The sequence below is a fragment of the Phodopus roborovskii genome, unplaced genomic scaffold (assembly GCF_943737965.1).
Source record: "Phodopus roborovskii unplaced genomic scaffold, PHOROB, whole genome shotgun sequence".
NCBI classification, from domain to species: Eukaryota; Metazoa; Chordata; class Mammalia; order Rodentia; family Cricetidae; genus Phodopus; species Phodopus roborovskii.
In genome coordinates, this window is record NW_026126409.1 from 20,658,830 (window position 1) to 20,803,008 (window position 144,179).

General features: G+C 45.2%; 1 protein-coding gene across 1 annotated transcript; it reads right to left on the bottom strand.

Moving 5' to 3' along the window:
* Positions 1–38,762: 38,762 nt before the first annotated feature.
* Positions 38,763–90,141, bottom strand: Tacc1 (transforming acidic coiled-coil containing protein 1). Its single transcript, XM_051182174.1, is given in 15 exon segments — positions 38,763–44,006; positions 45,475–45,595; positions 49,190–49,296; positions 49,989–50,149; positions 51,930–51,973; positions 54,083–54,159; positions 55,324–55,449; positions 57,913–57,965; positions 62,162–62,282; positions 63,343–63,403; positions 64,696–64,731; positions 67,299–67,885; positions 67,887–68,389; positions 88,789–88,904; positions 89,813–90,141. Coding segments are annotated over 15 exon segments (2,349 nt in total). The 5' UTR covers positions 89,980–90,141; the 3' UTR covers positions 38,763–43,937.
* Between the last annotated feature and the right edge of the window lie 54,038 nt (positions 90,142–144,179).

Sequence of the window (144,179 nt, forward strand, 5' to 3'; positions counted from 1 at the left end):
TGGCCCCTTCAACAACAAGCACCACCGAGCAGGTCTGAAACTCAACTTGCTATATTCTGTTTCTGTCTGCATCTATCTGTCTCATAAAATACATATACCAGAAATTACACCATTGTAACCAATGTAAAGTACACAGGTAGCAACATTCAGTGGCATATTGTACACTTGTCACCACTGTGCAGTTCCAGACAATTTTCATAATCACTAAAGGTGACCTCGAAGTGTTCTCTCCTCCCTTCTTCCAGCCTTGAGTAATCACTATGTTGCTTTCCATCAAGCCTACACACATGGCACATTTCAATGAGAGAAGTCACATGACAGTGGCTTTTGTATCTAGCTTCTCACATGCTTTCTTGATAAACTCATTTTGAAATATTTTCAGCGTCTGGCTTGATGCATTAACTTTGTCTCCCTGCAATATACCAACAATGTGAGTTTTATCTATAGCAAAAGGAAGGACATCGAAGACAAACTTTTACATAAACTATTTTAGTCACCTCAATGAATCAGAGCAACAACATAAAGTTCCAAGGTATGTTTAAGGCTTTGTATCTAGGTAGTGGTTTCAGTCGACTCCAGAACACAGAGCTAAACTACTGCTAGAATCTCCCAGCAGAGAAACTTCCCCTGAAAATGGGGATATCTAGTGAGGAACTAAGAATCTAAGCAGCCTGGTGTCTAACACAGCTATTTCTTCATGGACTTTCTATTTCCAAAGTTGGTGAGCCAGAGGAGCTAATGACATTGAATGGTGAGCCAGTGTTCCCTCTTGGGAACTGTGTTGTTCTTTGCCTTCAGAGGTCCCTACCATTAAGGCTCTGAGCTGCAGCTGAGGCCACTTGATGACACCAAAGTCAACTCACTTGGCCCACTTCAAAGCAGTTTGTTTTGCACAGAGATAAACTGCTTCTGGGCCACGTAATGTACCTCCCAGATTCAGAGACCATTTTTCTAGGTAGTTTTTTTGTTTTTAAATAGTAAAGTGCCATAAAGTAATTGTACCATCCAATTCTAAGAATACCTAAGCTTCTGCTACTCTGCTCAGTTTTGGGTTTTGTTTTTTTGTTTGTTTGTTTTTGAACCAGTTATTATTCTTCCCATATACATTCCATTTTCTTCTTTTCTAGGGATGTACTGTTAACTGCTTTACATATACTCCCAGATTCAAGTCTTGCAATGATGTTGAGTGCCAGGAACCATTATTTCCCTATTTTGTGTTGAAGAAATGAGTTCTACAGTGCAAAGATGAAGCCTGGGTTCAGAGCTCAGCAGCCTCATGCCAAGGTTTGCCCTCCTTCTCCTAAGCTATACTGGCATGTGATGGGCCCTATAAGGGCCTCGGGACAGAATGCAAAGCAGAACATGTCCTAAAGGAAGTTATGGCTACATAAATACAGAAATTTTTATATACAAATGTGTCTATGTGCATATTCACTGAAGTTGTGTTCCCTGCGTTAAGAACTGGAAATCATTTAAGGGGTAGGACAGGTCAACACTGGTTCATGAATACATTCTTATACTGTGCCCAAACCAAGGAAGAATGTAGTTGGGTTGGAAGCATTAATCAATGATACAGCATACGCTAAGTAAGGATCAGGTGGACCCAGGTTTCAGTTCAGAAGAGCAAAGGAAGAGCAAAAGGGAGAGGGGAAGAGAGGGAGAGAGGGAGGGAAAAAGAAGAAATCATATTTTAAAACACTACAGAGTTGTACATATAATACAAAATATAAACATGAATAATTATTCTTAATTTTAAAATTTATTTTTATTTTATGATCATTGGTGTTTTGCCTGCATGTATGTATGTGAGAGTGTTGGAACTTGGAGTTTCAGACAGTTGTTTGTTGGCATGTGGGTGCTGAGACTTGAACCTGGGTTCTATGAAAGATCAGTCAGCACTTAACTGCTGAGCCATCTCTCCAGCCCTTTTTCTGAACTCTTAATCACAGTTCTCTTTGAGCAAGCAGAGGGCTATAATGGTGGATTTCACTTCTAAGATATATATTCTACAGTGTTTTTAGGGTAATGTGTGTTCACCTGCGTGTGTGTGTGTGTGTGTGTGTGTGTGTGTGTGTGTGAGAGAGAGAGAGAGGGGGGGGTGGAAGGTGGGAGAGAGGGAGAGAGAGCAGAGATTACTCAAGTATCTTGATCATTCTTTACCTCTCATTTACTGGGGCACCATCTCTCACTGAATCCCAAGTTTGCTGACTCAGCTAATCTAAATAAACCAGCTTGCCCCAGGAATTTGTCTCTACTTCCCGTGTGCACTGGTTCATTGATAGGTCACAGTGCCTACCCAGCTCTTATGGGGGTCCTGGAGAGCCAAACACCAGTCCTCATACTTGGGCAGCAAACACTGTATTCACTGAGCTACCTCTAGCCCATGCTTACCTTTTTTAGTTTTTGCAAAAGGGCATGTGTGTATTTAGTTATCAAAAGGACAATTATGATTTAAGCTTTAATAAAAATTGGGGCTGGAGATATGGCTTATTGGCTAGGAGCACTGACTGCTCATTTCCTAGAGTACTTGGATTCAATTCCTAACATTCACATTATAACTTCTGCTAACTCCAGTACCAGAGATCTGACACCCTCGCACAGACATACAAACAGGTAAAATAAACACACATAATTTTTAAAAAATAAATGTGTTAATACAATTTAAAAATTCTATAAGGTGGAAAATCACACTGTAGTCCTCGGAGTCACCTCTGTGAGTAGGGAGGGAATATGATGGGTAAAGAGTTAGTATAACAGACCAAGACACACAGAGCAGGGGAGATAAAGAGCCAGCTGTGGATGGGGATACTAAGGAACAGGACCTTGAGAAAACCCTGATGGATGGCATGTGTAAAGGTAAAGAGAAAAAGAAAGGGATTTGGGACCAAGAGGAGGATTTGGGATAAAAAAAAATGATCAAGTTCAGACTGAGGAGATGGCTTGGTTGGTAAAGTCCTTGCAAGCTTGAGAACCTGAGTTAGTAAAGCCGGACAGAACACCGTGTGCCTCTAATCCCAGCCCTGGGGATTCAGAAACAGGAGGATCCCTGAGGCTTATTGGCCCACAGTCTAACTGAATCAGTAAACCCCATGTTCCCTAAGAGACTCTTTAAGGGAGAAAAGGGGTATGTGTGTGAAAATTGATTAAGAAAGATGTGTGACATCAGCCTGTGGCCTCCACACACAAATGCTCATATGTTCATGCACACACATGTATATACTAGTGCAACACCTATACACACACAAAGGATGATCAAAAATAAAGTATTGGTGCATGGACTCCAGTGTTGGTATAGCAGAACCATTCAGAGGAAACAGGATAGTTACTCTTTCAGTGGCTATGAGAAAAAGCCTAACAAAAGTAACTGAAGGAAGCAAAGGAAAGAGGCTGGTGGGAATGTCATGGAAGCAGGAACTACAGGAGGACTGTCACACTGCACCCATGGTCAAAGCAGACAGGGGTGAATGTTTGCACTCAGCTCACTCAGCCTGGGACCACAGCCCATGGAATGGTGCCACCCACCTTTAGCCCTAGTCTTTTCACCTCAGCTAATCCGTCTAGAAAGTCCTTCACTGACGTGCCCAGACCTTTGTTTCCATGGTGACTCAAAAGCCCATCTTGTTGACAATTGTTTACCTGCACACAGGTGCAAGGAGGAGTTTGGTGGGAATGGCAGGGAAGATAGGGAGCTACAGAGGTCTGTGGTGCTGGCAGTGTTGAGCCAAGTTCTCTAAACTTAATACCTAGCATCAACCTACAAGGGTTTGACTCCCTGTCTGTCATTAACTGAACAGCCAAGGAAGCCATTACTTTCCTTCCCGGTGTCGCTACAGAGGAGTTGGGCAGAGCAGTCTCCTGCTGCAAATAGGCTCATAGTATGTGGGTAGGTGCTAAGTGCCTCAACATCAGGGGCTGCATGTGCTCAGTAAAGCACTTACTTACCCAGCATGCTCCAGCCCCCGAATTCCATCCTCCTGGCCCCACGAAACTAAATAAAAATCCACGTTGTGCCTTTCCGTTTAAATCTTTATATATCACCCTGAAATTGGTCCACAAAGAGCCAGCTGTTTGCAAACTCTTAGGAGATAATAGATTATTAGTTTCATTTGGCAGACAGAAGAATATGGATTTTTTTTTTACAATTCTTTGAAATTTTATTCTCTTGGATATATGTGTAATATCTCATTTTATAGTTGTCCACACATTATGTGCCCAGTTTCATAAAGATGAACTTGTGTGTAGGCACAATTATTTTGTATATATTTGTTTTTTAAATTGTTTTTCATAAATATGCTTTGATCATATTCTTTCCCATCCCCCAGATCTTCCAATTTCCCACATCCCTACCACCCAGCTTCATGTTCTTTCTCCCTCTCCTTCTCTTAAATAAAAATCAAAAACTGAAAAATCAAGCCAAATGAAAAACAGTAACAAAAAAGCATACCCAAAACTCACGGAGTGTATTTTGTGTTGCCCAAGTCCTCCTGCCCTGGAATGTGGTGGATGTACCCAATGCCACTTTATTGGAGAAAACTGATTTTCCTCATCCCAGCAGGTATCAACTGCGAATATCTTCTGGAGAAGGGGTGGAATTCTGTGTTCACTTCCCCTTCCATGCAAGGATTTTATCCAGTAAGAATGGGGTTTGAATCTCAGTGTCATTCAAGCAGTCATGATCTGAGTCCTGGGCTCTGAATCATGGGTCAGCAATCCCAGCCCAAAGTCCAGGACTGTTTCTTAGCTCAAATTCTCAGAGACTTGAGAGTATATGGGGGGGGGGGGGAGAAAAGAAATGGGAAGTGGAAGAAACATCGGAAATTTCTGTTTATAACACAAGGGAAACCACAGTAAGGAACAGTAATAAAGTCAGACAGAGGAAGATAAAACTTTTGTGAACTCCTGGAAGTTTATGCATAATATCAAATGTAAAATATAAACAGGAGATGTGTCTATATACACACCCACATGTATGCATACACACACACACAGAGGTCAGAATTATTTCCTAGTAACGAAGTCTGGAAAACATAGCTATACAGTTAAATCTAACTTGAAGCAAAACTTAAAACCCAGTGTTCATTCTGTTCCCAGAAATAAATCAGTCATCCCTATTGATTTCTGCCTGTGGCACGGCCTTTTAGTCAGCTTGGTGCCTGCAGTGTGCTGCAAGGATGCCCCATCCCCAGTGACCCTGAGGGAGCTTCTGGGCAGAGGCAGGCCTTCTCTTTCAGAAAGAGGGCCCAAGTAGCTGCCTCCCCTCCAGACACAACCATGTTCTAGCACTGTCTTTGACTTTACTCTTCAGACTCGTTCATATTTCACATCCTCCGCACTGAGGTCACAAGGGGAAAGGGGGTTTAAAGTAAATCCATGTGGATGACAGAGTCCATACCATCAGAGAGATTCAACTTGGGCCCACTTATTCCAAGAGATACCTGGTCATTAACCAGGCTGATGACTGACATCAGTGATTCTCAGCACAACATAGTAAGAAAATCAAAAGAGGTGTTTGTATACGATGATATTTGTCCTTACACCATTTTAAGAGGAAAACAGCTCTTCTACATCCCAAAGAAACTCATGTGACATTTATTTCTCATTATGAGGCATTAAGATGTGGGACCAAATGAACCTTTAGGAATTGATTAGAGGGGCAGCAAGGTAGCTCAGCTGGTAAAGACACTAACCACTGAGCCTGACAATCCAGGGTTGAGCCCCAGAACCCATGGTGGAAAGAGAGAACCAATTCCCACAGGATGTCCTCAGACTTCCACATACACACTATGTATGGTATGCATCCCATGACAGGGCTGAGGGATCTGGCCTCAGGCCTGGAGTTACTCCATCCTAGGAGCAGAGGACATGGGTTATTATTGCGGTAAATAAGGGTCAGGATAAACAAATAGGCCAAATAGATGTTTATTCAGGGAGAAATAACTTACAACCTAGACAGATGAACACCAGGAAATTCAACCCGATCCTCTCCTGTCCGAGTCACGCCAGAAGAGAGCCTTCCTGGCCCCCTCCCAACCTCCTCCTCAGGTCACCTCCGCCCATCGCTCCACCCCCCAATGGGCGTGGTCAGTGCTACAGAAGGACTACCTCACTACAATTCCCCTTTTAGTCTAAAGAAAAGATTTAGGCTTAACAGTGAATAACAAGTGTGTTCTAAGAAAAGGAAAATCGAGAACAAAATGACCTACATATCTAGTCCTAGGGTGAGGGCATAATGGAGTTTACAATAGAGTTGTCCTAAGCTGGAAAACGTAAGTCTAGTACCTAATATATCTAACTAGGAAGAGAGAATAATAGTTGTGATAGTTTAATCTTCAACCTCATCAAGACCTGAGAAGGAAAATAACAATACTAGAGTAGACAGGAAATGTGGATGGACAACTTCCAAAACGGTGCAGCAAGGACAGAAACAGCAAGCCACCTGAACAGTCACCCTAGGTCTCACAGCGACGTTGGTACACCCAGATTTGGCTAAGGCCAAGAGAACTTGACAGACCATAACAACAGCAGGGAAATAGAATGGCTGTCTTATCCTGACTCGGCAAGGTCAAGCAGTCTTTATATTTGTCTCCTGTAAGCACATAGGACTGTATGTCCAAATCAGTGGTCAAGGTGGGGGCAACTATGCCCAACAGGCCATTAGCTGAGGCGAGATTGAACTCCAGCAGGAGCAACAACAGTGTCCAACATATTTTGGGGAAAAGCCCGGGGGGGTCGGGGGAAAAAAGTGTCTCATGTCAAAGGAGTACTAATATTAAAACATTTAAATGAATGCACGGTGCTGTCAGGAGCAACAGTGTCTCATGTCAAAGGAGTACTAATATTAAAACATTTAAATGCCATGTTCTGCATGTCTATGAAGGATTGAAGATTAAGCATCTATATCTGACTAATCTCATAGGTACAGGAAATGTGAGTGAAGATAATCTATAATACTCGGGAACTTAGCTAAAAAGACTGATTAAAACTTTCCTGAGTAAAGCAGGAACAAATACTTAAACAATATAACTATTTACATATACCTACATGTAAATCCCCAAAATAGAGGTAGAGTATAAGTGTCAAGACAAGAGGTAGAACTATAAAGGGCAGCAAGATAAATATCCCAAATTGTATCAATATACAAAATGTCTTGAACACAAGAAAAGTATACATACATAGAATATGGTAAAAAATAATGTGCATAAATATTATAAGTGGAAACATTTAACACAATATAACAAAATATAAACTTAATTTTACATAGCACCACATAGGAATACATAACAATGTAAGCTGTAAAATACTATCTCATTCATACTCAAATTCTCAAGGAAATAGGCTAATCTACTTATATCCCATCTAAACCATACCTTTACCCACCATTCCCTATTCCTGTCTAAAAGATAAACCCGAGTGTAAGCATCACCCAATCCCAAATAACTAAAACCAACCCAAAGACGATGACTATTATCCCAAATTCCAAGGGTAGGGAAAGGGGGCGTAGTCATATTAAGATTACTTCCTGCTGAAATGGGACGATGATTGCTCCAATGGATCCTGTAGGAAGAAAATTTTTAGCAACCAAATTTCTCAACAGAACTGGCTGTGACAGGTTATTTTGTGAGTCTGGAAGCCTGCATCTTATATCGAGTGCTCTTGGCCCCAGGTGCCCTGCACCGAGTTGAACACAAAGGGCTTCACCAGATACAAGAACCAGGAACAGAATACATCTTTACTCATGGATTACTCAGCCCTGAGTGTCCATTTATAGCAACAGGAAACAGAGGAAGCAGCACAGAGCACAGAAATCCAAAGGCCAAAGGACACCAGGCACATGCCTTGAATCCCAGAGGTAGGGGACTCTGGGAGTTCCAGGCCAGCCTGGCCCACATGGTAAGGTCCAGTTCAAAAGAAATAAATAATAAAAACAAAATGCAAGCACTGTGAAGCAGTGAATCCTCCCACTTGACCAGGTGTCTGGTCTCACCTAAGTCTTTGGGTACAGCAGAAAAGGGGTGTTTAATAACATTCAGTTTGTAAGAAATTACCTAAAATCGTGAACATCAATTAACTGGCCCATGGCTTCAACAGCCAGGGTTTTGTTTTTTGGTTTTGTTTATTTGTTTGTTTGTTTGTTTGTTTGAGATAGAGTTTCTCTGTATTGCTTTGGAGCCTGTCCTGGAATTCGCTCTGTAGACCAGGCTGGCCTCGAATTCACAGAGATCCACCTGCCTCTGCCTCCCAAGTGCTGGGTTTAAAGGTGTGCACCACCACCACCCTACTCAATGGCCAGGTTTTTTTTTAAATCTTTATTTGGGGGGTTTTCTAAGTTTTCCTTAATAAGCATAAATTATTTTTATGTAAGATTTTAATTTACTTAGATTTTTATGTATATGAGTGTTTTGCCTACATGTAAGTATACCATGTGAATGACATGCCCTAATAGATCAAATGATGGCATCACATCCCCTGAACTGAAGTTAGAGAATGTGTGTGTGTGTATATATACTTTTGTTAAAAGTCCAAAACCTAAATCTCAGCCTGAATGAATTGATTTTAAGGAAACACAGGGGAATTGCCAGGGACTCATACATAGGAATTTTGCTTCAAATCTCAACATAATTTTGGAATGGCTCCACATGACACTGTATTAAAGTTCAGTGTGGCATGAGACTGGAGAATTAAGTCCAGTTCCACTTAACTCTTTCCTTTAGGAATCCAGCACTAAGAAACTAGATTTATGCTGATGCCTCAGGCTCAACACGGACTGGGATTGGATACCCAGCCAGGTACACCTTCATTCGACCTTCATCCACTGAGTTTGTCATCATTCTTGTTTCCAGAGATGACACGGGACCATCGTCATCCTTCTGACAACACAGGCAAGAAAGGACTGAGCAGTCAGACTACAGAGTTCCTGAGTCTGATAGAATTGATAGCAAGATAGAGAAGCCATTAAAGACAGGGAGGGTGACATGGGGGAGGGGCTGAGACTGGCCAGCTCATCCCCGGGTCCATAAATGGGATTGCTGACCGTGACAGAGGAGAGAGAAAGGCTACCTTGAGTTCTCCAGAGTGCCTGCGTCAGACAACGGTCTGTACTTCTGAGAGGACCTTGGACAGGAGACTGGCTAGACTGTGTGACCAGTGCCTCTCATTCAGCTCAAAGTTTTATGAACTTTTCCTGGTGGGAGGGGAGCCCCTGGGTGGTGGACTCACTCCTAAGGTGATGAAATCAAACCTCACAATTCACTCATGTCTTTATTTTGTATCTTTTAAACATTATGTTGTGTATAATTGTTGTGTACAATATGTCTTAATTTGCAGTTATTATTATGTATCTATAATTTATTACCTTAATTAAATATTTTCATGTTTATAAACAAAAACTCTGTGTAAAGGAAAATGGTAAAATTTAAAATAATGTACCACATTGAGATATCACATATATTGGAATGACTAAAGTGAAGAATGGCAGCCCGGTGGTGGTGATGTACTGTACGCCTTTAATCCCAGCACTCAGGAGGCAGAGGCAGGGGAATCTCTGGAGAAACCAAAAGTAAAGTCATCCCTGGGACATTCCCCATCCCCTGTGGAAGTATTTTGAGACTTGTGCCATTAAATGTCTGCATCCAACCAGCTCAGATGATGAGGACTTAGAACTTCCCCAAACCAATGATGATGCCTACAGCTGCAGATGCTTAAGGTTGTCAAGGCCAGAGTTTATGAGAGAGGTCGTGTCATAAGCAGGAGTGCCAGGAAGAGGCCAGATTAAAATGCCACAGCTCCCCCCACTCAAATGCCAACACACTGTGTGGCCCTTAACACCTTTGATTGGCATCTCTGTTTGCAATGGAGTACTTAAATGTCTGCAAAGACTGCATCCTAAGATTGTGAACAAAGTGTATGCATTAGCCTCTAAGTATTGTGGCAATTTGACACCATCATTCATTTTTCAAACATGAGCAAGCAGTTCTTTGACAGTCACGAATGTTAAATCATATTCTCTCCCTAGCAACGCTAGACTGTCATCCACTTGCCAGAAATAGCCTATCCAAATGTCAGGTATTTTTATGTTTAAACTCTATTATTGATTGTCTTATCATATTTTCTGAAAAAATGCATATGTAAATTGACTTTACTAAAATTTAAAAAAATATCCTGTGTCCATAAGACTCTCAGTGATAGAACATTTTGAGATTAACTTATCACTATGATAGCTGATTGACTAACTGATTAGTCACCATTCAGGAAATCAAACCCCAGATTTTATTCCTGCTAGGAGCACTTTTCACTGATACATTATAGCCCAATATGTATTTGCTGACTATTACATGTGAAACGGTAAAACAGTATAAGAAATTTATTAGTCCCCTAATGTTTTATATACAAGCATTTATACTTACATACACACATATGCAAAAAAAACCCTTCAGTATCCATCAATCAGTATTATTCATTGCAAGAACAACCAGAGTTGAGCAGGACTTATTGGTACATACCTGTCATCACAGTACTTGAGAGGCAGAGGGAGAGTTCCAGGTCAGCCTGAGCTGCATAGTGAGATCCTACCTCCTCATCCACCCCCAAATACATATATAAAAGGCAAGTTTGAGCATCAATTACATATTCTTATTTCTCATAAGAGGATAGATTCTAATAAACCTGAGGAATTCTGATGATATGCAGGACTGTCCAGAGAAGGAAAACTGAAACATAGCCTAGCCAGGCTAATGCTTCACCTAGGGGCCCAGAAAACCAAAATAATCTGTGGCTATGAAAGATGGCTATCCCTCCTACAGAGGATGACTACACCATCAGCTGGGTATGATTACCATCTACAAAGGATGACAACACCAGCTGAAGATGGCTAGAGCATCTACAGAAGATGACCACAGCATCTACAGAGGATGACCACAGCATCTACAGAGGATGACTGTAACATCTACAGAGGATGACTATGTCATCTACAGAGGATGACTACAGCATCTACAGAGGATGACTATAGTAGCATCTACAGAGGATGACTACAGCATCTACAGAGGATGACTATAGTAGCATCTACAGAGGATTACTACAACATCTACAGAGGATGACTACAGCATCTACAGAGGATGACTATGTCATCTACAGAGGATGACTGTATCATCTACAGAGGATGACTACAGCATCTACAGAGGATGGCTGCAGCATTTGAGGAAGACTAACAGCATCTGAGGATGGCTAAAGCATCTACAAAGGATGGCCTCAGCATGAAGACAAGACAACTAGAGTATCTTCAGAGGATGGCCTTGGAATCTACAGAGAATGGCTACATCTACTGAGGATAGATACAGTGTCTGTGCTTGACTACAACATCAGAAGATGGCCAAAGCATTTGGCCAGAAAATGGCTACAACATCTTCAGAGAATGGCTACAGAATCAACAGAGGGTGGCTACAATATCTTAGGATGACAGGATGGCCACAGCACCTACAGATTTGTCCCTTCAGCTGTGTGAACACACAGCTAGGTGCCATCTATGAAGCAGAGCAAATTCTCACCAGATACCAAACGTGGTGGTGTTCCACCTTGGCCTTTCCCAGCTTTCAGAACTGTGAGAAGTAAATGTCCATTGTTTATGAGTTACCCAGCCTATGGTATTTTGTTGCAGCAACTGAAATGATCAGAGGGCTGGAGAGCAAGCAAAGGGAAGCCCTTGCTGCTGGCAGCCCTGCAATGTATGGGCACAGGAGCACATTTCATTTTATAAGGAATAAAAGGGGCTGGGGTTTTGATCGACAGGCCAAAAGAATTGTTCAATGACTCTCTGTACCTTTATTATTCTTAATTCTCCTGTTTTCTGTCTGAAGCTGAGCTATGGCATGCTAAACGTGTGCCTGCCACTCCACTTACAGTTTTTACTCGGGGTTTTGTTGAGGTCCTGGAAATGTCACAGAATTAGGGATCATGAAATATGCCCTGATATATGTGGTGACCTAGTTGTCTTCCTGACAAATAAATGAACAGTGCCAGCTGACTGGCACACACACACACACACACACACACACACACACCACCCCTGCCCCTGCCCCGAGGCTAACACCCATTGTTGAGAGACAGGTGTCTGTTTCCAATAGGTAGACACCCTGACAGCTGACAGGGCTATAGAGACCCAGGCCATCCTGGATGCTAAACAGCCAGGGAGGAATAATACCACCTGGTAGCAGAGGGTGGGGCCAGTAAACAGATGTGAAGAGGGAACTAAAATATGGATGAACTGCAGCTGGAATCATTCACAAAGAGCAGCCCTGCCCACCCACCTCCAAAGATCTGAAGAAACTCCTGGGCTCATTGTTACTGCTCACTAGAAAGCTCAGAGATCTCAGAAAACTGTAGCCACATTGTTTCCTTCACCAGAATGGTTGACTTTGAGAACTTTCAGGAACTAGAGGGAAAGCCAAAGAGCTCTTGGCCTGAGACTTGGGTTGGGGTGAAGCAGTGGAAGGGAAGGCTGGAAAGAAGTTTGTACCATCACTTGCCAGGCTGGGCCTGGAGGTGAAGACCTGTAATCCCAGCTGCTCAGGAGACTGAGACAAGAGAGGACAAGTTCTGGGCCAGCCTGGGCTACGTGTCAATACTCTGTGAAAGAGGGAGAGGAGAAACACACACACACACACTCACTCACTCACTCACCAGCCCCAGTGCCCTGACCCCAAGCTAGCCTGCTCCTTCACCCTCCAGGTGTCTAGCTCTGTACTTCTCTTTAGCTCAAGACAGACTGCCTTCCAAGTCACAGGTGAATCTACTGTGGACCAACCACACTGTCCAACCCATCCGCTTCTGCTTGTGGCCAGGAAGTCAAGGTTTTTATTTTTTATTTTTTTAGTTCTTTAAGATTTATTATTTATTTTATGTGTATAGGTGTTTTTGCCTGTATATCTGTGCACCACATGTGTGCAGTGCCCACAGAGGCAGGAAGAGATCGTAGGAACCCCTGGAACTGGAGTTACAGACAGTTGTGAGCTGGGAATGGAACCCAGGTCCTCTGGAAGGGCAGCCAGTACTCTTAACCACGGAGCCATCCCTCCAGCCCTTCCTGGAAACTGTTGATGGGAGCTGGCAACAATGTAAAAACTCAAACAAAGCAAGCCAAGACCTTGTTTGTGTTCAAGCCAAGCCTGAGACTCCCTGACTAGCCGGAACCAATGATAGACCCTACATGCTTCTCAGTACCCGGCTCCCAGAGCCTTGAGCAGCTGACAAGAGAGAAATTAAAATTCCCTTCCCCCTCCCAGAACTGGGACTCAAGCAGCATGTAAAGGACCCCATGTTCCATCCATACCACCACAAAGAAAACAAATCAGCCTTTACAATTTGAAAAAATAAACAGATGTTTGATGTTGTGTGGATATTTATCCAACCACTAAATAACGACCCTTTTGGCTATGAGTTCATACGGGCAGGCAGATGAATGAAGAGTGAGGAGAAAGGGCACGCTTGCTGTTTAACAGGGTCTGGTTTTTCATGGTCACTGTTGGGAATAAACATTTGGCTTTACTGCTAATGGCTGGCTGCTTCTACTGCAGCCACCCAGCAGAGAGCCCAGGGTAGCAATTCTGAGGTATGTGCAGTCCACCTTGCCCACTAACCCTAGGGTTCTTATCCTGGGAAACCCCCCCCCCATTCCACAACACCATCTTGGAGCTGCTCTTATGCTGAGGCCGCTTGCCTTTCCTGAGCCAGGTGGGTTCAGTCCAGCCTCTCAGTGTTTCTTCATTAACTCAGAAAATATGTGCTGAGTGCCTTCCTTGGCAAACCTCGATATAGGTGTTTAGGAGGGGTTGGAGAACAGTCCCTGCTCTGTTCCTGCAGCTTCTGTAGACAAGAAAACTAGTAAGCAGCACTGGTGTAGCAACATGAATTAAAATGGAACAAGAGGGGCTGGAGAGATGGCTCAGTGGTTAAGAGCACCAGCTGTTCTTCCAGGAGACCTGGGTTCAATTCCAGGGACCCACATGGCAGCTTATAAAAGTCTGGAACTCTAGTTGCAGGGGACCTGACACCTATGGCAAAACACCAAAGCACATAAAATAAAGTTAAGTAAAAAAAAAATTTTAATGGAGCAAGAAGAGAAAGGGACAGAGAGTAGTGCATTTTTTTAAAAAAGTTGTCATATTATCTCTCATTTATAGTTTGTAGCTTTAATATAGTCTCATAAAATCAAGTGTGTATATATTAAAGAAAAGTAGAAGCAAAAGTATCCAGGGGAAAGATGGATTAATAGGAGGAAGGATGGGGGCTGACACTATGGCTGAGTGGTTAAGAGCGCTTGCTGCTCTCACAGAGAACCTTAGTTCAGTTCCCAGAACATATATGTCAGTTCACAGCCATCTGCCACTGTAGTGTCAGGGAATCTGATGCACTCTTCTGGCCTCCATGGAACCAGGCATACACATGGTGAGCACACATGCTGGCAAACACTCTTACACATATAAAAAACAAAACCATCTTTAAAGAAAAATAGGATGGGGCTAGAAATGGGGGGGGTGGAGGATGTGCTCAACATACAATGTACATCTGTAAGAATTTAATAAAATAAAACATGCTGTGCAACCAGGCATTGCAGTATGTGCCTGTAAGCCCAGTTGCTAAGAGAACTGAACAACGAACCCCTACAAGGGCTACAGCAAGCACAAGCCAGCCTGGGCAATTTAATGGGACCTTGTGTCAAAATGAAATGTAAAGAGAGAGCTAAAGATATATGTTGCTGTGGAGTAGATCACTCACCTGGTATGCATACAAGGTCCTAGGTTCCATCCCAGTGCTACAAATCAGCCAATCAATGAACAAAAGCTAAGCTGTCCTGAGGAAAGAACTCTGCACAGGAGGCAACAGTCAAGCTAAGGCCTGTCGTATGTGGGCATGGATTGAGCCACAGAAGACACACTGGGGCCTGTGTGCCGGCATGGAACCACACAGGGTCTTGGGGAGGAGGGTCCTAAGTAAGGGAGAGCATGTGGAGGCCTACTCAGTGCCAAGTTCCCCTGCCTGGCTGCAGCACAGCCCTCAGTGCAGATGAGAGAGAGGACCCATCCCCTTGTGGAGGGCACTGCAAGACACGGCCCATGGCATTTCACATGGGAAACAAAGAGACCTTCACAACAATACAGCAACATCAAGAGTCTGGTTCTTGTCAGGAGTGGTCATGCACACCTGTAACCCCAGCACTCAGGAAGCTGAGGCAGGAGGATCATGAGTTTGAAGCTATCTTGAGTTAGTTTCTTGGGTCCTTGTATAATCACGTTCAAAAGTATAGCTAGGTTTCATGGCAACTGTTCAACTTGCATGGGGCTGCAGCCCTCCATTTCCCCCTCGTTCTTACCCACAAGCTTCTCATGAGTCCTGAGAGAAATCATGAGAATGTTCTAGCATATGCAGGCATCCCATTTTACCTGTGTCAGCATATTATATTCTGAAACAGTGGGTGACTACCTTTCACAATCACCTATTACATATTTTATGAGTAACTGGAATAAAAATCCTTCAGGGCTTCCAAAATAAACTAAAGACAGAGAAATAGAATGTTAAGTACCTTGGCCTTATCCGGGCATGCTGTATATGTGGAGTAAGACATCACCTGTCCACTTACTACAGATTCATAATGGTGAAATGTGAGCTACCCTGTTTGATCATTACAAACTCTGCAAATATGTAAAGTCATCACACTGTTACCTACAATTTCATACAACTGAAATAACCTTAAAACATTCTGTGTACACAAACCATTGCCTTTTAAGGCAATCTTAGGAAGCTCGGCTCAGGATTAGTGAGGAATTGGAAAAATGATGGAAGGACAAACACAGACTTGAGTCTTTCTCCCTCCCTGGAAATTTCAGAAGGGGATTTGGAAATGCTGTACTTGGTTGTGTGACCTTCTGAGCACCCTCCTTCAAAGCTTCATTAACCCACATTCAACCAGCAGGCTGTGTTTATGAGCTGCTGGGCTGATCCTTAAGGGCAGCAGCACTCTTGCTTAGGGATGGTGGTAGGACAGGCCAATGGTGCAGGGAACAGGCTTCAATCCTACAGCAGTCAAAACCAGTTTTCCAAAGGATGTTGGGTAAGCCATGTGACTATTTGAAAGAGGGAAGGAAGGAGAAAAGAATAGGGACGGGAAGTTGGTTTGGACTTAGTCTTCTTTAAAAGTGGGGGAGAGAGAGAGAGAGACAGAGAAAAGACAAACACACAAGCATGATGAGAGATGTCATTCTGTAAATATGTTTCTCATATTGGTTAATGAATAAAGCACTGTTGGCCAATAGGAAAGCAAGATAGGCAGGACTAGGAGACGAAGAGAAGAGAGGAAGGAGTAGGGAGGAGATCCAAGATGGTGGACTGAGAGAGAAAAATGCCAGCCCCTCTCTCCGGTAAGATAAGACCACGTGGAAGTACTTAGATTAATAGAAATGGGTTAATAATTAAGACAGAGCTAGCCGATAAGAAACTAGTAACTGGACAACAGAATTATATCAAATACAGAGTCTCTGTGTGTTATTTGGGGCTGGCATGGCTGTGGGACCAGACTGGCTGCCGGGTAAAAACCTACTCATAACACAGGCACACAGAGACAGACACACAGACACAGAGAGAGACACACAGAAACAGATAGACAGACAGTGAGAGAGACAGAGGAAGAGAGAGAAAGAGAAACAGAGAGAAAAACATGTACTCACCACACACAGAAAAAATAAACTACACGAGTAATTGAATAGGGCTGGGTGGTGGTGCACACCTTTAGTTAGAAGCCAAGAAGGGGAGGTTTTAAGCCATCTGAACCATGCCTGTATGCTGTGACCCTGGACTCTTCTTCCTCTCCTATGAGTGTCTGTGTCCTACCATACCCTCTGCCATAATGTACCTGAAAGCAATAGGGAAAGAAACAGACCATGCTTAGAAATCTCTCAGATAGTGTGGACAAAGGAAACTTTGCTCTTTTTATCAGCTGATTGTCTCTGGTACTTGTTATAGTGAGGGAAGATGACTAAATGTCTATGGAATATTAGAAAACACCTGGGGCCAAGATGGAAAATTCTAGCAGAAAGAGGGAAGAAAAGGAAAAGCCTTAGAAAGGATAGCCAGTTCCTACAATGGGGAAGTTAAAACAGGAGGGTCATAGGAAAAAAGACTAACATTTTATAAAGCCAATGGAAGAAGAAAAAGGAACCCTGAAGGAAAAAACAAAGCCAATTTCTGTATTTTTTAAAGCTTATTACTATTATTCAATAGAAATAATTTCTCCTTTTTTTCATGTCTGAATTTGATCTACTGATATTGAAGATACAGCATCTTCATCACCATCTCTGCCTAGCTATGGAGGGGCCTATTTCTGGTAGGGAGCTGTCTTCTGAGTGGACCCCCGTGTGTTGGGAGAGGCTTGGCTCCTGGCTCTCCAGAACACACTGTACTGATAAGATCCTGCTGCAGACCCAGGGTGAGCAGCTCTCAGGCACATACTCCCTTGACTGGGAAGGCTGGGCCTTTTGTTTTCCTGCCAGAGGCCAGGCAAGAGGAAGTGTCTTTAAGCCTCTGTGTACACTCTGCCCTGAGTTACTTCTCTTGGGGCTCCTGCACAGGCCATGACTGGGAAAGCTATCGAAACAAAACACCCAAAACAAAAATCAGACAGATCCCTCCAAAGGTCCAGTTCCAGTCACCAGTGTGGAGGGACACCACTTCCCTCCTTCCTGTATCCTCTTGCTGACCACTCCCTGGTGGCTGCTGAGCCTGAATGAGCATTTCTCTGTACTCGAGACACCACGTCTCACTGCCTGCCTTCGTTAGCCTTTCTATTGCTGTGATGGAACACCATGGCCAAAGCAACTTGAGGAGAGGGTTTAGTTGGCTTATTCGGCCACTTTGTAGTCCATCACTGTGAAGGAACTCAGGACAGGAACTCAAGCAGAGCAGGAGCCTGAAGGCAGGAGCTGATGCAGAGACCATGGAGGAGTGCTTCTTGCTTTCCTTTAGAACCCAAGACCATCAGCCCAGGGATGGCACCACCCACAATGGGCTAGGCTCTCCCTTATCACTAATTAAGAAAATGCCCGACAGGTTTATCTACAGCCTGATCTTACAGAGACATTTTCTTAATTAAGGTTCCTTTCTCTCAGATGATGCTCCTGTGTCAAGGTGACATAAAACTAAGCACAACTGACTCCTTGTCAACCTGTCATGCAAACATCACTGTTAAACCATAACCTCTCCTTTCTTGTTCATCCCCAAAGTTACACATTAACATCAACACCACAATATAAAGCATTTTATAAACTTGAAACCCACAGTCTTTACAAACTCAAACACTTTAAAAGGCAACCTCTTTAAAAAAAAAAAAATCTAAAGTCTCGTTTAAATTTTAAAACCTCCTATCAAATTCAGTCTCTCAACCGTGGCTCTTGTAAAACCAAACACAAGTTGGATACTTCTTTACTTCAAAAGAGAAGAACCAGGGCATGGTCTCAATTGGAGCAAAGCAAAACCAAATTCCAACAGTGTAAATAATTCAATGCCCAATGTCTGGGATTCACTCATTGTCTTCTGGGCTCCTCCAAAGGGCCTGGGTCATTTCTCTAGCTTTGCAGCACACATAGCTTGGCTTCCAAACTCTGGCAGGCTCCCCACCACCTCTGCTGTTGTTCTTGGTGGCAGTCCTATGGATCTCCAAATGCTGGGGTGTCTTGTGCAACTGGGCTGTACTGTCACCAATAGCTTCTCCCTCCTGAGCTCTCTTCAGGGACTCCAGCTCTGCCACACAGTGCCGAGCCTCAGCTGCTCTCCACAACCCCTTCATGCCTTCAAACAGTACCACCTGGGTGACTCTTACACTACTAAGTCCAGATGCAAGTGCAACGAACAACCTTGGCTGCCTCTGGAACACAGCTTCAGTGTGCAGTCTCTCAGGAAACACTTTGCAGAAGATTTCACCTCAATGATGCTGGTATCTTCTTAATCACCACTAATTTCTTAGCTCCAGCTGACCAGCATCAATTGTCCCAACAAAGCTAAGATTTTACATCACTGGTTCTGGTCTCTTGTTAATCACAGCTGATTTTTTGGCCCTAGCTAACCATACACCATAGAGTCTCAAATCAAAATAGCAAACAGCCCTGATAAATCTTTAGTGATGCTCCAACTTCCCTCTGGAATTCACAAGCCTCCATGGTCTGCAAACATTCTTATCTCTCAAACTCCCACAGAACAGCTCACCCAGTTTTGAACACTCAATGGCTTTTCTAGCCCACGGTTGCAAAGTCCTTCCACAATCCTCCCTAAAACAACATGGTCAGGTCTGTCACAGCAACACCCCACTGTTCTGGTACAAATTTGTCTTAGGTGGGGTTACTATTGCTGTGATGAAACACCATGATCAAAGCAACTTGGGGAGGGAAGGTTTTATTCAGTTTATACTTCCACAAGTCCATTACTAAAGGAAGTCAGGACAAGAACTCAAACAGGGCAGGAACCTGGAGCCAGGAGCTGATGCAGAGGCCATGGAGGGGTGCTGCTTACTGGCTTGCTCATCATAGCTTGCTCAATCTGCTTTCTTATAGAACCCAAGACCACCAGGCCAGGGATGGCACCACCCACAATGGGGCTGAACCCTCCCCCATGAATCACTAATTTAAAAAATGACCAGCAGCTGAATCTTATGGAGACAGTCCCTTAATTTCAGTTCCTTCCTCTCAGGTGACTTTAGCTTGTGTCAGGTTGGCATAAAACTATCCAGCATACTGCCTCATGTCTACCATTTTGTAAGGTTCCCAGCTTAAGACACCCGATACTGATATCCTTGGCTAGACCCCATACCCCCAGATCTCCCATGTTCCTTCTTCTGTATAGACACAGCTAGCTGCTCAAGCAGGAGACCAAATGTCTCTCTGGTTCCTCCTCTCTTACCACCCACACCCTGCAAGGTGCCGTGCACCACAGACTCTTTCTGCTGCTGTCCCCTCCTCCCACCTACCCCTCTTATTTCAGGCTTGTGTTATCCCTTCATTCCCACCTCTAGGGCTTCGGGACGCACCGGGGAGCGTGATACAGATGACCTCCCACCTATGAGTCACACTTGGGGGAGGGGATAATGGACACATGGAAGAATCTCAAAGCTACAGTGCCAGAAGGCAACAAGAAGGGCCGATGTGCTTGGAAGGTGAGGTGAGGACTAAGGCTGAGATGACTGCTTGGGAAGAAAAGTCATAGCAAAACACCCAAGGGTAAGCTGCAACCAAGAGCAGCAGCTGACACAAAGGTCCTGGGGCTAGCTGCCTTTGAGAGACTGACAAAGGTCCCAGGGCTGGAGCTCTGGCCCCAGGGAAGGTGACGCATGAGGGTGTGGAGAAAGCATTGCTTAGAACAAGGAGAAATCTGGGTTTTCCTTTTGCTTCCTGATTCTGTGGTGCGGGCCACAAACCCCAGCCTCTGATTTTTCCTTTAAACTCTTGGAAGGTTTTAAGGAGAATGGTACATCTCCCTGGGCTTTTTCCTGCCCCTGCAATCTTTCTGTGTGGCCACCAACCTGATTTTCCCATGGCAACAACCTAATGCTGTGTCTCTGGGGTTTAAAAACTTCCAGCTGCAAGCCATTCACCTACAGGCCCTGTGGGAGCGCTTTACGGATGCAAAGACCCTTCCCCCATGTTGCCATTGTTATCTCCAGGTAGCCCAGCACTGTCCACCAAGCCTGCTCTGGCGATACATTTCTCTAAGGCATAGGCATTCCTCCTGGTCCTCAAACCCAAGCCTTTCCTCTTCCAAGACAGGTCAAATGCCACCTCAAGCATGGAATCTTTTCTGACACCCAAGAGGACCACCTGCTCCTGGCATCTTCACTGTATACTGTGCACTGGACAGACCTCCAATATTGCCCTTTACCCCTGGGCAGCAGCTTGGCTATGGGCACATGACTTTCCCCCTTATATATACTCCCTTCCACTTGACACTGAGATTGGGACACTTTGCAGCAGAGAGATGTCTCCCTTGTTGGCATGTTTAGACCACACTAAATAGGGTGGTTCTTGCAAAGGAGGTTTTAATAAGTGTCAGATGATACACAAAGTGGCTCTACTTGCCCTTGGGCTGCTGGCACTGCCATCACTGGTCTCCCCCACAGTCACAGATGGAACTGGGAAAGGATTTAAGTGGGTGGCACTATATCTGGGGCAGGAGCTGTCACTTTTCAGCCATCTCTTATGGTCCCAAAGTTTCCCCACCACCACATGTCCCCATGGAGCAGGGAGCTCGCCCTGTAACTGGTGGTGCAGGAGCATCGGCCAGCTGCCTCATGCAGGACTGCTGGAGCCTGCCTACGACCCATCACAACCTCCTGCTCAGTGCTGTGGAACAGAGGTGGGAGAAACAGGGATGTGATTATTCCTGGCAGGGAAGCTGCCATGAATAAGCATTTGGAGTCCAGAGACACTGCACACACAGATCCGGAGAGTGTTTAAAGAGGTGTAAGTGCTGCTGGATGGCAGCAGTGGGCACACACCTTAACCCCAGCGCTGGGGAGGCAGGGGCAGGAGCATCTCTGTGAGTTAGAGGCCAGCCTGGTCTACAGAGCGAGTTCCAGGCCAGCCTCCAAAGCCACAGAGAAACCCTGTCTTTAAAATAAAACAAAACAAGAGATAGAGAGAGAGAGAATTAAGTAGCATAAATTCTGGTTACCCTGACTTGATCATTATACATGTGTACAAGCATCACTTTTTCACACTGATCCTCATAACTACGTGTATTATTGTACCAATAAAAAAAAAAACACTTGGAAGAGAATAATACATTCCTAATATCTGAGAAAAGAGCTCATAGACGAAATGAACTGATCAGCTAGCACATCGATGTAAGACTTGAGAGGACAAGGCAAGCGGCTGTGATCTGGTCCTGGCTGGTACATAGGGGGGCAGCGAGCACAAAGTGGACTTCTTCTGAAGTCTTTCAAACTGGATATTGAAGGTCAGTGTTATCTGCTGATCGCAGGTGGGGGCTACAAATGAAGACGAACTTAGTCTGAAAGTGATTTCCAGGGGCTCAGAGTTCTTTTCTGAGATGAGTATGGGGTGCTTGCACACTCTGCCTGGTCAGCAGCTGCTCAGAAATGAGTGGGAGGAACCTGACCTGGAGAAGCAGAGAGGCATCCGGCTGGGCAGGATGGGGAAATTCCTAATTATCCATCTATCACAAAGCTAAGGGACTCTGTCCACTACTGAGCTGTACCTCTGGCCCTTTGTAGCATCCTTGTTAGACTTGAGTTTGTAATCCTCCTGCCTCAGCCTCCCCAGTAGCTAAGACTATAGGTAGGCAATGTCTTCAGAACAGGGCAGTTTGTTGACAGCAAACTGTACAAAACATCTGTGGCTTGAGATGCCCACCCCCCCAGACAAAGTTTTTCTGTGTAGCAGCCTAGCTGTCCTGGAACTCACAGTCACCCACCTGCCTCTGCCTCCTGAATGCTGGGATTAACGGCACTACCTCTGCCCAGCTTCATCTGTGCCTTGATTAACTGATGGAATTTGGTTTTTTAGATCTGAGCAAGATGTTTAATGTGTATTAGACACCACATTGTATGGGATGCAGACTCCTGTAGCTCCAGCCCCACGTGATCAGCCCTTACAGCCGTGTGCAGATAGCCACAGAAGGTGGGATGGGGGAGTGCTTTCTTCCCTTACTACTTGCTTGCTCTTTCTTGAAGGGCTGGAATATGCGTCTCCAAAGGCTGAGAATGGGTTCTGCAGCCTTGGCCTGTGGCTCAGCTGTGTGATGTCTGTGTGATGGATGTCACCTCAGTTCATTTGTGTGATGGACACACTCGTCTGTGCGATGAATGTCCTTTGTTGTCTGCTTTGGTGCTGGGAATCAAACACCTCAGGGCCTCCTGAGTGCTCCACGCAGTTTTCTATGTCTGTATGTAAGAATTGGCACTGACTGCCAAATCAACTGTTCTACTGCTGCCATACCCTGCCTCTAAAATGGGTGCCAAATGAGGAGCAGGCTGGGCTCCAAATCTTTGACTCTGAATATCAGCTCTAAACACAAATTCATTCTGCAACCCCAAGCCAAACAGCTTGGCTTTTAAAAAGTAAAACAGCCATCGATAAGATGTTGTTCCTTGCATTGCTGTTACTCTTGCAAGGTACCTGAGCTAATCAACTTAAGAAGAAGGTCTGTCTGCTCACAGTTTCAGGGCTTCCAGTCTCTGGTCACTTGGCCCCATTGTTCTGGGGTCTGCAGCAGCACTGCACATCCTGCTGGGGTGTGTGACAGAGCAGTCTGTCCATCCCATGGCAGTCAGGAATCAGAGAGAGACACAGGAAAGGGCTGGGGTCCCAGTGTTCCCTTCAAGGTACACCCCAATGACCTAACTTCCCTCTACTAGGCCCCACCCCCTAAAGGTGCTACTGCCTCCAAATAGTGCTGCAGCTGGACCAAGCATGCAACACGTGGGCTTTGGACCACATTCAAATTCCATACTATGGCAGATCTGATGTTAATTATATTCATGGCCATAGCCAATTAGGTGATGTTTTTTTCATTACCGTATCCCTAAAATAATATGGGGGGTTTGTTTATATTTGTTGTTTTGTTGCTCTCTTTCATAATTAGTAACAGCTCATCTTTAGGGAAGTCAGTCGCTGGAAGTTTCACCTAGAAGGGACAAAAGACCCTGTATTATGGAGCTGAGTAGATGGCTTATCAGGGAAAATGCTTGTCCCACAAGCCTGAAAGCCCGCACTCTGATGCCTGGAACCCAGGCAAAAGTGGAAGTGGTGTCATGCATCTGCCCCAGCACTCCTGAGGCAAGATGGGAGGTGATGATAGGAGCATCCTCAGGAAGCTCACAAGCCAGCTAGCCTGGAGGACACAGCACAATGGAGAACGGGAGAGACTCTGTCTCAAATCAAGCTGAAGACAAGGACAGATACCCAACATTGTTCTGATCTTCGTATGTGCGTGTACTACACACACACACCATACATACACACATGCACACCGTACACATAAGCAAAAGTAAATATTTTTAACATCTACAGTAAAGGACAGAATTAGATACATGGGGTCCATCACCTCTGTACCCACCATTCCAGCTTTTCTGTGCTGACATCTGACCACTCCCAGCACCCATATTTAAATTGTTTCCAACGTACATGTGTACCCGATGATTCATCCAAGTGCTTCTGGAAGTTGTCCCTGGTGTGACAGTAGAGTCTATCCTTCCCTGTCCTCCCTCTGTCTGGTGAAAATACAGACTACCAGCCTGGTGGCACAGTCATCGGCACACAGTGGCCTTCTTTATTTAGGTACAGTGCCGTTAGGCAACTTGCTCCCACGCGGAGCTTCTCATGTCTCCATTGCAGCTCCCTTTGTCTTTGGCTGCCTGCAGCACCCAAAGTGTAGAAACCCGACAGAGGACTCCCCAAAGCTCCTCACCCCACAGACTGGGCCTCTCCAACAAATCACCCCATGGCTTTATTGGTCCACACTTGCAAGGACATCAGCCACTGGGACATTTCCTGGCAGTGTGGATGTAGGAGCCCAGCTGCCATTTCCCTACACCTGAGATGTGGCAGGTTTCTAAGGCAACAGGTTCAAAAGAGCTGGCGGTGCCAGCTCTTGCCTGTTTTAACTAAGAATCAGAGAGCGATCTATGTTCTAACCACCACCACCTCCTTTAACAAGGGGTGGCTTGGTTTTGGGTTTTGTGTGTGAAAGAGAGAAAGAATTAGCCTTAGGACCTCCCTTCTTCATTCTTTCCATGGGTTTTTCACTTCTAGAGGAAATTAGGTTAAAATAAAAAAAAAAAAGCAAAATATTCCACGGTGGATGCCTGAACCCTAGCAGGCTTCCAGCTTTCTCAGTACCCCAACCCCCCTTTCTTTTCTGCCTCCTCCTGCTTCCTTGCCTATGACTAAAGCTCTCCATGAGTATTTATGACCAGGACAGTGTCTATGGTTGACCTTGTGATTGTGCTAACCCTTGACCAGAGGCTGCTGGCACTGATGGTCTGGGCGGCTGAGGAGGGAATAGGGCTGTGGCTGTATTTATAGCACCGGCCTTCTCTTTGTCTCAGCATCATCTGCTCATGCAGCAGCTACCATCATCTCAAGATCTCCTTGAGAGACAGATGAGGGGCTTGGCTCTCCAGACTCCCAGCCACATGGGACAAACCCAGAGACCCACATTCTGAGTGAGTGACCACTCTATGGTGTGAAGTCATATATGCAGTCATATATGCTCCTGCTTTCCTGGTGACATGCAATCCACCAGAAGCGAGGCCTGTCGTCATGGTGGCTTTATTTGGATCTAATAGACTTGATCGTCCTTTTGGGGATCTCTGAAAAACAGGCTGGGGAATTGTTAGGTTAGGAGAGAAGGAAAATGGGAGTATGGTGACCATAAGGTCCACTAGCCATGAGTGCCATTAATAGAAGAAGGAAAACTCGGGGCCTTGAATGGGGGAGGGCAAAGCTCTGGGGAGACCCAGGGTCAGTAGGTCGGTCTGTCTGTGTCTCATCTGTCTTACACACACACACACACACACACACACACACACACACACACCCTTGTGTCTGTCTCTCTCTCCTACTATACCTGTCCTGAAGGAAAATTTTGACTCTATAAGGCCTACTTACCCTGATCCAGCTGTCACCTCTGATTCTGTCACACTGGGTGACTGTGATTGTCCTCTGTTCAAGTCTTGACTAAACTGGACAAGTCGTTACTTGTGGCCAGAAGCTTTACAAAAGGAGTCCTCCAGTGGGCCCTGCAGACTCTGTATGAGCACCATTGCTGTCTGCTCATTTGTTATGAGACAGGTGGCTCAGTCTAGCCTCTAGCACTTCATCCTCCTGCCTCAGGCCCCTCAGTTACTAGGATTATGGCTGTGCACCAGTACCCCTTTTGTTTTCAATGGAAACACAGTAACTGTAGTTATGAGGTCATAGATCCTTACATGCAACTATTGATAATATTACAAATGGCCTTTCATGGTAATGGTTGTGATGACTCTGGCAGCAGCTCCCACCGGCTGCTGTTTGCCTCACTCCCTCTGCTCAGGGTATGCACAGAGCACATGCTCCATCACGGAAAACATCTACCAGGTTTTTATTCTTAAAAATGATAGTTTCAAGTTTAAGTTGCTTGGCAGCAACACTGACTAGGCCTCTCTCTCATCTCTCTGCTTAGCAAAAACAAGGCAGGCTGTGGTGGTCCCTCCTTGTAAATCCAGCACTTGGGGGCTGAAACAGAAGAAACAGGACACCAGGGGCAGCTGGGTTTCACAGCTCTTGCCCAGAGCAATCCTCTGTAGCTTCTTGCAACCTGTGACCCCACAGTGAAATGGCTCTTGAACCATTTGCACCAGAACTGCACTCGGTTCAGACACCAGGTCCTTAGAACCCAGTGCATAAGAGTGGGTTGCAAGAGATGTGTTTCTAGGGTCAGGAGGAAAAGAGGACATAGGCGCCATGGATACCATGTGTTCACATCATGTGATGTCTGGGAACGCCACAGTAAACCCCATTATCTTCTGCAGAAATGCTAGGGAAATAACTGCCTGAAGACACCATAAAATAAGTAGAAATCCAATAGGCATTGTTGAAATTTCCGGGCTGCTCCCTCTGCCTGTCTGGGTGCAGATTGAGAACCACAGCTGCAGGATGGGTTGGAAGGGTCCAGTGTTCTTTTGTCATCTCAGCAAAGACAGTGTTCGTGTGAAGAATTACAGTACTGAGGGACTCCAATTTACGCTTTTTAAATTCTATTTTTTCCCTGGATACTCAGAACTGTAGGAAATACTGAAAGTTAGACAGTATTGATGACAGAGGGAAGGAGGGAAAGATAGGAGGAGGAAGGGAGTAGGGAAGGAGAATGATAATAAATGTCATGTCCCCTTTATTGACACTTTTTGTGGACAGGAATGCAAAAATGTTCAGAAGTAAACCCATAGCCAGCCATGGTAGCACATACCTTCCGTGCCAGCAGAGACAGGCAGATCTCTGAGTTCAAGGCTAGCCTAGGCTACATTGTCAGTTCCAGGCCAGGTCTATGCTTCCACCTATCTAGGCATGGCCTTCCCCCTGTTCCTCCACATCTTCCCCCAGGCTTTAGGGCACCCTGCCTCGAAGTCCTCTCATGCGCATCCTAGTGCAAACCTATTCTAAAAGACCTCTAAAGAAAGGGCAACCTTCATTCAGGGTTCTTCCCAGGTGCTCTGCTCCAATTCCCAGACTCTGGTCCTGAGTGGCTTGACTCTGTCCCCAGCAGCTTAAAAGGGAGCAAGGCTTGCCACCCCAGAGATGGGAGGGCAGAAGGACCTGGAAGGTTTGATAACAGGAAGCCACTGAAGATTCAACCTGAGGCTGTATGCCTAAGCTGAACTTGCAGTAAATACCCTTGACTTCTGTGGGGGAGTGTCTGTGAAATCTCAAGTAGACCAAGCTGTTCCTAAGTTTATGTAGCCGAGGGTGCCCTTGAGTTCCTGATTTTCCTATCTCTGATGGGGGATATCCTTCTGTGTAAATGTTCCTCTTATTGGTTGATGAATAAAACACTGTTTGGCCAATAGAGGCAGGAAGACAGGCAGGACTGGGAGGCGAGGAAAATTCTGGGAAAGGCAGGCAGAGAGACTGCAAGAGATGCCATGTAGAGACCGGGAGGACAGGATGCACCAGGCATTCTCCAGTAAGGTAAGGCCATGTAGAAATACATAGATTAGTAGTTATGGGTTAAGGCACAGCTAGCCAGTAAGAAGCCCTAGCCATCAGCCAACAGTTTTATAATTAATATAGTGTCTGTGGGCTCATATCTGGGGCTGAGAAGGGCGGTGGAAACTAGTAGGACAAGAAAATTCGAGCAACACATCTCTACCTCCAAAGGTACATCACCATGCCCTATTGCTCAGTGACAAAGGTGGTCCAGAGCAAATAGAAGCTTCAGAAACAGACTCAAAAGGGAGAGGAATCTGTGGGTTCCCTGAAATTATAACACCTATAGGAGATGGTCCCTACCAGTCCCTTGACTCCGGTGTCCAGGCTCCACAAGGCCCCTGCTGTCCTGGCAGGGGGAGAAGAGGTAATATCTTTCTAGGTCTCTTTGAATTTAGTAATCTTGACAGATTGAGGATTAGAGCTTCTGTGGTACCTGGGGAAGTTGGTCTTCCTGTGCTCAGTATCTCTGTCTGTCTGTCTCTGCCTATCTCTGTCTCTTGCTGTGTCTCTCTCTGACTCTGTCTCTGTCTCTCTCTCTCTCACACACACACACACCCGTGCTAGGATGAACCCCAAAACTAGAATCTCACACATGCTAATCAAATGTTCTATCACGAAGAGGTACATCCCTGGTTGTCACTGTCCTCTTTTTCTTTTGAGACAGAATCTTTCCATATAGTCCAGGCTAGCCTCAAACTCACTGTCCTCCCTTTTCCACCTCTAAGGTACTAGGGCTGTAGGCATGGGCCACCACATCTGGCCCAACTCTATTTTTGAGGCTATTTTTATACTTGCCAGTTGACTTACGATTTGAGTCTGTGAAGCTGGTCCCCTTCTCCTGAAGTGCCCCACCTGCTGCTTGCAGCGGGCAATGTTTTCAACTACTTAGGCAAGCATGTGTATTATGATTCACACCCACACACCATGCTGGTTTTGGTCCCCAAGCTTGCCAGTCAAAAAACCTTGGGCATGCTTTGTGAGCCCCTCTGGTGACATCAGTTGTGTGGAGTTCGGTGTCTGGGAAAACAGGATAGAAGAGGCCTACAGGGACTTCCTCAAATTCCAAACATTTGATCTCAAAATGTGGCAGAGCTTGTCACTGAGAAACCCGAACGACACCTCTCTGGTAGGTCCCTGCCCCTTGCCCTCTACACCTGCTTGCTACCCCACTGGACACGAGAGAGAGAGAGAGAGAGAGAGAGAGAGAGAGAGAGAGAGAGAGAGAGAGAGAGAGAGAGAGAGAGAGCGCTCAGCTGGGCTCTTAGTTCATATTTACAATGACACTTCCCCTGGGAGAGGGGCCTGGCTTCTTCCTGGAGCCAATTTAAACCCGAGGGGGCCTTTAAAAATACATTTAAGAGTTGGAGAGTGCCCTGCCCCCTTTAGCTTGTGAGCTCCTTCCTGCTGGGAACCCAGTGACATTTCCACTCTTGTGTCTGTTAGTTTTTCTTTAGGTTCATTTTTATATAAACATCCCCCTGCAAAATTCTCCTCACATCTTAAGGAGACTTCTTACAAGATTCCAGTCACGCTGACTCCTAGCCTGTTTGCTTTGCTAAAATCCCCTGACTGATCCCTGCTCACCCGCTTCCCAATTTCTCAGCAACTCAAGGCAAAGAGACTCTTCTGTTTATTATTACCCCATACAGAGCCATGGACTGAACCCCAGGCCTTCCTTGCTCATACATGGCAAGTACTGTCCCTGTGAGCTGCCCAGCGCTCTATTGGTCATTTAAAAATTACCCCTAATTTCTGGAATCCCCTCTTCTCAAGGTTACCTTCACTGTGCAACATCCAAAGCCAGGTATCCTAAGATGGAGAAGGCCCCAGCAGAGGCCAGGAAATGAGCAAGCATTTTGCAAATGGGGGCTTACAGTAGTGCAAGGGCCTGGTTAAAAGGGCCATTCTCACATGTGCCTGAAAGGAGCCAAGAAGTCAGCAAAGAGATGGTAGGAAAATGAATACAATGACCCCCAAGGGTAACCTCATCTCAAGTCTTTTCATCCCCATAAATGTTTCTATTGAAAGTGATCTTCCCACTTTACCCTCTAAAGTGAAGTCTCCAGAGCCATGCATCAGTGTGTCCAGGGGACACTGATGCCTAGACTCTGCCCAGTTTCCTTTTGCAGTTTTAAAACACATCTATGTGTCTGGGCTTCCTCAAACAGCCATGTTGGTGGGCACAGCAAGACTCCAAGGACACCACTCACAGGAATTCAGTACAGCTATCAAAATAACGATGGACCCCTCCTAGCTTTTCCTCCTTGGTGCCGGGCCTGGGTCCAGGCAGAGGCTCTACAGCTCAGTTAAGGCTGCTGCTCACTTAACTTTTCAAGTTCAAAGACACACTTAGCTTCCTTCTGTGCACTCAGGCAGTGAAAGTGGATCCATGGAAAGGGGGCCAGAGTAATGATCCTATTCCTGCCACAATTACTACATGAGCTCAGACAGTGCCTGAGCTATTCATGTAAACATATAAAATAAAAGGGTCAGGCTTGAAGATCTCTCAGGGTCTGTTCTCCCAGGATCTGGTCTCTCTGGGTCTGTCCTTTGGTAATAGTATTTTGTGGCCAGAATAAAGATGCATTTCTTTGATGGATAAATTTCACAATAGGGGGAGTTGATTCGTCATTTCCTCTATTGATAGCGTTGGGCTTTTTTAAACATGAAGAATAAATATCTGAGGAACAGCGGATACATTTAGCCTGATTTAAATGTTACACAGTGTCTATATGGCTCAGAACATCAAATTACTCTGTTAATATGTGTCATTTATTTACTTAGCAAGAGAGAGAGGGAGAGAGGGAGAGACTGAGTCATCTTGTTGCCAGCCTCCCTTCTCTTTTAAGCAATTTTATTAGACAGTATCCTGCTGTATAGCCTTGAACTGGTCTTGAGCTGGTCTTGAACTCAAGGCAGTTCCCTTGCTTAAGCCTCCCAAATACTAGAATTCTAGGCATACACTACCACATTGGGGGGTTTGTTTTATATACCGTTTTAAAATAATTTTATGGCCACGTGGCACATTACTAGTGAGGTGATATATTGTTTATGATTTATTAAAGCCACTGGAGATCAAAATAGCAAAGCAGCCACAACACTACTTAGCTATAGAAGCTAGGAGGTGGGTGGTACACACCTTTAATCCCAGGATTTGGGATTAAGAGGTAGACAGATCTGTTAGTTCAAGGCCACACTGACTACACGGAACTGATCTAGTTACAGAAGAAACAGCTCACACAAAGGTGATCCCAGCACTAGGGAGGCGGGGACAGGAGTGTATAAGGAGGGGGAAACAGCATCTGAGAGCTTTTGCCTGTGAGGATTTATGGAGACAGGATTCCATTTCAGCTGGTAAGATCTACTGGCTGGGCTGCTTTGCTTCTCTGATCTCCAGCTTGAAGCTTGAATCCCAGCATCAGTCTCTGGGTCTTTATTTTTCATGCCACAGCCTAGAATCCCTGAACTCGGCAGTGTTGATCATTATTGTGTGTGGATGCCTGTGCTGTGGCCTAAGCATGGTGCTCAGAGGAACACTTTATGGATTGGGTCTCTCCTTCCATTTATGTGGCTTCCCAGAATTCCACAAGGATTGCACGGCACATTCGTGACCCACTGACCATCTCTCTGACCCTTGGGAGTTGCTTTTAGTATTAAAAGATAGGACTGAAAACAGAGGCAGGAGAATCGCAGGGGACTACATAGAAAAACCTTGGCTCAAAATAAACTAATAATACACGTCTTGGTATTCATTCTGTTGCTATAATAAAAATACTGACCAAAACCAACTCGCCAGCTCAGGGGAGAAAGGGGTTGAGTTGGCTTTCCTTCTGTGTTCATTGCTGGAGGAAGTTAAGGCAGTAGAGGCAACAGGGAAGCAGCTGACTGGCTTGCTCTTCAGACTCTCATTCAGCTAACTTTCTTATTATCTCCCAGGACCACCAGCCCCAAGGGCTGGCACCATCCACAGTGGGCTGGGACCTCCTGCATCAACCAGTAATCAAGAACCTCCCCCCCCCACACACAGACTTGCTTATAAGTCAGTCTGATGATGGCATTTTTGAAGCTGAAGTTCCTTATTCCCAGATGACCCTAGCTTGTTGACAAAAATCTAACCAGCACAGCACAGCATACATACATTCTTTAATACAGCTTTTCAGAATAAAAATTTAAAGAAATACTGCAGAGGAGGTAAACTGTTTTTCCTTTCTCCTATGGCACCCATGTGCCATAAGGCATGTTAACAAAGGGAAACCAATAGTTTATTTTCATGTGTGTAAGAGCCTTCACAAGTAAAATGGAGTCCCTAGAACAGCGGTTCCCTCAACCTGTGGGTTGTGACCCCTGTGGGGGTGGAACAGGCCTTTCACAGGGTTCTCATGTCAGACAGTTGCATTACAATTCATAACAGTAGCAAAATTTCAGTCACAAAGTGGCAACTGAAAAAATGTTATGGCTGGGGTCAGCACAACATGAGGGACAGCATTAAAGGATCACAGCATTAGGAAGATTGAGAACCACTGCTCTAGAAGACACTGAGAGGTGAGCACTTAGACACTAAGCAGGAGCAAGAGTAGTAAGATGAGGAATGGAAACTCACTTTCTTTTGGGTTTCTTGACCTTCTCTGGGACATACTCAACTGCATGTTCCCTGTGCTGTGTCCTGACACAGTCTCATGGGAAGCTAGACAATAAAACTTCGATTTAAAGTGACCCTTAGGCGAGCTACCTTTGTCAGTAGAGCCAGATCACAAGCACAAATTGCCACTGCCCACTCGGACCTGAATCCCCAAGTCTCTCCCTCTGGTTTCCAAGCCAAGCTTGGATATTTCTGCACCATTAGTGACTGAGTTGCTGATTGGAGTTGACTACAGCGGTCATTCATGCGGCTGGGGCAATTTTAGGGGTCACTTTAAAAAAAAACAAAACAAAGAATTTTACATCTTTAAATTACTTGTGTGTCTGTATATATGCCATATTCTACACCTGGAAGCCAGAATAACTTTTGACAGCTGGTTTCAAAGGGCAGGGGTGTGACATGGGAGGAGCTACAGGGGAGGGAGAGAAGGAAATGATGTGATTATATTTTAATTAAACTTTTAAAGTGTGAGGCAAAACTTGGGCTGAAAATGGAGGAACCTGACTGCTCTGCACAGGAAAGAGCTGGAGCCACAGCTTAGACAGAAACTGGCCTAGTATGTACAAGACCCCAGGCTGATCTCTACCACTGAAAACAAAAAGGCAGGACCTGACCAATGGAACGCAACAGTATGTTGGGAAGGAAGGAGGGATAACACCCTCTTCAAGGACTCAACTCTAACAACTTGGAAAAGTGCTCAGATTTTAAAGGTGATTGTAACATATGCAGTTCTAACAGATTCTAACATATATGGTTCCACACACATTAACTCTCAACATATGTAGTTCCACACACAGATTCTAACATGCAGTTCAATACTTTTTTCTCTTTGGGGGCCACCACCCAGCACCCAAATAAACACACAGAGGCTTATTATTACTTATACATGTCCAGCCTTAGCTTGGCTTATTTATAGCCAGCTTTTCCTAAATTAACCCATCTACCTTATGCCTCTGGGCTTTTTTTTTTTTTTTTTAACCTTTTCTTACTTCTGTAACCTCACCTTCACTCTTACCCTGTGGCTGGCTGAGTGGCTGGCTGAGTGGCTGGCTGAGTGGCTGGCTGAGTGGCTGGCTGAGTGGCTGGCTGAGTGGCTGGCTGAGTGGCTGGCCTCTGATGTCCTCCCTTGTTTTTTTTTTTTTTTTCCCTCCTCCTCCTTCTCAGATCTCTCCCCTATTTATCCTCTTTGCCTGCCAGCCCCACCTATCCTTGCTCCTGCCTCCTCGTTGGCTGTTCAGTTCTTTATTACATCATCGGGTGTTTTAGACACGCAAAGAATCACAGCTTCACAGATTTAAACAAATGCGACATAAGCAAAAGTCACACACCTTTACATCATTAAACAAATGTTCCACAGCATAAACAAAAGTCACACACCTTAAAACAATATTCTACATCTAACATATGTAGCTTCACACACATATCTAACATACATAGTTGCACACACACAGATCCTAACATATGATGTTCCACACAGTCTAACACACATAGTTTCACACAGAACAAGATTCTGGTGCTAGACTCATTTCTGGTGTCACAGTGAGGAGAGGGACTGGCAGAATTGACAGGACACCAGGTAAGCCTCCCCCAGTCCTGCTCTGAGCCAGGTTCAGGGCCACACAGAAGCAGCATGCAGAGACGTGACACAGAGACCTTTCTGTCATTTGATGCAAACTACTGCATATTGAATTGTCCCTTTCTAATTTCCAGTCATTAGACATAAATGTTGCGAAAGAGATGCTCACCCCACTTTGCTCTAACTGTAGTCATTCCTGTTGCTAAAACAGAGCAGAAGGATTCATGGTCTTTGTAGTCAGGACGATTGTCTGAGAAAAGCAGCAGGGGTTTGGGGTGGCAGGGGAGTGAGAGAGACTCCTAGGTAGAGCCAGCCCTACTGTGGCAAAAGAAAAAGGGGAAAATGAGCAGTGGGAAAGGGGAGGGGGATGGGAAGAGGAGGGAGAGGGGAGGGGGGGAGGGGGAAGGGACAGGGAAGAGGAAAGAGAAGAGGGGAGAGGGGGAAGGGAGGAGAGGGAAGAGGGGGTTAGGGAGGAGGCGAATGCAAGAAACTGGAAGGGAAAAGAGAGAGAGAGAGAACCAGCACCTTCATAAGACTGCTGGCTCTGAAGGCTGTTCAGTGGTGACAAGACTGCAGGGCCACACCAGCAGGGGACAGTATGGGGTGGAAGTTCAGAGCTGATGACAGAAGTCTGGAGAACCCTTACAGCTCCTCTCTAAGGTGTTCGGAGAAGCTAATGGCTATTTCCACAAATATTTCTCTTTCTTTCTTTTCTTTTTTTTTTTTTTTTTTTTTTTTGTTTTGTTTTTCATGACAGGATTTCTCTGTGGCTTTGGAGACTGTCCTGAAACTAGCTGTTGTAGACCAGGCTGGTCTTGAACTCACAGAGAGCCTCCTGCCTCTGCTTCCCAAGTGCTGGGATTAAAGGCATGCACCACCACTGCCGGGCTCGACAAATATTTCAATGGACTCACATCTCACCGACCTCTATTTTCCACCTGTGTGGGACAGGGTTTCATGAGCCTGCCACATCCTGAGTTTGCGTCCTCCTAGGGCTCAACTTTCAGTTTTCTCCCATTTGTAATTCTGGGGCAAACTCATTTAGTCATTTAACTAACATATGCCTGTGAAGGGTGGAGTTGACAGGTAGAAAGATGTACATAGAAGATGGCCTTTGCTTATATAGGTACTTGTACTTTAGAGTTGTATGACAACCTGGAATGCAGGTGAATTCTTACTTCTAAAAAGGGTTTCATTTTTAATTCCTCCTGGTGCTGTGCACGAAACCCAGGCCCCGCCCTTGCCGGTCATGTACTCTATCCCCAGCTGCACTCCCAACAACCAGACATCCGCCTGGAGTCTGAATTCTTCCAGCCATGAGTCAGGGTTCTTTCAGCCATGGCCCCTGAACAGAAACAGGGCCCTGAGCCTAAGCGTGCTGCCCTCTGCTGCCACAGGAGGGAAGAAGTTGGTATGCAGGCATAAGGGAGGAAAGACTTTGCTTTTCTTTTTTGTGGGCTTTTAACATTTTAAAACTGGGTTTAAACTTCCCAGGCCTCCCACTTGGGGGCTTAAAGATGGAAATCCTGAGGCTGGAGAGTGGGCTCAGTGCTTAAGGGCAATTGTTACTCTTACAGAGGATCTGTGTTTGGTTGCCAGTTCCCACACGGTGACTCACAACCTTCCATAACACCAGATACAAGGATCCACTGGCCTCTTCTGACCTCCACAGGCATGTACACAGTATGCAAGCACGCACGCGCGCGCACACACACACACACACACACACACACACACACACACACACACACACACACACACACGGGTGGGGGGCAAACAAAACACATGCATAAAGTAAAAAGATCTAAAAATCCTTTTCAATTACAACCTAGTACACATATCCACATGCAACGCAATACAAATTGTGGACAGCAAGTACCCTGTTTGCTTGAACGCCAAGTGGTCACAGCTGCTCTTGTTTGCTTTTCATTTGTGGTCTCAAACACTGGGGGGGGGGGTTTGAGCTGCAGTCTGAAAGCTTTGGGAGTGAAGCCACCCAGTGGCCATCATCATATCTGCACTGAAGCCGATGCTGTATGTGAAACATTCTACACAGCTTTGGATGAAAGTAGGTTATTTTAAGGCTGGGCGTGGTGGTGCACGTCTTTAATCCCAGCACTAGGAAAGCAGAGGCAGAGGAAGGAAGCACTGTGAGAGTTCGAGGCCAGCCTTGTGTACACAGCAAGTTTCAGAACATCCAGGGCTGCTAAACAGAGAAACCCTGTCATGAAAATATAATAGTAATAATAAAGAGAGAAGAGGATGAAGGAAAAAAGATTGGTTACTTGAGAAAAATTAATGGGAAGGCTGGCTCTGCAGGTGAAGGTACTTGCTCCCAAGCCTAAGGATTTCAGCTTCATCCCCAAGACTTAACTTCTGAACATGCACAATGTCATGTCCTGCCTCATTCACACAAAGTTAAAAACAAACAAAATAGCAACAACAAAAACAGTCCCTGGGGAAACTCTAAATTTCATGCAAGACAAATGGAAATGCCAGCCATTTTCAATGAAAGGCACATTCCATATTGAGCATCACAGTAGGAGGCTGTCTGGGTGTTAAACCTTCATCAAAGTATTATGCCTCTGCCTGCATGCGTTGAAAGACTTAACTAGAAAAGAAATGAAGTGAAGCCCAAATAACTGGAATGCTGGGCAGAATTTGCTAACCACTGGCCCTGAGATAGCAGGATACCAAGAATTCACACTGCCCCTCCTTTCAGTGAGTCAGCAGGTGGTGAATAGGGTCCTTAGGAAACAAAGAGATAGCTGTATACTCATCTTAAGAACTCAATACATCTGGGGTGGGAAATGTAGCTTGGCCCTCCCTTCAGGGGCATCTCTCATGGAAACAGTGTCTGCTGGAATCATAGTAATGTTGGTACAGTTGGTTGGAATGACACTGGCTTCTTGACAGAGAACTGAGGTGAATATAACCCTACTTCTAGTACAAAACCAAGAAAGATCCAAGGTAAGTCAGCCTGGGGCTAGAGATTATGGTCAGTGTCTAAGACACCTGACTGCTTTCCCAGATGACCCGGGTTCAATTCCCAGCACCTAAGCAGTGACCTACAACCACCTGTAACCAGTCTGAGGCGATTCAACACTCTCTTCTGATTTCCAGGGGCACCAGGCACACATATGCTATACAGGCATGCATGGAGACAACACAGTCTTTCATAGTCACTGTGACACTATGATCAAGGTAACTATTATAAGAAGACATCTAATCAGAGGCTTGCCTAGAACTTCGGAGGTTTAGTCCATTACTATCAAGTATGGAGGCAGGCAGACAGGCACTGGAGCAGTAGCTGAGAGATACATCATGATCCAGAGGCAGAGAGAGAGAGAGAGAGAGAGAGAGAGAGAGAGACTCTGGTCTTGGCAGGGGCTTTTGAAGCATCAAAGCCCACCCCCAGTGACACACTTCCTCCAACAAGGCCACACATCCTTCCTAATCATTCTAATCCTTTCAAATAGTGCCCCTCTAATGACTAAGCATTCAAATAAATGAGCCTATGGTGGCTATTGTTACTGAAACCACTACACACCCATACACATAAGTAAAAATAAAAAAAGAAAAAGAAAGAAAGAAAAAGAACAGGGCCTCTAGTTTAGACTTGGATGTGGGTTTGGGATCTAAGGCCAGATTCTTCCCTTGCGACATAGGCTAGCAACCTCACCATTCTAAATCATGTGAGCCAAAGGCAACATGGACCCACTGGCTTTCAGCACATCTGCTGGATTCCAACACATCTCAATCAGGTTTTGTGACAACTTTAAAAGAGGCTATAATTCAACACTTAGGAGGTAGAGGCCAAGGTCACAGGTTCCAGGCCAGCCTCAAGAAAAAAAGAGGACTGTCTTGCCTCATAGGCAACACTTCTGTAAGGTAAACTTGTAAAGTCATACCTCCCTTCTAGTATTCTTCATCTAAATGAAGGCATTAGGGACCTAACCTGTTTCCCCAAGCAAAGCTAGAAGCTTCGCCTCAACCTTCCATGCCAAAGCTTTATACTAGGCAAAACTTGTCTTTGTTTGAGACAGTTTTTCTATGTAGCTCTGGATGCCCTGGAACTTTGTAGACCAGGCTGGCCTTTGAACTCACAGAGATCTACTTACCTCTGACTCCCGAGTGAGTGCTGGGGTTAAAGGCCTGTGCCACTATTGCCTGTCTACTTTGATTGTAATCAAGAGAGTCTTATCTTGGATAGTCTTTCATTTATCTCCCCAATAATGCTAAGAAATGAAGCTCTGCTGCAGGATGTCTTCTGCAGTCAGAACACACTGGTGGGAAGTACCCTGTCCTCCAAACCGGGACCATCACAGGCTGTAGAACCTTACAGTAAGCAAATAAGGAAGTGTCCTGTTTTTGTTTTTGTTTTGTTTTGATTTTTCGAGACATGGTTTCTCTGTATAACATCCCTGGCTGGCTTGGTACTAACCTAGAAAACACATTGAGCACCAGCTATTTTCTCCACAGCTCCAGCTCACCCGGGGTCCTTCAGCAAGGCGGAAAGCTTGGAGTAACTTGGCTCCTGAGGACTGGAAATGCCAGGCTGGACTAGTCTCTAAGTGACACTGAGGAGTACTCAGCAAAAATTCTGTTTGCACAGATGCTGTTATGGTGGTTTCCAAACTCCAGAGTCTGTCTTGTTTTCAATTACATGCCCAACGAAATGCATGAAGCCCCAGAAAGGGAGCGTAGGAAAATGTCATCTTTTCTAATTTTAGACAGAAATATGGATCCCACGAGAGGCTTCCATAAATACTCAAGGATGAAACGACTGACAACCAGGAAAACACACCCCAGATTTAACAGTGGTAAACAGTTTTTATTCAGGCAATGAAACATGGAAAAAATATATTAGTAATTATCATAATAATTCTTTTGTGTGAGTATAACTTTTACAAATATTTACCTGACATATAAAAAGGGAAATTACTATGTGTATAAAATCTATGAGGATGATTATTCCATACAACAGGAGTCAATGCAGTGTGTACCCCCCACCCACCCAGTGAGGGGGGTTCTCACACACTCAGGGCACCGGGGGACACAGTGGGAGCAGATGTGCAATGAACACTTGGCACATTAGTACAGTGGGTATCTACTGGCAAACAGACTCGCTAACAGCGATACTGGAAAGCTCACTGCCGCCTTGGGGACATCACAGAATGCCCGAATCCTGTCCCAAGGATTGCAAAGGCCGAAGTTGAGGCTGCAGGTATGACCTAGACACTGCCCTGTATCTGGATCGGACATGGTTCCAGAGTTCAGAAAATTTATATGAGTCAATTTGAAAATTATTCACAAATATAGTCCGTTACTTACGGGAAGAGGAAGCACTTTTGTTGAGCATATTCAGATACCACGAAAAGACCAAGCGATAGAGTGGCATCTTGACAGTTGGTACTGAAGACTTCATACAGGGAAGGGTCAGGCCATACCGCAGGCTCATGCTTGGCCTCTTCTGAGCAGTTAGAGCATCATACAAACTACCTAAGACCAGCATTGCAGCAGTGACTCCATATTGGAACTATAACCAGAATATATGTGTTTACATAAAGCTGAAACCATAGTACAGTTAGGAAGTCATCCCTCAGGAATCTTATTAGTCCAGACCTCACTGCATGCTGACAGGCAGAGAGGGGGCTGCATCTGCATGAAAACTGCCAGGAGTGCAGTATTTAGTGCCGGCAATGCCAAGTGCTCGCCTGTGCTGGGCACTGTGTTTTAGAGCACAACAGAGGAAGAAGTGCTCCTTCTGTAATTTGCTTCCCTCGACTATCCAATGGAACCCTGAAGAATTTAGTAGTAAAATGCTTTTTTGTTCCCCTGGCACTGGGGATGAAATCTAGGGACTTGAGCATGCTGAGCAAGTGTGTCACCAACTGAGCTACATCTCCAGCTTTGGCAAATTGTTTTTTTTTTTTTTTTTAAATAGAATCTGGAGGCCAGTCAAGCATTTTTGAACGTTAGTTTCCTTTAAATAACTTCCTTATTAAAACTTTTTTGAAAGATGATTTCTTAGACCTTTGGCTTGGTGTCATGGGATTCCCAGACTTTATCTGTTCTTTAGTAAGTAAATAATCTCCTACTCTGCAAAGTCTTCATAATATATACATCTTTAAATTCCTTGCCTGAATCATTTACTCTTTCAATACCTACATTCTCTCTTCCCAAGAGGAAGAAAAACCTGAGAGAGAGCTCCGAGGGTCACAGATTTACAAAGGACAACAGGAGGGCTGATTCCTAAAATCACCAACTGAAATGGAGATTAAGGAACTCCTGTAGGACGTGAGCTGCAGGAGGTTCTAACCGATTTCCCTTCAGCCAGCCCTGAACTTTGTCACAGTTCCCCATGCCTAGGAGCTGCAGAGCGGCCCTTTCTAGCCTGAGCTATCTTTGCTGGAAGGGAGGGCGTCTGTCTACTGTGGTTGATCTGGGACTGCCCAGAGGAGGAGCATCTGGACACAAGCAGAGTGCCCAGTCTGCCTGGGGAGAAAGGGGGCGCTGGCTGGAAAGTTTGGCTTGAACTATAATCCTATCAACAGGGATCTCCCGCCAGAGCAGAGCCCCTCACGGTGTACTTCCTAATTTGGTCTGGTTCTGAGGATGCCTGAATCCACACTAGAGCACCAAGCACAGAGCATGCAGAATTTAGGGAAGTTACCAGTCTCCAAAGAAAGGAATCACACTGTGAACTGGTCTGGGATACTGCCAGGGGTGGGGAGTGGGGGATGTTGGGGGGCTGGTGTCTACACTTTGACAAAATAGAACTAAAGAAATGGGTCTGTGCCAAGAGTCTCAACAAGACCACCTAATGTTCCCAAACCACTTTCCATTTCCCTTGGGTTTTAGGTTGTTTTGTTCTTTATTTTCACAATGCTTGGGATTGACACCAATGCCTTGTACATGGTGAGTAAGCACTCACTAGGAGCATTACTACTGAGTCGCACCTCCAGCTCTTAGGACTTTGAAGACAGGGTCTCACTGTATAGCCCAGTCAGGCCTGACTTTTGGTCCCTGCCTCTGCCTCCAGGATGACTGGTGTGTGCCACCATGGCTGGTCCCCCTTTTAACTGTATAACAAACAAGTATTTGGCCCCTAGCATGTGTTAAAGGAAACTTTATATTTTGACTCTCTAGAGTGCTAGGAGCTTTTTAGGGCTCATTTTAATTAAAAGACAAATAAATACTTAACTCTGCCTATTGCATTTTCTTAATTTGCCAGCTGTGCAAGCTACATTTTTATCCTTGTTGGAGAGCATCCATAAGCTAGAAGTTGTGGACACTTCCTGGCAATGGTGATGACTAAGAGGCCACTGGCAAACATCGCTTAAAGGACTTATTTCATGTCCTTGGTACATGTGTACAGCAACTTCCTTTTGCAGGGCTTCTTTTTCAAGGGGTCTCTTCCCCCAGTGAGGCAGGGAAGGACGGTCACCACGCATGCCTCTTCTATGCTTTGTAACATAGAGCATAGGATGCTTTAAAAATATACAAGCTTAAAAGATGACTGGGGCCAGAGATGTAGCTCCACAGTGAAGGACCTGCCTAGCATGTCCAAGACCCTGGGTATAAGTCCCAGTACTACCCCCCCCAAAAAAAAAGGACTGTAGTTTTATGATGGGGCCCACTCTAAGCCTTTCATACTGAAGTCAATACAAAACACACACATGGATACCACCATGATACTGTAGCAGAAACATCTGCAGTGTTTCTTAAAATGCAAAATTAACTTCCCTTGTGGAAGAGCGCTAAGCTGATGCTGGTTATGTCCCCTGAAGACACTTGAACCTGACAGTATGTCTACAGCTACAACTTTCACGTTAAGCCACTGTGACTAAATTCAGAGTCCAAATGATTGTCAAGCCATTTCTCCAACCACAGATAACTGTTTGTGTTTTTGTACAAAGTCTTAAGACAGTAGGCCTCAAAATACAGCCTAACCTAAGCACCAATTATAATAAATGCATATTGACAAAATGTGATTTCTAGCTTGAAAAGACATTACTCACTGCCTGGAGCTAAAGCTTGTGCCACTTGGCGACACGCAGCTAAAGGAACGCTGTTGCTAAGATCTACAGAGTTTCTCTATGAGGCACAATCCATTTCTGAAGATGGGGCATGCAATATTTTTACAAGGAGGAAAACACGTGTGTACTCAATACTGCATAATTACCATGATGACTCAGGGTAGAAAAGTAAGGCCAAAATGCATTAAAACTTGAATGAAGCTGGGCGGTGGTGGCACACGCCTTTAGTCCCAGCACTCGGGAGGCAGAGGCAGGAGGATCTCTGTGAGTTCAAGGCCAGCCTGGTCTACAGAGTGAGTTCCATGACAGGCTCCAAAGCTACAGAGAAACCCTGTCTCTTAAAACCAAAAAACAAACAAACAAAAACTTGAATTAATTTGGTGTTGCCGATCAAATGGGAAGGAATTTACTGGCATCAACATGGGGGATTTCTACTTGGGGGTTAATGTCGCCCAGTATGAGTTCACAGAATTTCATTTTGTCTGTGTGGACCTTCTTTGTCCCTGCACCGCCCTCCCCAGCAATCATGCTGACATATGGGGGATGAGTCACATGACTGCTTACTGCCTGTTTTGTTCAAAACATGTGTTGTTGTTTTTAAGTCTCTGAAGTGTGCCGTGCTTGTAAACACAGAAAACCACAGTCCTTCACCCTCTAACTGGTCCTTAGGCACCCTGTATGTTTTAACAAGATCAGCTGACCCTTTCCCAAGTCCCTTTTGGGTGTATTTGAAATAGACAACAGCTAATTTCCTTTGAGACTAACTGCCCCCAGGCGACACATCCATCAAATACCAGCTCCGAGGGAGGCCCACACTGCTGTCAGAGGAGATGGCAAAGGCTACTTTCAGTACAAGCACAAAGGGCCACAAGGGCCCAAATACTGGGGCACCAGACAGCACTGCCAAGGCTTTCTTGAACATCAAACCTACATCCCTGACCTCCCTATCCCCAATCTCCCCACCCTGACTCAAGTTCTAGTTTGGTTGTGTGATTTCTGAGAAAATGTCTATTTTGTCTAGTGCTGTGCTGTCTGTCCTTAAGCTCTGTTTGAGTGGTTTTCCGCCCAGGCCTCCAGATAGCTAAGACAGCTAAGATGTTACCATGTGTCCTTCCACTCACCCCTTTTCTGAAACATGAGCTCATGTAGTCCAGGCTGAGGATGACCCTGAGCTTCTGATCCTCCTGCCTCCACTTCTGGAGTTTTGGGATTACAGGCGTGCCCTACAATATCCAGTTTTTGTAATTCTGGGGATCAAGCCCAGGGCTTTGTGTATAGGAAACACGCTAGCAAAGAGCTATAATGTCAACCCCTACAAAGTCTGACACTAGCTTTTAGACCTAGGGTTCTGTTTCCAAAGAAGATCTACATTGATTTACCTAACTATGCTCCTTCCTGGGAATTCTTATCTGAATTCCCCCGGGGGCAGGGGGGAGCAGCATGTATAGATAGATGTGCATGCATGAGTAAAAGTCTGTAAATAAAAGGGAACTCGGAGTCTCACTGATAAGCTGTTAGGAGCAATAGGCCAAACTGTCTCCTTTGATAAACTGTTGATATTGAAATTTAAAAGATTAACCGGGTCATAAAAATATCAAATATGTGCTGGGAAGATGATCCCATACAGTTGCCACAAAACTAGAAATTTCACAGAGTTGGGAGAAGTAAAGTTAACAGCAAGATGAACTGAAGATGGAGAAGCACATACCGGACCTGGCGGCCCAGCCTGGACCGATGCAGCCCAGCAGGGCTGGGCTGTCGCATCACTCCTTTCCCGCCGGCCAGGCTCCAGCTGCGGCAGGAAGGGGGACAGGCAGCAGCAGGCATGTGCTTTTGTAAAAGTTCTTTTTCTCTGCAAAGGGGGGATTATTTCTGGATAAGGCAAGATATCTGTGGTCAGGACACAAGCAGCCAGACTCAGACCTGCACAGCTCACAGGAGGAACCTCAGTCAGTCTTTCCCAGCTTTGCGATCAGCTCGTCACAGATTTTTGTCAGTTCTTCAATTTCCTGATTCTGAAAGATAGAGGATATGCAGGCTGCTTTGTGCTCTGAGAGAAAGGCCAGTGGCTAGACTATTCCTAGACATCCTAGCGCAACTCCGCACTTCCCTGCACCGCAGTCTTGGGAGGCAGAAGGACAAATGCCTCCTCCTTTCTACCCATCAAAATGTGCTCGCACACAGTATGGCACTGAACTGAGCTGTTGATGCCGGGCCCCTGAGCCTTAGCTCACTTGCTAAAACACAAGGCCACGGATCTCACTTCACCTACCATCAGCTTCAGGGACGGGGATTCCAGGGTCTGAATGAGTCAGGGCCACCAGACACAAGCTGTAAGTCAAAGGGTGTCACTGCATGACTGCACACGTGGTGACACAGGAGGTTAAACAGTGAAGAAGGGAAGGGCTGAACCCGCTGAGCAGCGAGGACTGCTGAGCAGTGAGGACAGTAGGCGGCATGGAGACCGAGCATTAAGGCGTTCTCTCTCCTGACAGCCGGAAGGATCAGCAAGAGGGGCTGGAGCAGCTGCCCTTCCAACTCACCCAGAGGTATATGCAACCCCAAGGGGGCAAGTGTTGACAAATACCCCAAGGAAGTGATCTGTAGAATGGAAAAGCATCCTGAGATGCAGGGTTAGGATCAAGCGTGCACCACCAAGCCCAGTCAGGCAGGTGTGAGAGGCAGGTGTGAGAGACAGGCGTGAGAGAGGGGTAGGAGTGGTAGAGGGGCAGGTGCGAGAACGAGGCTGGCCTGAGAGGCAGGCATCAGACTGAACCCTCAGCACCTGACTCAATAAAACACTCCAACTCAGCTCCGGCAAGAGCTCTCTGCCCTCTTGTGCTGACTTCCAAATGAGATTGCCTTAGTTACCTCAGCACCTTGTCTTTATGCTTCACTGGCTTGTCCAATGGCAAGCACCCAGTCTCGAACCTGGTGGTGACACTGTCTGTATGGCAGCATCTCAGCATCCATTATGTTGGGGCTGATTTGGGCTATCCTGTCCATTATAGGATGCTTGGCAGCATCTCTGGCCTTTACCCACTTCAGGGCTACTAGCATCTCCCAATCACAACAGTCAAGTCAGTCTCCAGACATGGCCTAGTGTCCCTGGAGGGCACATCTGCTCTGAAATAAATCTTTAGGTCTATAGCAATGAAGGGAAGATGTACTGCACAAGAAGAGGGGGTAAATGGCAGCCTTGTGACCCTAAGTGTCCAAGCCTCTGAACTCCAATTAAAACACAACTCCCCCCCCCCCTTGGACCCTGCCTGTGGCTGATGGCTACCCTTAGCCTTGGTTAATATGATGTATGTCCTCTGAACCCGTTCATAAAGAAGCTGGCCTGGAGTGTCTGTGTAAAAAGGGCAAGGTCACTTTCCTCCAGGTCCATGACAAGCTAAGTACACCAGGGACTGACATGAGCCACAGAGGAGGAGAGCAGCCCAATGTCTCTGTATCTAGCAGAAGCCCTCCGTGACGTACCTTCTGCTGAAGGGCCCTTTCTAGAGACTCCACCTTCATCTGCTCTTTCCGGAGTCCAGCGTGGAGAGCAGCACTCTCAGCCTTCGCCTTTGAGCGAACCTGAGCAATCTCTTCGTTGGCTCTGTGATGGAGTGTTGGGTTTGTTTGCAGAAAAAATAAGTACATGGTTAGCCACAAGGAACAGACAGACTCAGGGCACTGACTACTGATTTCCACAAAACCCAGAGTTGAAATAACTGAGAAAAAAACAAAAACAAAACAAAAAAAAAAAAACCAAACAAACAAGAAACGATAACTCAGAAAGTGTAAGCACACTTCCATGGTACATCCTGAGCAGAATCAAACTGCAATATCCTTCAAATGTGGTGATATATTATTTATGATTTATTAAAGCTTGCCTGAGGGGTCAGAAAGCAAAGCTAGCCACAAGCACAGAGGTCAGATAACAGTGATACACACCTTTAATCTTAGCAGCCATACTAGCAAACCATAGAGGGGTGGTGGCACATGCCCTTAATCCCAGGACTCGGAAGACACAGGCATACAGATCTGTTAGTTCAAGGCCACACAAAACTGATCCAGTCCTAAAGAGAAACAGCTCACACAAAGGTGATCTCAGCACTTGGGATCATGAGCCTTTAATCCCAGGATTTGAGAGGTATAAAAGAAGAACTAAAGGGCCCCATGTGAGATTTATTCTCTAGCTACTTTGAGGACAAGACAACCCTTTCAGCCTGAGGTAGAGGTAAGAGCTAGTGGCCAGCTACATTGCTTTTCTGATCTTCAGCTTGAAATTTGAACCCCAGTATCTATCTTTGGGTTTTTATTTTTAGTAATATTCAAAAGTTGTATGACTTATTATTATTATTATTATTATTATTATTTTAAACAATGCTAACTTTTAAAGGATCTCGTACAAGGGTGGGCTGGATTACTCTGCACATGATCACTCAGCAAATGTCCTCTTCCACTTAAATGGTGTATAAAGGCAGCTCTATATTCAAGCATTTGCGTCATTCTAACTTTTTTATTAGACTGTCCTTGCTGACCAGCTCTCATATGTAGTATTTCCTGGTTTTCTTTTCCACTGTCAACACTGCTGACCTAAACACAGAGTACAGGTACTGATGTCTATGAGTTACAGCCCTCCGGGGTGTCTTCATCAATGAGATGCAAGGAAAGACATCATGCCACTTAATAAACATCCATTTAATTGATAAAAGATTAAAACTAAAACCTCACCAGCAACAAAAGACATGCAAATTAAAACAATAAGCTTTTTGTGTGGGGGACTGAAGCCAGGCTCTTGTGCATGCTAAGTGGGTATTCATGGTCAAACAGTACAGTTTATGGTTTTGGCCTAAGAAGGCAAAGAAAGACAGGATCACATGCCATGGGAAAGATGGGGTCATGGCGTGGGAATGAGGAAAGCAAATATACACGCCTCATGACACAGCAATTCCATCTTTAGCTAACCTCACAGAAATACTCTGTTAATGTAGGCATTTTCAATAGGGAGAGTGTGAACCAACTCAAACGTTCATCAGTAAAGAGTGTTATGGCACTGGAGAGCTGGCTCAATGCTTAAGAGCCCTGGCTGTTCTGGCAGAGGACCCAGCTTCCATTCCCGGTACCCACATGGTGGCTCTCAACCAGCAGACACCTAATAAAGGAATTAGACTGAGCTATGAGTTCTGACTTGGTAAATGGCTCTAATATGCTACTAAGTTAAAAAGGGAAATCTGTAGGCTATTTTGAGATAATATATATCAAAAGGGCACAAAAACAACATAAGGACATGCAACAAATCCTTAGTGAGAGGCCATAAAAGAGTAGGAAGGAGAGAAACTCCCATGGTTACAGATGGGAATACAGATCACAAAACACATACTACACTATATTGCTTTGTAGTTAAAAACCGAGGATGGGAGATGACCATGGTGGCACATGCCCCTTAGTCCTAGCAGAGGCAGAGACAGGTGGATCTCTGTGAGTTTGAGATCACTTGGTCTATAGATCGAGTTCCAGGACAGTCAAGGATACACAATGAGATTTCATCCCACCTCCTCCCGCAACAGGGTTTCTTGTATTGTTTTGGTGACTGTCCTGGAAATTGCTCTATAGACCAGGTTGGTCTCGAGCTCAGAGATCTGCCTGCCTCTCCCTCCAAAGTGCTGGGATTAAAGGCATGCACCACCAATGCCCGGTTCATCTTTTAAAAAGAGGGAGGGAGGGAAATACCTGTCCCTGGGGGGTAATTCTAAAATGTGTTATTGGACTTCAGGACTGCGGGGAAAGAAAAGAAGGAAGCCATGCAAGCACGAGAAGGGAAAACTGGAAATATTCTACCTACAATGGAGAAGACTTTTAACACTGTGACAGGGGATTCAGGAACCTCAAATGGAGTGACTGACACTCTTACCACAGTCAAAGATTTTTTTGTTTTCTTTTCTTTTCTTTTCTTTCTTTCTTTCTTTCTTTTTTTTTTTTTTTTTTTTTTTTTTTTTTTTTTCCTGAGTAGGGCATGGTGGCATAAGCCATGAAGTCTAGAACTTGGCTGAGGCAACTTCAAGGTCAGACTGAACTATACAGGAAGACCCTGACATATTTCTGTACATCAGAACACACTACAAAGCTTCATGATAGGATCTCTGTCCAGCATGTGCCAAGTCTGGGTTCAATCCCAGCACCTAACAAACAAACACAGAAAGGAAACCCTGCCCGCCCCATAAACAGGGCCAGCACACACACACACACACACACACACACACACACACACACACACACACACACACAATAGTAAGCTCAGAAAATGAATCACAACTACAGTGAGAGCTAGTGCCCCTAGTATATGACACATGTTAAGTTACAAAGGAAAAGGCGAAGAACAGTCAGTCATAATAAGGTGTTTAAGTGGATAATTGTTGAAATACACTTAATTTTACCAAGGTAAATATAAGATAAATAAAACTACTCTGAATGTGTATAATGCTATGAATATAGTAAATGCTGTGTTTCTTGCCAAACCCCACAAAAAGCTAACACTTTGGCCTATTACATTTGAAGATAAACTAAAAGTGGAGCTATTGGCAGGGAAAACACACTACCGTAGGTCGTCGAGGGGATAAGTTGATGTATGCCTAATGAGGACAATTGGACAGTGCGTATGATTATTATATGTCTGCTGGTCTCCAACTCCTCGCCTTTTATCATGAAGGCACTAAAGGGCAGTCACTACAGAACTTCTGCACCACAAGACTTTAATAACCACAATGTCCAGCAAGAGGGGCTGCCTAAATGGAGACCTTCTCAACTGTGAAATGCCAGGGAGAAGGTCCTTGTGGGCATGGAAAGATAAACCATGGGGGTCAGCATGTATGTCTGAGGAAAAACACAGAATACCAACACTAATGAGCTAAAAGTTAAGAGGTGACAGAGGGATATTGTGTGTACACTAAACACCTTTTTTTTTTTTTTAATATTCACAAATGTTTTAACCATGCAGAGAAATAAAATCACACACACCCAGGCATGTACTCTGAAGCTGCAAGCAAGAATGCAGATACGAAAAGGTGCGATGTGTTACTTTGTAGATAAAAAAGCAAACAAGAAAGCAGATAGCAAAAGGTATTAAGTATGTTACTTCATAGACAAAATAGTGTCTGCCTCCACCTGCAACAGTAACCAAGCGCACAGCACATTTACAAGCTCTTACTTGTCCAGCTTTTCCTCAGCATGAATCTTCAGGGCCTGGTATCGCTGCTCTTCTTGCTTGACTCTAGCTAAGTAATCCTGAGCACATTTTTTCAAGGCTTCTTCATTCTATTCCAAAGTGAAAATCCAAAACAAATGTGTATGTCTCTTTGTATCTCTTGCACAAAGGTTGGTTTTTATTGCTGCTGTTGTTTTTTGTTTTGTTTTATATAGGTAAACCTGCTCAAATGAGATGAGTTTAATTCATAGTCCATGGCAACATCAACTGGCTTGTGCAAACCCCACTAAAGAAAGCCTGTAGAGTTTCTCCGTGTCCTAATTTGCAGCACTAGACAGGGCTTCAACTTCCTAATGCAGCTTCTTTCTCAAGCCCTGTATTAGATAATTGGCCAGTGCCATCTTATTAATTTATTTTTAGTATTTAGTTTTCTAAGACAGGTCTCACTTTACAGCCTAGACTGGGTTAGGTTTCGAAATTCTTCTGCCTCACATTCCTTCAGATTAAGATTATAAAACACTTCATGTACAAAAGGCCCTGTGTTAGACCTACCAAGAAAAAGAATTCCATGATACCTCTGATGGTACACAACTGAATGATTGATCCCACTCATTTCTTCTAGACTACTAGCTTGGACTTTGTTCAGTGAACTACGATCTCTTGTACTCTGACATTAGCAGAAGGCCAATGACCAAGAGGCCAGCAAGGCTTAGTCTCCCACACAAGGCTGCCCACCACTGATAGGAGTGATTACAGGAAACCACACCACCACCCAGGAGACAGAGGCAGAAGGACACCCTACCTTCTTGAACCCTTCTAGCACGCCTTTCAGGTTTTCATATCTCCTGAAGAGATCAGAAAGGGACCTTTCCACAGAGTTGAGGTCAGCCAGGGCCTGCTCTTTCTCCATCGTCAGCTGCTGGAAACTCTTCTGAGAGGTCATGCTGGTCCTCTGCTCGTCTTCTGAGAACCACAAGTCAAAGGGGACAAAGTGAAGGCCAACTCCGGATGAGCCAAACAATGTTAGAACTCATATTCTAGTGGGTGGACACACAGTGACAAGTGTTCCCTGAGGTGGGGACAGAGCCGGTGGTCACAGACTGGCCTGCCTCTCAGGAGAGACTGGAGCAGGTGCCCAGCAGGGACTGGGGATGGGAGCCACATAGAGCAGACAGCCAGGGCCAAGGCTAGGCTGGAAAGGCAGTTGGTGGTGTGGACAGTAGAGAAACCTTTTCAGAATAGATTCATGTCAGAGTCAAGCCTTAGAATGGTAACTAAAGGGGGCTGTAAGTTCAACACAGACGATTGTCACTGTTACTCTGTAAGCGGTCTCTGTGCTGGGTCTGATGGAAGGAATCAGAACTTGCAGTGAGAACACATTCCATCAGATGAAGGACTCATCAAGTGCACAGGCACATACCTGCCATGCCAGGACTGGGACACTGAGCTAAAAAACACTGAGTTCCAAGCCAGCCTGGGCTATACAGTGAGTTCAAGGCTGCCCTAGGGTGTGTCTCTGAAGGGCATTATCTTGCCTTTCCTCCATTCTTGCTTGGTCACATACTGTCACCAACACAATGTTCTGTCCAAGCGTGCGGGACCCAGGGACTATAGACTGAACTCTCTAAAATCACAAATAAGCCCTTCCTCTGCCATTTACAGTCACGTTTTGGTCACAGGGGTGAGAAAATATATAGAAACAAGGTATGAGAACAAACAGAATCAGTACCTATAGAGAGCCCAGGCCAGTGAATACTGTATTAAATGACGTAAGCCAGACACGGAAGACAAATACTACATGAGCTGGAGATGAACAGAGGAAGGCTGGGTAATGAGTACCAGAATGCAAGTTCTAGTGTTCTATAATATAGTAGGATGACTTTCACCTACAAGAATTTGGTATATACTTTATAAAGAATTAGAAACTACATAGGAATTTGAATGTTCCCCAAGAAATGATAAATGTGTGTGTGTGTGTGTTTTCTTTTTTAAGACAGGTCTCTCTATGTACTCCTGGCTGGCCTGGAACTTGCTATGTAGACCAGACTGGCCTTGAACTCACAGAGATCTGCCTGCCTCTGCCTCCTGGGAGTGGAGAATACTATGCACCTAGCCTGAAGTGACAAATGTTTATGGAAATAGAAATGCTAGCTATAATAGCTTAATCATTGGCCACTGTATTCATGTATAATATGCATAATTACGATATGTCACTTTTAAAAAACCAGAGAAGGTCTGGAAAGTGTGTATTGCTTTTGTGGAGTACCCAGGTTCAGTTCTTACTACCTACATTAGGCAACCCATAACCACCTCTAACTCCAGTTCCAGATGATCTGAAATCCTCTTGTGGTATCCATGGGCACCTGCAGCACATAAACTCATGAAGGTGTAGGTGCTCTGCACGCGTGCACGCGTGCACGCGTGCGCGCGCACACACACACGTAAACACACACGCACATGCACACACAAAAATCAATTTAGCTTTAAAAATAAATGAATAAGGCTTCAGAAAGCTAGCTATCTCCTTCAGGAATGATGTAATGACCAAGTGGGAAGGCACCATGGGGAATGTGCCCTTTCAGACACAGAATCTGCCAGAGCCTTGGCTTTGACTCCACAGATTTCAAAACTGGAAAAACAAGTGTTTGTCTGTTGTTATGACAATCTGAATAGGCTCAGATAGGTCCTATGGCCCACGCTCAAAAAAACAAAACAAAACAAACAAGAAAACCTTTCTCCTTACCAATCATTTGGGCAATGGTCTTTTCATATTCAGCCACAATTTTCCTAAAAAGAAAAAAAAAGTAATTTATAAAACTTGTTTTGCTATCAGAAGCAATGGAAGTCATAGAAATACTACCTGAAACGAATTCATGAACATATAGTAACACATATATAAACCACGTCTTTACTCTGCCTCCCTTCTTTGTTTTTTCTTATAGATATAAGGCTTACTAGAGGTCTGAAGGGTTAAATGTTCTTAGCAGAAGATAAAAAGGAAGAAAGGCAATGGGAAGAAACAGGCTTACGTCCTGGGTGCCAGGACAGAGCCCTAGTCTCGCACAAGCTAAGTATGTGCTCTACCACTGGGCTGTACCCTGAACACCAGAAGCTTTTGACAACTTGTATTGAAGAAGCTGTCCTGGTCATTTCTTACTGTCAGCTTGATACAACCAGAGTTACCTGGCATGAGAGAGACTCAACTGAAGAAGTGTCCTGATCACACTGGCCCCGTGCCCTCTTCAGTGACTCTCCTGACTGACGGCACCCGTCATCCCTCAGCAGGAAGTCTGGTTCTATAAAAAAGCTAGTTGAGCAAGTCAGTAAGGGGCATCCCTCCATGGTTCCTGCCTCAGTTCCTGCCCTCACTCTACCTTGACGATGACCATGGCCTGCAAGTATAAACTGAAACCCTTCCCTCTCCCAAGCTGCTTTCAGCCATGGTGTTTTTCACAGCAACAGAAAGCCAGCTAGGACATATGCCTTTTAGTGTTTCATTTTCCCATTTAAACATTGTGAGACAATCTGTTTAAATTAAAGGCGCTGTTCGGAGCTTCTCTGAGATCCACTCTGACTTCAGTCTTTCCAGGCTTATCTACCTTCCTAAGCATCGTTCTCCTCTGATTCGGCTACAAGTTTTATCTTGTGTCCTTCTCCACAAGTATTTCACTTATTTGGAGATCCTGAAGACCATGCCCTTGAGCTGGCCTTTCACTCAGTGAAGTGTGGTTAGTCTGAACTGCCCAGTGCCTGGAGATCTTCCCTTACTGGTGTGTCCACCAAGCTGGTGTCTGCATCCGAGGTCCTTATGGTGGCTACTGTAAGCTCACTAATGGTGGGGCTGTTCCAAGCCCAGCACTGGGCCTTGAACCAGGAAATCCTCCCATACCAAATAATATGGGAGGACAAATTACAGTCGTCATGTTTAAAATATCTGGTCAGCACTCCAATGCTCGCTGGTGAGGTTCATGCTTTCTTTCTTTGAGGTTATCTTCAGTAACGTAATGACTCAAATTTCTAGACTGGACAAGAAAAAGAAAAGGAGATTTCTTTGGGAGTGGGGGAGGGGCACAAATCTCTGGGATAAAAGTGTAGCTGACTGCCATGAACTTGTTATGGGCCCCAGGCTGGCCTCAAACCTGTGGCTGTTCTCGTGCTCCAGTCTCTATACAGGTGCTGGGATTACAGGAAGTTGAAAGCCCTCACCATCACTACCACCATGGCTAAAGACTTTTATTCAAAGCCCACTAAATTTGCTTTTACTAATTTCAATACCTCCATCATTGAATATATCAATAAATTTTATTACTTTTTATTGTTTGTTTGTTTGTTTTTTGTTTTTGGAGACAGAGTTTCTCTGTATTGTTTTGGAGCCTGTCCTAGAACTTGCTCTGTAGACCAGGCTGACCTCGAACTCAGAGTGCCTCTGCCTCCTGAGTGCTGAGATTAAAGGTGCAAATGGGTATTTTTAAATAGATTTCTGTCATTCTTTTTAAAAGGCAAGAATTATATGAGTTCTGGTTGCACGTGGTATTGTAAATAGCCCACAGAAGCTAAGGCATTTGAAAAAATAACTAGTCACTACTAGCTCTGACTTCTTTCCTTCCTTTTTTAAGACAGTACCTTCCTATGTCACCCTGGCTATCCTAGAACTTGGTAAGTAGGCCAGGCTGGCCTCAAACTCAGACATCACCTAGCTCTGCCTTGATCTCTAGAGTGCTAGGACTAAAGGTGAGCACCGCCATGCCCAGACGGTCAGACGGTACTGACTTCTTAATCTCAGATTGCTCAAAGTCCTCACATTGTCAGCCATTGCTTTTGTGACAAGAACACACTGCTGACTAAACCAGCAAAGTACAAAGGCAGCAGCCAAGCCCACCCCAGTGCCGGTCTAACCTCATCTCCAAGACTTCCTCTCGGGTCTCTTCGTATTTCTTCTTCCATTCATTTGCTTCAATCTCTTTAGTGATTATCTAGATTATAACAGAGCTTTGTTTTACTTCATCTATCTATTGGAAACTGAAAAATAATGCATGACCAAGTCTGACACAAGATATTCGACTAACATTTAGGAATATAGTACATCTCACTGCTGTTATATAACGTTCATAAACATCTGGGAAAGTACATTGTCAACTGCACAGGGTGCTGTGACACAGCCACCACCAAGTGAGGGGACAGGACAGCACCCTCACATTTAAGCCATACTTGCAACTCCTCTACATTTTTGTGTCTTTATTTTGAGAGACAATGTATCCACGTTCAGTTTTGAACTTGTGATCCTCCTGCCTTAGCCAACCACGTGCTGGGATTAGTGCATCACCACACTGGGAAAGATGCACATCCCTTCCCGTAGTGATGTCTCAGCACCATAAGAACTGAGTCAGGATGAAGGGGCTCAGGGTGCAGCTCATAACAGGGGTCCAATGGTCATCCAGCACCCTCCTTTCCCTACACTCCTTAGGGTCCCTCTTCCTGCTAACTGTTCCTGTACATCTTCTGTTTTGTGCTTATATAAAGAATCTTAAGAATATAGAAATGAGGGGTTGGAGATATGGTTCAGTGGGGGAAGAGCACTGGATGCTCTTCCAGAGGACCCAGTTTCAATTCCCAGCACCCATATGGCAGCTCACACCTGTCTGTAACTCCAGTTCCAGGGGATCTGACACTCTCACACAGACATACGTACAAGCAAAACACCAATGAGCATATACCAAAAAAAAAAAAAAAAAAAAAAAAGAATATAGAAATGGGACTGGAGGGATGGCTCAGAGGTTAAGATCCCTGGCTGCTGTTTCAAAGGACCCGAGTTCAGTTCCCAGTAAATCCAGCTTGAGGGATTAGGTGCTCCTCTGTCATACATCTAAAATAAAAAAAAAGCCCAGGGGCTACCCTGTATGCTTCAACTGACCAGACGCAGCTTTCCCCTGATCTACTACTACGTGGTAGTAGCACACCTCAGCGTACACAAAGTCCCACTGATACCTCTGTGTATCAGCTCACTGAAGACCAGCGCTAATGTCCAAGTCTACAGGAACCCCTTTATGTGAGCCATAGGGGCTACCATGAACAGAAAGCTGCAGGCTACGGTGAGATGAGCCAGCAGAGACGGGACCTCTGCAGATAAACAACTTTACCTCCTCTCTGATCAAAGTGAGCACAGCAGTCTTGTCCGCTTCGCTGAGGCAGATCCCATCCAGGGGGCTCTCACCTCCACAGGCCACAGACACGGGGGCCTTTTCTGAAGAGGACTCCAGCGGTCCCTGCAGGACAGGGGTTGCATTTAACACAGTCAGTTTCCCTCAGCTTACCCATGAATATCCCTCAACAGCTTCCTCGGCACAAAGCAGATCAAACCCTTTAGAGGTGTGCTGGCAGAAGAAGCAGGAGAAGGGAGTAGCTTCAAGCAGACAATCTAGTTTCAGGACTAACTACAGGAAGAGGCCCTAGTGACTACTGGGATCGGCTTATGGAGGAAGAGAATCCTAGGCAGAAGAGAATACCTCAGTTTTCTGGTATTTTCTGGGGATGTGTCCTAGGCAAATAATTTCTCAAGAACAGTGAGAATCCTTCCACTCACATATGGATGCTTGTATGTCTCCATTTAACCATTTTAGCAATGATGCTAACATGTATTACTGACTTCCATGCCAACAGGCAGATGTGGCAAATCTATCTGACCTTTGACCTTCATCCTTCCAGTTCAGGATCACCAAGAACCTGAGCTGCAGTGATGACCTCAAGTTCACATACATATTAACCCTTATACAAAGAGACCAGATACAACATAAAACAACGAGCAGTTCATTTTTGCAACTAAATCTGCAGCCGTTGGGCGCCTGGTGTACCAGGATAGCCCACAGTTCTAAAGAGACAGATATGGTTGGTATTTTGCTGTTCCCAAAGCTTTTTTTTTTTTTTTTTTTTTTTTTTTTTTTAAAGAAGCAATTTCCACCTAGGAAAGTGAAGTTTTTGTGTATGTGTGACCTAACAACCAAAATGCCAGCCAAAGTGACCCTGGACACCATCTCAACCTCCAAGTGTGAGTGAGCACACACAACTGAGAAGTTACTGACTGGTAATCAGTCTGTTTCCTGGCATCTTGTTTAAACAAAGACTAAACAGAAAACCTAATGGCAACGTCAACCAGTGGCTTTAAAACTTTCTGGGTCATTGTGGCCTCCTACTTTCTCCAAATGCTCAAAAACATGTATATAATTTTAGCATACGTCTTTATAGACCTTAGCCTTGGACCCAACTTAGAAATTTATCTTTGGTTACAGAAAAGAGAAATTCCAATGCCACCACCCAGCAGTGCACATTCTCCAGAAGCTCTTGGGGAGTGGAGTTTAACCAGAGGACACTTGGGTAACCTCTACCAGGTTCCCCCCCAAATCCCCATACCTCTCTTGTATAATTTCATTTTAGATGATGGCTGCTCTCAATCACCACCCAGATATGGCAAAGGTCACTGTGGTGGTTTGACTGTATTGGCCCCCATAACCTGATAGGGAGTAGCACTATTAGGAGGTGTGGCCTTGTTGAAGGAAGTGTGTCACTGTGGGGATTTTGTATATACTCAAGCCACGTCCAGTGAAACAGTTCACTTCCTGCTGCCTGCAGGATGTGGAACTCTCAGCTCCTTCTCCGGTACCATGCCTGCCTGCGTACTGCCATGCCTCTCCCATAATGATAACAGACTAAACCTCTGAAACCGTAAGCGAGTCACCAGTTAAATGTCGTCCTTTAAAAGAGTTGCCATGGTGACAAGTTGGCCACAGAGTCTCTGCTCCTATACCCTGGGATGTTCTGAGGAAAGACCCATGATGCAAAGAACTGATGTGTCCACCAATAACAAGGTAAGATTGGAAGCAAATCCACCTTCAAGCAAGCACAAAGATCCGCTCTGGTCAATAATTTAGTCAAGAAAGGCCTTGAATCAGGGGCCCTGGCACCCTGTCCCCACAAAGGACAGGAACAATGAAGTAATAAATGTTTCTTATTTTAGCCACTAAATTTTGGACTCTAGAAATGTAAGCCCCAAATAAACCTTTTCTTGTACCAGTTGCCTTGTTCATGGGGTTTTATCACAGCAATGGAAAAGTAATCAATATACTTGCTGTGTAATCTAGGATGGTCTTGAATTTGGGGCCATCTTCCTACCTCAGCCTCCCAAGTACCAGGATTTTAATAAGGTGTGAGTTACCATTCCAGTTTTGATTTTAGTAGCACATTTAACATACCCCAATTGTTATCTTATTAGGAGTCAATATAAGAAATCACTGAGACATTTACTAATCCTCTCTTTTTGTATACTTAGCCTTCAAAGGTTGCCTGTATTTATATTATATAAGGCATCTTGATTCAGACTAATAATAGTTCAAGTTGCCCTAGACACACGGGGCTAGTGATTGTTGTAAAGAACATTATGCGTGAATATTAAGATCTTCAGATAAAGAAACTGTGAGTGTGAACATGTACACCATGGCGTGCATACAGAGGTCAAAGGTCAACTCTGTGGAGTCCATTCTCTCCTTCCGCCTTTATGTGGGTGGTCAGGCTTAGGCAGCAAGCACTTTCCCTGCTGAGCCATCTGGCCCACCAGACATTTCTTCTTCTCCACATCACCTAATAATAACTAGAATTACTTAATCAAATTAGTGTGTGCTCTAAACAAACCCAAGAGAAACATAAGCCACCCCCACCCTCCATGTTTGGGAACTCACAAGCCCAGCTGAGTCTTCTTTCTCCGTCTTCTGCCATGTCTCCTTCTCTACGCCTGAAATAGAGAGTCATTTTTATACTTATCCCAAGGAATGGGTCCCTTTGTTCCTGGTGAAGGCTAGGCAACTCCAGTGCAGGCTTAGAACAACAGGACACAGAGCTGCAAGATTTCTAAGAGGAGCGCTGTCATTCTCTTTCTTGAGCTCTGGGGTAAAAAGTCCACAAGAAACACAGGCTGGCAGAGTTAGTAACCTGGCAACCCTCAGGCAGAAGGAACGGCAGGTCTGCCCCCTTGTGTCCACTGGAAATTTAGCAGAATTGTACTAAACCAATTTCAGAAAGCGGAAACAAATACGGAACCCTACTTTATTCCTAAATCGGAGCACATTTAAATTCTGGCTCAGGAGGACACTCTCAGTATAATTCATGTAGCAGATAAAACAGCCTTAAATCCAAGCCTGAAAACTAAGTTCATAATTGTCTAACTGGCTTCCTCAGGCCTCTTTTCCGGGAATTAGGTGACATGGTAGGAAGGTTGGGGAACAGATATGACTAAAGGAAGCCTAAAATTTAGAAAAGCAAACAAAAAATAAAGCTGAAAACATCCTTGCTGCAGTATTAAAATACTATTTCACTCAATACTTAAAACACAAATGTCAGCGTCACAACAGTTCTTCTAATCGGTTTCACTTTTAAACCACAATCTAGTGTAAACCTCTCGTCTCCATTCGCTGACCACCCCAGCCATCAGACACAGCGCAGAAATGACAACAAGGGGTGGGGGGATAACTTACTCAGTTTGGACTTTCTACCTGCTTTCTGGGGTTAGTGGCAGGTCATGACTGCTTTCTTTCTTTCTATTCATCTATTTGTTTTACATCCCAGCCACAGCCTCCAGGTCATGATGTTAAATCTCTAAATATAAAATCTCACAAATCAAATTTTCTTAGGAAGACTCAAATCTTTAATAACACTTGTTGTCAGAGACCACGGTTCTACTTTAAGAGCACACTGTGACACGGGACAGGACGTTACCGAGGGTCTTTTCTTCCAGAGTGACATAAGAGCCCTATCTATGGCAAGAGGCGCTGAGCCAGGTTAGCCTCGGCTCCTGACTAGCAAGGATTTCAAGTTCAATCTCCATCTACCACAGTGAGAAGAGAGAGTCACTTCATGTTTTAGCCCTGGACAGGGATCAAACACCACCATTTACAATGATGCAGTTCAGAACACTACTCCAGGGAGAGATGAACTCAGCACCTCGGAAGCTGCAGAGTGGTCCTCTGCTCTCTGATGTAACCTGCAGAAGAATTCTCTCATCTCCCCTGAAACAGGTCCCATGGGGCTCATTCGGGAAATGTTTCCTCAGTGCCCAAAGGAGGAGCATCTTCTCATCCTCGAAGACACAAAGAACATGAGCAAGCATGTCTTCTTACACTGAGTTCTCTGGTCTCCACCATTAGATCATTCTAAACACACTGCTATGACTGTCCACAAAAACATCTTTCAGTTAGAGCTGGAGAGATGGCTCAGAGGTTAAGAAAACACACTGCTCTCACAGGACCCTGAGTTCAGTCCTAGCACCTACATCATGAGGCTCACAGCATCCGGTAACTACAGCTCCAGGGGGGACTGGATGCTTCTGGCCTCCACAGGCACCTGTATTCACACGCACACACCTATACCACTCACATAATGAAAATTAATCTGTTGGTCAGGTGTTGGTAGCAGATGCCTTTAATCCCAGAACTTGGAAGGTAGAGGCAGGCAGGACTCTTGTGAGTTCGAGGCCAGCCTGTGTCTACAGAGCACTATTTAAGCTGAGTGAGGTGGTCTGAATGAGAACGGCTCCCCGTCTACTCGAGTGCTTGGTAGAACTGTTATCTGGGAAGGATTAGGTTTGGTCTTCTTTGGTGCCCCCCTCCCCTGTGGTTACTGTGTCAAAATGTAAGCTCTTGGCTGCCTCTGCCTGCTGCCATGTTCACTGTCATGATGTCATGGACTCCAATCCTCTGGAATCATGAGCCCCTAACTTAAACGCTTTCTGTCATGGTGCTCTGTCACAGCAATAGAAAAGTAACTAAGACAGAAACTGGTACGAGGGTGTGGGCTCTTGCTGACAGACCTGCCCATGCAGGGGTTGGAGGGATGCAGAAGGCTCTGGGACTTTGAACTAGGAAACAGCTGAACACTGTAAAAGGGGCTTAGATAGGCCATTCTAGTAGGAGCCATTCTAATAGTGCTGGGAGTAACATGGCCTGCGGAGGCCCAGCTCAAGAAGGTTCAGAGGGGAACAATATTAGCGGCCTAGAGAGTATTCTTGGGATATTTATGCAAAGAACATGGAGGTTTTTGCCTTTGTTGTCAAAAGTCTGCCTGAGGCTAAACTAGGTGTTTTGGATTAATTTCACTGCCAGAGAAAATTTCAAGACAAGCTTAATATTGATGGTTATTAGCAACCCCTTCTACCCAGATCTACAATGAAAAAAAGAGAAACTGAGGCAAAATACAAAATTGGGGAGAAAAAGAGCACCAGGAAATTTAATGCTGGAGCCATGGTTTGTGCTAAAAGAGGGAAGGGGAAATGGAATGAAGGGAATGGTGCCCCAAGGTGAGACCCAGCCAGCCAACCCTGCAATCTGGGGGAAAAAAAAAAAACCCAAAGAAATTATGTTCCTGACAGGTACCATCAAATAAAGCTTACGCTGATGTAATTCAAAGAGGGGCTAGGTGCATTCTACACAAGCAGCAGAATTTGGCATCGACAGGCACATGGTCCTTGCTTTAGAGTCAGATCTCAGGATGCTGGAGATGCCTCAGGTGTGGGATGCTTGCCAAGGAGCCCTGCAGACCGGGAGTGGAACCAGCTCAGCAGAAGTGTGGCCAGGAAACTGCTGGCATCAGACAGACTTACAAGATTCCAAATCTGTCATTTCCTCACTTTCCTATTCCTCTCTTTGGGGATCATAATGTATATCCTGTGCATTTTATATTGGAAGTATGTAATTTGCTTAAGGCCAAAAGAATGGCTCCCATAGGCTCATATAGTGAATACGTGGATCCCAACTGGAGGGAAGGGTTGGGGGTGTGGCCTTGTTGGAGGAGGTGTCACTGGGAGTGCTCCTTGAGGTTTCCAAGTTCCAGCCATTCCTACTCAGTCCCCTTCTCTCCCTGCCTTGTGGTTGCTGTCTCAACATGTGAGCTCGCAGCTACCTCTCCAGGGCCACTCCTGCCTGCTGCCTGCTTCCATGATGGCCGTGGGCTCTAACCCTCTGGAACCCTGAGCCTAAAAGTTAAATGCTTTCTTTTACATGTTGCCTTGGTTGTGGTGTTTTGACATGGCAACAGAAAAAGACCTAAGACACTGGGCATGGTGGGATAAGCCTGCCACCCCAGGATTTGAGAGCCCAGGTTGGAGGACTGCGAAACAGTTGAGGCCAGTCTGATCTACCTAAGTGTTCTAGGTCAGCCAGGGCCATAGAGCTAGACCCTGTCTCAAACAAACAAATGAAACAAACATAAATTAGTTTCAGTGTGCAAAACAATAAAAGAAAAAAGAAAAAGAAAAAGAATCAAGACCAATCCTATACTTTTCTGTTTATATGGCCTTCACTTTAGAATGTTCTTGTATTATGTAAAACTTACTTTAATGTGGGTATGATGACATATGCCTGAAATTCTAACATTCAACTGACAGATATTGAATTTAATTTAAGGCCTGAATGGCTCAACAAAACCAAGGGTTGCGGATATAGCCCAGCGATAGGTAGAGGGCTCGCCTGGCACACACAAGCCCTGGGCTCAATTCCCAGCGCACAGAGACAGAATAACCCTCTGAAGGAGGGTGGAAAGCAAGCTGCAGGAGGAGGACAAGCAACAGGGAGAGCACTAAAGTCAGGCCGCCACAGGCAAGCACCACGACCTCCATGGTACAATGTCTGGAAGCTAAACAGGGAGCATGACAACCCCCAAATGCCATGTGTAGGACATATCAGGCCACTCTAAGATTAACGGTACTGGCGCAAAACCATGGAGAAATTCAATAGACATCTCCTGGGCACTGTGCCTAGGACTGTGCTAAGTACGCCTGTTTCTCTTCCAGTGCAGACCAAAGTACATACAGATCTGCACCCTACCTGTCCCTGGGGTGACTGCCAGGGCCTTTCCAGCACTTCTGTATCGAGGATGAAAATGCAAGGCTTATGGTAGACACGGGAACATCGGAACAGTGTGCCCCCCCCCGCCCCTCACCTTTCACCTCTGCCCCCGCTGGTTTCTGACCGCAGGATGTGGACGCCAGTTTCTCCTCATCGGTAGCGTGGCCGTCCCTATTAGAAATGTCTGAGATCTGCGAGATCACGGCTCCTTCGTCCTGGGAAATGCAACAGAGAAGACAATTGTCCTTCAGAAGGGCAGTGGTGGTAACCAGTGACATTTCTAGAATGAGCATGCAGCTGTGAACGCATGAGGGTATTTCAGATTTGCCACAGGTCCAGCTACAAAACTAAGAGAAAGCTTTAGTCTTACAAACATGAAACATTGCTTCCAGAACTTCAGTTCTGTGGTTTGGGCCTGAAATTTTAGAAGTTGTGCTTTTCTAATCTAAACAGAAAAGTTTAAGCACTTCAAGAGCTCTGAGGTAAGAGTTTCAGTTTTCTTGCATATAGTCCCCTTTCTTAGTTCAAGTACACTAATTACTCCATATATTCATATATGCATAGCATAAATCACTAGAATGAAACAAGAATCAGTATCAATATAATTTCTGGATTCCATGGCAATATCTATTACCAACTATTAACAAGATGAAGAGGAGGAAGTTTTGTATTAAGAGTCTCTCAACTGTCTGAACTTTTTTTGCATGTTCCATGCCCAGGCTCTCTTCAGACTTATTTTCAGGTCCTCTATTCTACTGAAGACAACAAATTGGGAAACCACCTGAGCCTTACAAGTCAACACCCTTTATAGAACCGATTCTAAAACTTCACAGCACCGGTGACCTGGAGAGTGGGGCATTGTGGTGAATCATTAGAATGAATGTGCCCCTCCTCCCCTCCCCAGGGAAGATGAGTGTGAGACTGTCTTTTCTTTCTTCTTTCTCTCTTCCTTTTCAATGACTTATTTTTATTTCAAGTGCATTAGTGTTTTGTTTGCATCTATGTCTGAATGAGGGTGTCAGATCCCCTGGAACTGGAATTACGACAACTGTGAGCTGCCATGTGGGTGCTAGGAATCAAACCCCGGTCCTCGGGAGGAGCAGCCAGTGCTAGTAACCACTGAGCCATCTCCCTATGTCCCGAGCTGTCTTTCCTGTCAGGCCTTTCTGGATGAGTATGAGACACTAAGGACCAAATAACTAGTTTCTTTAAGTCTGAGTCCTCAGACACCCCCCCACAGGACAAAACCCATTCTGGAGACCAGAACAGACTTACCTGAGAACACGTATCCAAATCAAGAGACTGAGTTTCGTATTTCTTCACCTTGCAGCCACTCCTAGAAATGAGAGGAACAGACAAGCCAGTTTGGAATCCCAATGACAACTCTGCAGGTATGAGATGGAGCAGAGCACAGGCTGTAGCACAGAAGCCAAAGCGCATGGCACCACACGATCATACACTTGCATGGCAGAGCTATGGCGACGATGCGGCGGATCCTAGTGACTCATGGCCAGGCTCACTCGGTTCTATGGATTGCCAGATACCACAACTCTGAACCCCACATGTTTAATCACACACCACAAAAAACCTTTCCAAGACTCTGAGTACCTCTAAGAACAGCCTCAGCAGCTAGAGACATTGGTTGTGATCTTTACTCATTTGGTTTTGACGTCATCAGAAAATTACCACGCTGGACCAGATTCTTTGAAAAGTCTTTATTGCACTAAAAACCACAGCAATCTCCAAAGACAGAGCCAGTCAGTCAAGGATTGGGCGCTTACAGAAAGGATCTATGGGCACGAGAAAGTATCGGAGACAAATAGTTACCATTCTTAGGTAGTAAAGAGGAGGGGAAAGACCATGTAGGGTACAATGCCCAGAATTGCAGAAAACTCAGCCATCGTATTTTTAGTCTAGTACATAATTCATGATCAAAGGACTATCACAGATTCTCCTATGTTTTAATCAACTTAAAATATCCAGGAGGAAAAAACCCACATTATCCTGACCAACAAAAGAAAAAAGTACTTCCAATTTGTTTTCCGATCATGAAAAAAGAGAAAACACAGACAAGTATATAAAGTACTAGAGTGTACAAGGTTACCAATTAATTCATGGTCTTCTTCACCTTCTGTTCTAAGTGTCACCAGACTTAAGTTTACTCGGGAAAACTTATAACCTGTTCTGAGACAGCGGCCTCATCCCACCAAAAGAACAAAAGCAAAAATAAAACAAAGCAAAACAAACCCTAATTATTTCCAACAGTGAGTGCATAACAGGCCATCAAATCAATTGCTGTATATGATTGGGGCCAAGCCAGCTTTTGGTTCAAAGTGCCACATGACACATGCTAAGTAAGCCGGGGCACGCGCTTTTTGCACCTGAGGTGGAAAAAGCAGTATCCACTCCTTTGGGTACAGATGATTGCAAGGCTAAGCTGACTAAGATGTGGCAAATGGAATGCAAGACCATTATCAGAAGGCCCAAATAATGACAAGGTCAAACAGAAGCTAACATGCAGGGGGCAGGGGGGGAGGGGGGGGGGGGCGCGCGGGGCAGTCGGGCAGAGGTGAGAGGAGACTGCCCAGAGTCCCGGGGACAGACAGAACCTACGGCAGAGGTACTTACAACAGAAAACAGAGAAATTTCACTTGCTCAGTAGTCCTGATGCATCAACAGAATTAGAGACAGGAAAGAGACACACAGATGGAAAAGAATCATGTGAAAACTAGAGCACTCATCTTTTGTCTGGCAGATGTCAAAGTTGCACAGTTCTTGGTATCATGTGAGATACAGATTTAAAACATCATGCCCAAGCCCGGCATGGTAGTGCATGCCTTCTAAGTCCAGTACTCGGCAGGCCGATCTGTGGGAGTTCAAGGCCATCCTCACCTACAAAGCCAGCTCCCAGCCAGCCAGGGCTACACAGTGAGACCTTGCTTTAAAACAAACAAAATGCCAATATTAAAACAGAAAAAGTCGTATGCCCGAATGTTAGCTGTGGCAAATGAATGGTAACAAGACCTCAGCTTTAACACAGTAGAGAGAATACAAACACTGAGAAATGTTTTGTGCTCAGATTTATAGATGAAAAGTTAACCCCTCCCTGCATATAAGTAAGTGTACAGCACAGAAGCAACACTTCCCTACTGAGCATGCTCCCTCTAACTGTGCAAGACCAGGTCAAAGGCAACACCTGAACAACAACAACAACAACAACAAAACCACAGCTGGAAAGACACCTGACTGACTCCACCATCATTGTCACTAAGAAACTTAAAGTGAGCCAAGCATGGTGCAGTATGTCTGTCTGTAATTCGCACTTGGCAGGCTAAGGCAGCAGGGTCAAAAGTTAGAGGCTAGCCTGAATGTTACAAAGTGAGACCCTGCTTCAAAGGGAATGTAGAACGATTTCACATTATTTATACTATTTGCTCTGCAATGTTCTAACCATATTGCCCTGTCTCTATTTAAATACATCTTTTTGAATGTTCCCAAAAACTAACTGTCCACTGTGGGTGTTAATCCCACAATGCTTCAGTCTTTTCCAAGTGAAGGGACTCTGCTCTCCAAGTTCTAACATGGCTCAAGAACTCAAGGACACTTTTCTTACAGTTAAAGAGTGTTGACCGGTTACAAATCTTTTCATTAAGTCAGTGTGATCTATTAGATCATACATTTATTCCGAAAAAACGGAACAGTAGAAAAGGCCACCAGGTGAAGATAGCAGTACTCAAAAGTAGGCACTTCCTGGTTCTAAATACAAGGGACAGAGTCAGTGTCCTCTTAGGGAAATGCACTCACCTCACGCCTTCAACCTGCAGCTGGAAAGGCACTTACGGACCAAGGCTGTGGCAGGCATCTAGAGACAAAGTACCAGACCAGAAACACACCTGGAATGTACTCCAAATGCTGTCCAGACAAAACTACCTAACCCTAAAGGTCAAGAGAAGTCTGCACAATCAGTAGGAGTTTTCAAAGCCATTTAACTGTGCCTATGTAACCTGAGAGCAGACTTAAAACTCCAACTCCTGTCTCTTTATTCCCTTAAACATACGACCAATACTCAGGAGAACGGATTCCTAGTATGGATTAACTTCCTTGGCCTTGAAATTAGCATTTCTACTCTTTAACCCTCTGGATATTTTTCTTTCCAAAGTAATTTACAATCAGGTGTTAAGACATAGTAAAGTTGAAGAATATTTCCTGTTTCCTGAGAATGGAGAGATGGTTCTGCAGTTAAGAGCACTGGCTGCTTTTCCAGAGGACCCAGATTCAATTCCCAGCACCCACATGATGGTAGCTCACAGCTGTCTGTAACTTCAGTTCTAGGGAACCTGATGCCCTCATCTGTCCTCTGCAGCCCAGGCATGAAAGTTGTACACAGATATAAATTCAGGAAAAATACCTCAAATTTCCCTAGCCAATCTAACAACAACCACAAACACATTTCCTTTCAGTATTTTATTCTCCCAGTCACTGGCCCTTGCATCTAATATTTTAACAAGATGTCTTAGGGTTATAAACAGGTATGCTATTTTTTTATTCAACTTGAATTCCTGATCATGTAAACTTGTATCAAAATTAAAAAGCTGATGGGGAATATGGTCTGAAGTATTACTCTGGGAACTCCCAAACTAAATAAAAGTTCATTCCTGTTTCCCAGGAGAAAGTAGGAGATAGAAGGAACACACAATAAATCTACCCAGATTTAACTGGTCATTTGGAATACTCTCATTACAGAAATTCACTAATGAACTAGAAATACACAAGGAAACAAGAATTCTCATCACTACCACCAACAAAAAAATCACAACTTTCCATTCTATAAGACTGTTCTGGGTTATTTCTGACATCGCTGACCTAAGACAGATAATTTTGGAATCTAAAGATTGTGGTTAACACTGACACTTGAATTCTATGTACAATGTGATTCCTGGAAACCTCAAATCTTTACTTAATTTCTTTAAACAATTTTTTTTTAGTATAGGGGTGAGGGGGTGACCTACACAAGTCAAGGATCCAAAGATAAGGCAGAAATCAACAGGGAAACCTCTGATGCTTCCAAATGCACAGAAGAGTTAGTTAGGCAAAGGGGCAAAGACTACAGAGTACAGTGCCCCCCACTGTACCGCAAACATTTATGAGTGCAATTCACAGAAACCAGAAGTAGCTGCCAAACTCCCAAAGAACACACCAGAGCACCATACCCAGCACCCGCTGTCACTCACGTTATTAAACGCGACTTTGCCTTCTTGGGTGAGTCTAAGATTTCATTAACATGATTACCAGCAGTGGATCGAAAGGTGCTGCCTGTCAAAGCTGTGCTTGGCTTAAAGGGATCCATGGACTCATCAAAGTTATCCGGGTCAAAGGGGTAGGAGGCTTTGGAGGAGAGGGGTGCAGAGCTCTGCAGACTGGGGCAGCTCCCGGAGGAATTAAAGCTAGGGTGACCCCATTTACTAGGATCTAGCTTAGGAGATGTTTGAGGGAGACAGGCGTCTTGGACTCTTGGGTCTGCAGGCTGTTCCACATCTACTGGCTGACTGATGCCATCTTTCCGGATGTTGGGCATCAGTGTGTTAGGAGGCTTCCTTGGAAGGTCATTCTTGGCCTCGGCATGTTCCCCACCTTCTGTAAAATCACATTCAAGTTTGACAGGAGAGTTCCTGGACCCCTCCTGCAGCTCACACCCTGAGCCACTGCTGCCATAACTGAGAGAGTCCACAGCTTCTTTCAGGTTAAGGGGAGATTGCTGGTCCCTGGCTCCTCTCAGCATACTAGGATGCATGCTCTTGGCTACTCCTTCGGGAGCCAAGAGGGAGGGAAGCCCTAGGGAGGGGCAAACCCTCCATCATCATTTCCGTTTCAGATGCATCGCCTCTAGCGGTCTTATTCCTCAGAGAGATAGGTTTGGGCCTTCTCAGCTTGCTTCTGCTGGCCACAGGCTCTCCTATCTTCAGACCAGCTTCTGTAAAGGCCTCAAATGTAATCCCCATGCCTCCTTCTGTCACTGGCTTGTCCTGAGTAGCTTCTGATGCAGCAGAGGGCAAAGCCTTGCCTGAGAGTGCAGGTACACAGCCACAGGCTGCTTCTGTTCCAAGAGCAGCTGGGTCATCTGTGGAACTCCTGGTTTCTACTGAAAATGGCCTCACTACTGAGATCTTACTAACATCATGTTGGGTTTCTCCTTGGACACCCTTGACTGAGTGGGAATCAGTGGTCGCCTGTGGTGCTTCTTTTCCTGGAGATCTAGAACACGCATCAGATGGACATTTTTCAACTACTTCTGCCACAAACTGTTCATCCGCTTCTTGTGATTCTAGAAAAAAGAAACAGAGAAAGAAAGAAAGAAAACTCTATTAAAGACTCTATTAAAGAATTCTTCCTATCACTTGTAAAGAGTCCGCACTTTACCTCAACAAGCAGCAAGGTCTTCCCTTGACTCTTAGCTCAGCAGTTTCATGTTTAAAAAAGAGATAACCAGCTCTACACCCTAGCCAGGTGGTGGTGTGCGCCTTTAGTACCAGCACTCACTTGAGAGGCAGAGAAAGGTGGATCTCTGTGAGTTCGAGGCCAGCCTGGTCTACAGAGTGAGTTACAGGACAAGCTCCAAAGATACAGAGAAATCTGGTCTTGAAAAAAAAAAAGAAACAAAAAGCTCTACACCCTAAAATGAATTTTCCTTGGCTAAGAAACCGCTATGCTAGTAATAGTACTGAGTGAACGGAAAGTAAATTATAGTTCTAGTGCATGTGTACCGTGTAATGCTAACGTCCTGTAGGTTCATGCTCTCTGGAGAACCCACATACAACAGCTCAGCTGGAAGGCTGCTGGGGAGCCACCAAGCTGCTTCCCAGACCAGATCACTTCAGTGAGCAGAACTGATCTGCCTAGTCCTAGTTTTCCCTGTCCCACAGGCTAAAACTGAATGAACTACTACAGACATAAAAAAATAAATCCCACCATGGCCAGATCATGGTCTACTTTTCTGTAGACACAATATTAAGAAATGGCCTGTCAAAAGAGGAAATTGCAAAAGCAAACATAGATAAGGCTTCAAAAGTAGGGAATAGCAATGTGAGCCTATAACCCAAGCACTCAGGAGGCAGAGACAGGGGGTCATGAGTTGGAGGCCAGCCTGGGCTGCGTAGAGATTCTGTCTCAAAAAACAAATATAGAGATGGCTGTAAAATCAAATATCCCTTAGTTGACTAACACATAAACCACAAAGAAATGTCATTTGTTTTCCTTTATAACATTTGTCTCTAGGATAGAGCAGTAATCCCCTCAACCACTTGTAAACAAAATAATTTCTCAATTTAGATTTTACAAGAAAATATGCAAATGGGTAATTTCATATACAAACTAAGTGCTTCCCTGACTCCGACCTGAATAGCTGAATAGTGTTTTATTAACAGAAACTAAGTAAGCTGGCTTTCCTCTCACTGACAGACTCCTGGTGCTACTTCCTGATCCTGTACCAGGACCAGAGAGCAGATCACCACCGTCTTCCAGCATGCACGCATCTCGTGTGTGACACCCACCGTGTGTGTGCTGCTCTGGGCTGGCCCAGGACTCATTCCATAGCCTAGGCCAGCTCCATCTGGCACTGGTCTTCCTGCCTTAGCCTCCCAGGTGCCAGATCACAGGCGAAAGCCACCATGCCCTCCTCCACCTCACTTCTGACTGTAACCACATGGAGACTTATCAACTGCACACAGAAATGCTTCAAATATTCTGCCATCCAGGGATGTGTGTGTGGAAAGGAGTTTACTGTATTGTTATCCTATAGCCTTAAACTTTTCCATAAAAAAAAACCTCGAAAATAAAAACCATCACACCCCCAAATTAACTAGACCCTACATCTATATATCTTAATGAACTAACACAGCACCGTCATTCAGAATTGGAAGCCCCACAGCTGTACAAATATGAAAACAAACACAAAAATATTACCAGCTAGGCCACACCTCTAAACCCAGCACTCTGAGGCAGAAGCAGATTCTGTATCTCTGAGTTCAAGACCAGCCCGATCTACAATGTTAGCTACCGGACAGCCAGAGCTGCACAGAGAACCCTGTCTCCAAAAAAAAAAAAAATTCCTCTTTGAAAAGTAGTATTTCACAAAGTTTAATTTACACTTATACCACTAACAGGCAAGTGCCCCAGCAACCTACCTCTGCCCTAAAACAGAAACTTCAAGTCTAACACCACACCCTTGTCAGGGATGAATAAAACATCCACTACCCCAGTTTTAGCCAGAGACCCGGCCTTGTTTCTTCTCTGAAAGCTGTTATATAACAGCTGATCTACCTTACAGGCCTTCGGCTCACACAGAGCCAGTGTGAGTGATGAGTTTGATTCTGACAAGCTGGGCTCTGCCAGAGGCTAGGGGAAGGAACTCAGCCACAGGAATGATCAGGCAATAAATTCAAAGCAAGCACAGAGGAAATCCAGAACCCAGGCTACTGCCCCTGCTGCCACAATGTGCTGCTAGCAGAACCCCTCTGCTTTTCAACATTAGATGCTTTTAACAAGTACTCAACAAGAAGACTACTATGGGAGACTTTTTCCTTCTCTCCTTAAAATACTGATAAAAAGGAGGGCTGGAGAGATGGCTCAGTGGTTAAAGAACACTAGCTTCTCTTCCAGAGGTCTTGTGAGTTGATCCCCAGCAACCACATGATGGCTCACAACCATCTGTAATGATATTTGGTGCCCTCTTCCAGCCTTCAAGGATGCATGCAGGTAGAACACTGTATACGTTGTAAGTAAATAAGTAAATAAATCTCTTTTTAAAAAATACTGATAAAAGGAAAAACATGGAATAACAAAATATTAAGATCCAGATGACTAAGGTTCTATTTTAGAGTATATATGCTAAGAATATTTGGGGTTAAATACAAGTTTATGGAAGCCTTTTTGAAACCTTAAAAAAAAAAAAAGCAGATGTCATCACAAAAAAAAATTTTTTAATGTATTATGATTGTATGTATGTATGTATGTATGTGTGTGCATGATGTGCACATGTGGGCATGTGTAATACCCTTGTCATGTAGAAGTCTGGGGACAATTTTATGGGATGAATTTTCTCCTTGCACTTTTACATGGGTTCCTGAGGATGGATTTTTTTTTCCCTCTCTGTCTCTCTCTCTCTCTTTTTTTTCCCCCCCAAGACAGGGTTTCTCTGTGTAGCCCTGGCTGTCCTAGAACTCATTCTGTAGACCAGGCTGGCCTCAAACTCATGGAGATTCTCCTGCCTCTGCCTCCCAAGAGCTGGGAGGCCGTCCATGCACTGCCACCACCACCAAGCCCAGGGACTGGATTTAGTCACCAAGCTTACAAGAAAAACTCCCTTCCCAGCTGAACCTGCTTTTGTTTTTTTATTACAATGGGGGTGGGATGCACACTACCGCCTACAGAGGACAATCCAACTGAGCTGGCCTCCTTCAACATAAGTCCTACAAATGTGAGGCTGGGCAGGAAAAACCACTGGCACTGCAGCTAGCTCTCTAGGAAAAGGTTTCACTCTGTGGCCCAGGATAGATTCAAAGTTGTGGCAGTCCCCCTGCCTCAAGCTCACAACGCTGGGATTACAGGTATGAGCCACCATGTTGGCCTTACACAGCGTTTTTGTAATTCAGAGAAATGCTTGAAATTATACAGAGAACTGTGTCAGTTGCTTTCAGGTGCATGACCTCATCTAAGATAAAGGGCAGGGGAGGTGGCTCAGCAGGTCAAGTGCTGGCCACACAACCACAAGGAACTGAGTTCAGATCACCAGACCCAGGTAAAAACCAGGCGGAAGGTGGAACTCCTGTAACCCTTGACCTAGGTGGGGGAAGGGAGGGACCTGATGGTGGATCCCTGAAGGTCACGGGCCTGACAGTGACCTGAATCAATGAATGAGGTCAGGCTCAGTCAGAGGCCTTATCAGAAGATAAGGTGAAAAGTGACCCAAGAGAGACAGCCATGTCAGCCTCTGGCCTCCACAGGCCAATGCACAACCCCACAGGAACAAGCACACACTCAAATACACACACAAATGAAAAGGGTAAGCACAGGCAGTTGGAACATGGCACACATGTACTCCAGCACTACAGGTCTGGCATGATCACAAATGCACTCGAGCTCAAATCTGAGCTTTGTATGGAAATGCTGCCCATGGGCTCCTCTCAGATCTGAAGGTTCAGGAAATCTGCTACTTCCTCCCCTTTGGCTACAGATGATGCTTTTCTTCAGTTTCTAAATCACTAAAATTACCCTGAGGAAAACAAGCCTCCTGTACCTCAGGCATACACACCAGCTCTGGCTGATCTTAGCGTCTCTTGTCCAGTGTCTACAGGATGGGGGTCTGGCCACCACAGCAATCACACACAGCCTTGATTAGAAGTCAAAAACAGAGCCCGGAATGGGGGGCACACACCTTTAATCCCAGTACTCAGGAGCAGGAGGAAGAGGTAGGTGGGTCTCTGAGTTCAAGGCCAGCCTGGTCTACAGAGTGAGTTCCAGGATAGTCAGCCTGGTCTACAGAGTGAGTTCCAGGATAGCCAGCCCAGTGCTAAGCAGAGAAACCCTGTCTCTCCTCATTCCCTTTATCTACTATTCCCTGGCTCACACCATCAACTAGGGCAGACACTAACTAGGGTTAGAGAATCCCAGAGTCAATTCTAAGGAAATACCACACTTGTTAGAACCCTAAAATGTGTAGCCAAGCCAAGCCTTGGGAGTCTAGAGACCAAGATCTTATAAACAAGTGACTAAAGACAGGCTGTGACAAAGCCATGAACCCTCTGGACTGAGGTTAATTGACGGTAGCTGATGGCAAACATGAGAAGTGCTGGAGAGAAGACCTCACGTCCTGTAAACTGTTTTTCAGAACTTGGGTAAGTGGAAAAAAGCCATCCAGTAGAAACAGGGAGAAAGGTATTATTTCTATGTGACAGAGAAGGCAGCCTGCTCAGAACCGACAAGGGTCATCTCCACTAGGAAACCCAGCAAGCTCTAAGAATGACTTCTCACACACAGAGAGGCATGTTATAGCTAGGCATGATGCCAAGCACCTATAACCTGAGCAGTGTGGGAGACTGAAGCAGGACTGAGAATCCCAGAAGAGAGCCCGAACTGGAAGAGTAAGACCTCATCAAACACCAAGAGGGCTAGAGAGATGGCTGCGCTTTTGAAGGCTAGGCTCACAACCAAAAGTAAAAAGCAACAAAGAAAATAAAGGCAGGGAGGGAGGCAGGGGTGGGTGAAGAAAAGTAAACAAAAAGAAAAGGGGAACAAATACTCCCTAAAGAACTTACAACAAACACTACATAAGTACATTGAGATGTACAGACTTTGAGTCTAGGGAACGTTAGTGTGTGCACACACTCGCGTGTGCGTGCACCCACAGGTTTGTTTGTCTTTACCTTACAAGGTTTTTTTTAATAATACGTTCATAAACTTTAAAAAGAAAATATTTACAAAGCCCCAGTGTGACATTGAGAACTTGACAAACACATAAACATAGACTATCCAATGCCTACATGAAAAGACGCTGCAGACAATGAGCTAACCGGGAATGCAAATCATGCTGATCATGAGAAGCCATCTCACCTCTACCAGGATGGACAGATAACAAGTGGCGCACACTTGTGCACCTAGCACTCAGAGGCAAAGGCAGGTGAATCTCTGGGAGTTCAAGGCCAGCCTGGACTATATAGTGAATTCCACGAACCAAAGCTATATAGTGAGACCCTGTCTACAAACAAGCAAATCTACCTGGTAACACGAAAGTAAAACAATGCAGCCAGTCTGAAAACTGGTTTGGCAGTTCTTCAAAATTTTAGCCATAACTATGAATAGAAAAAGTACACTCTTCATAACAGCCCCCACATGGAAATAACCTAAATTTCAAGTAGCTGGTGAATGAATACATAAAGTGTGGTCTATGACACAATGGAGTATACCTAGCAATAAAAGGGAGTGAAGTGTTGGTATTTGCTCTGACAATTGTTGGACTTTGAAAGTAGTATGGAAGGAACTAGAGGGAGCACTCAATGGTTGGGAGCACTCTTAACCATTAAGATCTTATAGAAGACTCATCCTTAACTCCAGTTCCACAGGATCTGATACCCTCTACTGACCTCCAAGGGCATAAGGCATGCACATGGTACACATATGTTTATGCAGACCAACACTCCTACACATAAAATAAAAGTTAAGCCAGGTGTGGTGGCTTAATCCCAGCACTAGGGAGGCAGAGGTAGGCAGATCTCTGAGTTCAGAGCTATACAGAGAAACCCTGCCTTGAAAAAACAAACAAACAAATCTAAAATAAGACTATCACAAAAGTCCACAAGATGTATGATTCCAGGTACATGAAATGTGCAGAATAAACAAATCTATTAAAACAAAACGGGATCATTATTTGCCCAGAACTACAAAGGGGGAGGTGGGAGAGGAATAGTGTGTGACTATAGGTATAATCGATACAGAGTGGCTATAGGTTTCTTTCAGAGGTAGAAAAATCATCCTAAAAATTAGGCTGGGGTGACAGTTACAAGGATCATTTAGCAGGACGTAGTAGCATACACCTGTAATCCCACCCACTTGAGCAGGCAGCTGGGGTAAAAAGTCATGAGTCCAATGCCATCCTAAACTACATAAAGAGACCCTATCTCAAAATCAAAAACTTAAGGATTGGGACTATAGCCAGTAGTAGAAACGATGGCCTAGCACATGCGAGGTTCTGGGTTTAAATTCCCAGTGATTAGAAAGAAAGAAAGAAAGAAAGAAAGAAAGAAAGAAAGGAAGGAAGGAAGGAAGGAAGGAAGGAAGGAAGGAAGGAAGGAAGGAAGGAAGGAAGGAAGAAAGAAAGAACATGGATGCTGGAGAGATGGCTCAGTGAGTAAGATTTCTCTTCCAGCACTCCCATGGTGGCTCACAATCACCTGTACCTCCAGTTCAGGGAATCTAATGCTCTCTTCTGGCCTCTGCAGACACCGAGCATGCATGTCGTACACAGACTTACATGCAGGCAAAACACCCATACACATAAAGTAAAAATAAATGATATGTAAGTATTTTTGCCAGGTAGTGGCACACTCATTTTGTCCCAGGACTCAGGAAGCAGACAGAGGCAGAGGCAGGCAGATCTCTCTGAGTTCAAAGCCAGCCAAGGTGAGACCCTATCTCAAAACAACAATAAAACAAGCAAACAAAAAACCCTAATAAAATTAAAAAGGAACATTTTTAAAGACCATTTAATTGCACACATCTTTTTTAAAAAATGCCTGCACACGTGTGCACATGTTCAAGTGTACATATTTGCCGAGGCTAGAGGGCAGCCTTGAGTATCACCCTCAGGAATGCCACATATTTCCTGGAGCTCACTTTGAGACAGGCCCTCCCATTGGCCTAGAACTCACATCAGACTAGACTGACCATAGAGAGAGCCTTCATTTGGAGTCCTCTCCAAGTGCATGCACTGTGCCCAGTGTGGTCTGGGGATGGAACTCAGACGTCCATGCTTGCAAGGCAAGGGCTTTACTCCACAGAGCCATACTCCGAGCACCGTTCAAACCATTCAACAAAATTATAATGGCCCTGGTCCTACAGGAAAGGGTGAGGGCTGTACCACAGACTCACATTTCAGAAAATGTTCTAAGTGATCTCTCTCGTGTGTTACTTGAGGTGGCAGATCGCACCGCCGCTTTTGGATTGTCTTTCTTGAGGAAGCCCACATATGCTAGTTCAGTTCTATTTACAGAGAAGTGAAAATGACATCATTCCTTCCTTCTACGACAGGAATAATCACACACAGGAAACAGCCAGAAACATGGCAGCTGCCCAGTCCACAGGCATTGAGTCTTTGCTTTTTTATTTTTTATTTTTTTTTTGAGGGGGGGAAGCTTAGGCTTGATTTTGCTTTCTGGGGACCACACAGAATATAATATACAGTATATGTACTATTCTGCCCACACTGGCCTCAATCTGCCTAACTCTGAATACTGTTTTCAGTTCTATTAATGAAGACATGTTGGTATACATTTAAGCACAAAGGTTTAGAGAAAGGATGCTGAAGAATTAAGATGCACTCGACAGGGCATGGGCACGGGTTCCCCTTTACGCTGAAGTTTATTAAAAGATAAACAGAGACTGCAAGCATGAAGGCTAAGACATGCAAAGAGGGGTGCTGGAGAAAGTGCTTTCATCTGAAGTCTAAGTTCACTTCCTCCACACCCTCACCCCCACTTCCCCGCCTTTGGTGCTAATACCTCCTGAGAAGACAAGCCAAGTCAGTGGCTCTCGTGTATAAACCTAACTCTTGGAGGCTGAGAAAGGAGCACAGCTTTCAGGTCTGCTCTTCAGGGCTTGTCGGCATGCTTTTCTGAAACTAAAGCAGAACCACCTGCCCACGGATGGCACCGCCCACAGACAGCTGGGTTCTCCCCTGTCAACCATCAATCAAGAAAATGCCTATCTACACGCTGGCCTGATTGATGGGGTGTTCCCAACAGGTGTCCTCCCTTCCTAGATAACTGGCTTATGTCAAGCTGGCAAACTTAACCAACACAGAAGCCAATGCTAAGAGGTCTGGGAAATGAAGCAGCCAGTTTCTCCTAAGACTGCCCTCCACAGGGGCCCTCTCACTCCCTAAACCCCCTTATCCCACCCATCGAAGAATCCAGGGCTCCAACAGAGCTATCTATGGTCAGTGCCTGCTGCATGGCCAGGTTATCGTTTCCATCAAAGTATCTTATTTACACAGTAAGCCGTGGGGCCAATCGGCTGCACACTGACAAGCTATTTCAGGACTGACATTTGATCATCATTTGAAGCCCCTTCCTTCTGGAGGCCCCACAGGATCCCACTCAGCACTGGTCTTGTATCCTGCCTGCCCCTCTTTCCTGTACAGAAATGAAGGGTATCAGGAGGAAAGCTGGCTCTAGCAGGCAGCACCCCTTTCTGCTCAAGTAGTCTAATGGGGGATGGTAATGAGACACACATTAGCATTTTTGGCAACTGTCCAAAACTTGAGAGAGGGGGGTTTTACCACTAACTCCATGTGTAAGTTTCTAGTGCCTAGGATCTCCCTAAGTTGCAATCTATTCTGTGTATGTTCTCAATTGGCATTTTCTCTTCCAAGACAGCTGTGGCTTTTGACAAAGTAAACAAAAACAAAAACAAAAAGCAACAAAAAAATATCACAAAAGCCAAGGCCAATGCCTTGTCCAGGGACTGAATGACCATGAAGGTCTTTTCCAGGGACTGGACTCTGCAGTTCACACTCCTGACAACCCTTGGGGCCCAGGCCACCAGGAAGCATGGGGGAGGGATTGGTAAATCAAGACAGAGTGTCTTCTTAGGGCCACCATTATCAGAAGGATGTCTAAGATGGAACACAAACACTAACCCACCCACCCAGAGGACAAGCCAACTGTTCTTGACCCTTCCGCCTCACCTCCAAACTATTATTACCAAGGAGCTAAGGGAGGGAAAGTTTAGCTATTTTGTGCTTTGTTTTTGTTTGGGGACAGGGCACCAGCTACCATGCCATTCTCCTGAGGTAACTTTAAAAAATTCTAAAAGAGGTGGCATTGTGGCACCTGCCTAGAATGCTAGCACTTGGGAAGCTCAGTGAGGACGATCCCAAGTTTGAGAACAGCCTGGACAACACAAAAAGACCCCGTTTCAAAATCCAAACACACTAGTGTGCAAGCACAACCTAATGCTTCACATGTAAAAAATTGGTAAATCCTCTTGAGAAACAGAAAAACTGGTACCAAGGTCAAAGAAAGCATTTCAAGTTTCCAATATTTTATGCTATTTCCTTGAAAAAGAGACCCAAGAGAATAGTGGTGCAGGGAGTTGAGGGGGTTGTCCTTCAGTGTATATGTTTCTCTGACTGGATGATGAATAAAACACTGTGTGGCTAGTGGCCAGGCAGGAAGGATAGGCTGGGCTACCAGAGGAGGAGAATTCTAGGAAGTGTAGGCAGAGAGGAGTCACCATGTAGACCCTGGGAAGAGAGGATGCCACAGGCATTCTCCAGTAAGATAAGACCACGTGGAAATACATAGATTAATAGAAATGGGTTAATAATTAAGACAGAGCTAGCCAATAAGAAGCCCTAGTCACTGGCCAACAGTTTAATAATTAATGTAGCGTCTGTATGTACATTTGGGGCTGACATGGCTGTGGGACCAGGCTGGCAAAAAGAGCCATCAGCAACAGGGAGTGGGATTCAGTGGAAGATCACTTAGGGTGAACTGAATTCCTGGATTCTATCCCAAGCACAATCCACTCAAATCAAGAGACCCAAACTCTACCCTCTGAAGGCCATACTCAAAGAGCGGAAGAAGAGGGCTAATCAGGAAGTGTCTTGTCTACCAGCAAGCCAAGCCTTCTCCAGAGAAGCCAAGACCAACAGCTATGTTTTGTCCTCTCAATAATGCAGTGCCCATTGGTTCTGGAGCACCTGGATCTATCTGAGGCCACATTTCATGTGAACAGAAATCCTCTGCCACAGACAGAAGTCAGAAAGCCCTCGGCACAGGGCTGAACTACCCCAACAGGAAGACCCGTGCTAACAGATGGGTTTGAGATGCTGAGACCTGCAATTGTGGAACTTCAATCCATTGCTGCCAAACAACCATAATGTGCAATCTCTTCAGAAATAATTACTGCAGAACTCAAAATACCAACTGCTCCTCTCATAACAGCAGTAACCACCCACACAGCTGGGAAGCTGAGGCTCATGACAGAAAGAGAAAGGAATGCTAAGCAAGAGGAGCCCCCAGACAGTGATCGATCGTGTGAGACACCCCCACAAGCAGGATGGTCATCCTGTACAGGAACACTGCACAAGTGACCTCAAGGGAAGGAAACTGGGAGAAGTTTGTGGATGGGGAAGTGACCCCTTTGGCTGGGGGGTGGCCAGGCCTGTGTGGAGGTCCATATAAGCCTTCACCTCCTGGCATCCACACTGCTGGGTGAACCTGAGTCACCAAAATGGTTCTGTAGAAGTAGGAGTGTGACTGTTGAGGTTTCTCACTTGCTTGCTAGTGGCCCAGTCAGCCTGGGAAGGTGAAGCCAGCTGTCATTCTGTAAGGACACTAAAACAACACTGTGCAGGACTCCAAAAGAACCTGAGCCTCATCCCATCAGCCAGCAATAACTGGTGACAAAATGAGTGTGTCAGATTAAAAGACCCTGAGCCTTGAGGTCAAGTCTCCCAAGGGCCTTGCTCTCACAAGTGACCTGAGCCAACTGCCCAGCTAAGCTGCCCCACTTTCAAAAACTGTCCCAAGTTAAGTTTTAAAGTAATATGCTATGAAGCAATGGGCTGCCACCAATACAGGGCTCCTATGGGAACTAGGACATGGTTCAGAGAAAAGCACTTGTCTCCCTCAGGTGAGACCTTGGTACAATCCCAAGCACTACTAACTTCTCTCTTTCCCTAAAAATAGGTGCTGAGTCCCAGAAGGCTGCTGCATGCATCTCCACACAACCCCCTTTCCTTACCCAACAAGACTCACGGAGAGAAGAAACTGATTCCTTCCTACATTTTCCTCCTTGAAGAGCTGACACTTTTTATTTTGATTGATTGATTGATTGATTGATTGATTGATTGATTGATTGATTAGCAAGGTCTCTCTATGTAGACCAGGCTGGCCTTGAACTCAAAGATCCGCCTGCCTCTGTTTCCTGAGTGCCAGTATTAAAGGCATGCACCAACACACAGGAGCTGAAGTTGATTATCAAAAAAATAAAATATTTCTAGTGCAACTGTACCACTTACCCAAAGATGACTTCTGCTTCTGTTGGTTTGTACCTAAACAGTGCAGAGAACCTCTTCTATTCAAAACTACAATGTGTTTGTCAGACACATGCATATGCATTTGGGCGTGCAGGCATGCCAAGTTCACAGGCATAGGAAGACATCTCTCCTAGCGACTTTTTAGCTGTCACTTAGGAAGGTGCTTCCTTCAGCACACACCCTGTTCTAGAAACATTTTAAGGCCTTTTGCTTCCTCCCTAGCCTTCTCAAACACTGAATGGGGATTCACAAATTCCCTGGAGAGGAAAGGCTGTGAAACACATTTCCTGGAGCTCTGGATCTGCAACCCCTCCTCCTCCCCTGTAAGAATGGAGACTGAACTCAGGGTCTAGTGCTGTGTAGGTCAGGATGGTCTCAAATCTGTGCTGATCCTCCTGTCTCAGACTCCTAAGAGTTATACCATTAGTGGGTTTTACATATTCAAAAAAAAAAAAAAAAAACACCTTTACACTGACTCTCTCTCTCTCTCTCTCTCTTTGTGTGTGTGTGTGTGTGTGTGTGTGTGTGTGTGTGACATGCCTCCCTAGGGCATGTCAGATGGTTCTCTCTTTCTACTAGGTGGGTTCCAGGGATCAGTCAAGCCATGAGGCTTAATGGCAAGTACCTCTACCCACTGGGCCACCTCACCCTTAAAGGCCCAGATTTTCCATCTTAAAAGCTGAAGTGGTCTGGAGAGATGGCCCAGAGGTTAAGATCACTGCTGTTCTTCCAGAGATCATGAGTCCAATTCCCAGCAACCACATGGTGGCTCTCAACCATCTGCAATGAGATCTGGTGCCCTCTTCTGGTGCGCAAGCACACATTCAGGAGGCAGAATACTGCATACATAATAAATAAATAAACCTTTGGGGCTAGAGAGATTGCTCAGTGGTTAAGAACACTAGCTAGCTGCTCTTCCAGAGGTCCTGAGTTCAATTCCCAGCAACCATGTAATGGCTCACAACCATCCATAGTGAGATCTGTTGCCCTCTTCTGGCCTGCAGGGATACATGCAGACAGAACACTGCATACATAATAAATACATACATATTTCTTTTTAAAAAAAGGTGACATCACTACTGGAAGTCAAGGCTCTGGGCTCTGGTCCTAGTGTCCCACAAACAGAAATCCTATCCTGTCTAAGCATCACTGCTATAACAGAAATGCTACAAACAAAACCTACTTGCATCATAACCTCCAATAAAGAAATACAGATAAAAGAGAAAGCTGGTGGTAAGGTGAGCATCCTCTAGTGGGACTGAGAAGCATAAGCTATTCTTTTCCCAGCGGTCTAGACTAGATACTGTGTTGTGCACCTTCAACTGCAGCATGGGGGAGGCTAAAGCAGGAGGACCAAGAGCTAGAGGCCAGCCCGGGCTCCATGGTGACTCTGCCTCAAAAGCACAAGGGGCCAAGGACGCAGTTCAGTAGGTAGAGCTGGTGGGGTGTCTGCCTCCCCAGCGGTGCTCAGGCACACTGGCCCTTGAGAAGCAGCAGGGACCCATGCTACCAGCAAGAGCAAGCCCTGAGAACGCTCAGGACTAGGCTGGTGACTACAAAGTGGAGGGTAGCAAGGCTTTCCTACAGCCAAGGTCTTTCTACAGCCAAGGCATAGTTAGCAATTGTGGCTACTGAAGCTCCTGGAAGAAGGCTGTTCGGTAAATACGGACTCCCATCACGACTGAGAATTTTAGAAATTATGAAAAAACAGTCACACCCCAAGGCTACCTACAGATAAGACTGCTGCTTTGGAGAGATTACAATGGCTTTTTTTTTTTTTTTTCCTGGTCTTTCAAGACAGGGTCTCCCTATGTAGCCCTGGCTGTCCTGAAACTCACTCTGTAGACCAGGCTGGCTTCAAAGCTCAGAAATCCTCCTACCTCTGGCTCAGGGGTACTGGGATTAAAGGCATATGCCACCACTCCCTGGTTGGTGTGGGGTTTTCTTTGAGAATGGGTTTCATAGAACCCAGTCTGGTCTTGAACTCACTGTGTAGTTAAGGTGACCTTGAACTCCTGACTCTCCTGAGTGCTGGGACTGTTGGCTAACCACCATCACCCCCCCCTTGGCATCACTAGAGCTACTCTCGCTATATGTGCCTTTTAATCATATCCATTGTTCCATTGGAGCACTTATGACTAACCCCCAACCCCCATGGGTAAAATGCCTCTGCTACCAGAAACCAGAGTAAATGAACTAGTTTTAGTTTATGCTTGGTGATAAGCGAGGGATTCAACGGGAATACTTAAGAAGGCCTTGTAGCAGGGCGTGATGGCCCATGCCTTCATCACTTGGGAGGCAGAGGCAGGTGGATGTCTGTGAGTTCCAGGCAAGCCAGGTCTACAAAGTGAGTTTCAGGACTACAGAAAGAAGCCCTGTCTTGAAAAACCAAAAGCAAACAAAAAAGGCCTTGACTTTGCTATATCTAAGAAGAATACATGATTTCAAAGTTACTAAAATCTTCACTTTGTGCCTGCACAGGACAGTTCCTTATCCTCTGCCCTGGTGTACTTTATCAAATACTGCTCTATGTTCTGAGAAAACAGCTTTGTTAGCACAGAACAGTGTCTGGGGTGGAGAGCCACAGAGTGGAGGTACTGCCCCCATACCTTGTTACATTGTAACAAATAAACCAACATTCCCTATGCGTTTGGAAAAAAAAAAAAATAGAAAGGCAGCATGCTGCTAAGGTCTTCAAGTATTAGACATCTTAAGCTAGAATCACACACACAAAAAAGTAAATTAAGCTGTAAAAGAGCCAATCATACTAAAAAAAAAAGCATTAACCTGGGGCATGGAAGATGGGTTCACATATGTTAAACTGCTAGACTAGGTAATATTTAGTGTTGTGATTAGCCTCATTATATGTAGGCAATTCTAATAAAGCAATCTCTCCTTGTGGGTAGAGAAATAGTCAATTAATCCTGACAAAAACATACTTGTATATTTGAATGGATCATTTCAATATATAACTAATAAAAGATATTTGCATAAATTTATGCTCAATGTTTTAGAATAAAAAGTTAGGGCTCAAACTTTAGCAAGGTCTGATATTCTAGGTCTTAAACATACAAATATAATCTACAGCTTACCAATAAATATACTACATGTGGGTATACTCATACACAGCACCCAACATCACATTAGAAATACTGCATACAAAAGCCTATGTTGGCGATGACACAGAGATACCTCAGTAGTTAAGAATCTGTGATGTTCTCAAAGAGAACTGTGTTTGGCTCACAACTACACATTAACTTTAGCTCTGAGATCTGGCATCCATGGGCCATTGCTGTCCATGCTCAAACCCACACACCAACATATGATCAAAAACTAAAATAAAATCTGTTTTTAAAAGTCTATGTTGGTACTTGTATTAGATGATTCCAAAATGATTTCTTCCATGCTTTATTTTTTTTTCAAAAATGTGTGTCTATTTTTTTTTTTTAATTCTCTGAATCCTTTAGTGACGAATCATTTAAAATTTAAGTGCACTGTCTCCAAGGGAGACAAATAGGCAACTTCCTTCTCCCACTTATTAAGGAAGCCTTTCCCAACCACATGGACCCACACAGGTACAAATCGGTACACACTGTTCACTAGTTATTCGAATACCAGTTACTTCTCTGACCAGCAGAAGTGTGGATAGAGGTTACCAAACCTCTCCAGCCCCACGTGTTCAACTGCTACCAAGACACAAAACCAACTACACAGAAAACCTGAGCATGGCTACATTCCCAAATAGCATTACTACAAAATTTTTTCAACCATTTAATGAGAAAATAATAATAATAATAATTATTATTATTATTATTATTATTATTATTGTGTTGGTTGTTTGGAACTCACTATGTAGACCAGGCTGGCCTTGAACTCAAGAGATCTGCCTGCCTCTGCTTCCCAGTGCTGGGATAAAGTGTGCACCACCACTCCTGGCTCAATCACTTAAAAATTTTAAATCCTTTCTGTCCCCGGAGAGCCCAAAAAAAGGGTAGGTGACCCAGTTTGGTTTGAGCATGGCTTGGTGCTTCTGACCTAATACCAAAATTCTGTCCAGCACACAGGAGGCAGAAGCAGGAGTTCAAGGCCAGCCTGATCTACAGAGCTAGTTCCAGGACAGGCTCCAAAGCTACACAGAGAAAACCAGTCTCAAAAAAGCAAGGAAAAAAAAAAATTCTCAACACACCAGCAATAAAGATCAGTAAGCAGATTCTATTCCTATTCCAGACTGCAACAGTAAGTCTTTGAAATACCTAGATATTCTAAAACAAAAATGGAACTAGTTATTCAAGGCTAATGTAGGGGGTTCTACACCAATTAACATTCTCTTTTTTCAAAGAAAGCACCCAATCTGTAAGTACAGGTATGTTCACAAAGGGAGAGGGGCCTAAGTGACAAAGTAAAACCTATGCAGTTTGGGTGGTATTGTCGTTTTGTTTTTGTATATTTTTGACAGGGTCTCTCACTCTATAGCTTGGGCTGGCCTTGACAGAGCTCAGTTTTTAGAGGTTGAAACCCCTGAATAAACCTATGGCCCCTAATCCTGTGAATACAAAAGTGTGCATGTGAGAGGATGAGGGGCCTCCTCAAAAGTTCTTTCCCAGGGAGGGCTTGTCACCAGCACAAATCCCAACAAAGACAAAACAAAATGAAACAAAGCAGCTCACAGCCATAAAAGTCTGGTGATCAGAGTTCAATCCCTAGAACCCACATAACGGTGGATGAGAACCGAGGTCGTGGTAGTCCTCTACACACAGGTACACAAGGGCGTCTGTACAAGCACACAGACATGCAGCTTAACTGCCTGGGTATAGTGGGCACACACATTTAAGCCGAGGCAGAAGGACCTGTGAGTTTGAGGCCAAGCATGGCTACACAACAAGTTCAGGCTCATATAGTGAGACCCTGTCTCAAAACAAAACAAGCAAACACAGCTTAAGCACCCTTCCTAAGGAAAAGCAGACTGCAAACACAGAATGACCCACTGAGATTTTATAGCTGCCAGTTTGGTATTCCCAAGAAACACTTCCAGTTAGTTTAAGTTTATTATAAATTCAGAAGCCAACTTTTATTCTCTGTCTTAAAAAAATAACCCACAACTTGACCTACTATTTAATTGCTAGCATAAAACCATCTTAAGAGGACTAATTACAAAATTTATATACATTCTTAGAACAGTTCCAGTAAAAAGCAAGAATGTACTTCCCTCTGACTTTAAAGAATCAGGAAGCAGGATATGGCACCAGCATACACAAGTGAGGTGACAAGACACCAGGAAGCCCTAGATCACTACAAGTCCTGTGAAGACAGCCCCACCCAGTTTGTATGTGCTGTCCAACCATGTTTTAGAGCCACAGAAATTCAAAAATAAAATAAACTATTTTAGGTGAAAATGAAACATCCAGTCCAAGAAATTAAAACTGACTTAAGAATTTGTGCTCAGGCAGAGAAAGGTAGAGGCAGGTGGATCTCTGTAAGTTCGAGGCCAGCCAGGTCAACAGAGCAAGCTTCAAGACAGCTACACAGAGAAAACCTGTCTTGGGGAAAAAAAAAAAAAAGTTGTTTGGGGCTGGAGAGATGGCTCAGTAGTTAAGAGAACTGACAGCTCTTACAGAGGACCAGGGTTCAATTCCCAGCAACCATTCAGCAGCTCACAACTGTCTGTTATTCTAGTTTCAGGGGATCTGACACCCTCACATAAGACATACATGCATGCAAAACACTAATATACATAAAATAAAAATAAATAAATCATTAAAAACAAAAAAGAACTTTTGCTCAGTGAAACCATTTTCATGGAGACCCGTGCTTTTGTTGTATCCTCACAACTACTCTGTATGTGTGACAAGGCACTCTACACACTGGACTAATTCCACGAGGTCCTTAAAAGGCCAGGCATTAACCAGTCTTAGGCATCACCCCACTGTCTAAAGACCTTAAACTGGGAGATTTCACAGTATGTAGGGTTGGTTCCCAGACTATACGCCACCTCCCTCCTCCACCTACAGTTGCTCTCTGCAGCAGGGACTACCCTGGAGAACTCTGCTGATCCAAGAAAACATTTACACAGAATGAAAGAGTGTGCGAGTCACTGGAACGGGAAGGACACAAACAACTGAGTGTCTGTGGCTAGGGGGCAGGGAAGGAGAGCAATCCCAGCCCCTATTCATTTACGAAAGAATCTGGCAGATGAACCAGAACAGCAGACTGGTAGAATGTTGAGAAAAGGCTGCCCAAGGCAAAGACAGTTCAAAGAGGCTTTCAAACAGCTACTTAACATCCATCTTATGGGCTTTATTTAAATTTGATGAGAAGGCCTACAAAACAGTTCTTCCAAGCTTCTAGACCTCCCTCCTGATCTGCTCATTTTGAGAGAAGACAGCAAGCTATGGGGGAAAGCATTACACAAAGTACTGCGCAGCTCTGGCACACACACCCCTCTGCAATGTCAGTCCAGACCAAGGGCGGAACCAGCCCAGAGCAGGCTGAAGGTGCTGTTTGAATCTAGCAGGACACACATAGCATGGAGAGCTCGATTTCTAGTAAAAACAAAACAAAACAAGACAAAAAAAACAAAAACAAAAAAAAAAAAAAAAAAAGGGGGGGAATGATGATATACCACTAAATCTAACTCCTCCACAAAATCCAGTGACTCAACTTTGCCAGGCAACCTGTGAGGAGGTAGGCACTAAGCTACATCAACTGGGCCTAAGAAGTCATAACCAATCTCAACTGAAAGCTGTTCCATCCACCACTGCATGGTGACGGTGTTAAAGACAGTAGGACTGAGAAGCCACATATATAAAGGACATCCATCCCATCCTCCATAAAACAACCAAACAGCCTTGGCAAAAGGAAGTCAGGCCCAGCACTTGAGAGGCTGGGGCATGAGTTCAAGGCCAGCCTGGGCTACCCAGGAAGACTCTTATTTATCTTAGAAACAACAAAATGTCTGGGCCAGCAAGATGGCTCAGGTAGTATTTACTGCTATGCCTGCTGACCTGAGACCAGAGTTCAATCCCTACAACCAACACGGTGAAAGATCTGAACCAACTCCTGACAGTCGTCCTCCAAACTCCACACATGGGCAGTGACATAGTGACACATGGCCCTACCACCACAGAATAATAAATACAAATAAGTAAATAAATAAATAGTTTTTAATTTAAAAAAATGTGCCCGAAGTGGTAGCTAACACCCAGTATCTGGATTGCAGATGCAAATGTTCTGTAAAGTTCAAAGTCAGGTTGTCTACACCGAAAGTTCCAGGCTAGCCATGGCTACATAGCTGAGGCCCTATCTCCAAAAGAGGATGTCAAAGCCTTGTCACAATGAGTTGAATTGTGTTCCCAAGAAGATAGGTAAAAAGTCATAATTTACCAGTACTGTGTCCTTACTTGGAGACAGTCTCTTTGGAGGTGTGAGGTTAAAATGAGGTCCTACTAGACTGGACAGAGTATTGAACTGAATGAGTGGAAGCCTCATAGCATGGCCACATGAAGCCACAGACTTGCTGGGGAAACCAAGTGATAAGGCAAGGAGGAATTAGGTGGCCGAGAGCCAAACACCAAGGACTGTTGATGAGCAGCAGAAGTTAGAACAGAAAGGAGTTTCTCTGGAGTCTTCAGGGGCACTGACTTCTGATTTGGATCAGTTCTTGGGAACTGTGAGAGTAAACTTGTTCTGATGTTTTGTTCAGTTACCCTACAGCCCCTTTCTGTCTCACGGAAAACACCTAACCATCACTTATCACTTGACCAGCCTCTCACTTTGCTTACTTCATTCAGCTCCTATTACTAGCGGCCTAGTCACTGGGCAGCACTGGCTTCTGCCTACTCCCCTAGAATGCATTACTCTCCACACTCTAGGGCCCAACGACTTATGAGCTGGCTGCTCCCTATGCAGAAAGGGTTCTCCCAAACACACTCAAGTTTTGTCTCCTCAATTCTCCCCTTAGGAGTCTGTTCCAGTTACCTTCTCTACCATGTTCCCCTAAACTAAGTTCCAGCATTTACTAACCAGGCCCATAGGCCATGTGTATCCCCACCTCCCACCCCCAACTGTTCCCCACAGAACTTAACATAACCCAATAGATACTTTGCTTTTAATTCTTGAAAGGTTGACCTCCCTCCAAAATGTTGCTCGGTGAGATCAGGAATTCAACTTCTGTATCCCAGTGCCTCTATTTACTGAAGGAACAAATTAACTCCTATTAGAACAAGTGAAACTTCATTCAAAGGTGTACAATAAACCAAGCATGGAGCTGGCCTATCATTCTAGGAGTTGGAGACAGCAGGATTAGTTCAAGGCTATATTCAGCTACATATCAAGTTTCAAGGCCAGCCTGGGCTATCTCAGATCCTGCCTCAAAATAAATAAAAACACGCATTAATTTAGTATGAAGTTGGGCTCTGGGGAGACAGAAGAGAATACATGGACTGCATTTTCTTGGTTAGACTGAAGGGCTTCCCACCAGTCCTTGGTGAGAAGGAAAGACAAGCAATTTTAAAACCCTTACCTATAATTTTTTGTGTAGCCACACCCTTGTAGAAAACAACTAGGCTGCGGAATCTGTGCAGGCAGATCTAAACATAACCCAACCCACTTTTACTTATTCCGGGATGAGAAGGAATTCTAGCAGGAGTGGTTGCGAATACCAATAATCTCATACTCCAAATGTACAAGCTCTCTTCAGAGAATAAATAAAGACAGCTTTGGATCATCAACCGATCAAAGCATTTATTTTACAAAACAAAAGGTAAAGGGCCTTCCCAACCAGCAAGAGCTTTAAGACATCTCTTTCGGAGCAGGGACACATTCTAACTTCTCTCCGGTGGTCCTCGAGGTTCACACACACCCCCCCCCTTTAAAGTTAAAATCAAAGAGGTCGAAAATTAAAATTTTATTACCTTGGTTTTTGGCCTCGAGTTCTGCCAATCCTAGGGATGAATCACAAGACTCCTTGAGAGGCGATCTGATTGGAGTTTCAGCTCCAGGAGTCTCAAAATTACCTTCAGAATCCGAGCTGCCAAGGGGGGAAAATGAGGCATTACCACAGTCAACGGTATTTCCAACTGCCTTTGAAATGTACTTATTCACAGAGGTGCAAGCCCAGCACCTCTGTCTAACTTCACCACCAACGGATCCTCAACCCGGCTAAGTGAGGCCGCAGCAGTTTTTCGGCGATGCTCAGCATCCTAGCTCCCCGAAATCTCTTCTGTCCTCTGGAGCGGCTCATCAGCACCACTTATTTTTGAGGTCATCTTTGCCTTTCACACTCGAAAAGGGGGAGGGGAGACATTTCAATCAACTCCTTTCCTCCCTTTCCTCGGCATAGACCCTTATTCCAGAGGCTTAAAAATCAATACCGCCCAACCCCCAAACTAAGCCAATTCTAGCCATGCCTTGGTTCCTTGGTAGGCCTCTACCTGTCTGAAAGTCACTGGCGGCTGAAAATGCCATCACCTGCCTTCCACAATCACACGTGTGACAGCCCGGCAGAGACCACCATTTCTCACCAGCTGCCAGGGGCCTGTCACCACGCGATCCTCTTTTACCACGGCTGCGTTTTTGAGGACACTGCGGGGCCAAGCAGGGGGTGGGGAGCGATTCCCTGCCCACTGCGGGAAAGCTACTAATCCCACCTGGCCTCGTCAACTGACACCAGCCGGGGTATAGACCCTCAGAGAAGGCGAGCCAAGCAAACCAGGATGCGGAGACTGCGGATTCGGGGCTGGGTTCGGGAAGCTCACAGCGAAGACGGGGAACGAAAAGCACAGGGGCAGACAGAACATCCCCAACTTTCGGGTGCACAGCGGGGACCCGGCTGCGGGCAACACGCAGCGGAGCCGGGAGCACGGTTGCGCGCACACAGCATGACCGCGGTGGAGGATGGAGCGCGCCTGCATCTCGGCTGGGATGCGGGGTACTTGCCTGAAGCTCAGGGATTTGGTCTCGGCTTGCGAGTCCTCCTCCTCCTCGGGGTCGCCCTCGGGACCTCCGGCTTCTTCCTCTCCTCCCGCGCCCGCGCCGCGGACAGCGGACCACGTCCACTTGGCCCACTGCACGGGCGACAGGATCTGCCAGGGACTGAACGCCATGAGCGCGGCTGCCGCCCCTGCGGTGGGAACGGCGGCCTCCTTCCTTCAAGATGGAGGGGCCGTGACAGGCGCCGGCAGCGTCGCCGGCGACCCGCGGATGTGGCTCAACGAGCGCCGTCGGGCCGGGCACAGCGCTTCCTCCCACGGCCCGCAGCGCCGCTCGCCCCCCGCTCCTCGGGGCCGCCGCGCCACAAGCTCGCCCCCGCGCGCCCCCGCCCGCCCGCCCGTCCGCCTGTCCCCTCCTCTGTGCGCGCCTTGGCTCGGCTCTGGGGTCGGCTCCCGCCTAGAGCAGCCTCGGCCGCCCCGGAGCCGCGCCCCTGGAGCCGCCCCCTCGGACCGAACTACTGGCGCGGCGCGCGGGGGCCACCGCTTGGAACGCGCTCCCCCGCCGCGCTGGTCGCGCCCGGCCTCGCTCGGGCAGGGGCTGCGCGACCGCGCTCGCCCTCCCCGCGGGGACCCGCGCCTGCAGCTCGCTGCGCGCCGCCGACGTCCGTTGCCGAGCGTGTGCGCGCTGCTGCGCCTTTCCTCTTCCCCTTTTATCTGTTCTTCCTGCCGCTAGGACTTGATGGCGTGGCTGACGCTGGACCACACAGAAGTTAAGTCCCTTATTAAAAACAAAAACAGAACTCGTAACCTCTGTTGTAGCCGCTCCCTGACTTAGTCATCTCCATCCCCACTACTCCCAGGATTTGGAAGTCCCCCTTCCCCCAAAGCCAAGACAAGAATTGAAGATGCCTTGCCTGCACTAAATCACACTCAAATGGGGACTCTAGAGTGGCCAGAACAGGAATAGAGGATGCGAAATTGCCCTCTGACAAGACAGCCTGAGTGGTTTCCCGTTGTCCTTTCTTCTCATAACTTTAAGGCTTTCTTCAGATAATTTCTAGGTCTTTGGTTACTGATGTCATTTGCCCTTTCAGTACAAAGCCAGCAGGCCTGGTGATTGCAGCCTTCAGGATAAAACCTTTTTCTCTTTGAAGGCGAAGAGAAGAATTTTTTTCCATCATCTTTGAAGGCTTCAACCAAGGGACTGCTGCAGGCCCTCTCTCCCAGGGAACCCATTGCCTCCAACGGTCAAGCTTGAGACTCTTGGTGCGTCAATAATGTGTTGCTTGTGCTGCTGTCATTTCTCGGAGTCTTGGAGAATCTGTGATGTGGCTACAATTCCCACAGAGAGTGCACCTCCAAAATTCAGGACAAGGTCACGCTGAAACTTGCAGGGCACTGATGGTCTCTGAAAGGGTTTGGCACTGTATATGCTGCTGATGAATCACAAAGGGCTTACATACTCCACAACAAAGCAAATATGTAAGATAAGGCTTGGCAGGCATCCTACCATAATGAAAACATAGGGTGCTTTAGAATCCGTTGCTGCTGCTTCTTGACAGAGATAAACAAGACTGTCAAGAGTGTCATAAGACTTAAAAAAAAAAAAAGTCGGCAGTTGGTGGTGCACACCTTCCTTAATCCCAGCGCTCAGGAGGCACAGACAGGCAGATCTCTGTGAATTCAAAGCCAACCTGGTCTACAGAGTGAGTACTAAGACAGGCTCCAAAACAATACAGAGAAATCCTGTCTCCAAAAAAAAAAAAAAAAAAAAAAAAAAAAAAAAAAAAATAAATAAATAAATAAATAAAAAAGGCAGGTCATTTTTGTTTTAGGTCTACAAGAACTATGCCAAACACTATCCAACTGGTGTCTTGGCTTAATGATCACCAAGTAAATCTTCAGATTAGAAATCCCTTAGATGTCTTGGTTTGATACAAGTATACTATTGGCCTGAAAATAATACCCATGTAAGTCAGTACCTGGTCTTGTTCATTCTTCCTCAATAGTACTAGAATATTTTTTCCTTCTCTCCATCCTTGGTGTAACTTACATAGTTCTGCACTTCCTAACCCCTTAAAACTTCAGTTTCTAACTGGCTTTTCCTCAGGTCACCATCAGCAGGGACCTAGACATAACCTTTCTATGCCCAAGAACACCTAGGAGATCATAAAAACACAAGCAGCAGAAGGCCCTGAATTCCATTCCTGGCCCTAAGCAAGGGTGGGAGGGTGCAGATGCAGTGGTTTGTAGACAGTTGCATGTGTATTATAATGTCCTTGAGGAATTGTCAAAAATCTAACAAAGTCAACTACCACTCTTACCCCCAGAACACTTTCTCTTTGCCTGCAGAGCTTTCTATGTCCCTGAAATATACCAGAACCCCAAGTTCCCCCTAAGACCCCTGACCTTGGCTAGCCAAACTTTTCTCATCACCCAGCTCAATGGCCTATTGTGGGAATGCAACTCTACACTTTGTACCATTTTTATACCTGAACAGTCATGAGATCACAGCTGTGACCCTTTGTTGTAAAAGTGGAAAAGGAGTATTCTTAGTAGTGACACCAGGACAACAGGCATAAGCCAAGCCTGTCTCAGGATGTAAGGTCACCCTACACTTAGTACAGCATATGCAACATGTTTATTTGCATGAATACTTTTAAACCATAAAACTCCAGAAACTTAGGACAAGAGCTCATACACAATAGATGGTCAATAAGTTACACAATCAAACACACGAGCTTCCATTTGTCTTTCCAAGTTTGGTAAGCTCCTGGGGACACTATGGCTTAAAGGAGCAAAAGAGAGAAGCTCCTTCTCCAGGTGTGGCCCAGTGATAAGACTACTGTGCAGCAGCAGCAGCAGCTCGAGCTGACAGAAGCAGACACCCAAGTTTCCAGAACCCCATCTTGTTCAAGTCTAGGATGTAAACAGCAACAAAGTAGTAACTGGCTCCATAGCCTTTACAGACTGTATGTTACAGTGGTTGAGTAAGTCTGATGTGTCCATTTCCCTAAAAAGCTGGAAAAGGCAGACCTCAGCATGGCTGCCGCCCTCTGCCTCACCAAGCACAATGCCTGCAATCACATTACCTCGAAGCCAAGAAACCCATTTGATTTGGAAATGACCTTAAGCTGAGAAAGTGCCCTTCATTCTTTTCCATGGCTTCGTGCCCTTCCCAGAGGCTATGGATCAATATAACATGAAAATATAAAATCTAACTCTCCGGGGCTGGAGATGTTGCTCTGTGGTACAGTAGGTGCTTAGCATGAATGGAGCTCTGGGTTCAATTCCCACTAACAATGATAACTGCTTCAAAGCAGTCTACAAATGACAGCCAGGTAAAGCAGGACATAGCAATCAATTCTACAGAGGGGTCTACACAACGAGTCTCTTTAGTAAAAGTTAAATAAACCAAGTAGGGGCTGGAGGGGTGGCTTGGTGGCTGAAAGCCCCAGGTTCAGTTCCCACCACCTACACAGCTACTTAGAACCGTCCTGAACTCCAGTTCTAGGTACTTGACACCCTCTTCTGGCCAACAAGGGCACCAGGCATGCTAAGTATATGCATGCATACATGCCTGCAAAGCACACATAAACATAAATAAAGAAATCTAAAAATAAACCGGGTAAACAATTTGTGACGGCTTAAGACTCTGCTGGCCCTAATTCTTGTTAGGTTCCACTAAGCCTCAGCATGCCTCAAACCTGAGCTCTTTGTTCTCCTAGAATCCAGTTTTATCTGGAATCCTGCAGGTTCAGTTTAGTGAGAATCTCCACCCTCATTCTCTCACACCAGCCTGCCTTCGATAAGAATCTTGTCAAGTAGGTTTAGCCAGAATCATCCTGTGCCCCCAGAACTTCCTCTTAGTAATTTTTCAGCCAGTGACACCCCACCCCCACCCCTTTCAGTGCAGATCCCCTGCCTATAAATACTCACTTGTCTTTGCGTTTGGGCTTAAACCAGATCTCTCTATTTCACAAAATCCTAGCAGAGTCATCCCTTCTTAAATGAAGTCTTCCGTGTTTAATAAGAGTCACGGCAGACCTCCCGTTAACAAGCAAACCATTTAGTAGTATAGCCACTGTGAGGACAGGGTCGGAGGAGGGGCAGGTAAGGCGAGGCCTCTCTGTGATCAGCTCTTCTACCTAACATAACAGACCTGTTATGGAGTGTAGAATTTGCTGGAATAAGGAGAGCAAACACACCTAGCTTATTAACAGCAGGCATAGCTGGGAGGTCTGACAGGCCCAGTCTTCCATGCAACACCCAAATCCTGGATTTTATATCTTTCAATATCATAACTGTTCTCCTTCATGTAAACTGTTGGAATCTGGTGCAGCTGAAGGAACCTGAATAGGCAAAGAGGAGTACCCTTGCTCTGGAACAAGAAAGTCATGACTCCATTTAGAAAGACCATAGATCATTCTGGAAGCCCTGGGTTAAAGGACTCAAGATTGAGAGACCCAAGAAATTGTATATTCTCTGCCCCAAAACTGCCTAGCAAAGATAATAGCTCTTGTCACATAAGCCACATAAGCAATATTCAAATTAATGCTCACTGTGTCAGTAAGTTATGAGAATGTAAACAACCCCAGCACTCTGGGAACAACACTATTACAGTGGAAGGAATATGAAGTCCAGGGTGCTTTAAAAACAAAACAATGTTTTGACCACCATGGACGCAACAAGGCATTTACATGAGATGATGTGAATATTAAAGAGGCAAGGAGAGAGGGCGGGGCCAGGGTGACATTCAGGAATTCCAAGCAACTACCTGTTTTCGGTCATTCTTTATTAAGATAGGGTCTCACTATGTGTGGTGGTTTGAAAGAAAACAGCCCCCAAAGGGAGTGGCACTATTAGGAGGTGTGGCCTTGTTGAGAAAGTGTGACTGTGGGGGCGGGATTTGAGGTCTCTTTCTCAAGCTTCACTCAGTATGACAGTCAGTCAACTTCCTGTTGCCTCTGAGTCAAGATGGAAGACTCTTAGCTCTAACACCATGACTGCCTGCATGTCGCCATGATGATAATGGACCAAACCTCTCAACCTGTACATGAGCCACCCCAATTAAATGTTCTCTTTATAAGAGTTGCTGTGTTTATGATGACTCCTCACAGCAATAAAAAACCTTAACAAAAATACTCTGTAACCCTGACTGGCCTGGAACTTGCTATGTAGGCCAGGCTAGCTTCAAACTTACAGAGGTCCTCCTGTCTCTGTCTCTTGAGTGCTAGGATTAAAATCATGGGCCCCCATCCCCAGCTTTATGTCTATGATAAGGGGAATGAGACAATCTTACATTGTATTTGAACTCAAGACAATCCTCCTGCCTCAGCCTCCAGAGTACAGGGGTGATAGGAGTTACACCACCATGTCTCGTTGCAGTTTAAGGATCTGATTAGTAGTTGGCAAAAAAGCCTTTAGTCCCAGTGCTCGGGAGCTAGAGGCAGGCAAATCTCTGAACCTGAGGTCAGCCTGGTCTACAGAGTGAGTTAGTGCCATTGTTTGCAGGAAGCTGGTGGCCACCCCCATGTACTTTGTGGTCCTCCCACAGTCCTAGCACAAAATCTCTGTTAGCCCTGTACTGCACCGCCCATAAAAGCACTGGACAGCTTGTAACTATGTTAACATATCTTATCTAGAGGGTTGTGACTTAGGTTAACCCCTTAGTCTTGGAAGATGGGTGCTAGCCTAGTGCCTGTAAACTGTTATCACTATCGGATTGTAGTGACATATCCACCCCATTGGGGCCCCACTGGGGCGTGGGCACAGGTGCAGATGTGACCTGTGGGGGGCTAGGTCTGGGGTCCTGGACCTCAGCTCGCTCTCGTGCTTCCTGGTCGGGTTGCAGAGAGCATCCGGTGGCATGCTTGGAGTGGGAACCCAAGGCAGTCCTCTGTTTCAGGTGTGATTTCTCCCCGTATAAATATCAGTCAGCCTATACTTTGCCCCAGTGAATCTTATTTCCCACTCAAGGGGGTTACAATGTTCTTTTTGTTACTCAGTCACACCCAAATCAAGGAATGTGTACTACCCATTTACACTGAAAATTATATCAGAGAGACTCCTCCTTAAATTTGTTTTTCAGACAGTCTCATGATGTGGTCCTAGTTGGTAAGGATTTATTCTCCAGAATTTGTCTTCAGAGCACTGGAAGATTCTGTGTGTGCTGTTAGTTTTCAGAGAATCTGGGGGAAGAGTTCACCTATTTTATGATGTTTACAATAAATAGTGTCATTAAAGAACCAGTCCTGTTCTCACTCATTGATGTCATGCCTCCCGACTGTTTACAGACCCCATAAGAAAGTTCACATTAGAGGCTGAGAGCATTGTCTGCTCTTCCAGGGAACATGGGTTCAATTCCCAGCACCTGCATGGCATCTCACACCTATCTGTAACTCCAGATCCTAGGACTACTGACACTCTCACACAGACGGACTTGCAGACAAAATACCAATGTCACACAAAATAAAATTTTTTTTGAAAATTTAAAGAAGTTCCCTTTAGTTCACCACCATGGGATACAAGAAGCAGTCCTTAAAAATCAAAGACATAATCATAAATTAGGTCACTCTGTTTATTCCAAGTGGGGAAAATAACACAAATGGTAGCCCTAAGTCTCCCACAAACCCTAAGTTTTAAAAAAGGCAAAGATAAACACAAAGATCTACTTACTGCAGAAAATGACCATCACACTTAGAAACGGCTCATTTCCAATAGGCAGAGCCTGTTGGACACCACTGCATTGACAGAACACTCCAGCTAGACGGGACACCATCACAGAAGACCGATTACAACTGCCTTTGCTGGAGTAGCATCTTGTCCCCTTGTGCTTAATTTAGATTTCTCTCTCTTCTTCCTTCCCTCCCTCTCTCTTCTCTCTCTCTCCCCTCTTCCCATCTCATCTCTTCTCTCTTCTACTCTCTCCCTCCCTCTCTCTCTCCCTCCCCTCTCCCCCACATCTCCCTCCCTCCTTCCCCCCCAGGGTTGGGGCATCCTAACACACTAGGCAAACTCTCTACCACAGCTCTTTATCCCCAGCCAGAACTTAGCTTCCTCTTTAACAAAGTACACACTAAGAAAGTGGGCCATCTCTCTGGCTACATTAGGTGCTTGAGGAAAACAACAAAACAAAACAAACAAAACACAGCCATGAGTTAAGAAAGGAACAGATGTATAAGACACTTTAACCAGAGGTGGAGGAGATGGTTCAATAGATAAGTTCACATGATGCACAGGCTCGATGACCTGAGTTCAAATCTCCAACACCAACATAAAAGGCCAAGCCTGGAGCCTGTAACTCCAGCTCTGTGAAGGGTGAGGAAAGGACGGCTGCTGGGGTTTGCTGGCCAACAGGTCAGGTCCCGATTCAGAGAGACTATCTTATAGGAGTAAAGCAGAGGTGAGGGAGCAAGACCCTTGATGATGTCCTCAGGCATGAGGGCACATGTCCCCCTACACACACACAAGAGCACACACCACACATGAGCATACACACATCTCACACACACACACACACACACACGCACACACACACGAGCACACACCACACATGAGCATACACACATCACACACACACACACACACACACACACACACACACACAGAGCTACTGTAACAGGAGTGAAAGATGGCTCAGTGGTAAAGTGTCTGCTGGACAAACAAGAACCTCTGAGCTCAGATCTCCAATACCCAAGAAAAGGAAGGTAGAAGTGGAAGACATGGTCTGTAACCCCAGGGCTTGGGAACAAATTCTGCCAGGTCCAGCCCTAGAGCTTCCTGAGCATCTCACAGACCCAGATGCAGTTAGACTCTCTCAAAAGCGAAAGGAAAGAGTGGTGGAGGAAAATATTTGGTCTGGGCCCCTGGCCTCCTCACAGATGTGAAAGCATGTCCAAGAGTATCTACACACACTTGCACATACCCGCATAAACATACACCACAGAGAGACAGAATATAACATATGTCTTAGTTAGCCTTAGTATTGCTGTGATGAAACACCATGACCAAAGCAACTCGAGGAGGCAAGGGTTTATTAGCCTTGCCTTTCCATTGTAATGTTCATCAATGGAAGTCACTCAAACAGGGCCGGCACCTGGAGGCAGGAGCTGATGCAGAGGCCATGAAGAGGAGCTGCTTACTGGATTGCTCCCCATAGCTTGCTCAGCCTGCATTCTTCCAGAACCCCCCAGAAGCCAAGGGTTGACCCTATCCACCATGAGCTAGCTATCCCCCCATCAATCACTAATAAGAAAAGGCCCTACAGGCCTGCCTACAGCCAGATCTTATGGAAGCATTTTCTCAATTGAGGTCCCCTCCTCTCTGATGATGCTAGCTCATGTCAAGTTGACACAAAACTAGCCAGCACAAAACATTTATGCAAAAATAAGATCTTTATTCTTTACCCAACAGAAAGCTCAGGAAATGAGCCTGCAGATACAAACATTTATTATATGGTAAAGATGTTACAACATAGAAAAGGATGGTTGCTTAATGGATGCAAGGAGAATACTGGTTAGCAATGGGAAAAATGATCGGCATAAACTCTTACCTCAGAGTATATATCAAAAGACATCCCAGATGGAGCCGGTGGCTAAACACTAAAAATCAAGCCATGGGGAGAAAGCAGTCTAGAAACAACAGAATCTGTCAATGCTCTGTAAGAAGGGTACCAGTCCAACTTAGAAGTAATTAATGAAACCACACACAAAATCAAATCCCAGATTTATTGGGCTACATATGGAAAGTAAGGCTTATAAACGTGTCTTCAAAATAAAAGGCAAACAACAGGCAGGGGGAAACAAAGGCTAATTCTTGTTACCTGGGAGTTCACTCAAATCTCAACCAGGAACCTAACGGTTACAACAAATCCAACAAGTGTAACCGCTTTCTGGGTGTCACACAACTGCCAAGCACTGGACCTGAACTACCCGATTCAGTCCCTACCTGGAAATCCACAGTCTGGGATGGGAGGGTGGGGCTTAATGTGGATCTTTTTTGGTTGGTTGCCTGATTAGTGCTAGAGAATGAATATAATCCTGAACCTTATGATTGGACAACTTTCATATTCTGTGTTGCAGACACGCTTGTCCTCCACACTGGAAAATGTATCAGAATGTACAGTTATTTACTAACTTTGTACACACATTATTCTCAGTTAAACCCCCTGCCAGATGCCCCTGCAAGCATACAAGGTTGATAACAGCACTGACCGAGCAAACATCCACAGAACAAGGGAAGGTGCAAGGCATGATAACGAGAAACAGACAAAATGGGACAAAAACCATCGATAACTGGACCAGGGGAGCAAGGCTGAGTTCCCCAATGACTGACTGCCTTTGTCCCCTCCCACCTCTCCTTATAGGATCTCTGCTGGAGTTGAAGGAAGACAGGTCTTTAGAATGCCAATCCACAGTCTTCTTACTGAATAAAGTACAGTTTTAAAAAGCAATTCTGGGGATGGAGATGGCTCAGTGATTAAGAGCACTGGTTGCAGAGGGTCTGGGTTTGAGTCCCAATACCTCCATGGCAGCTCACAACCATCTGCAACTCTAGTTCCTAGGGGGACCTAGCACATTGTTCTGGCTTTTATGGGCACCGGGCACACACACAGTACACATCCATACATGTAAGTAAATCATTTGACATATAAGATAAAATAAACCTTTGAAAAGTCAGCATTAGTATGGCTTTTGTAAAAGAAAAGGTAAAGGACAGAGAGACAAGTTAAATCGGTCATGTTTTTAACCCCCAAAGCAGAAAGAACCTGCAGTTAAATATATATTTTCATCAGTCTCCCTCCTCCCCATCTCCACATGCAGCCAAGCTCCAATCTAGGAATAGTATGTTGTTAGGCTGATTGTAGTCTAATTCTTCAGCCAAGCCTAGTGGTCCCTAGCTGTAATCCCAACCCTTGGAAGGCTGAAGCAGGGGGATCCCCACAAGTTTGAGGCCCTTCTGGGTTCCATAGTGAATTCTGAGACTGCCTGAGCTACCAGTATGAGACCTGGTAAACAAACAAACATTAAAGAGTTTCATTTTTAAATCTGGAAGAAGGTGCATCTCAGGAGAGAACACATGCCAACATACCTGAGGTTTAGCGCTGAAAAAAGGAGGAAAAGGAGAGAGGAAGGAGGGAAGAGGAAGGAAGGAGGAAGGAAGGAAGAAGAGGAAGGAGAAGAAGAAGAAGAAGAAGAAGAAGAAGAAGAAGAAGAAGAAGAAGAAGAAGAAGAAGAAGAAGAAGAAGAAGAAGAAAGCCTTGACAGCATGCAGAAGATGGGAAGGCCAGAGTAGGCATTGCAGAGCTCACCAACCACAGTGTACTCCTCTGCTGTGCGCTGTGGGGGCCAATGGAACAGGCAGCCTATGATGGTCTGTTATGATCAACTGTCTGGTGACCAAAGTGTCCAAGGAGGCATTTGCCTCATGACCCAAGATGCCATGAAAAGATTCCCCCAAGGCACTTCTACTGATGCAAAGGCTCATCCTCAAAGGCAAAAACTCAGGCCAGGATGAAAAAGAGTCCATTTTTCACATGCCCTCAAGGAAGGGGCGCTTTCTCTTTTAACATACTTCTTCCATGGCCAACTTCTTTTGAAAGAGGAAAGCAAAGAGAGAGCTGTTACTCAACACCAGGAAGAGGGGAAAAGACATCTCATTAGAGGCCAGCATAGGCTTCATAGCAAGACTGTTTAAAAGAACAGATGAGAGAGAGAGGGGGAGGGAAGGAGAGAGAGAGAGAGAAAGAGACCCCCTAAGCACTATGCCAGGACCCCACCAAGGACTTAGAAACAGTGAGGGGTCTAGAGCTTGAGTTGTTTTAGCTTCACGGTAAATTCAGCTTATCTTATAAAAACGAGATATTTGCAGGTTCCTGAGTGGGCCAGCTGGCTTCGACTCAGGAGGGGAAATATTGATTTACCAAGGGAGGGAGATCACGCTGACCTCCATCTTCTCAGAGGCAATGAAAAATGTTAACTGCTGGGAACTCCATAAAGCTGTCAAAAGGTATCTCCTACACAGACTGTGAAACACAAACCCTGACTCCCTTCCTTCTGTACCGATTGTAAACACGCATATACAATGCTAACTGTTATGACAAAAGGGAAGAACTAGAATGCTCCCTCAGCCTTGAACATGCTTACACTCTGTACTTTCAGAGAACCACCATGCCTCAGCCCTCCACCTCGGTAATAACCCTGTGCAGCTAGACACAGTTTTCCACAGCGTCTGAGTGTGGCCTGTGACTCAGCTCTGACTAGTGGGGCATCCCCACTAGTTTCCATCCCACCAGCATTTCCTTGATTGATGGCCAGCCCACTGTGGCAGGTGGTCCTGGGTTACATATTAAAACAAATAGCACAAGCCATCCACGCAAGCCACAGGGAGCAAGCCAGGGAGCAGTACTCCTTTGTCTCAGTCTCGCCTCCAGGTTCCTCCCCTGACTCCCCCAGTGATGAACTGTGATCCATAAGCCAAATAAACCCTTTGCTGTCCAAGTCGTTTGGTGAGCCTTTTATCCTAGTAATAGATTTTAACACATACAGTCTTTAAAAAAGAAAACCTTTCTACTGGGCAGTGGGAGCACACACCTTTAACCCCAGAGCTCAGGAGGCAGAGGCAGGCAGATCTCTGAGTTCCAGGCCAGCCTGGTCTACAGAATGAGTTTCAGAGAAACCCTCTAAAAACAAAACAAACACCCCCCCCCCAAAAGGAAGGAAGATGCCAGGTACAGACCTGAAGGGAGAGGAGTCAATATTTAGGTTCCATCAAAGGCCAAGACTTACAGATAGAATGGACTTGGATCCTGATTAATCAATATTAATGTCGTTGGGGAGATGCCCTTGAAACAATATGATTTTGTAAGTCTAAAAGTTACTAAATAATAAATGAGTATTTGCTTGATTACACCGATAAAAGAATAACCAACCCACATCCTGCAAATCAGTTGCTATTGTTTGGTTTTAACACTGGCTAATGTTAGTAATGATTTCCAGAATTCAGCGTTGAAAACATTTTGTTCTTTTTTGTGATGCCAAGGACTGAACAGTTAAGCATGCCAGGAAGCAAGCTCTTTAACCTCCAATCCAAGTCCCTACTTCCAAAGTATTTTATTTTAAAAATTTCCAACATAAGATTTTTAATTGATTACTTGGAAATTTCACACAATACACCCCAATCATACTTGTTTTTCTTTCCTCCTGGGGCCACCCTCCCATCCTGTGCCCTCCCCCAAAAAAGAAAAACAAAACAAAGAGAAAAAACATAAAGTCATTTGTGCTGCCCATACAACTCATTGGAGCATGGTCAAGCTCCCAGTGGCCAGCCTCTTAAAGGTAACTGAATCCTTCCCCACCCCAACCCACTCCCATCAGAGGCCATCAACTGTGAAGAGCTACACTTAACATCTTCTCACAGTTTTTAAGGACTCTCCTCAATGACTTCCTTAGAAACAGTTTTCTTTTCTTTCTTTCTTTCTTTCTTTTTTTTAAAGATTTATTTATCTATTATGTACAATGTTCTGTCTGCATGTGTGCCTACAGGCCAGAAGTGGGTACCAGATCTCATTACAGATGATTGTGAGCCACCATATGGTTGTTGGGAATTGAACTTGGGACCTCTATAAGAGCAACCAGTGCTCCTAACCACTGAGCCATCTCTCCAGCCCCTAGAAACAGTTTTCTTAAGAACTTAAAATTAGGGAGGGGAGTTGTTATTCTTTTTGGGGGTTGGGGGTTTGTGTTGTTGTTGTTGCTGGCCTTTCATGGGCCTCATCATTTATAGTTTAAGAACATTATAGGCATTTTTTTATGCCCTTTGACTACAGCCTAGACATCCAGCAAGTAGAACTTCTGTTTGTTTGTACATCATGCTAGAGACTGAACTGACAAGTGTCTCTGTCACTGAGCTATAGCCCCAGTCAGAAATGACTCGTTCTAGTTTTTGAACAAATGCCATTCTTGACTATATGCTGGCTGCTTATATAACCCAGCCTTCAATTCAGATGCTGGCAGCTAGTCTCCAGGAGGCAGACCTTGGTACTTAAGTTAGAAAACTCAGATGGGAGCCAGTGTCCTCCAGGAGGGACCCCGGAGCTCTCTCCTCTGCCATGTGAGCCCGTGGGAAGTAGAGGGCTCTCTGAAGCAGCAGGGGCCCAGTCTGTTACTGCACTGCCCTTGTACTACAGGCTCTAGAGTTAAGGCAAGTACGTATTCTGTTGTTTAGAACACTTGGTGGGAGATGGCCCAGGGGTTAAGAGCACTGGCTGCTCTTCCAGAGGTCCTGAGTTCAATTTGAAGCAACCACATGGTGGCTCACAACCATCTGTAATGAGATCTGGTGCCCTCTTCTGGCCTGCAGGGATACATGCAGGCAGAACACTGTATACATAATAAATAAATAAATAAATAAAATCTAAAAAGACAAAACAAACAAACAAACAAAAAACAAAAACACTTGGTTCATGGCAGCTGAAATTGGTTTAACATAATTGCTCATTCCTCAATTAAGCATCTGCCTCATGTACTAAGCATCCTTTAGGGTTGGGAAGAAAGTGCCATCAGCATTCATCCACCTTCCCCAGGAGGTATATATCTTATCTGTGCAAGCTTTGGTGCTTAACTCTAGTGTCCCAGTGTCCCTGATAAATTTGAGGCCATCGAACAGGATGATCTCTGACAAACATCCCTTCCAGGGGTTAAACCCCTGTGGTCCTGTGGTCTGCGTTAGGACCACATGCATAAGGACTCTGTACGCATGTTCAAGTTTTCCCTTTTAAGCGAGCACCTCCTGCCTGTTCTCTCTCTTTCCATTTCTGCTCCTGATCGGTCAACATCTACCCCTCCCTTTGCTCCCTTTCCCAATAAACTCCATGTGGGTGTTTTGTGGTTCAGGTTTCATCGACCGTGGCTGCAGCAAACAACAGCTCAGACTAGCCTCAAATTCACAGTCTTTGTGTGGATGTCTCAGAGTGCTGCGACTATGGACATACACCACCACATGGGGCTTAAAAGTATTTTTAATAACTTAATTGCATAAGTCAAGATATGCACACGTTTATTTCACAAATTTTACAAATGACAGAACTCTGCCAGCCTTTGCTATGTACTGCTGACTGAGACACACCCCAATTCTATAGTCAAACAAATACAAACTTAACTTATGAACAGTTGTGATGAATACATGCATGAGTTTATGTGAAAGAATAGATGCTACATGCATGAGCATGCACACCTGTTCACACAGGTGCAAGAAACACACATACACGCATACACATATGAGCATGCATGTTTGTGCACGCAAGTGCGGGGCACACACAGGCACAGGCAAATAGGATTCAAAGATTTGACTTATTTACTTAATGTACATTGGGGTTTGCCTGTGTGTATGTCTGGATAAGGGTATCAGATCTCCTGGAACTGGAGTTATAGACACTTCTGAACTGCCATGTGGGTGCTGGGAATTGGACCTGGGTCCTCTGAAAGAGCAGCCAGTACTTTTAACCACCGCGCCATCTCTCCAGCCCCCAGAAACAGGATTTAAATATACACATTGTCTCTGGCAAGACAGCAACTATTCTGTTTTCAGTGTTCTGCTCCCTGGATGAGGAAGAAGGAACCAGGATGGTACAGGCCTCCCTGCAGAGCCAAACAGCTTTCCTTCTCCTGCATAACACTCCGTGTGCCCAGCACACTCCTCATGTGGGGCGGGATATATTAATGGATTATCTGTATAAATGAAACCCTGATGAGCAAAGTTTGCAAATATGTCTTTTTACATATACATCTTTTTAAAACAGATATGATTTCTTAACACTGCCTACTAGAAGTAGGGTCAGAGTATCAAGTCACACACATTTTACATTTGATACACATAGTCAACCGCCCTTGAGAAAGGTTGTACTGTAACAAGGACTAAGAGGCAGGCTTTATTAAAGAGTATTGACTCCTCAGCCGGGCTATGGTGGCACATGCCTTTAATCCAGCACTCAGGAGGCAAAGGCAGGTGGATCTCTGTAAGTTCAGAGACCAGTCAGGTCTATAAGAGCTAGTTCCCGGACAGCCTCCAAAGTCACAGGGAAACCGTGTCTTGAAAAATAACATCAACAACAACAACAAAAGAGTACTGACTCCTCATTGGGTCTTCAGCTGCCCAGTAGGTATTCAAAGGCAAAGCTTGGCTTCTCTGGTCCATTTAGTATCTGTCTTCACTACCTTCAACTTTGAGTCAGATTCCTGCTCATCCCCACATGGAGGCATGCCAACCATTTAAGGAGTATCGGCCTCCAAACTGGTAATACCAGGTTGAGTAACCCTGAACTTACCTGCCCTATCTCATCTCCCTTCAAAGACTAAAGAATAGCTAACATATTTCTGAGGCCCTGCCAACTGCCAGCACTCATGTCTTGTTCCAGACCTGTGACATCACCTAGATGTCACCAGTCACTGTTGTAACCTTCCAGGAAGAGCAAAGCCTTGCAGGCACAGCATCCCATGATGAGATTACCCCCAAACCCAGTGGGGAGCAATTATTTCAGGGTGGGGACTGAGGCTGCTCACCCAAATTGGAGTGATCATCTCACCATGGAAACCAAGTTGTCTCCTTCCCTAGAACCACTTAGCCGACACAAAACAAGGTAACACCCAGACCGCTGCTTGACCAAGGCTGTTAAAGGGTGCACACTCTCATGCCTGCCTCAGCCCCTCCTCTAGCACCTACAGCTTATATTCTCCCCCAAAACAAGCTAAGAAGCCAAATCCCCCAGTCTTGCTAATACAGCCTCTGGTGGTTTAAGTGAGAATGGCACCCAGAGGCTCATATGTTTGAATAGTTGATTCCCAGCTGGTGGGACCATCTAGGAAGGATTGGGGGGTGCGGTCTTGTTGAAGAATAAGTGTCACTGAGGGCAGGCTTTGAGGTTTCAAAAGACTCAAGACAGTTCCAGTGTCCCTCCCTGCTTCCTACTTGCAGTGAGTAAAGTCTTTTCTCCAACATCCTCACCAGCACTGATCACACTTGTTTTCCTGCTAACAGCCATTCTGACTGTAATGAGACGGAATCTCAATGTAGCTTGATTTGCACCTCCCCGAGAGCTAAGGATGTTAACAGTTTTTCAAATAGTTATCAGCCATTTGTATTTTGTTCCCTTGAGAACAGCCTTCAGTTCATTGGCTACTTATTGATTAGGTGACTTGGGGGTTCATATTTAATCTGGGGAGGATGTTTTTCACAGATTTTACATATTAATCTCCCATCTGACCTATAATTAACAAAGATTTTTCTCCCACTTTGTTGTGTAGAAGCCTCTCCATCCATGTGTTCCTTTTGCCAATTTTTGGGATTATTTCCTGTGGGGCCAGAGCCTCCCTTTTCAGAAAGCCCTTGCTTAGGCCTCTACCCTGAAGAGTTTCAAGATTCCTCCAGTAGTTTTAGCCTTTCACATCTATGAAGGCTTTTGACACATTTTGAATTTATTTTTGTTTGGAATGAGGAGATCTGGATCCTGTTTCATCCTTTTACCTGTGGATATCATGTCCCTGGCACCATTTGTAAAGCTGCATTCTCTCAACAGGACACTTGTCTCCAGCATCTAACCTAGAGCCTAAAGCTTTTCTCACACTGGGTTCAACACTCCGAGCTCAGCCTGGTGTTTACAGACTCCTTGTCGCTGGCTACTTTCTTTCACCCACCACATTCTATCTATCTCCTCAGTAAAACTCACAGGTCCACAGCATCACCCACCCCAGAGGCTCAGCAGACAGATCACAGCTAGGGGAGGCATCCTGATTGTAATCCATGACATTTCCTCCAGCCACCATCCATATTTGCTCTGGAACCTCAAGGCTCATGGCTTGCCTGTTCTGGTCCTGCTCAAGCTCCGACAACACAGGGTGTGGAAGTGATTCAGACCAGACTACAATTCTTTCCCACCCCTGTCTCTTTGGTCCCTTGTCCCAAAACAACATTTGATCCAGCAAGTACTTGGGACCCAAACCTAACTAGCGATTGCCCCTCAACAGCCTTTCCACATTTCAACTGTGTTTAGTAGATCAAATCCAGGGCCCCTGCGGCAGGATTCCAGAACAAAGTCAGCACCCCCAGCGTGGGAAATGTGCTAAAAAGCTGCCCACCTGAGATGGAGGCAGGGTACCTACCCAGCAGGGAGCCCAGGGAAAGAGCTGAGTCTTTGGGGCTTTATATGGAGAAATCTGACTTGGTGATGATGATTTAGCCAATGAGTGGGACTTCCATGGTCAGTCCTGGCCTCTGAAATTACTTAACTCCTTTATTTCAGATGCTGAATTAAGCCTCTCTAATAACCACTGGTAGAGACATTTCCCCGTTGGCGGGTGCCGGAAATACATACACAGATGGTGTGAACCATTCCTCAGCTCCTGGTGCATCTGTGTGACCAAATGCCGCCTCGTTGCAACGAGTCCCAGAATTCTCTCTCCCTACCAATATTTAAAGAGCTCTCCCAGAATCTTTCCTTGTTGCTGGGATTTCCCTGGGCCCTCGTTAAAATGCAGATTCTTGTCCCCCAAGCAAGATATCCAGAGTCATGTTATCACTTTAATTACAGTCAACTATTCAGAATCTCCCATCAAGCAGCTTTCAGAGTGCACAGAGCAGGCGTCCAGACAGCAGAGGACTGACTCATTTCAGGGCTCCAAAAGTGGAAGAAACCCAAGTATGACCAAAAAGGAAGCATCACGATTCAGCCTCCACAGGGCGTTTGCCAGTGTATGAGGAGGAACAGACTAGCTGGAAGGGGGGGGGGAGATCCGGTGGTGGTAACGGTGCAGCTGGTGAAGAAGAAATTCCAGCTGAAATCCTTACAATATTCACAAGACAGGGAAGCCATTGCCCTTGGACAGGGATTTCAAAAAATCCTTCTCTGATTGTAAAGTACCTGGCTTGGATACAGTCACCTAGGGTACGTACAGCAGCAGCAAGACATACCCAACTGAGCTCTGCGGCTTGACACAGGCGTGACAGTTCAATGACATCTAGGTGTGAAATTGTCACTGCTTTTTGGAGGCTTTATGAGAAAGTCAGGGCTGGCAGTACAGGGCATGTGAATAGACAGATACAGACACACACACACCTCACATAGTATCACAGACTCACAGGTATACAATATGACGTAAGTGTACTCCATACAATTCCACGAACTGACCCATGTACTCATACACACCACAGTTACACATATGCACACACCTCTTCCATTTGTTTGTCTCATATATTACCATGGAGTCACAAATTCTCCAGTCGTTCATAAGAATAAACACCCCCACAGAGTCACACCTGGGGTACCCCAACACCCCAAATACCACTCACACACATACCATAAACATACTCCTCAAGCACACTGGGCCTGGTGCAGGAACATGAACTCAAAGTAGATAATTATCAAGGGCAAGAGGCAAGAAAATAACATTTACTAAAAAACCAAAACAATAACAACAACAACAACAACAAAAACAAGGTATAAACTAGGCAGAAAGAAAAACACCAGGAGCTGGGTGGTGGTGGCGGCACACCTTTAATTCCTGCACTCAGGAGGCGGAGCTCTCTGAGTTCCAGGCCAGCCTGGTCTACACAGAGAGTTCCAGGGCAACCAGGGCTACACAGAGAAGCCCTGTATCCAAAAAGAGAAAGAAAGAGAAAGACACTAAATTTTAAAAAAAGGTATTTTTTTAAATGTCGAAAGAGCCAGCCAAGTGGATGTTATAAACCTGAACATCAACCTCCTCTCTCTCTGTCTCTCTCTCTTTGTCTCTCTCTATATATCTCTCTGTCTCTCTCCCCCCCCCCCCTTTCTAGTAGGGTTCTTAGTGTGATGCCCATGCTGGTCTTGAATTTCTAGGCTCAAGCGGCGCCTCTTCTTCAACCTCAGGGTACCTGGGCCTCTGGGAGCACACTCATCCTTCTTGACAAAGAGCCAGCATACTCCTAGGTGGGAAAGAACAGAGCATTCTCCTTCTGAGACTAAAACCCTCACAGACTGAACAGAGTCACTGGTATCGGCGGGCTCCCCAAACAGCTCCCATGCCCTCAATACAATTTTCAAGAGAATGCCTTTAAATTTGCATTTCTAGAAATACAAACAAGCCTCCATGAATCCCGTAGTCTCTAACAAAGGTGTTTACACTGCACTTTTGGCAGTGAATAAATAAATACCAATGATCAAGTCTTGAGGAACACAAACATTTAGAAGCTAAACAAAGCAGTTGTAGGATCCTGGTCAGAAGGAAACAAAGCATCAAAGCCTTCAGTTCCTCGTTCTGTTTTATTTTGTCTTACATGTACTACATCTTGGTGTCTGAATGGCATTTTCTTCTTATCCTGCAATGCAGACAGCCGACCAGTCTGCTCACCCCAGGCCAACCTTCAGGGAAAACTAAGTGGATGGTGGCTGGTTCCCCCTGGTGGCATGACTGGAGAACAGCGCCTACTCTGGCAAGAGGTAGGAAATCAGACAGGAGGAGGAGGGATCCACTCAAGACTGCACACAGCCTCACAGCCCACACTCAGACATGCTCACTAGACTCTCTTCCCTATTACTGTTATATGTTCCCCAAATTAGTCACAACTTTGAGTTCTAATCCTGCCCTCAAGAGAACATGTCAGCCTTTGTTTCGGCTATCAACTTGTACATGTGACCCCTGATAACCAGAACGTGTGTTCCCTTGTGTTAATGCTCAGGCCACTGGACATTTATTAGGCTCTACAGTACTAAGTTTGGATGTTGAATGCCCTCTAAAATGTTCGTGGGCTACAGGCTTGACCAACAAGAATACGTCCTTGGAAAGTTCTGGAATCTTTACTGGGTGAGGCTTGGTGGGAGGGGATTTGTAAATCCCAGCCCTTTCCCTTCTGTTGTGTTACACATTCGAGCCACGGGCTAGAACCTCCACAACTGTGAGAATAAGGTTTTTGTCTGTAAATTAATTATCTCGGGTATTTCTGTTATAGTGACAAAGAGCTAACATACATGGCTTTGCATACGTGAGAAAAAAATATGTATTAGTTTTGGTGATGGTGTGTTGTTGGGGATCGGCTATGAAGCCTGTGCATGCTAAGTAAACTATTTTGTTGTTGTTCTGAGATAGGTATCCTCCCCTTCCCCTCTCTCATGAGTGTGTGCGTATGTGTGCTTACCCCAGGCTGGCCTTTGCTATGTAGACTAGGCTGGTCTCAAATTCACAGAGCTCCATTTGCCTCTGATTCCCAGGTGCTGGGATTAAAGGAGTGTAGCATTAAACTGGGCGTTGGTGGCTCACACTTTTAATCCCAGTACTTAGGAGGCAGAGACAGACTGATCTCTGTCAGTTCGAGGTCAGCTCTGACTACAGATCGAGTTCCAGGACAGGTTCCAAAACAATACAGAGAAACCCTGTCTGGAAAAACCAAAAGAGTAGTGTGACATCACAACCAGCTTAAGCAAACTTTTGAATTTGATCAAAAGAAGGGCTCACTGCCTTTAGTGCCAGCCCTTGGGAGGCAGAGGCAGGTGGATCTCTGTGACTTTGAAACCAGCCTGGTCTACGTAGTAAGTTTCAGGACAGTCAGGGCTATTTAGTCAAGACTCTGTCTCAAAAATAAATGGGGCCCAGGGGGATTTGAGTCTCTTGTGGTCAGTGAATAGGGTATCTATACCTAAAAAAACCAACATCAATCGTCTTATTATTTTCCTATCTTGCCCAAACCTCTCTCACTTGGTTTCCTCAAACTTCTATTTAAGAACAGTTTTAATGTAGTCATAGAAACAAAATGTTTTGCACTTGTTAGCAAAGCAAGACTCACATACCAAAAAAAAAAATAAAATAAAAAAAATTTTTCAAAGAAACCCAAAAGAGGTGTTTGTTCTGCTCTATGTGTAAATGTGATGCAATATGAGACTTATCTATAGAACAGACTGGATGATTTTTTTCTCAAACATTTCCTTTCCTGACACAACATTAGCAGTAGGGGAAAGCCATAATCACATCTTCCTAAGAGACACACAGAACCTCAGCTGCCTAATGAGCCACCACTACAGACACCTGGTAATGTCTCCAGTTCAGCCAGGTTCTGCACACCTGAATCACAGAGATGACTTTGTAACCTAGTTTGTGAGCTTTTCCCAAGCCTTAGTTTTGTTTTTAATACTTTAATTTTATTTTATGAGCATTGGTGTTTTGCCTGCATGTATGTCTGCGTGAGGGTGTCAGGTCCCCTGGAACTGTAGTTTCAGACAACTGTAAGCCACCATGTGGGTGCTGAGAATTGAACTCAGATCCTCTGGAAAGAGCAGTCAGGGATCTTAACTACTGAGCCATCTCTCCAGCCCCAAGCCTTAGTTTCTTATGTGTAAAAGGGAAATTGTATTTTCTTCACAAGTCTGCAAAAAGATTACATGAAATAATGTCTCTGACACTCCTTTTACATATTGTGCATGTACATTTTCATGTGGAAATGTCTGTAAGAATATTATTGGAGTATCAAGAAATATTTAGCCCAAAGAAGTCTTCAGAGTTATTGCTGTAAATAACAGTGCCTTTGCCAGAGTCCTGGGAGCACTCACCCTGACCCCTGTTGGGTACCAACAGACTTTTCCAGGGACATGCAGTAGAAGATGGATAAATGAGTCTTCTCAGAAAAAGGACCATTCTGCCATGGTGTGACTGTTCCTACCAGAACACGTGTTGTTGACATTTAATCTCCACCATGAAGCAGTACACGGTGGCAGTGATGGGCTGTGTGATTGGGTCATGAGGACAGAGCCATTCCTGGATCCATGGACTACTGAGTGTTCTTGGGAATGAGCTTTGGTCTATCTCTTATGCACATTCCTTGTGCCATGTGATACCCCCTTGCCTGTACACACTGGGATTCTGCAGAGCACCTACGGAAAGTCTGAGAGGACATAGCTTAATCTTGAACTTCCCACTCTTTAGAACTGTGAGCTGAATAAGCAGTGCCCCACCCCCATAAATTAGCCAGTCTCAAATGTTGTGTTACGGCAACAGAAAACAGACTAAGACAACTCCCAAATTTAAGTAAGCTAAATGCAATTTCTTTGTCTATCATTGTTACGTGCAGCAGATCTAGCATAAGACTGATCAAGGGGAAACTGTACTATATATAAACAACAACAACAACAAAAAATCCTTAAAAATTATATTCACCCTTGCCAGCAAGACTTCTGAATAAATGTCAAAGGGTAGGACTCCCACTGATATAAGTCTCCATAGTTACCAAAAAGAGCAACAGATGAAGGGAGAGAGCACGGTGATTTGTTATTTGCCTTTCCTTATGGGAATCTGCTAGCACCTTGTATCTGAAAAAGTAAGCCTAGTCTTTGGAAAAGCTGTGGGTTGGCAAAGCCCATAGGTAAGCAGAGAGCAACAGGACTCAGGTTGTTGCTGTGTCAAAGAAGATCCATCGTTTAAGACGGATCAGGTTGGTGTGGTATCCACAAGAAAGGTCTGACTGTGAATATCCATCTTTTTTAGGTGTATGTCTTCTCCATCCTCAAGGTTACCTCCCCCATTCTCACCCCTACCTCAATAGTATAGTGAAGTATTCAGACTGTATATATGTAGAAAGGCATCTCTACGTGCATGGGAATTCCCACCACGAGTGACAATGTTCACAGTGCTCAGCCATAAGAGGACGGCCAGTTAGCATTTGCTGACCAAAGACAAAACAATGAATGTGTCCTCATCCTCAGTGTAGGAGAAAGGAAGAAAAAGCCCCTGAAGGGAAAAACAGGAAGTAAAGACAAGCTATATTAACAAGCTTTAAGTGTTATTATAGGCTGGGTATGGTGGCACACACCTGTGATCGCCAGTGCATGGGACACGGACACAAGAGGGTCTGATTTCAAAACTAACCTGGGCTGTGTAGCAAGACACTGTCTAAAAAGAGGGAAGGGAGGGGAGCAGAAGTGGGAAGAGAAAGGGTCAACACATTATACTTCTCTTAGGGTTTCTATTGCTGTGAAGAGACACCATGACCACGGCAACTCTTATAAAGGAAAATATTTAACTAGGGCTGTCTTACGGTCCAGAGGTTTAGCTCACTATTGTCATGGCAAGAAGCATGGTGGCAATCAGACAGACATGGTGCTGGAGAGATAGCGGAGAGTTCTACATCTGGATCCTCAGGCAGCACTAGGCCTGGCTAGAGCATTTGAAACCTCAAAGCCCACCCCCAGTGACACACTTCCTCCAACAAGACCACATATACTCCTACAAGGACACACCTCCTAATAGTGCCACTCTCTATGGGCCTATAGGGGCCATTTTTTTCAAAGCACCTCAATACTATACTAGAAAAACTGGTTTTTCTGTTTTATACATAGAAATGATTTCAGCAAGCCCAGGCTAGCCACAAAGAAGATATGTAGCTAAAAACGACCTGAATTCCTCATCCTCCTATCTCCATTAATTTTTTTTTTTTTGTGGGGGGTTTCAACATAGGGCCTTACTATGTAGCGCTAACTGACCTGGAGCTCACAGAGATCTGCCTGCCTCTGCCTTCCCAGTACTGAAATTAAAGGTGTGTTTGACTATACCCCATGCTGCCTCCATTTTTCAAATGTTGAAGTCATAATCACCACACTGGACCTGGTTAGCTATTTTAGGTTTAGTTAGGGTTTCTATTGCTGTGAAGAGACACCATGACCATGGCAACTCTTATAAAGGAAAACATTTAATTGGGGCTGACTTGCAGTTCAGAGGTTTAGTCCATAATTGTCATGGAGGGTAGGGGATAGGGAATTTGTTAGAGCCTTATTTCCCATTGGTGATTCAGGAATCTCAAATAGAATAAATGGTTCACTATGAAGGAGAAGGAGAAGCCACACAACAATGAGAAGAAAAACACGCTATCCCATCCTATAACAAAGAGCATAAGAGCTGAAGAAGGAATTACAATGACAGGTTGGCTCATATTAAAAAATAATCATAGTTGGGATGGAGAGATGGCTCTTCCAGAGGACCTGGGTTCAGTTCCCAGCACCCACATGGCAGCTCACAACTGTCTGTAATTCCAGGATCCAACACCCTCATACAGGCATACATGCAGGCAAAACTCCAGTGCACATAAAATGAAAATAATAATCATAGCCACAAGTGGTGGTACACTTTTGATCCCCGCACTCTCTAGGCAGAAGCAGGTGGATCTCTTTGTTTGAGGTAACTTGGTCTACATAGTTCCAGGCCATAAACAGCCACACAGTGAGACCCTGTTTACTATAAAGGAACAGAAAAATGAATAAATAAGCAAATAAATAAATAATCATGACTACTGAATTTGTATTGTGGTATTCTTGATAGTAAAAACTACAGAAATCCCACTAAAATATGGGTTTTGGTTAATAATATATCAATATTGATTTATTAGTGTAACAAATGTACCATACTAAAACGCACAGTATGTGTACATTACTAATAGGGAAAGCCATGTGGCATACAAGGGAGCTCTACTCTCCACATCAACTTTTCTGTAAAGTAACAAAAAGTATACTTTAAGAAATACCTCTCAGGGCAGTGGCACGCGCCTTTAATTCCATCCAGCATTGGGGGTTCAATTCCCAGCACCCACATGGTGGCTCACAAACATCTGTAATAGAATCTGATGCCCTCTTTTGCCCTGCAGGTATATAAACAGAACATTCATACATAAAATATAAATAAAATTTAAAAGAAAAGATTTACTTACTTAAAAAAAATACTTTACAGACTTGCCTAATAAAATACCTTAACTAAGTACATGGGTTTTTAGATCAGTACTATAATGGGTAGTTTTTTTATATTTATTTTAATTATGTTTTATAGTGCTATGCTTACATGTATGGCATCTGGTGCCCACAGGGGTAGGATAGCATGTGAGTGTATCAGATCCTGTGGAAGTTATGAGCCATTATGTGGGGTCCTCTGGAAGAGTAGCACATGCTCTCAACTGCTGAGCCAGCTCGCCAGTCCTTGTATGGGTAATCTTGATTATTTGGTGGAATTTTTAGAAGCACCATGAGAACAAATCTCTAGACACATCTGTGAGACGTTATCTGGATTAGGTTGAGTGGGATGACCAACCCCACTCCACCCACAGGTGCGGTCCAGGGCTGAAGAAAAAGGAGAAACTGAGTTGAGCAGAAGCAACCATTGCTCAGGCTTCCTGACTCCAGATGCAGAGGGACCAGCTAGCTGTTTCACACCTCTATTACCCAGCCCTCCCTGCCAGGATGTACTTTAACATCAACCTGTGAACCAAAATAAACCCCTCCGTCTCCAGGTTGCTTCTGTCAGGTTACCATGGTAGCCAATACAATTACTATTAATACCAGGGAAACACAAATAGAAATCAAATGTAATATTACTTCACACCTATTAGAATGGCCATTACAACTGTAGTTAAGAGCACTTGCTGTCCTTCCAGAAGACCCAGGTTCAATTTCTAGCTCCCACGTGACTCACAACCACCTACAACTCCAGTTCTAGAGGAACTCACAGCATCCTCTGGCCTATGAGGGAACCAGGCATGCATATGGGGTGCATACATACATGTAGGCAAACACTCATACACGCGAAGTAAAAATGATCTTTAAAAAGGGAGGGTGGCTGGATCGATGACTTAGTAGTTGAGAGCATTTGCTGCTCCGGTAGAGGATCGGGTTTAGTTCCCAGCGCTGACGTGGTAGCTCCTAACTGTCTATAGCTCTGGTGCAGGCATTGCACACACATGCAGACACATACATGCAAGCAAGATACTTACATAATTTTAAAAAGTGAACAAAAAGGAAGATTGTAAGCAATGGTAAAGGGAAGGAGAAACTGGCACCCCCATGCCTTGCTGGGAAACTTCAAAAAAAATTAACCAGAATCACTCACTCAGTAATTCTACTCCTATGTCCATAGCCCAGACAATCTAAAGCAGGGAGGGTCTCACTTGTATTCTAATGTTCAATTATAATTATTCACAGTAGTAAAAATGAGAAGTCAACTCACATGCCCACCCACAGATTAGTGAACAAAATGTCTCTCTCTCTCTCTCTCTCTTGCGTGCACACACACGTACACACGAGCCACATTTTATTTATTCTGATATATACTACAACATGAACAGATCTGAAAGTACTTTGCTAAGGGAAATAAGCCAGACACAGGAATAATATTATGATTCTATTTGTATAATGGACCTAGGATAGGCAGGTATCACCAAAAAAACAGGCCAAAGGTTACCAGGAGCTAGGGAGAAGCAATGGGGAGCCACCATTCAATAGGTGCAGTTTGGGGTGGTGATAGGGCCCAAACAGTGGAGATGAGTGTACATGTTATTAATGTTACTGAATCATGTACCTAAAATGGCAAAAGTGTACATGTGTACATATCAGCATGAGCACACGCATACACCACACACCACACACACACACACACACACACACACACACACACACACACACACGAATGGTTAAAATAGTGAATTTTAGTATTGATTCTGACCACAGTGTGAAAAATAGAAAAACACAAAGAGCAGGAGTGAGCTTCCTCACAAGGCTGACACACAGGGATGGTGCCAGTTGATGCCCAGCCTCGGGTTAATGACTTTTGGCTGCCACTCTGGGACCTTGACAGCTCAGACTTCAGACCATCAGCTGTGCCCTTTTTATTATTTTTTTCTTTCTTGTGTTTCTGGGTGTTTAATCTTGAAACATGTGACATCTGGGAAAGGGTATGGGATAAGGGGGTACAGGGCGTTGCTACCCGCTAGCCCCAAAGGGGAAATGTTAATGGAACTAAGTTTTACCTGCATTCCTGCTCAGTAGCTATCTGGACATAGTATGCATCTTATCTTGTAAGTATTAGTAGAGACAGTGCCTTCTTCCTTATCTGAATACGACTATTTCCAGCCGCTCACACAAAGAAGAGATCTCCCTACTACATGCATGCATTCACTTGGCGCGCGCACACACACACACACAAACACACACACACACATACACACACACACACACCAGTAAAATTCCCTTGTCATACACTTCAAGCAATTTCCTTTTGGTTGAGCTTTGCTAGAGAGAGAACAAGCTAACATATCCTAAAATTATATTTTTCTACATCTCTCAGGCCATATCTCCAAATTAGATACTTGTCTTTCCTTTTTTTGTGTGTTTTTTCCTACACCTTTCTCTATAGTTCTACACTAAAACATTTTAATAGGCTTTTTTTTTTTTCTTTTTCTTTTTCTTTTTGTTTTTTGTTTGTGTTTTCCAAACAGGGTTTCTCTGTGTAGCCCTAGCTGTCCTGGAGCTAGCTATGTAGACCAGGCTGGTCCCCAGTTCCTGAGTGCTGGGATAAAGGATGACACCACCACACCTGGCTGAACTAGCTAGCAGTTTTTAATGTTAATAGAAATCATATAGTTAGAAGATGATGAACAATGTTAAGAATTTGAAAGGAGTGGGATTCAGACTATGTATGCATATTGTGAACCAAGTTTCTGAGTTCAGAAGTTCAAGGCCACACCCCCTCTTCCTGTCAGGAATATCTGCTCCATTGTGACTTGGAAGGCTGGAGCTGAAAGATTGCATATTCAAAGCCAATTGGTCCACAGTGTAAGACGTCGTGTCAAAGTGTGTGTGTGTGTGTGTGTGTGTGTGTGTGTGTGTGTGTGTGTTTAGAGAGAAAGAGAGGAAGGGAGGGAGGGAGAGAGAGAGAGCAGGGATGTGTTTCAGTCAGAGTGTTTGCCGGTCATGCACAGGGCTCTAAATTTAATCCCTGGAACCACCACGAGAGAGAGAGAGAGAGAGAGAGAGAGAGAGAGAGAGAGAGAGAGAGAGAGAGAGAGAAGGGGGAAGGGAGGGGAGAGGCGTTGGAGGGAGACGAGGGGTAGGAGGTGGCCCTTCAGTTTAACTGTTGGAGACTTTACAGCCCAGAGAATATTGAACAGCTGCATCTTGTTGACATGATCAGAAAGATACAGGCAAAATGACTCAAGACCTCAGAGCAACACATACACACTTGGCCACTGACTTAGTCCGTTATTTGCTAAATCCAGAATGCAAAGATTGGTTCAGAAATTTAACCTGTGTATATCATATATTTCAGACAGACAAGCTAAATAAGAACGAGATGATTATTTATAAATCACAGGCTCTGTTTTATGTCATTCTCCAACACCCCACCCCACCCCCAAGCACACACTGTTCTTAGAAAAGCGACCACAGTTAGTCTTATTGTCAAAAGCAATTGTCCAGGGAAGCGGTGGTTTCAGACAGCACACCAAACTACCACATACCTAGGGCATGCCTGTCTTCTTGGTAGCATTCCTTCCTGAAAAAACTGGAAATTAGCTGTAGGAAAAGTTAAGAGGTTGACAGACTGGCAATGTTGGGAGAGTCCCTGAGCAGCAAATATGAGGCCCCGTGTTCAAACCCCAGCATGGAGTAACACCAGACATAGCAGTGAACACCTGTAATCTCAGCACTGGTGGGTTCAGGGTGAGGCGGGCTTTTCCACTCGTCCTAAACTAAGCAAGGAAGGGAAGGCAGCACTACAGGGATTCTAACCCAGGTCTGCCTTGGAATAAATGAATGAATGAATGAGGGAACAAAACTCCTCCAGCTTTCACCCAAGCCAGCCATTTGTTTCCTTGGGCTCCGAGAAGGTTACATTTTTAAACACTGATACATCTGACCTTAAGTCAGACATTTGTTCCCATGCACTTGTACTCCTTTGTATTTCTCAGAGGAGTTTTATCTGGCTCCTTATCTGGTTAAGTTCTTCTGAAATACAGACCGTGAATATTCTCAAAGACAATTTCTCCCTCAGGAGAAAAGGCCTGGGAGTGCATTAGTCACGTGACTTTCATATACTACTTTTTTTTTTTTTAAAGCAACAATAGACTTCAAAAATGCCACTGTCCAAGGGGGGACTTCCTTGAGGTCAACCTTATCCAGGGCAGCCACATGTCCAACGGGAAGTCTGCAGAGACCCACGTGGACAATGTGTCCTTACTATCTTGGACCCTGGAGAGACTGGTGGCACAAGCCTCTGCTCAGCAGCACTTGGGGAAAGCATACATTTTGCTTTTACAAGAATGGAATTTCATCTTTCTAAAGGGTTCCCCTCAACTCCTCCCCCCAGACAGGGTTTCTCTGTGTAGCCCTGGCTGTCCTGGAACTTGCTGTATACACCAGGCTGTCCTCAAACTCAGAGATCTGCCTGCCTCTGAGTGCTGATACTAAGGGCGTGCACCACCACACTGGTGTTGGTATATCCATTCCATGTGTCTGCTAAGGCTGCCTCACTGAGCAGAGCCCGTGTACTCTGATGAGACCAAAAGTCACAGTTCTGAGAATGAAGCCCAGAGCCTAGGCAGGCTCTCCACCACTGAATTACACCCCTGTGCAAGCCTAGGCAGGCTTTCCACCTCTAAATTACATCCTGGGTTCTTACCTAAGCAAAGACCAAGATGGCTGTTTGTATCGGTTGATTTTAGGCAAGCTTTGCCAAACAAAGAAGGTACATGAAGAACCTCCAGGGGAGGGGATCAGAGAGAGAGAGAGAGAGAGAGAGAGAGAGAGAGAGAGAGAGAGAGAGAGAGAGAGAGAGAGAGAGGAGAGAGAGAGAGAACACCAAGACGCTAAACAATCGAACAAACTAATAACTTAATACCCAGCAACTGAACTCAGCTCACCTTCATTTTTCCAAACGCTGATCTCACAATCTACTTCCAAACTATGCAATAGACCTTTACAGTGACAATTCATAAAGATCAATCTGTTTCCACCCTTGGCTGAAAGAATAAACTGTGCATGTTCACAGATAAAATGGTTCATAGATAAAATGGTTGGGATTCATACATACATAACCTTCTATCAACCTCAACAGCCCATGAGCTGTTTCTACCATTCAGTTAACAAATAATGAAACAGAGTGACGGAGTAGCTAAGAAATAAATAATAGACCCCAGACCACCACCCCCAACTTAATTTTAGTTTTTAGGTTTTCAAGACAGAGTTTCTCTGTGTAATTTGGCTGTCCTGGAACTCGCTCTGTAGTCCAGGCTGGCCTGGAACTCAGAGATCCACCTGCCTCTGCCTCTAGAGTGCTGGGATTAAAGGGGTGTGCTGCCACAGACGACCACCACCTGGCTAATTATTTTATTCTATGTGTATGAGTGCTTTGCCAGCATATATGTGTGTGCACTACATTCATGAAAGAAAGAGTATGACACTGGAAGGAGGTCAGATCCCCTGGCACTGGAGTTGTGGGGCAGTCCTGAGCCACCATGTGGGTATTGGGAACTGAACTCAGTCCCTCGGCAACAGCAAGTGCTCTTAACCTCTGAACCACCTCCACAGCCCCTAATTGCTCATTTTTTTAAAAGTCAAGACACCTTTAGCATTTTGCATTTTTGTATTAAGTAATGTCAATTCAAGTTTCCTTATTCAGGGAAAATAAGAGAAAAGGGATGGATATGCCCTGTTAGGTGAACTGAAAATCTTATTGTTTCTTCCCACTTCTCTCAGGGGAAGCTCTGAAGTCCCAAAGTCCTCTACTCTCTAGCTGGGTGACCTTGGACAACTTCCTTGATTTCTCTGTGCTTCAGTTTCTTTACTGGAAGAATGACAATGCAAGAAACTAAGCCAGTATTCTTGGAGATTAAATTGCACAAAGCAATTATTAAGTTTTTTTTAAAACAAATCTCAGAGACTCGGTAAATCTCAGCTATCCTTTTTATTAACAAGTTGCTCCGACTGTATTCAGTAGTAATCGTATTGTAAATATTAGAAGGTACAGAGCTGGTGACATGTGGTTCAACAGGTAAAGAGAGGTATTTGTTACCAAGCCTGACAACCTGGGTTCTACTCCTGGGTAACACAAAATAATAAATTTTAAAAAATAAAGTTTTTAAAATAATAGGTTTAAAAAAAAAAAACAAAAAACATCTACTAATTGGATACCAGGAGGCTGTTTTGCATTGAAAAGATTTTTTAAAAAGGAAAGAAGAAAAAAGTCTTGCCATGCCCACAGCGTCTATCTCCCTGAAGAGCCAGCACACACACACAGCTCCCTAACACACTTTGCACGGTTCAGACCAGTCTCTTAAGCCTTCAACACTCCCCACTCTGCCCACTTTCTCCCCAACTTTCACCACACCCCGCACTGAATTCCCTTCACCCCTCTTACGGTACTTGGTGTCCCCAGCTGTCGCTGTCCCGGAACAAAGCTCGCTTACTGCAACTACAATGCTGCCCTTCTCTGAGGTCATCGCGAAACTCGCCACAAACAAGAGGGAATTCTTGGGAGTCACAAGCGCCACATCCCCAATTCCCGGACCCCGCAGGCCCGCGCTGGTCTCGTCCAGCACCCCCGCTCTGCCCGGTATCCGTCCCTGTCCCGGGTCTCCCGACCCACGCCCCGCGCTGACTCACACGGCATCCGCGGCTGTTGGGGGCGTCTCCCACGCGGGCCCCGGGCCGCGACCCTGGGAATGCGAGCCGCCCATCACTGCCAGCCCACGGGTGACCTCGGCGGGAGGCGGCGGGAGGAAGGGCCTGATGTGGGGCGGGGCCGCCGCCACCTCCCGCCCGCCCGCCCTGGCTGCAAGCGAAGGGGGCGAACCCTACTCCTGCCACCACGTTCACCCCAAGGAACTGGGTGACTTGGAACAAGTTATCGCGCACCCTTTCTGGGTCTCACTTTCTTCTTCTGTGAAATAAGGGAGTGTGTTCACCATGAAATATGCACATTGCTTCTGCCGAATGAAATCTTTTCCAAACTCATAAGAAAACAACAACAAAACAAAAACAAACAAACAAATAAAAAACCAACGACTAACTGACTGGCACTGCCTGTGGCACATCCCTTTAAATCCCAGAGCTCAGAAGACAGAGGCAGGTGAATCACTGTGAATACAAGGCCAGCCTTCTCCATAGTGAGTTCCAGGACACCCAGGACTCATACTGAGACCCTGTTTGTTTCTTGTAGTGCCTGCTGGCCTGCCTGGAATGAAATTGAATCTTTCATCTTTCTGCTCCATCTCCCAAGTGCAGGTATTTTATACTTGTGTGCCTATAGGCCCAGCTATTTGCCACCCCCCCCCAAAAAAAAAGTCTTGCAAGGTTACAAAGGCTGGCCTCGAACTACGGTTTCAGATTTTCAGTAACCAGGCACTTTTAAAATGGAACTTTTGTAATGACTAGAAGATTCTTGTATCCCCATCTCCTAGCTTAGTGTTTATCTCCTGGTTTATTAGCAATAAATATGCACTAGTTGAACAAAAGAGCTAGTTAACTTTTCTCTTGACTAGAAGCTATAGGAAAATAAAGATGTGTGTGGCTATGTTTTTATTTTTCTACAAAAAAAATAAGACATCCATATCCTTACATTTACAACATCTGCGGTGTGTCAAAGTTCTGGCTATCTGATGATTATCTCTCCTGCTCAGGCAGTGTTCCTAAGGTCCACAGTGCTGATACACTGAGTATGTGAGTGGGAAAATAAAGAATAATTAAGGAAAGCATAAGGAAGCTGAAGATGGGGTTTTTGTAGGAAAGACTTCAAATAGCCAGAGAAGCAGACTGCAGGCAGAAGTCCATCTTATAAAACGTTTGAATTCTTCTCAGGTTGTTGGAATGGTGGGGTGCAGTTGGAACACCACCCATAAGGCAAGTGCTACTCAGAGCTGGGTCCTTAGGGAGGAGGGCTCAGCCCAGCTTCCTGGGAAGGTCTTCTCACAGAGCCACCTTCCGAGGGAAACAGGAGGGGTGGGGCAGGCAGAGGGCAGGAACCAGGGCATTTCCTTCTCTGGGTAGATACGACAGTGGGACTGTGGGCTCTGGGATGCTTCAATTCATTTCTGTCAGTGCAAAAAGGTTTGAAAGGAAAAGACGGGGCTGAAGGTGGAGCTTAGAACACTTGACTAGTGTGTGTGTGAAGCCATCTTTGACTCCTAGCACTGAGGAGGAGGAGGGCAAATAAATAGCAAGATGGAATCTGCCATGTTGAAGAGGCATTGAGACAACTAGGGGAAACGACTCTACAAAACAGAGTGAAAGACTGAGGTCCGCCCGCCCAGCCTCTCACCGGGTGCTGGGTGTCCACAGTGTTGCCTGTTGCTGTCGTCTGGCTGCCCTGGCGGTTAGGCTTCTGAGTAGTTGGATCTCCACAGTCATGTTGGTGACAACAGTGAAGGAGACATCTTGTCCTTACCTTGTCCTCATCTCTTCCTTGGGAAGATGACTTACCCGAGAGTTCTTCAGGAAGCATGCCCAAGAGAGATTGAGGTCCCCGATGCCCTCAACCCCCAAGATATAATTTGTGTTCTCATGGATACAGACGCAAGACCGGTTGGAGTTTCAGACCAGAAAGCACTGTGGAATTATCAGCAATGTCTCTGTTTAATGTTACTTTGTTGAAATGCCTCTCCTTTCTATGCTCCAGTTTAAACTAAGAAACATCAGCATCCCCAATGCAGACACAGTGTGCACACTCAACTCTGTCTCTCTGACAAAGCTTACTTTCAACATGACACCCCTCTGACCTTGGAAATTATATCACACGAGTATCCATACAAGTATCCGGTTTCAGAGGAAGTCAACTTGGGAAGTACATGGTGATCTCCAAGAGGCACCATTTCACCTGGTCTGGATGTTATTTCCATGGTGACTTTAAAGCAAAAATCAAAGATCGCATTGGGGCTTCAGGGATGAGTGGGGAAAGTCACGGCTTGGTCTATGTGAGAACCGGGCCCTCTTACTTCCTTCTAGCAGTTTCTTGGGGGTAAGACCCTCGCCCACTTCCCACCCTGCTCCCAGCTTCCTCCTTGCCAGGATGCGAACTGCTTCTCCTGAAACTGAGCCTTACATTGTTTGCATCAGGTATTTTGGTCATGGTGATAATAAAAGTGGTACAAATGAACAAGGTTAAGGACCTAAAAGCCTCAGGTGGGCTGAGACCTTGGGACAGGAAAGGCGACATAATTGATAACACCTGTGGAAGCTTCTGATAAGGCAACCCCACACCAAGCCCACTAGTGTCTACATACTTCCATACTGCAGGGGACAGACCTGCAGATGGAATCTTGAATACACAAGACCTCAAAGCCCGCCTCCACAGTGACACACCTCCTCCAACAAGGCCACACCACTACAGATACTACTTGAGAAGGATCAGGAGTGTGGCCTTCTTGGAGGAAGCGTGTCACTGGGGGTGGGCTTTGAGGTTTCCCCAGGGGCTGTCCCTTCCTGCTGCCTGCAGATCTGGATGTAGAACTCTGGGCTACTTCTCCAGCATTACATATCCTCGAGTGCTGCCATGTACCTGCCATAATAATAATGGGCTCTGAAACTGCAAGCAAGCCCCAGTTAAATGCTTTCCTTTATAAGAATTTCCACAGTCATGGTTTCTCTCCACAGCAATAGTAACCATAACTAAGATGGAGGCTCAGCCTGACCCAACGGTCAGTCAGGGAACATGACCATTTCATGACATCCCAGCCAAAGAAGAGCCAGAGGAATGTGTCCCATCTGCCACCCTTTCCCTTCTCTGACTTCTGACAACTACCTTCATCAACTAAGTCTGAGTGTTCAGCAGACGTAAGGCAGCCATGGAGACCAGTATCCTAAGTCCAGAGCACAGTGGGGAACGCTGGACTGTAGAGGAGGGGGAAGATGAAGACACACAGAAAGATGTAATGTCAAATCCTTCACAAGATCATTCACACATATCAGCTTGGCCTCCTGCTCAGTTCCCAACTCTCATCAGAAGTAGAGAATTTAAATTCTCCTTTCAGCTCTGGTACATGGGATTCCAGAAGCCACTAAGGGCCATTCCAGACCAGGCTGGGGTGAGCCTTGAGAGCTGACAGCTGCTTGCTTGCTAAATATACCCAGGCCTTCCTTCCTTCTGTGTCTAGCATCTGTGTTAGCATGGCAATGGTGGCTGGCTCTTGAGCCCATTCCAGGGGATGAGCGAGCGGACTGTGATCCTATGAGTTATGCAGGCTCTGGAAAGCTCATCCTAAGAAAGAGGCTGGGAAACAGCCTCATTCATCCGGCAGCTAGGTGGGTAGGTAACCAGCACGCTTTCTTGTTCCTGAGAAGACCTCAGCAGCTGGCAGCAGCTGGTGCAGTCCTCGGGCTGGTGGGCAGGTGGTTGGCAACTGCAGCAACTCAGCAACGGGTCAGTTGCCAACAATTATGGAGATGGTAATGATTAGCTAGAAAGTCAAACTATGGAAAATTCCAAGGGCCCTATGCTGACAACAAACATACCTTGTCTTCCCTTCCTGCCTTGTGACAGACACACTCTTCGGTACTGGTTTTCAACTGTTCCATCTACTTATGTTTCTCTGGGCCTCCAAGGCTAGAGGACAAGGCTAAGGAAGAGAGTCTCTTCCTTGGTGTTTTCTGGTATTTTCCGAGCTGAGAATGAAGAAACATAAAGGTGGTGTTCACCCTCAGTTCCCATCTCATGTGTCTCAGGTAGACCGGAATAAACAATAGTTTCTCCCTTTCATCCGCCCACTCTCACTCATTAAACTAGGACCTCCCCCAATTACTGATGAGTCCCAAATGTGCACTACTGTATCATGTGTGATCTGGGGGAGGGAGGGAAGCCAAAGAGACCTATATTCCCAAATCCGTAAAAACCCTTCTCAGGCTGGAGAGGTGGCTGTGTGCTTAAGGGCACCCGTTGCTCTTGCAGAGGGTCTGGTTTGGGTCCCACCACCCACATGGTGGCTCACAACCATCTGTAACTCCAGTTCAGGGGATCCAGACTCCTGATTGTGGCACACAGACGATACATGCAGGCAAATCACCCATACACATAAAAACAAACAGATAAAAAAATTCAAATGGTGACAACAACAACAAAGTAAAATGATTAAAAACAAAGGACCAAGCCGAGTGTTGGTTGGTGGCACACGCCTTTAATCCTAAGACTCGGGAGGCAGAGGCAGGTGAATGAATCTCTGTGAGTTCAAGTCCAGCCTGGTCTACAGAGCTAGTTCCAGGACAGGCTGCTAATTTCTAGATTCTGTTGTAATCATGTTTCTAGCAAAAAAAAAAAAAACCAAAAAAAAAAAAACTTTTTTTTTTTTTTTTTTTTTTTTTTTTTGATTCTTGCTATAAACACACACCTGGAGTGGGAAGGAGGGAAGTGTGGAGGGAAGGGAAGAAAGACAATGGAGGGCTCTGAGAGAGGGCCCTCTCTCTCAGAGGGATTTGGGATTTGGGGTTCTGAAGGTGTAAGGTATAAGGCAGGGCTTAACTGGAACCTTCGTTGTTTTATGACATCGTGTATTTGTTGTAATTTAAGAAAAGCGGCCTGCGAGGGAAAGACACCATGGGACAGGGTTCAAGCAGAGGGGTTTCTATTAGGGAAAGGGATCATAAAAAGGGGAAAGGGAAGGGGGAGACCAGCCTCTGGATACAGGAGCAGCAGGAGAGAGGAGAGAGGGGGAGAGAGAGGAAAGAAGGGGAGAAGGAGAGAGGGAGAGAGGGAGAGAGAGGGAGAACAGAAAGAGGGAGGGAGAGAGAGAGAGGGGGAGAGAGAGAGGGAGAGAGAGAGGAGGATGGGAGGTGGGGCAGGAACCTTTAAAAGGGAACACAGTGCATGTGCACAGGTGGTGCTCTTAGTGGCTGCAGCTGAGGGTGTGTCCTGTCAGAACCCCAAGGGCAGGCCAGCACAGATGCCTGAATACTAACAGAATTAGTTGCTGTTCTGTTACTATGATAAAATACCACCACCAAGGTAGCTTATAGGAGAAAGAGTTTGTTTTGGGTTATAGTTCCAGAAGGACAAAAGCCCATCGTGGTGGGAAGCATGACAGTGACGACCGGAGTAGGAGCTGGGACGTAACATCTTCTGCTGCAAGCATGAAGCAGAGAGGCAACCAGAAGCAAGACACAGCTTCAAACCCCCAAAGCCTGCTCTTAGTGACACACTCCCTCCAGCAAGGCTGTCCCTTCCCATTGCCTCTCCAAACAGCACCACCACCCGGAAACCACACATTCAAATGCCTGTGCCTATGAGGGAGGGACACCTTTAATCTCAGCACTCAGGAGGCAGAGGCAGGTGAAACTCCATGAGTTTGAGGCCAGCCTGGTTTGCAGAACTAGTGCCAGGACAGCCAGGACTTCACAGTGAAACCCCGTCTCAAAGAACAAAACTAATAAGGGGAAGGAGGGGAGGGGTGGAAGATGAGGAGCATTGGTGCAGGCGGCATCAGAGGCCATGCGCCTTACAGCAATGCCCAAACCACCTGCTCCTGGTAATTTCCTCGTTCAGATGCAGTGAGTCCAGGAGTCTCCATGAGGTGCCCTTTGCACTTTATAGCCCTGACACTTTGAAAGTAGCGTGTCCTCCCTCAGCCTTCGTGTTCAGTATTTCTCAGATGGATGGAAATGGATTCCGTCAGATGGAATTTAGCAGAACTCTGACATCTAACAGAAGCATCCACACATTAGAACGGAGTTCAAACCCCAACTCTAGTACCTACCTGCTGTGCATCTTTGTGTACCTCAGAACCTTTTGGTCCTCATTTGCAAGCTGAGGGACTACACACCCATCCAACCATCCCCTGGGACAGTGTACAGATGCCTCCAAAGGGGAGCCCATCATTACAGGGTCCTTGCATCATAATAGAGGACATTTTCTTTTTTTAAATGTTTTATTATGTACACAGTGTTTTGTCTGCATGTATCCCTGTATTTTCTAAGAGACACAACTGCACGTGAGGCATGAAGCCAGTCCTGGAGCCCAGGGTAAATTGCTAGCTTTAGTAGTATTCTGCTAGCCGGTGAACTTGCCAGGCAAATGAACCAGGGTCAGTGCACCCGGGTCACTTCCTACAGAACTCAGGCTTCTGCACCGGGAGCCATGGCTGGACCCCTCTACAGTAACCCTGCACACCCCAACACCCCAACAAGAGCACATTTGTGTTGTTCACCTGCTTTATAGTAAAACCTGGTGGTAACCCGGGTTTGAACCCCCCTGCCTTCTGAACTCCACAGGATGAAGGTGTGACCCGGATAGCTCGCTTCCCTCCTCTGTCATTTACTGAGCCACGAGCCTGATTATCATCTGTGGTTTGTCTCCAGGCATATGGCAAATGCCCAACAAGATTCAGTTGGTACTTCTTGATAACCAACTGGTAATTTCTGACTATTTTGTTAGGTTTCCTTCCTCATTTAGTTAGCCTGGCAAGGCCAAGGCAGTGTGCAGCCAAAGGGCAGAATGTGTGCCAGAGGGGAAAGCCATAGGCCTCCAGAGAAGGCATTAGAGGGCCTCCATCATGTCTACTTCTGACCTTCTTCAGCTTTGGGGTAAGGCACCCTGAGTTCCCCAGGCCAGTTCAGAGCCAGCAGCTATGGCCAAGACCAGGTACCCACAGGCCACAAGCTGTGGAATGTCACTGCCAAGGCCAAGGCTACATGTACACTTCACACAGCTCCTGTGTGCTCCACCCCCACCCCTGGAAGGACCACCTCAGGGTGCGCTGACCCAGGACCATGGGAGGGAGAAAAATGAGCCAGAAACACACAAGGTCCAGGCCCTGGGGAGAGAGTCAGGCCCTGGCTCCTCAGGGTCCTTTCTAGTCCATCACTTTTCTGAATCTACTCCCAGCTGGCTCTATTTGCGATGCTGTTTGCCAAGTCAGGTGGGGAGGCGGGCATGCATCGGGAGAAAACCTCCTTTTACACTCGTTTCCTAGATTTTGGCCACTCACACTTTCCACTCAAACAGCATTTTGAAGCATTGCTACCTTCCCCCAGGTTGCCTTCCAGCCACCCTCTTCACAGAAACATCCCTGAGGGAAGCTGAAGGACCACACCTGGTTTGGCAAAGGAGGACAGAAAGGCCCACCATCCTACCTGTCCTGCTCATCCCACGCACTGTGAGGACTGGCAGCGGTCTCTGTCCTCCACCAGCAGATAGATGGGCACAGGCAAGAGGATGTTTTGTAACTTTTGGCTGGAACTTTCAGAGGCAGAACAGGAAATGTCCTCTGGGACGCCTCCGGAGCTCAAGGAGTCATAGCGGGTCTTCCTGGAAGCTGTTAGCAAAATGGTATTTTCCTCTCCCCCTTCTCCCTCCCCTCCCCTCCCCTCCTTTCCCCTCTCTTCTCCCTCCCCCCTCCTTCTCCCTCTTTTCCCCTGAACCTCTCTACTCTGTCATGTCCTGAAAACTTTTTCCTCTGGGTAAACTTGGCTCCAGATCTATCTCCTTCTGAGAGATTTTCTCATGTTACAAAATTTAGTTACAAAAAAAAAAAAAAAATCAGAGCTTTTTTTTTTTTTTTTTTTTTTTTTTTTTCTACTCTGAACTTTGTACTGGGAACATTTTTGGATTTTTTTCTTTTTCCTTCACTGACTCTTTGGATTCCAAGAAAATGCACGCCCACATCCCCCTTACTGGTCCCCAGTCCCCTTCTTTCTTTCCGGTGGAAAAACAACAGCTGGTAGGGGACAACCCTTTAACTCTGAGCACCCAGCTGAGCCTTCTATTGGGGGACCACCCTGTAGCCTGTGTATAATGCAGTAGGAGACTGGGGTACCTAAGGAGGGCCTTCGGGGACAGAACTGGTTACCTTTCCCAACTTACTGTCTCCTCTGGGCCCCAGGGATGGGACCAGGGTGCCCTGGACTGAGGGGTCCATCAGAAGATCCGGTTGTTGGTAACCACCCTTAGCCTTTCTGTGATTGATCGCTCGCAGCCACGAACGAAACATTTACAACACCTGACTCTGCAAGGAAACCAGCAATTCTCACAGTACTGACTACTAGTACGTGCACTTGCAGACACGAAATAGATTATCTAGTCTGTTCAGTGTTTTAGCAGAAAGCAGGCAGTAGACTAATGATGTAAGCAAGACTGTAAGAAAAGGCATTTCTGACAATTTCATCGTATTAGAGATTTTCTTTAGGAAAAATTTTTATTAAATGTATTTTAGCTGATACATAAAGCCATAAACATAGTAATTTGTGGTAATGAAGCTCAACCCTTTATGTAACATTTAATTAGGGGCTGGAGAGATGGCTCAGTAGTTAAGAGCACTTGCTGCTCTTGGAGAGGATTCTGGTTTGGCTCCCAGCGCCCACATGATGGCTTCCAACTGTCTCTAACTCCAGTTCTGGAGGATCTGATGCCCCCTTCTGGCCTTTGGGGGTACTGCACATACATGGTGTAGGGACATATATGCAGGCAAAACATCCACACCATAAATAATAGATCTTTGAAAAATTAAGTAATTTGGCACCTAGTCTACATTCTAATATATTGAACCACAGCACTTAAATAAACGTAGAACATACAGTTTATTTTTTCTCAAGTGATCTCTGGAAAGCAGTAGATATTCAGAGATTATTTGATATACAACACCAGACAAGTTTTAAAATATGTCTTCTGGGTGTAGCTCTGATAGGGTATGAACTTGGTACATCCAGAACCCTGAGTCCAATCCCCAGGACATACACACAAATAAATAAACAAATAAGTAAGTAAGTAAGTAAATAAGAAGATGGTTTCTGCCCCCAATTTAAGTACAAAATTTTATAGACTTAAAAAATGTGTAGCTCTTGGGACTGGAGAGAACACTGGCTGTTCTTCCCGAGGACCCAGGTTCAAGTCCCAGCACCCACATGGTAGATCACAGCTGTCTGTAATTCCAGTTCTAGGGGATCCAACCCCCTCATACAGACATACAAGCAGGCAGAACACCAATACATGTGCAATAAGAGAAATTTTAAAAAGATAAATAAAAGAAATATGTAGATCAGTAGGTACAGCCTTTAGGATCAGGATATGGGGCAAGGGCAATGAATGGCAAGCCAAATTAGTGCAGTGATATTTCCAGTTTCCATCCTCAGAGCAAGACTAGCTAGACTGGCCCCTTCTATTCAATTGTTAGACTCCTGTGTGTGTGTGTGTGTGTGTGTGTGTGTGTGTGTGTGTGTGTGTGTGTGTGTGCAAGCCTTCACGTGAATGTGCAGACCAGAGGTTGAGCCTATGTATTCACAAATTACCTGCACCTTGTTTTATGGAACAGGGTCTCTCACTGAGTTAGCTAGACTGGCTGGTCAGCAAGCCCTAGGATTCTCCCGACTCTGTCTCCCCAGTGCTGGGATTTCAGGCAATTGTATGCAAGTGTGCAAGTGAGCACACACACACACACACACACACACACACACACACACGTGCACACACACACAGAGAGAGAGAGAGAGAGAGAAGAACCAGCGCTGATGAGAACGGAGACTGCAGGAAGGAACACTTCTCCAATGATGACAGGATTGTAGGCTGTTGCAGCCACTATGGAAATTAGAATAAAGGTTCCTGGAAAGATCTAAGGTCAAAACAGCAATATGACCCAGCTTTGCTGTTTGTGGGTATATGCTCAAAGGAATTTGAGCCAGCATACCACAGAGATACTTAAACAATCATGCTTATTGCTGCAGGTGAACTAGAGCACGGAGGTTAGGGGACCGCGTGACAAGCCAGCCAGAAGAGAACAGGGGCCTCCGTGATATGCTGGGGCCATTCAATGTCAAACCATTTCAAGAATAAGAATGTGTTTTGAAAGACTTAATTTTACTAACTAATACACATGGGTTTGTATGAATGTACGCCTTATGTGTGCATGCCTGTGGATGCCAGAAGAGGGCATCACACCCCCTGGAGCTGAGTGTTGGAAGGAAGAGAGACATCTTAGGTGCTCTTAAACTCTGAGCCATCTCTCCACTTAGAAATCATATTCTGGGGCCAGTGAAATGGCTCAGAGGACAAAGGTGCTTGCCACCAAATCCAAGTTCAGTTTCTGGAACCTACACATGGTGAGGGAGAGAACTGACACCCACAGATTATCCTCTGACCTCCACACATGCAATACAGCACATGCATGCACACACACAATTGTAATTTAAACAACTTTTAAAGAGTAGTACAAAATAATTTAAAAAATAAAAGCATGTTGTAGAGTTCTGGTGTCTTAGACTTACTATTGCTGTGACCAAAAGCAACCTGGGGAGGAGGCAGGAGCTGATGCAGAGGCCATGGAGGATGCTGCTCACTGGCTTACTCCCCCTGGCTGGCTCAGCCTGCTTTCTTATAGAACCCAGGACCATCAGTCCAGGTGTGGTCCCACCCACAATTGGCTGGGCCCTCCTGCCCTACACGCTTGCCTACAGCCTGTTTTTATGGAGGCATTATCTTATTCGAGGTTCCCTCCTCTCAGATAACTCTAGCCTGTGTCAAGTAGACATAAAATTAGCCAGCACATTGGGAAATAGTAAAGAATACTTTTTCAATATATTGATTTTTTATAGTCTAAAACTTTACTGTAAGTATTTATTATGTTTATGGCACACACTTTTTAATCCCAGCACTCAGGAGACAGAGGCAGTCGGATCTCTGTGAGTTTGAGACCAGCCTGGTCTACAAGAGCTGGTTCCAGGACAGCCTCCAAAGCCACAGAGTGACCCTGTCTCAAAAAAGCAAAACAAACAAACAAACAAAAATTTCTAGTAGACACTATAGTGTCTTTTAAGTAAAGAATCGTATCATCTGCAAATAGAGAGAATTTTCACCCCTTCTCATTGTCATGAGTCTTTGCCTTCCTCTTGTCTAATTGATAATTGCTAAGACTTCAAGCACTACATAAAGCAAGAGAGATGGTAGTGGGCATCCGTGTCTCATTCTTGGTTTTTAAAGAGAACGTTGTCTGATTCCACTTAATACAATGTTGGCTATAGATTTGTTATACATGTGCTTTATTATTTTGAGGGGTATTATACCTATTCCTAATGTCTCCAGGACATTTATCATGAAGGCGCGTTGAACTTTGTTAAATGCCTTACAAATCGGTCTAGTTTTCTTTTCTCTTTTCTTCCTTTGGGCATCATAATAATGCTGGCTTCGAGGAGTGACTTTGATAGGGTTCCTGTACTTCCTAGTTTGTGGAATAGTTAGGAAGAACTGGTCCCAGGTATTCTGTGAAGGTGTCATAGGCTTGAGCAGTGAATCCGATGGGCCTGGCCTTTTCTTTGAAGGAGGCTTTTGGTTACAGAGCCAAACTCCCTGCTCATAATGAATCTACCTAAGATTCATTGCATCATGGGCTGGGGAGATGGCTCAGTGGTTAAGAGTGCTGGCTTATCTCCCAGAGAACCTGAGTTCAATATCCAGCAACCACACAGTGGCTCACAACCATTGATAGTGGGAACTGATGCCCTCTTCTGGCATAGAAGTGTACATGCAGCTAAACACTCATTTACATTATAAATAAATACATCTTTTTGAAAAGAGTCATTGCATCATAGTAAACCTGGGGTTTATTGTGCTGAATGATACATATTTAGAAATTCCCCTATGTTCTGTACTTCATCGGCCTCAGTTGTAATGACACCTCTGACCTCTAATTTTGTTATTCATGTCTCTCCCTTCCTCTCCCCCAATCCCTCTCTTTTGTTAGCTCAGTTAACAGGGAAATGGTGAAACTGGCACTTTATAGAGTGTATGCCCAGGGTTTTCATTATTAGTGTTGATGTTTTACTTGATACGACTGTTACAGCACAGCACAGATGATACAGGAGTAGTTCCATCCTGGGCCCTGGAATATCAATTATACAGAAAGGAAAGAGAATTCAGCTGTCCTCCGAGCCCTTCACCAGGACAGTGAATTCTTGGTAGACAGATGTCATTCTCAACATGTCCAGTAGATGGTGTCATTTCTGTTTCAGAAGAAACTTCAGCTGTCTTACTGTTCTTTGCTTTTGAGGACCACAACCATGGACCGTGTCTTCTCCATGAAGTACCTACCAGGCATGTAGGTCAGAATTATGCAGTCGAAGCATGTGATAACCCAGGTGTCTCCCCTAAGCAAAACAACCTTAGGTTCATAACTTCATCTCTCTAGACCCCTCATCTACAGGGTCCAAAGACTGAAGACTCTCTAAGTTCAGACCACCCTGATTCTGCTGGGTTTGGTGGAGCAGATCTATAATCCCAGAATTTGGAAGACAAAGACAGGAGGATCCAGGATTTAAGGTCAACCTTGGATACATACTGTGTAAGGCCAGCTTGAGCTAGCTAGCAATATGAGACCTTTAACACACACATACCTGGTGTGTGTGCGTGCGTGCGTGCGCGTGCGTGTGTGTGTGTGTGTGTGTGTGTGTGTGTGTGTGTGTGTGTAAACATCCATTGACTCACTGGGCACTTGGACCAGCCTTGCCCTACCTAAGTTCCACAAGGGTCTACTGAGTGCTCAAATCCCTATACAGCAAGAGAAAAAGGCTGTGTCTGTCCACAGGGTGTTCCCCTCTTCTAGAGGAGGTTTTGAGTATCAAAAAGTATATTTATTTTGTGTCACCTTTTCAAACTCCGAAAAGACTCAGAACCCTGAAGCACGTCTTGCCACTGGGTAAGAGCTGCTGGGTGGACATGATGTGAAGGGGGCTCTGGCATGAGGACGGAGCTCACCTGCAGGACTGAACACAATGCTGAACCTTGATGGCTCTTTTGTCCCCTAGCCACTGTAACGGAGCCTGCAAAGTTGAAGAAGCCCAGAAGGACACAAAGCAGAGTCCCCGTTGACAAATTCACATCATGACCCTCAAGCCACCATCTATAGGAAGCACCTCCTATGTCCCAGGTACATTGAGAAGTAATGGCCTTGGAGCCTCCTTCTGAGCCTATTCCACACTTTTTAAAAAAGATGTATTTATTATGTAAAAAGTGTTCTACCTGCATGTATCCCTACAGGCCAGAAGAGGGCACCAGATCTCATTACAGATGGTTGTGAGCCACCATGTGGTTGCTGGGAATTGAACTCAGGACCTCTGGAAGAGTAGCCAGTGCTCTTAACTGATGAGCCATCTCTCCAGCCAGATCCTATTCCACACTTATGGGATAGACTAAGGAGCTTTGCTCAGGTTTGGGTGAGAGGGATAGAGATGTACCAGGTGAGGCAAAAGAAGGATCCAGAAGCAGCTGTAGAGGTCTTGCTGAAAGGAAATAGGAAGGCCTGGCTCTCGGGCAGCTCAAGCCATGGGTCTTTCCCACTCGTCCCTAAAGTTCCAATACTAGCTTTGATTCTCACGCTGGAAGTTTCACTTATTTAAAACTTGTGCTGGGTATGTTTGGAATAGCTATGATTAGAACGGAGCCCTCATTTGGGGGCATCTCTCTATCCTCTGGAATGAATAGCAAGAGGGCCTGGAGCTCTGAGGCCCATTTGATGATGCTTCAGTAGATGGCAGAGACTGGTCCTGGCCACCTCAGTCTCCTGGCTCACTCCCAACCCATGCCAGGGCCATAACCAAGGCCTTGTGACTCGTCAGACGTCCCAGAGTCTACTGCTTGTCTCTTTATCTTGCACATGCAGTTCCTGGAACCGCCATTGCCTCTGGCTTCTTTCTGGAGGGTTTAGTTCCTGTTAGTCCTTCTGTATAACCCAGGGCTGATTTGTGCCTGATATCTGCCCTCCCCTGACATTTCTGTCACAGTTGAGTCATCCCTGGTGACCCTGTGAACATGTCTGTTACACCAACAAACTCAGGGATGGAAATGTCACGTCAGTTTTTCCACCCCCCCCCAATACCACAGAGTCACTGCTACATCCTGAGGCCCCCACCCTTCACAGCCTTAGCTACCCAGGCTGCTACAAGGTTCTCAACAAATGTAGGTGGGCCGGATGATTGGTGGGCAGGAGATCAATATTACTACACCTAGGAGAGGACTCTGACCTCGGGGAGGCTCCATCAGGCTCTTCCCGTTAGGAAATAACCTAAGTCTACCCTGCCCCAGGAAGACATCTAAACTTACTCACTGTCCCATGCTTGCCCATCTGACCCCGCTCCTTTACCCTGGGCAGAGGCTGTACTTATGGGAAGCACACTCACAGTCCCAGCCTAGGGGCCAGCTCATGTCTGTCACCAGCCAGCTGTGTGGCCATCCACTGTCACAGTAAAGTCCAAATCCCCACTTCATTAGGGCAACAAAGAAACTGAGCAGCTGGACTCTCAAGTTCCTTTTCTTCTTTTTCTTTTTTCTATTTTTTTTTTTTCCTTTTCCCAGTGCTGGGGATGAAACTTAGGGCCTTGTGTGTGCTGGGTAAGGATTCTACCACTGAGCCATAGCAGGGCCTGAAGCTCCTTGTTCTGATATCATGTGGACTTGAGTATACCAAGCTATGAGTCTACTGAATACCAATGACATCTGCATAAACTTGCTCATTCCTAAAAACAGGACCTGTACAGAGACACAGATGGTGTAATGACATAATGACATCAGCAGTGTGATTCGGCAGCTGGAAGATAGTCAGAGAGAACGTTTCTACTGACCCATCCCTTTTCTGTCTTTAGGAAGTCCTGTTTGGAGAGCTAGGCATGTAGCTCAGTTTGTAAAAAGCCCTGAGTTTGACCCCCCCACATTGAGGGTGTGGTGATGCATGCCTGCAAGCCGAGTTTGGAAGGGAAGATGGGAGGAAGGAAGGGAAGGAGGGCGGGAATTCATTTTGAAAATTCAGGTCCTCAGAGTCCCATTGAGTTACCTTACGACTGGGATTTTAAGGCTAACTAGGAGCTCATCAGAAGTTTCAACTTCTTTGTGAGAATCCTGTAGCAACAATTGACTGACTGTTTGACAAGCCCCAGTGAGACCTGCAAACTTGATAAAGCCAGGAGTAGGTACTCTAGGAAAATTTCTCCTGCCTTGATAGTTTCTCTCCTGACCATTATCAGAAACTCACACACTTCTACAAAGCAGAATTTCTATTTCAGCGTCCGGCCAGCTCTTCTATCTATGGGTTCCATACATATGGGTCCAAACAAAGGCTGATAGAAGAGACCACTTCCATCTCTATGGATGACAGGAAGCCTTCCTGTGTCATAGTTCCCTAAACAACGCAGTCTGACAATTAGACTCAGCATTTGCAGGGTATTAGGGATCTTAAGTGGAGATGATCTAAAGCACATGGGAGGACACGTACAGGCTAAATGCAAACCTGGTGTGAGCATCTGCAGTTGGAGCATCTGGGGGGAGGATGGGAAGAGTCCTGGAAACAATACTGCAGATGCTGGGGGTGACTAAACTCAGCCACACATACCAACCACATAGAAACCGGTCTCTCTTCTTTCCCACACTGACCCTCAATCCATCCGTAAGTCTTGTTCCTCTTCCCTCAGCTCTAGTCCCAATCTGCACAGGCCCATCACATCTAGTGACACAATTCAAAAGAAAGTCACTGTGCCTGTCTTTCGTCAGAATGGCCCCACCCCTCTTCCTGTTCCCCAGAGAGCAGCCAGAACCACCCTCTGTAGTTTAAGCCCCAGTGGCTTCCCCGTGTTAGTGTGGGATTCATCAAACTCCCTATGATGGCTTGACCTGCCCATCTCCTTCAGCCTCGCCTGTCAGGTCCCTTTCTGACCCTCAAGTGCACCCAGTACCTTGCTACTTCTGTGTCTCCAAATATATTATTGCTTCCCTTCTCACATCGCCACCTAACAGGGACCTTGAGCAATGGTACAAATTGGTCATGTATAGCATATCTCTAAGAACTTATACAAACAAACAAAAAAACCACCGAAAACAGTTACATAAAAACATGTTCTTTGTTCCTATCAAGGCAAATTCTCCCTAATGACAAAACAGAAAAGTCTGTGCTAAACGTATGTTAGGAAAATTGAACAACTGAATTCAATTATTACTGTGCATGTCTGAGTGCACTGGATTTTTGTTAGTGCAACTTGAATGAATAATAAAATGGAGACATGCATTATTTATAATACAGTGTACATTTATTTTGCAGAGGTACTTTCCTTTAAGGGAAATCACTAATACGAGCACCATCAAATCATTTATGTCCTATGAAGGTAAGTTATAAAGAAATTTAAAAATGTATTGTCTCAATGTGTACAGAATTTAAATATTTTGTCACTTAAAATATAATGAACACAAGCCTGAAGTTAAAATGTTTTTTAACATATGCTTTCAAAAAAGCTACTTTTCTCAAGTATTCTAAATTATTTATAATTACATAAATGCATATCCAAATGAGTTATGAAATTTTGTAATAATTACTTAGTAATTATTGAAAAAACTACTTGAGAATTCAACTAAATTACATAAAATAGTGCTTTTATTGTTTTCTTGTGCTGGGAATTGAACCTGAGCCTCATTCTACATTAAGCTATAGCCTCAGTCTCTCTAACAGTCTCAATCCTAGTGTGCAGTACCCATCTAGCTGTTAAGGTTAAGAATTGGTACGTTTCAAGCATCTTATACTTATCAAATTGTTTCACGTTACCACTGTAAAATGTTGGTCATTCTGTGTGCACAGGCTGCAGATATTGCTGCAACCTGAGAGGGGAGAGGGAAGACGAGGGGGGATGTGAGGAACTACAGGGTGCGATGCTTTGTTCAGCCCACTGCACAGATGTTATCCGAGAAGGAGTTCTGGGTGCATTAGTTTGTTCATCCTCTTACCTAAGCACTCCAACCACGTGACCTGGTGTTTGTCTCAACTATGGCCAACCGCAACCCACAACACTGACGCATGTGGATGAGACAGTAGAGAAACGTCTGCCTGTAGTCTGAACAGGATGGGTAAACAAGGATGCCGGGAGCCTGTAAATCCCAGGGCCCAGGGTGTGGCCTCTAGTGCTTTGGCCAAAGGTAACTGAGTTTGTAAGGTCACATCTGTCTTCTTACTTGGGACTTTTTACCCCCCTTCGAGACAGGGTTTCTTTGTGTAACCTTGGCTGTCTGAGAATGTTCTGCAGGCCAGGCTGGCCTTGAACTCACAGAAATCCTTCTGCCTCTGCCTCCCTCCCAGGTTCCGGAATAGGGACTTCACTTAGGACTTTCAAGCAAGACATCCCTGGTATATTTGAAACAACTAAAAGTGGTATTCGTCTCGCCTTCCCCAATTATCTGTATCCTGTTGTGTTCAATGTTGTTAAAAAGCGGTTAACCCTACCTGAAATTACATCAAGTCTCATTTGGGGTTTGTTTGGAAACAGGGTCTCAAACCAGGGATCCTCCTGGCTCAACCTCGCGAGTTCTGAGACCAAAGGCTGCTGTAGAAATGATATTATATGTGTGCTGTCTCCCCCTCTTTACTCAACATGTGTTCTGTCGTACTTGTCTGACCATTTGGCAATAATCAGACACTTGAGTAAAATTTTAGGACTGACCCATGCCTTTCTGCTTGCTCACTGCCTACTCCCTTGAGAGCTTCTACGGAACACTGATGTGAGAGGTGCCTCATTAGTCACTGGGAGCCAGCGCACCATCTGGAACTGAAACCAGACTCTTAATAAAGTAAAACTTAGGTTTTCCCCTAGCTGCACTGGGTGTAGATGAGACTCAGAGGGCCTAGGGACCGCTTCAGCATCCCAGCCTCCTGGGCAAGCGCGCATTTCTTCCTCTAGAGGGCGCCGGCCGCCTGTATCTGGGCATTTGGCAATTGGATTCAGGGGATGTGAGTGACCCCACGCCACACCGGAGACATTCCAGCCACACCAAGATCGGAATACCAGTTCCATAAATCCCATGAGCTTCGTGTTTCTGGAAAGTCCGGAACATTTTGCTTGATTCCTTTCAGGAAGCTATAGGGCCGAGGAGACCCTGACACCTTTTCAGCCTCCGTGAGGTGGGCGTTTTGGACTAGAAAGATGAGGGCATGCTGTCCTGCACTACAGCCTGCAAGGATGTGCCAGAACTCACCTCCCTCCTTAGTGCTGGGGTTTGTGGGGGAACCAGTGCCCCAGTGCTGTAAGGACCAGACCCCTAAAGCACCCAAAACTTCAGAAGCCAAGCCAGGAGGCCATTTCTGAGCACGCCCAGACCCAAGACAAAAATCATGAACTGCTTAGAATCTCGCGATTTCTGTCCTGCAAACTTTTCTTCCAGATACTTGTTTATTTATTTATTTTAGCATCTCCAAATGGTAATCATTTGTGAATTAAGTGGTGTTTATCCTCCTGGCTATGAACTCTAATCAAGTGCAGGGGATTTTTCCTCCCTGGTCTGCACCGTTCTTATTCCTCAGGAGCCATTTGTCTCCCTTTTATTGTTGTTTTCTTCGTTGGCTTCCCTTTCAGCCAGACAGCCTTAATAACTGTCAGCCATCACATAGAGCGGTGGCAGCCACCCCCACAACGGGGACCCAGCAGTTTCCCAGAGCCTGAATCCTCTGGAGCCATGACTTCTTTTGTTTTCTTAGCGGACTCCAGCTTTGTTTCTTGGCTATCCTTGAATGAAGAAAATGTTAAAACATTGTGTGTCTGCTTGGCTTTGTATAGGAAGGAGCAGTAAACAGGAAGTCTACTACAAAAAAAAAAAAAAAAAAAAAAAAAAAGTGATCAGTCAAATGAGGCTTCCAGCTTGACTTAACCTCCACTCCCTGGTCCCCTTGGGGGAAGAGGGACTGCATTAATCAGGCCAAGGTAGATCTGCAGGGAGGCCTGGGACAGCCAGAGAGGAGAGTGGGTGCCAAAGACCTGCCAGCATGGGAAGAACAATATGGCCCCCAGGCCTGCATGAAAACCATCGCAGCCAAGTTGCAAAGAACACATGACAATCTTTTACATTGTCCTAGAGTGGGCTGAGAGGCCTCACTGGGAGCAGAGAGCTCAGTTGCCTGGCATTCCAGCCCTACACTTGGCTGCTCCTGTTGTATTCAGGGCTGTCACATTCACAGTGCGCCACTGAGATTCCCACTAGGTCTCCATACCAGTGTCTGAGAAACTTCATACCCTTAGCCACCAGCCAGGGCTACGGTCCTGGCTCAGCTTGTTCCCTCCTGAAGAGGAGTTGCATCGGTTTAGATCCTGGTCCATCCTGCCCCGGAATCTTTCTGGGATCAGTATTCTGGAAAACTAAGGGGGCAGGGGCTTGGTGTGCAGCTCAGTGTTAGAGCACATATTTAGCATGCTTTGATCCCGGTGTCCATCCCCAGTATAAAAATGTAAGGCAGGAGGGAAGGAGAAATCAGAATAAGAAATGGGAGGAGCTGTAGGATTGGTTCTTTGACATCTTAGCAAGAGTATAGGGAAAGGGTGTGTGCCCAAGAAAGAGGTAGATCTAATGGTGTCTCTTTTCACTCAGAAACTCTGAATGGGCAGAATTTAAAACAAAACAAAACCAAAAGGATGCAGGATAACAATGAAATGGTTTCAAGTCTGAAGGGCAGAAAGACATCTTGAGAACAGTTTCTAAGGCCACCTGGGAATGTAACACATAGGATACTGTGATTCATTGTGACTCCCTCTCCCAGCCTTGGGGACTTGTTAGACTGCCATGCAAACCTCTGCTTAGAAATGGCTGAGTCATGTCTCCACAGCAGACATTCTCAACTGTGCACAATGACAGCACTCTCAGGAAGGTGTAGGAGAGGACACCCATGTCCATGGGCATAAAGCAGCAGAGGAATGTCGCAGCTCTGACCTGACCTACATGCCCCTTAGCTAGAGATGCTGCAGAAGGCAAGTTTTCCAACAGGGGGCACTCTTGTGACCAGAACAGAGTCAGAGGTGTTGACTAGGCAACTGGCCTAAGGTTTCTATTTAAGCGAAGGTCCATCTTCTAGAAGCTCTCCTGCTGTCTGCGCTCTGGGTTTCCATAATAATACAGCTTTCAGGAAGGAGCCATTGCTCTTTTCCAGTTGCAAAGGAGCTCTCCAATGGGCACAGACCTTTCTTATTCAGCCTCTGAGTAGTTTCTCCATCTCCCAGAAACCATCACAGAAGTTTAGAAATCAAACCCAAGCTTTAGCCCAGGTGAACACTTACATAGTAGGTGCTGATGTGGGGGAATGACCCAGGCAAACTCTCTGTCTCAGACAAACTAAGTCCTTTCCAGTGGACCCAACCCATTGACCTGGATGGTAAGTGGGCCCCATCCATCACTGGGAACTTTTGCCATCTATCTAGGCTAAGACTGACCTACCATATCACATTATGGCAGCCAAGGCAGGATTGTCCCTTTCGTGTAGCCTAACTCACAAGATGTACAAATAGGTGAGGCTAATATCACAACAGAGGGCATGAAGCCATCCTGGCACCCAGGAACTCAAGCTCCAGTATCTGTATGAAATTATGACACTTGGTTTGATAGTATCTCATATTGCTACACGGCTTTTATATTTGTTTGTTGCTGGACCCATAGCCTTATATATTCTAACCATAGTTTCTACCACTGAGCTGCACACATTGTTTCTGCCTTTGTATCGTCTTTGTATCTATTACACAATAGACCATAAACTCTTTTTGAGTAATACACACACACACACACACACACACACACACACACACCCTGTTACTGAATGCTGCAGTAAGGATGATGTATAGGAGTAAATATAACTGCAATTTGCAATAGTTTGTGTGGGGAGCCATCTGGATGGGCTAGACTAGGGAGGCATCCAGGGAGATAGATACAAAGGGCAATTCACAATGAGAACACTGCAATTCCTTTTCTTCCCTCTACTCCTTTTGGCAGTACTGATTAAAGTGTACATGTACCCTATAGAAAATGTATAAAGTTAAGACAGTTATAAGCAGTGTACGGTGTCAGGGGCCTGCATTGCTTGTGAGATAGGAAGTAGTAGCATGAATTTGAAGCCAGCTTGGGCTACACAACAAGGCCCTGTCTTAAACATCTGGAAAGGAAGAAAGAAAAATACAAAGAAGAAAACTTAAACAGCAGGCAATTTGACTTCCAGAATCACATGGAACACAGATTATAATGCGTGTACTACATGCTGCAGAGTCAGAGACCCACAGGTGAAGGACTTGTAGTTTTGAGACGGTCTCTCTGAGGGAGGACATCAGAGCAGACCTAAATAAAAAGCAGGGCTAGACGGGTGAAGAGAAAGAGCATAATATGCAGGTATGTGTTAAAGGGCTCATCTGCCTGTCTGTCTGTCCTGCCTGTCTGTTGGTCTATCTCTGTGCTAGGGGTGGAACCTAGCTCCTCATTGATGCAAACCAAGCACTCTGTCACTGGGACACACTCTTAGCCCACAGGACATATATTTTTTAAAGGTATCTCATGATTCTCATACAGATATATGAGAAACACCTGCCAGAGGTTTTATTTAATGTATCATTTATGGGGAAAAAAAAACAGTACAAGGTGGTGGCTGATTCAGGAGAACTGAAAGGACCACATCTCTTGAGGTCCGTCAAGAAGTGAAAATAGAAACAGATGCCAAATTAGGTGTTGGAAGACTGCGTGTCCCTCCACTAGACAGAACCAGTGAACAGAAAACAACCATTGGTGCTGTTCTCAGGGACTAGCACCTCACAGGGTTGAAAATCAGTCAGAGGATATGAATGATGCAGAGGGCAGAGCTGGGCCAGCTAGAGATAACCTCTTCTATTACAAAGCCTGTCACAGTCTCTCCTGACTTATGCAAATATCACTGGGAAGAAAACCCGTACTAGAACTCAGGGGTGTGCTAGCTTGTCATGAGCCAGGAAAAGAGTGGATTGAGAAATGCATTCATTCACATTCCTGGCTGGCTTTAAAAAATCTTTTAATTAATTACTATTGATTGTTACTAGTGTCTGGGCCCCAGAGGACAACGTTGTGGAGTTGGTTCTGTCCCTCCCCTCCCACCGAGGTAGTCCCTGAGTGCAAACTGTAGCCAGCAGGCTTGACTTGTTGGGTGCAAGCACCTTTAGCCATCTTGCTGCTCCCACAGCTAGCTCTTTTTCTTCTTTCTTTGGTCAAGGTAAATCTTTCATATTTTTCCCTCTTAGAACCCCCCGCCCCAAGGACGTTTAAGGTTCATAGCAGAACTGGGGGAGACTAGAGATTTCCACACGAACTCTCTGCTCCCAGGCTGCCCACATCCCCAGGATGAACCCAGATTCACATTCTGACGACTTACACAACGTCTGTGGCTTATGAGAGGCTCTGCTCTTGTGTTTGTAAGTCCATAGGTTTTGTATAACAGCACACATCTACCAAATAGTGCCATAGCAAACTTCCACTGCCCTAGCACATTCGCTCTGCCCTGTCTGTGCAGGACTCCTCTCTTCCTATTTCCTCCCTTAACAGGGCAGAACAAGTACTTCCCCTACACAATCAAGCATCTTCTGAAGTGGGAAGCCCGGATGAAATATTATTTTTAAAATGTTAACAAATTTCACTTTCAGTTTAAACACAGGGGAAAACATCCAAGGTACCGACAGAGTTTTGAGATGAGCCAGCAGGTCATGTGACAAAGAGTGGCAAGAGGTGTAGGGTAAGAGTTGCCGGAGAATGTTGAGTTCTGGCTTTATCTAGTGGAAAATGACTCCAGGGCATTGAACTCACTCGTGTGTGTGTGTGTGTGTGTGTGTGTGTGTGTGTGTGTGTGTGTGT